Genomic DNA, 140,724 nt, shown 5'->3' with positions numbered 1-140,724 from the left:
TAATGTCAGGTGTCTTCAACAAAGAAATGTGGAACTTTTTCTGTTTGTATGATTTTACAGTAAATGTACCCCTTATTTTGTTTATACATCTCAAAACCCCAACTAAAGTGATCATTGCTGTAGAATAAAGCTTTTTACGTTAGCTGAGGTAGGCAGGGTGAGGATTTTTTTTTTACCCAATACATTCAATTTTAAAACACTGAGCTGTCACAATTATAGTTTTAGATGCCTCGATTTTCAGTCTCAATCTTGTTTTTCAGCTTAAGGTGATTAAAGATGCAAAACAAACTTGAGTCAGTGACTTAAAATCATGCTTTTACTTCTGAAGTGTTGAAATCAGGCACTGATCATCTTTGCTGACTTTATACTCTTTCCCTGCAGACTTGCTAAACCAACTGACTGAAGTTTACTCTGGGATCAAACTGTGTCAACTCTCTCTGTTAGACAGAGGCAGTATGCTTGGCTGGAAATATTCTAATCAGAGTATATCTGATGCCTGAGGTCCCTAAAAGAGACCTTAAATTGACATACCCTGACATCTGGTGTCCTTTTATAACAAAACCTTTTATAAAATGTGTAGCAGGATGTCTTTTGTTTTCCGAAACCCAAAGAGTAACTCTGTTTGTCTTTGTCTAGTGACACAACATTAAGATGCTTCAGCTCTGGTTAAACAGCTTTAATGATAAAGATCAAACATAACATGGGCAGTTTGTACTTCCAATGAATATGTGTGTGTGTGTGTGTGTGTGTGTGTGTGTGTGTGTGTGTGTGTGTGTGTGTGTGTGTGTGTGTGTGTGTGTGTTTTTAAATGGGAGAGATGCCCGATAACAGCTTTGTCATTAAATAAAGAGTACAAAGTGATGCTGGAATTATCATTTCAGTCAAAAACAAAATAAAAAATAATTTCAGGTGATGTTTTTCAATTCTTTTTAAGAGTTAAAAAAAAGCAAAGAAAAAACAGATGCAAGCAGAAACTATTTAACCAGGTCTTCTTGAAAAAAAACAAAAACCCAAATAAAAAAATTATTTACAAAAGAGGAATTGTATCTACACTCCTCAACTCAAAGATCTAACAGCTCCCTGCACACATAGGAAGCCTCTCATGGCAAACTTTTTTTTATTAAAAAAGCAAATAATATTGCTTTCTTAGAGGCATGTTGAATATATTTTTTTTTTACTGTCAGGCTTGTTTAGAACAGATTATCAGATCTTGAGGTTCAGTTAAACAACAAGCTTCTGATTCAGACTGAAGTAAATTGCTGATAGTTGTGTAATCAGTGAGATCTGTCCATCTTAAATCAGGATCACAGTGATCGAAACAGAAGTTCATTACATGCTGTACAACAATAAAAAAACTAACAAAGTTGCCCGAGTGATATTCAGAGTGAGGAGAGAAGATAAGGAGCAAGAACGTCTTGTTAGAGTCTCAGATTCAACTCATCAAGGCTTCCAGAGCTTCAGCAGACCGTCTTCACTGTAGGTACCGATCAGGTTCTGATGGGGGTGGTGGGCGATCCCGATCACGTCTTTTTCGTGGATCTGTAGGGAGGACGAGCATGAGAAGAGCAAGCAATGAATCTTAAAATTCAAGTATTTGGTAAAAATTGAAAAAAAAAATGAAGAGACACAAAATTAAAGATTAGTATTTTTCCTCATCTATAGCTAAAATAAGTTGTTGCAGGTTTGTTTCTGGGAGGATTTGTTCTGAGTGCTTGGGAATTGTGCATCTTACTTCAACTTTTTCATGTGTTTCATTTGATACTGCATAACCAAAAGTTCAAAAAGCAGAGTTAATCTAGAAAGTCAAGCAAAGATCATGTAAGGTTTCCTCTGTTGAAAACTTGTTTCTTTAGTTATTACATAAGAAACAGAAAAGAGCTTCACTCTCACTTTTAAGAATAAGATCAAAACTTTAGACAGAAGTCTTTGGAGTAGAGGCAGAGGGAGTGAATACGCTGTGATGTATTTTTAACACATTGATCAAGTGCAGCAACGTACCGTCAGCGTTCTCTCCAGCTTGCCAGTGACTGTGCTGAAGCAGTAAAGCACAAAGTCTTCTCCCACACAGTAAATCCACTCTCCACGGGGCGACAGCGTACAGCAAACAAAGTCACCACCTTCCCTCTTACCAGAGCTGAAACTCCTCACAATCTGTACGGAGAAACAAACAGGTAGGTTAAAAAAATCACCTTGAAAAATTTCCATTAATAAAGTACAACTATGATCTGACTGAACTGACCTGTCCCTGCATGTTCATGATGACCACTGTGTTGGAGCGGTTACAAACAACAAAGTGCTCCGGGTTCTTTGGCAGCAGGGCGACATTGTTCACTGTGATGTCTGTGCCAGCTGATGTGCCCAAAGGCTTGAAGGTGTTTGTGCACTCGGTGGTCTTCATGTTCCACACCTGAGGAAGAGACAGCAGTCAAGAGAGGCTTCAGACACAAACAACAGGAAATTTAAACTCAGGTCCACAAATGAAAGTGTGATGAAGAGATATTTCATTTCTGCCACTTCCTCTCTCACCTTGACTGTACCATCTGAGGAGGCACTGATGATGTGGTGTCCGTCTGGAGTGAAAGTGGCTTCATTTACAAATGAGGAGTGACCGCGGAACTCTTTGAGCGTTTTACCTGATTTCAGACCATGGATTCTACAACAAAAATGAGATAATTTAGTGGCTTTTTTAAATAAACAAATCAAAGTGCAGATGTTTGGTTCAATCTTAGTTTACCTGATGGTCTGGTCAAAGGAAGCACTAAGGAGCTGGCTGCTGTCTTTACAGAAACTAACACATGTGACTCCTTTACTGTGCGCTCGTTCAAACCTCCTCAGGCACTGACCGCTCTGGATCTTCCACACCTACAAACATGATACAAAATGGGTTTTAAATTACACTGATTTTAAATCCTTTACTGGAATTGTTGACCGTGAGTGCTGGAACACGTCGAGTATTCAAAGAGGATAATCAAATGACATGTTTGAATGACTAATAAAAAAAAAATCACATTTAAATCCTTGTTTGAAGGAACTCTTAAAAAAAAATGTTAGGGTTTCTTTTGTTCCTAGATCCCCAAACCAGTCCACATTAGGGTGTCTTAAAGGTTGGCTGTATAGTTTCCAATCAAATTTGTCTTTGTTAGTAAATTAAATACAATAAGGAAATGAGAGCAAAATATGTAATGTGTCATATCTACCTTAATCTTTCCATCCTGAGCTCCAGTTGCCAACATTTCTGAGTCTCGACTGAAGCACATACACAGCACAGCATCATCCATCATCATGAAGTTATCCTGAGCCTGATACTTCAGATCCTGTAGGACATAAATGAGACATTTTAAATATATTTTTTAATATACGAGTGTGAGTGAAAAAGTGTCAGGTCCAAAGTAACTGTGTCTTAATCAAAAACGAAAAAAACTTTACCTTTCTGATTTTGCCAGTGGTGAAGTTCCAGACCTCAATAAAGCCATCCACAGACCCAGTGACCAAATACTGACCGTCAGGGGAGAAGCGGGAACACTCCACGTGAGATTTCTGTCCAAACTGTGCAGAGAAGATAAATATGTCACTTACAAACAGTCTTTAAAGTTTGCTGTGTATGGGCCATACTCTCGGGCAGTTTTTGTACCTTGATGTGTCTGCTGAGCTGGGTGGGGAATCGTTCCTCCTCCACGTCTTTGACAGCAGCTTTACCTCTGAACAAATCGATGGTCATACCAGGAGGCAGGAGACCCTGATGCTGCTGCCACTTTAGAGACTGGATGGAAAATGCAGAGTGGACTTAATCAGTGGAATAATAATTCATACACACAAGTACGCACAAAGTCAGCTGATATTAGTCATTTGGGTTGAGTCTCTTATTTAAGTATGAAAGTCAAGACAGGTGCAGGTTTTAGGATGTCATACCTGTCCCAGCAGAGCCATGAGACGAGAGGGTGGTACCACGCTGACCTCCCCTGCCAGGGCCTGGGCGATGGCTGCACGCCTCTTCTCTTTGCTGCTGCCATCTGGGTACGCCTGAAGAACGAGAATTACAATCAAAGAAAATAAGTACTGATCTGTTTGAAGTAGCTCTGTAGGATATCTGAAATGAGGGTCAACATAGAGGCATACAAGGCTCACTAAATCATCTTATCCCTTTCAGTGGAAAAACTTAGATTTCATCTGAAGGGACTGCTGAGTTTGAATGATTTCAACACCTCCCTGTATTCAAGAACTGTTTACTGCAGTTAATTAATGAAGTAATTAATGAAGCCCTGGCTGTAGAAAAACGTTCCTTATTTGTTTCCAGTAATATAAAAAACAGAAGGAAACTAGAGGGTAAAAAGTTATGTACTCATTATACTCTAAAGTCACCTTTAGTGATGCTATAAAATCTAAGTACCAAACATGAGTCTCTGTGGTATTTAAAACCAAAACGACTTCTCCGTCAGCTCATCCTTAAAAATGAACAGATGGATGAACAGAGACTTCACACTTTTTGTTGAAACTTACCTCTCTGGGGTCGAAGTAAGAACGAGCAAGCAGGTTCTCCAGGTGGATGTATCGCTCTGGTTGGGTCTGTTTGAGCATGATCATGGGGTCGGTTTGCCTGAGAAGTGAACGGGCAGCGCCCAGCTCTCTCAACTCGATCAGCTCCAGGACAACCTTGACCGGGGAAAAAAAACCAATAACTTTTAGAGGAATGATAAACTGGGATCCACCGGCTTAAATATCTGTAACAAAGCGAGAGGTCAACTGCAGGACAAATGCAGAGAGTCTTGTGTGCCAAACAGACAAAAACCTTGTGACAGTTTAAAGTAAAGAGAGCCTCACCTGTTCATAAAGATCTATGAGGGTCTTATCTGGCAGCTTCAAGGATTGGATGGCTTGCAGGACAGTATCCCAGTGACCGCTGTTTATATCTGCTACAAAGCTCTCTATACTGTCCACAGTGTTCAGAGAGACTGTGGTCTCCTCCTGCAGGGTGGTGAGAGTCCGGTGCAGATTGTTCTCCTTCAAGTACTGCATGATCAGACGGATCACGCTGTGGAAAACAAACAAGACATTTTTTATTGTCATGTTCAAAGACAGATGATGTACAGATATCTAAATTGAAATAGTGTTAAAGTACAGAACGTTTAAAGTTTATCAAAGGAATGAAAAAATAACATTCTTTTTTGAGTGTTAATCACAGCTATGTCAGCATACATAAAAAAACAACAACAGCAAAAATATTATCAAAAATCCCTATTGGAGTAGTCTATAAGACTATAGACTGGGGAGTATTCCAACAAAAGTTTTTTAAAGCTGCTATTTTATTTGAAAAGTATTTCTAATCTTGTAGACTTGGTAACTTACAAACTATTTAATGTAGGGTTTTTCTGTTATACTCATTATCAGAATCGGATACAGTGCACACAGAAGGAATCATTCTTGTCGTTATGGTGCAAAATCAGTGACCACAGAGGTTAAATTTATAAAAATCGAATGATAGAAAACAGGAGCACTCCCTCTGCCAAGAAAATTATAGCATATGAAAACAATACGATATGTAGTAACACGCTAGGTTGTAGAGTTGTGCAAATAGTGGGTGCAAGAAACGATGGATGCTCAACCAGAAACAGTGAGTGACAAGTGAAATGCAACGTGTTATATCACTTGCATAAAGCTAATAACCAGTAGTTAATTTCATTAAACAAATGGTAAAATTTAAATGTAAATGTATTGACGTCTACGGCACTTAATTTGACCGTAAAAACCATGTATTTATTTATCTTTACCATCCCGGTCACAGCAGAATCTTTTACATCCGGCTCTGCATCGTTTACATTGTCGAATGTGCATGTTTACTAATATCAGCAGCCTTATACTAAAACATTGCCTTTAGCTCAAATTAAAACCATGAATTATGCTGTGGATGAAACTTAAATCTCATTTTAAACACCCCCAGCAAAAGGAAAGCAAGAAAACACACATTAAATCAACTGGCTATCTGGGTTAGCTTTTAGCTTAGCTCAGTGCTAACGGGTGTCTCCTGCTGTGGAGGATGAAGTAGGCCTCGTTCACAAAAACTGGGATCAAATTTGGTTTTAGTCTAGAAATCAACGGCAGAAACTACACAGCATTGAACGTTTTTAATTAGGCTACTTACTCTGCGGATTCTACCTCCAAAGACATGGTTTATAGTTTAAAAAGGTAACAACTCAAGTCACTCAAGTCTGCAGGAGAGGAGAGAAACACGCATACAGGAGGTACTAACACGGAAGTAGCAGGAAAAGGAGTTCTAGCCCTTCAAAATAAAATGCTCGTTTCTTGGTGGCGGGGTATGACTTCGGATCAAATTAATTTAGTTAGTTCAAGACAAGTTACTTTTCTTGATGGTGCTAAAACGAATTGAAAACAGGTTTATTTTAAGCAAAACCTCATGTGTAGTACTAATGGATGCCAAGGGTTGATTATTTTCATGCCAAGATGTTTATCACTTGATTTTTTTTTCTTGTTTTAATTCTTGGCTCTTTCTACTTTCGGCTCAGTAAGATTATTTTATTATATTTTGTGAAGGTTTTTGGCTTTTTTTTTTTTTTTTTTTTTTTTTGTCTTACAGCCAAGTGTCCTGACCTACATAGTCTACCGTAAATCAGCATATCAGCAGATGGCAAAGTTGAATCATCCTTGTGACTCAGAATCACACAAAGTAGAAAGAAACAAATTTTTGCTGAAATAAACAAATAATGGTTGGCAATTTATTGTGTAACCATTGGTACCATAACTATTTCTGTGATTCGGTCTTTTCATTTGATAATGGTTTGATTGAATAAAACAGACAAACAAACAAACAAACAAACAAAAAAAAAAAAAGCATGAAATCAGAACAAAGATGAGAGGCTCTCAAGCACCCGCAGAAATACCTGTGTTCTCTCCAGATAGTTGATGTGTTAATATTGGTCTGATTTTTATTTCAATGTACTTCATGATGAAATCAAAGCGCCCTTTAGACTTTCCCAATAAGAGGACATAATGTGTTTGTAATGAGCCTTATAAAATATAGAGTACACAGTCATACTTATCTTCTTCTATGCCTCATTATTCTTTTCCCCACAATGACCAACAGAGTGCGCTACCTGCACATCTATACCTCTGAAGCCCTCTTGACTCTCTTCCCTCTGCCAGTGAAGGTCTTTCAAGGTTATGATGATGATGATTCTCAGAGCAGCACCACTTCAGTCTGCAGTCCCATGGCCTCGGTTTGATTGTTTTGGGCAATCATGACACAATCCCACTGTGAGCCTCATCCTCATTGGAAACAAATTTGGCACTGGGAACACAGCAGACCGTGTTTGCCTTTGCAGATGGAGAAATAAATTGGGAAGCAGGAGGAGAAGCACAGAAGACAGGGATAAGAGGAGGAGCTGGGCTTTCACACAATGCTAGAGGAGTGCAGTCATGAATAAATTAACAAAGGAGCAGAACGGACACGTCAATAGAATTTTGTTGTCTGCTGACATGACAATGCACAGGCTGTTTGGAGAATCCTTACCAAGGAGGGAGACGACACCATGCTGGAAGAATGACAGCAGCACAAAAGACTGTAATGTAATCACTCCATCCTTTTGGGAATAACAAAGAAAAATTGAAATTTATGTGAGGCACCATTCTTAGCATGCTTTAAATTTACCCATTTCCATCCTAATTACAAAACATTACCACTACAAAGACAAAAAGCAATCCTTTGGTGTGTCAGGAAGAAAAGAAAAAAAAATCCTTGCACAAACATAAATTCCACTTGCTCAGTGATGAAGAGGTCTGAATAGATGCCTTACATCTGAACACTTTCAACCCATGATTCCCATAATGTTTGTTCACAAGTTTTATAAGGCACCAAATGGTACCAAACACCCATGGAGTAAACCATTTAACTGTTTTGCAAATATCAAACATTTATCTCCAGTTCTAGTGAATAACATTTTTTATGAAACACTACAGTCAAATCTGCATTTCTGGCACGATCCTCACAAACCCAATCTCTTGTGTTCTCATGGAAACCGTTTAAAATGCTAAAATGAAATGACCACTCGGCCACACTGAATAGCCACATCTCTGACAATAATAACAAATCAAGGCAAAGAGCCATGGGCAACTTGTTTATGAGATGAATAGATGAATGAATCAATAGGTGACAACACTGCAGTGAGAAAATGATGAGGGTGAGGAGGAGAAGGGAGGAAGAGCTCCGAGGGATTTGCGCAAGGCTGGATTTGTCATGACAGGCAATTTTTCCAGGAAGGGAGAACAGTGTCTGTGATGTGGGGAGGATCTTGGGACACAATACCCTGATATTGTACCATGAGACAGTGCCCTTTTTTCAAATTGTGGTATGCCTTTAGATACCCAATTCTCCACAGAGGTGATCTCGAGTATTTACATGGATGCATAAAATAAAAAAAAAAGTAGTAGTAGTAGTATTGACTTTCATCAAACAGTTTTGCGGTTTAGATCTGTGAAAATCTGCATGCAATTAAGCTTGAGTTGCCCAGTAGCAGCAAAAACAGCCAAATTAGCATCTGACAATTATGCCCTGCCTCCCAAGGCTCATATTGTCAGATTCTCAAAACCTATATTGTCATTGCCTTAATGCTTGTGCAGTCTATCGCTTTTGCTTTCATCCACCTTTCAGCAGCATTAATGTCAAGAACTCATAATCTTCATCGCCCTGTATTCCACAAAAGAGGTCTCCTAAAGCACTTAGAGAAAAAAAGACAGGCTTTCTTTTCAGTGTGACAGCAAACAGTCAGCACACTGACAGAGTCTGTCAGAAGGAGCCACATGAAACATAGACTTTGATGCTTGCCATGACTCGTGGTTGGTTTTGGGGCTTGAGAAGGGAGCAATCCCTCTCAACAGGGCCACCATAGCTCCACTCCTTAGTTCTGCCTGCATCAGTAGTCATGCAGTGTGTGCTTCTTCGCAATAAAGGAAAAGCTTGAAGGGAAGCCTGGAGTTCATTTTACACGGGTTTCTTCAAAGTTGCTCGCCACAGCTTGTATGGAAAATGTGAAATTATGGGGCCTACAAGTAACTCACAGTACACCATCTCTTACTTTGAATACTGGGGATTATCTCTCAGTAAATATACTGACAAGACAAAGATACAAAACAAACATTAATATACTGTAGTTTTATTATGTTCTGCCTTGCCAATTATTTTCTGTTTAAAGAGAAGACAGAAAAAAAGGAAAACCAAGACACGGGGGATAACAATGTTTTCTGTTACACCTGAGATCAGACTTTCTTACTTTTTAATTGGAAAGAAAACAACTTCTAAACAAAATATTTGAAATGTCTTGTCAGCCAAGAATAAGATTACAGGTATGCTGTTAGGATAAGTTTCCATGCTGTCTAATCTTCAGCTGAGCTCTGCACATTAACAAACACTTTGCTTCATCCAAAAATTTAATTTATCAGTGAAATGCTAACTGGTGCAGTATTTCACAGATTCTGTTTTACCCGGGGGTATTGGACTAGTTGGTACCAGGTCTATAAGTTTGAAGGAACCACATGAATCAGAGCTTATTCACTGTTCTCAAGCCATTATGACAGAAAGAGGAACATGAGAACATAAGAAGTTGGTTTTATGGGGAAGGGGTGTATGTATAATCCATAAAGTCAGGTTCAAGTGTTTTTTTTTTTTTCTGGAGTTTTTGCTTTATTATAGCAGAATTGTAAATTAAAATCCCTGCATCATAAAATACACTTCATATAATGTAGCTTCTTTATTTTGTGTTATTGGTCGATAGAGCATGCTAAGTTGTTTTTCTGCAAACAAAGATAGATAGGAAACACTTTTCCAAACCAAATGTCTCCAGCTTTTGAAATGCAACAGGTGATGCTGCGTGTTCTTCAGACAGCCTGGGGTAAAGAGTAGATATGTCAGTTGGCCATTCTACGCATTAAATCACATGAGTAGTGCTGTCATTTCCCTGCTGAGATGTAGCCTGAGTTATGGACAGTCAAACTGCAGTCTTATCTTGGCAAAAGCTGGAAATTGAAATGTGATTTGTTGGACCTGGATGCTCACGTGCAGTGATCCGTCATATTAATTTTATGTTCCCATTTCTCTTTGCAGAGCATTGCATTTTGTATTTCCGTACCCTGATCATTCCAAAACATGCAAATCCAATAGAAGATGCAGAGAACATTACAAAGCCGTTAGTTTATGTCTGTGTTTGGTGTTGTTTTATGTCTCTTTAAGTGCTTCACCCTTGAGTGTACCCATCTGCCCGGCCCAATGAACAAGGGTTCATTAATTTGCTGCCTAGAAGCTACTTGGTAATGACTGATTTCTTCACAAGTCAGTCGGCCCTTGAGTCAAGAGGGGTGGTGGGTGGAGGGTGTGTTTGTTTGTGAGGTGCATTGGTGATAGGGGTGATGGGAGCTATCCTGCAGGCGGTGGAGCCTATTGGCATGTCCATTATTCTCAATGGGTGCATTAGCAGGCCAAAAGGGAGTCATTGAGGAACCTTTATTGATATTCTCAATCTTTTTGACACAAAAACAGGGAAAAAGCCCTACAGAGAGGACACACAGGGAGGCAGCACAGAGGCAAAGCATTAGATCTGATTGCAATGAATGAATTCAGGGTCATCAAGGTGACAAAGCACTGAGCTGGAAATGGGATTGTGCTAGTAAGGTGGTGGGCAGGCAGCACACTTGAGCTGATATTGTGTTGTGTTCGTTTGGATAAGCAAGGGATGCAGCAGAGCATGCTTCTACTCACAACAATGTAGATAAATTCTATCCACCTGTATCAGGTGAATGCTGCTGTCTCTCCTCAGCTGAAAAGCTTGAGAACCCAGGTTGTCACCCAGAAAAAAAGAGAACAAACAGGAAAGTGCTGACACAAGCTGCTGGTTTCCAGTGGGGTAAGCTCTCTCTTTTTCAATTACTGGTCTATCTCTGCTTGTTCCAGCGCCTGCATTCGTGTTAGCCTGACACGTACAACTCGATGCATCCTTTTTCTTCAGTTGTTTGGCAACTCACTGGAGGGCTTTATGGACCTTCATACAACAGACCAGCATCTTTTCAGCCAGAGCGCGGATGAAAGGCGTGCTTTTAGAGACATTTGAGGGCTTTGATATGAGACTTCTTTCAGCTGTGATGAGCTTTGAGGAGTGAAAATCTCCCCATGCTTTGTAGTTGAAGGCATAATAAACGAGTGCATGATGATAGTGTTTGCTCACAGAGAGGAAGATTGTGTGTTGGGACTCATGGTTTTAGAAACAACAACAGCTTCAAAAGAGTTTGGACTTCTTTTGAGGCTGTTTTATTGTAACCTGGGGGATACATTTTAGAAATTTAGTGAAATTATTCAGGCTTCAAAATATCAGCGTGTCATCTGATGATGTCAATACACAGTGAGTATAAAACCTCTGGTGATAACTCTGCTTGGCTGAACCCCCTGGTCTGTCTACAACAGCTCTCTACTTTGTGTTTCTGCAGTTCCAAGGTGATGAACACTGTATTTATCTGAAAAATATTTATTCAAACAACATCCTGCACTATTTTTGTATGTGTGTTTGCTTTAAAAACAGTTGTTTTAGCTTTGCGCAGGTTATATTTAATTTGAAATGAATCTCCACTGTCATGTTTCTTTTAGACTTGTAAGTGTTATTGAATTCTCTGCATTTTCTTCACATTTCTCCCCATAAAGATGCATCAGGTAACAGCATATTGATCTGTGATGAAACAAGGAAGGACACATAATCAATGATCACAACCAAATTGCAAGCTAGCTAATGTTGGCGTCTGCACATTATTGAGAGAAGTTTGAGTTTCCTCCCTAAAAACCCAAAGTTATTTTTAAACCAAAGAGAAGTTAGCAGCTTCTTTAAAGTCTTTACAAATGCACAAGCATGAGCCAAATAGAAAGAAGGCCAAGGAGGTTGTGTTTTTGAAAAAGTACGGTCTTTGTGTCTGTTTGTTTGTGAACAACATAACTAAAAAAGAAACCAATGGATTCGGATAAAAATTTCAGGAAATGTTCAAAATGGGATAAGGAAGAAGTGAATACATTTTGGAGGTGATCCGGATCACTGTCTGGATCCAGGATTTCTTTAAAGTATTCTTTATTATTGTGAAAAGGGGCCGTTTTCACCATATGTGTATATAACTTCACGATAAATGGTCGGATTGCTGTGCAAAACAATACAAAAAAAGGTCACAATAATTTCTGACAGATGTTGAACTACGATCCAGATCCTAGCAGTATTTTGGACACTAAGATCTGGAATATGAAATATGTACTGGGTCATCAAGTAGGACCAAAGTGTGCGTGACAATCACAAAATGAAGCTTAGCGAAAGTTCAGTCAGGAAGACTGGGGCCACACTCACACACACTTCTGTTCACTCATTCTTTCCCGCTTTGTCTATCAGCTGACTGGGAGGCGCGTCAATTTTTTTTTTCTCTGTCCAATCACATCGGTTCCGCTTCAATCGTTAGCCAATCATTTCATAGCTGTCAAAGTTTAAATGCCATCTCTTCTGCTTGTCAGCTGTCTTTCAGGCTCGCGTCTCGACCCTCCTCCTCCCCAGACACCCCCAGTCTCTATGGCTCAGTCCTCTTTCTTCAGCCCAGCAGTCGTCCGCCCTGCAGCAGCAGATTGCAGTTCGCAGCCTCGCAGTCGCAGCCCAGCAGTTCTCAGCCCGAGTCCGAAGTCCGCAGCCCGCAGTTCTCAATGAATCACAGATCAAGCCTCTTAGGACTTTCACCACCACCAGTGTCTAGACTCCATCGGGGGATATCATAATTCTCAATGTCATTGCACCCCCTTTCATTTATTAATTGCTCAATGATTGATGGGGTCTAACCGCCAAACTATCTTTGCATGCATTTATTCATTAAATTGGTTCATAACTCTTTATGGTGTTTAAGTCTCTCCTGATTGAAATGCTTGGTGAAGGTCTATGCTCTCTGACTGCTTTTCTAGTTTCTTTATAAAATCTTTCTTAAAGACCCTGTTCAGACTTAATAAATTATCTTGAGATAGTCTCACTTTTGTGTATGTGCCAGTACTTTATTGATCCTGGGGGGGGGGCTTGATTGGGATTGATTTTATTTCAGTTACATCCTTTTTAAGACATACAAGAAAACAAACATGGGGAAACACAGAAATAGGATGAACCTAGGAGCTTGCCAGCTACCCTGCACCCCTTAGCAGAAAAAACAACATTGGGAGAAGAGAGGGAAAAAGAAGGTCAATTCCAGACTGTTACCAACACGGGGTGTAGTTCGAGATCCAGAAAAAAACACCTTAGCATTATGTCTAAATGCTAGTCCTCAGTATCTCTGGTTAAGTCAGATGTTCCTCGGGTGAACATGAATTCATTTACGGCACATAGACTGAAAATCCCTCTAATGACCCTATGCCAGCCAGCAAAGTTTAGCAAGTCCATTGTCTCTCAGAACTCAGACAAACACCATGTGTCATACTGCAAAGTTTTCTAAGTTGCAGAGCAGCAAAAAGACCAAGATCACTCTGTTGAGGCTAACAATTTAAACCTAATTGTGTTCAGAAACCTATTCATAAAAGCTTGCTGTAGGCAGAATTGGCAGGTTGAAATGAGATTATTATGCAAAACATGGAAGACAAAGGAAGCTATTTGTGCTTAATTAGCATAGTAATTTACTTGGTAACCATCTAATGAATCATACAACAAAAGAAAAGTGGACACTCAGACTTCGCTACTCTTACTGGAGCCTTTGCTTTATTTTTCACGTGGCTTGACCATGCATTTATTTGTGTGTTCCCCACACTCTTCCCGAGGACTTGTATTGATTCCCTATGTCCTGCTTATTGGCATGCACAGGCACGATAATAAGTAAATCCATCTTCTGTCAGTCCCTGCTGAAGAGAAAGCAGCCCTGTGGGGAAGAGGGCGGCTCATTCAGGCCCAATTTTCCTGTCTTTTGTTAAGCATTACCAATGTTTTGTTGTGTCCTGTACAGTCCCAACAAGCTGCTCTGAGCTGCACCAATGCATGGAGAGTGCTGGGACTGAGATACATTTGGGAAAAGCTCACGGGCAGAGAGGATGCTGTAATAGAATAAATTCATCCATGGTGGTTTAATTAATGTGGGCTGGTGGAGTGGAACAAAGCTGGATGATGGGAAGTAAACACTCAAGCAAAGACATAAGAGCACTTCAGTGTACTCTAAAAGCTCCAGTTTGAAATAGAAAAGAGCTCATATGTTGTACCAAAATCGATAAGAAGATGTAACACTAAGTTCAAATCCCACTTCAAGCCCATCTCTGAACACGCAACACGTCCAACCTTGACGCAGATGGGCTACAGCAGTAGAAGACCGCACCGGGTGATACTCCTGTCAGCTAAGAACAGGAAACAAAGGCTACAGGTCACACGGGTTCATCAAACTGGACAATAGAAGGTTGAAAAATGTTGTCTGATCTGATGAGTCTGGATTTCTGCTCCACATTCTGGCAGAAGGCTCAGAATTTAGCAGCAACAACATGATAGCAATGCAATGGTGACTTAAGGATACCTAATCCACCCCTTTGTGACCTCGGAGTTTACATTCTTACAGTTAAAAATATTGCAAAAGCTGTGCTGTTCGGGATAAGATGTCTACCTGACAAATAAACCTTTGCTACATGTGACTGCAGCTTTCTCTAAATTCTTAGAGTGGTTGTCTAAAGATAAGTGATTTTGCAGATGATACACTCACCAGCCACTTAATTAGGCACACCTTTCCAACTGGTTGTTAATGCAAATTTCTAATCAGACAATCACATGGCAGCGACTCAATACATTTAGGCTTGTAGACATGGTCAAGACGATCTGCTGCAGTTCAAACTGAGCATAAGAATGGGGAAAAAGTAATTTAAGTAATTTAAGTTACTCTGAACGTGAAATGGTTGTTGGTGCCGGACAGGCTGGTCTTGGTATTTCAGAAACTTTTGATCAACTGGGATCTTAATGCACAACCATCTGTAGGGTTTACAGAGAATGGTCCAAAAAGAGAAAATGTCCAGTGAGTGGCAGTTCTGTGGGCAAAAATGCCTTGTTGATTCCAGGGATCAGAGGAGAATGGCCAGTCTGATACAAAACTGGACAATAGAAGATTGGAAAAATGTTGCCTGGTCTGATGAGTCTGGATTTCTGCTGTGCCATTCTGATGATAGGGTCAGAATTTGGCGTCAACAACATGAAAGCATGGATCCATCCTGCCTTGTATCAACGGTTCAGGCTGCTGCTGGTGTAATGGTTTGGGGGACGTATATTTTATCAGTACACTTTTGGCCCCCTAGTACAAATTGAGCATGGTTTAAAGTCCTGGGTTTTGTTGCTGACCATGTCCATCCCTTTATGGCCACAGTGTACCCATCTTCTGATGGCTACTTCCAGCAGGATAACGCTCCATGACATAAAGCTGGAACCATCTCAGACTGGTTTCTTGAACATGATGAGTTCACTGTACTCAAATGGCCTCCACAGTCCTCAGATCACAACCCAATAGAGCATCTTTAGGATGTGGTGGAACGGGAGATTCTCATCATGGATGTTCAGCCGACAAATCTGCAGCAACTGTGTGATGCTATCATGTCAATATGGACCAAACTCTCTGAGGAATGTTTCCAGTACCTTGTTGAATTTATGCCACGAAGGATTAAGGCAGTTCTGAAGGCAAAAGAGGGTTTAACCTGGTAAGGTGTACCCAAATAAGTGGCCGGTGAGTGTATATTACCCACTATGATGTATCCCAGCATGCTTTTGTCTGTATAGCTGCTGCTTGCTCCTACATTTCCATCAATACTGTAGCGAGAATAAATCTCTCTTTCTTCATTTTATGTTATGCCTGTAAATGATTCAGATCATTATTTTGATTGGAAAAGGGTTATTTAAATGGTCCCATGCATAATCAACTGCATTTTTGACATAATACAAAAAAGACTAAGATTTGAAGAATTGTTAAACACACAAAAGCATAGAAAAGCATTTTCAGTACTGTTCCTCTGAAGTTCTTTCTGGACTGCATTTACTGAATGGCATGTGTCCACCTGGTCATGGAGACCCAGCTGATTTCTAAAGGAAGTTCTTGACATTTCAATCTTCGCTGATTGAGGCTATTTTCACCTAGCACAGAAGATGTCCCAGCACGAAGCCTATTTCCAGCTGAAATAATGGGCCATAGGCTGTCATCGTGCCCCATGGCAGTCGTCATCTATCAAGACTGTAGCAGCATGTGAGGTTCCTTTTTAAATACTGGATCAAGCTGAAAATCACTCCTGGGTTCTTCAGGAAGGGGGGCTCTGCTGAAATGGGACAAGAGATCTGAAATGTCATTGCGTCTGCTCATCAGTCCCACAGCAGTACGCTGGGTTATGTCACTTTTTCGATGGCATTTCAAGGCTATAGGAAGGAACCAAGCTGTCATACATGAATGAGAGAAAGAAAATAAGCCATTTGGAAAGGTCACGCTGACGAAGAGAGCTGTGGGACCATCTTAATGAGTGTTTCAAACTAAACTATATCATCATACGACTATGATGCTCAAGATGAAAATACCTGAAGACACCAAAAAAGCAGTCTGTGTGCTATTTATCGTTTTATGGAAGTCTTTTCACCAACATGAGCTTACAAATTAGATTCCAGTGTGGGAAGAAAGGTCAGGAAAAACCTATCTCTACCTATATCTACCTATATCTCTGTAGCATGTGATATTTACGAGATATTGAGATGGATGAAATCCCTATAGTCATGCAATTTTACAAATCCCATCTACATAGACAACATGTAAGTTTTTCTCCTTACAGCACAGATGTATTTTAACCATGTCAGTCCTGCATACCAACTTATAGTAATAGAGAATTACATCAGATTTCATGAGAGAGAACATTTCCTGTGTATGTTTTCTGTGACAGTGTCTTCTTTTTCCAGGTCATTCAGAGATTAGCACTTGTCCTTGCCTTCATTGGTGTTTCCAGGGAATTTCCCCATATCACTACTATGTATCCGTACAGATCTAACCACTGCTCATTGCAGGTACTTGGGTAGCCCTAAAGTCAAGCTTGAAGCCAGCTGCTTAACACCAGCCCCCATCAGCTGACAGCTCAGATAACATCTATACATCAGACTGGCGAAAGGCAGATTGGGCGATCTTTTTGAACTGATGCTTTCTCTGCAAACTGCTCTGCAACCCACCTTCCTTATTTCATTCAGTGTCTGATCTTTCCAGTGATAAAGGGGATTCTTGGCTGCTGCTTCTCCCCCATCCTTGACTTTGGAATTTCACACAGGCATTTGGAAGAGTAGAGAGCTCCCAGAACAGAGCCATACTGCCAAACTCAACTCATTACATGTACTTGTTTTGACGAGAGTGGCCCTGACTGAAACATGTCTTTTAGAATTGTATTAAACTGTTCCCAATGACAATTTAGTTTTGCTTTAGAATTTAATTCTCTGATACTTCCAGTTTTTCCCGAGCCCGGTTATGTCCATTTTAACTTGTGGGTGTCGTTTATGGTGGCTTTTCACCGCTAAAATCTGCAAGTGCAGATAAGATTCTTGCGCAAGGGTGCAGTCATCATCACATCCCTGAATATTATTGGTTAAAGTTCTTCTTCTTCTCTAAATGGTATATGGACCAGTATTTATAACGCGCTTTCTAACCACTTAAAGCGCTTTACACTGCTAGCCATATTCACCCACTCACACCACATTCACACAGCGATGGTGAAGGGAGTTCTAGGGAACCATCAGTTTTACCTAACCATTCATACCTATCCACACACCACTGAGCAACAGTGGGAGCAATTTGGGGCTCAGTGTCTTGCTCAAGGACATTTTGGTGACTGCAGGAGCTGGAATCCAGCCCCCAACCTTAGAACTGGAGGGTGACTGCTCTACCACTGAGCCACAGCTGTCCTGATGTTATGATTTTGTGACACTGCATTTAGAGCAGTATCAAAGTGGAAGAACTATGTTTAAAATAAAAAATACTGTCCACAAACGGCTAAGTTAACGCTAACTTTACTCATGTTACTTTCAAAATGTATAATAACAAGTGCATATCTGGTAAATCAAAGCCAATCATTTCCTTTGCTTCAGGGTTTCACTGCATTTTCTTGCTTACTTTCGCTGACACTCAAACAATATAACCTGATTACAGTACTTTCATACAGTCACCATTGTGTATTTGTTATGTGCCCTGCTCCCTTGAGTCACCTCTGACCCCATTTTTCACTCCTAATGTTCCTCTTTTTGTTATCCCTTTTGGCTTATGCATGACCCAAGCTTTTCAAAAACTGCACCTGAATGAAAAGAGTTCAAATGTTGGTTTTCCGTCTCAAGCCAAAAACATGTATGAGTGCAAAAGTCAGAAGCAGACTGACAGAGATGTTTTTCCTCCCTATTCTTCAAATGAATGCTCACTGATGCAGAGATGCAAACAAAAACATGCATAGATGATTCTTCAGTGCATTCACAAACAAAGGTTCAGCCACTCACACACACACATTGTAAGGCAGACTGGGATGTAAGGCAGAAGAAGCAGTGTGTGACTATCTGTCAGTTTCTCTGTCTAAGCCTCAAAGGAGAGCCCGATCAGCAGGACGTGAGGAGAAAGAGAACAAACAGGCAACTGCATTATGTGGTGTTATCCTGCATGGCTGTTGAAGCAGTACACACTATACGATGTAATCTCAAGCTTTACCATTCGTATATACACAGCTGAACATAATCTGACTCCTGGGCTGTCAGGGGGGTACTGTTGTATAGGAGTGTGAATCATGGATATGACCTATTTTTTTATATTTTATCTTCCATTCCACTTAAAGAAACAGAGCATATACTTCTCAGGTACAACTCACTGGTATTGGTGTTCACTTTCTAGTCTGTGAGGGGTAAAACAGAGGCGGAGCTATGAGAAGCGCAAGCTTGCATGAACATCCCGCTGCGGGCTAATTGAAAGGGTGGAACAGACTGTGCTCTGTTGTTCCCAGCCTTTGCAGCATGAATGTTAATTACTGATTGGAAGATAAAATCACCCCTAAGCTTCAGAAAATATCTAACAGTCTAAATTAATGTTTTGTCTCTCATGAAGTGGATGCGTTTAAACTGAGTAGCCCAACAGTTTGAGTCGAACCTCAACTTAGAAAAGGATGAAAATCTTCTAATGGAATTTCAATAATGGAAATCTTTAATGTACCTGATGTAAAGAAATTTGTGAAATCATCCAGAAATCAACAAGTGCAGAAGAAAAAAGATTCAGGCTCAGGATTATCAGCTTAGAAGAGGTCGACTAGGCTTTTTCTTCAACCTGCTATTTGTGTTTTCAGGTTAACATTACACTGCCATTTGTGCCGAGAGCATCAACAATGCCCCTACCAAGGATTTTAAGTGTCAATAGTTTGCAATTTGGACATTGTTGAAAGGCATCAGAAACCACATTCACCAAGTTCAGATCACAGAAAAGAGCTGCTGCATGTTTGACTGGAAATACAGTTTAAAAATCTAACATTTACCTGTTAGACTGTACCTCAAAGCATTGGTTTATGTAACAGGTATTTAGATGACGTAGTGCTGTCGCAAGTCATACAGGCAGTCTTTGCCCTCTGCACTGGATTTCACTGAATCCTTTAGCCTGGCACCAACAGCAAGGACTACTGATGCACAAACTGTTCTACAGGCAACTTTTTTCTTTCCCTTGAGTCAATATTTCCTCTTAAAAAAATCATTATCAGCGCCACTTTCCTTTTTACCAGAAGTGTAAAAACATACCCTGAGGCTTCTGCTGTTAAAGTGAGAGATTATGTAACATAACATGTCTTTTGTGGCTGAGGAGAATGAGAGGAGAGAATGATGTCAGAGAGCAGAGGTGTTTCTAAACCTCCATTCAGTGGAGTAAAAACGCTTATACAATGCAGAAAACCCACGCTGCCAACTCTGGGGAGCTGGTACAAAAACAGCCATGTTTTTTTTCTGCTGAGAGAAAAACACAGGACAAAAAGTCATCACCTTTTGTGATTACTGTGCTTCATTCAACTAATGTAAGGTGAGGCTGGAGATAGGAAATGAGCTCTGGCAGGGCGTTATCAGGATTCATTACAAGCTAGCAAAACGTCTTAGTGCTTTGAGTAACAGCTAATCTGCTCAACTAAACAATATCGCTATAGTACTACAAATATTACCTTGTTGCTTTGCATTATGCAAAAAGTTGTCTTGAACACAGAAAAGTAGGGTTAAAATGAAGATCTACCCTCCCTTCTTTGCTTCCAAAACAAATGCACATCTGTCCTTTGTGGGGTTTGAGTTTTAGGCCTTGTTCACAAGTAGTTGGGTATTTCCAACCCCCCGATTCATTTTTGAAAATACTTTTGTCCACCCATGCCATCCAATCAGAAAAAGCACTGGCCAATGAACAGCAGGTGTCAGTAAACAGACTGATGTCAGTTGGAAACTGCATCAAATAAAACAACAACGGGCCATTAACTTTGAATTAGCCAATCACCACAGACTGTACTGACCGCAGGCCAGTCAGCATAATGAAAACTTTCACTGCATTTATTTGATTCTGAATCAATGTAGTAGCACAATGTTTGACTTAAATTGTTAATAGTAACTAAAAAAAAGTTATGAAATGAGGAAATATCAATATTTTAAATTTAATTATGTACATTCAAAACACAATTTGAAATATTATTTGAACTGAAATGGTCGTTCTTGAGTTTGTACTTTTACATTTTCTTCCAAGAATATTGTCCTTAAACATGAAGAAAACATTTCTCACACTTTCTTGTGTCTATAATCTTTACTGAAACACAGCAGTGTGGCGAACAGTGTTCTTATTATCACTCCTGAGTTTTCTACATTGCTTTGCATTGTTCCCCACTTTTGATAGCCCCCCCCTGTAATGTTGCATTGATCCCTGACATGATTGCATCAGCAGAACATACTCCATGTCAAACACCAGAGGAAAGAAACTCTTGTAAAACTGCTTCAGTGTGACATTTTGGAGACGTGTCTTCATTGATGACAGCATTTTTATTCTCTTTGAACTACCTTTCACTTATCATTGGTTTGCAAAAATTCCTTCATCTTTCATAAGTTTTAATTAAGTCGTGTGCCTTGGAGTGTACTCCAGATAAAAATCTTGGAAAGGCTCATAGATTTTTAGCTTTTAAAATCTGTGGGACTGTTAGCAGTGGGAGTATTAGCAGAAGCCAGAGCCTCAGGGCTAAATGATGTGTCCTTTCGACCGGTGTCAGAAAACTTAACTCAGAATCCTGCAGGGAAAAGAAAAGTCATCCTACTGTGGGGGTAGAGTCTCCTCATGTGAACCCTCTCTGTTTATTTTAATCACTAACTTATTCCCCAGCAGTTATTAAAATCAGGATATCTTTAATGCATTTCCATTATTATTGATTTTTTTTCTCCTTTTTATTTATTTCTTTGTATCTGATGATCTTTTTTCATATACTTACATCTCTATTCTCTACAGCTGCACACAGCCTGTATCCCCTCAGGGATCAATAAAGTTTCTTATCTTATTTTGGGAGAAAAAGTTTATGTAGCAATTCCCTTCATCAGTGATATGATCCGACTCAGGCTCTGTGAGATTAATCCATGCCAGGTTTCTGTCTAAGAAACTTGTCTGCTGAAGTTTGAGGTTTCTCATTCCAGTGAAGATGACAATACTGGAAATACATCTTGGTTTCAAGAATAAAGGTTCATTATTTGAGTCAAAATTAAAATCAAATGTCTAATAACCAATTATAATTTTCATTTGCATTTTGAAGACTGCATTTACGTGACATTATTCAAATCAAAATGAAAAGGGTGTTTGCATTTTCATTTTCAAGAAATGGTCCAGTAATTACTGAGCATATATCAAATGAAATTGCAAACATGAAAATGAAATAATGAAGTTTCATTTTCATTTCAAGAATATGGGTGCAATATTTCAGTTAAATGAAAATTAAATGTTAAATATTCAAGTATGATTTTCATTTTCATCTCCCCATTCATTCAGTCTGTAAACGCCAATTAGTGAATGATCTTGGTGGAGCTGGAGTACATTCACTGACGTTCTGCATGGGAGCTATTGATTGTTGTGATGAGAGCTCCGCCTCCTTTTCTCCCGCCTCCTCAGACAGTCAGTAAGTCATTAATAACATGAACTAAACAAACTGCAGCTCTGCTTCCGTACTTTTCCCTTGTTTAGATAGACACTCAGGGAATGATTTATTTACAGCACGTACTTAACAGAACAGTCAGGGAAATAACTGTTTTAGCAGCTTTCAGTGTGTAAACTGTAACTTTATCCCTCTAAATTCTCAGCTCATCGGCTCATTACTATTCGCCACTGGCTGTTCTCAGCATGATTGTAAGCAGAACCCAGGCAATGTTCGGCCATGTTTCAGCTTATTAAATTCTGATGCACAGGCAGAGCTGCAGAGAGTGGGTTATAACAGTGGGTGATGGTGCTCACGGTGACTTTCTTGCTGTGAGGCTGCAGGCAACTGTCGCGCCAGCGTGCAGCACCCCAGACCTAGATTTTGTCCTCAAAGGAAGGTCAACATGAAGGTCAACAGTTGGATGACAGTAATCGCTGATGTAAAAATAAGACTTCAGCTGTTGCTAAACAATTGAACTTCATTTCACATACATGTCTGATCTTGCTTGTTTTTAAAGCAGGGGTGGTATCATGGGTGGGCCCGACAGTCCCAGGCCCACCCACTTTCTGGCAGGCCCATCTCAAACTTTTTTTTTGAGAAATATGTTTCTTTTTCTTTATTTATCTTTTAAAAAATCAGTTTCAAAGATGAATTTTGCTGGTTTTGTTATTGTTAGATGCCCAGTCTTTATAAAAATGAGCCAAGTTTGGCCTGTAAAAAAAATTGAATAAAATAAAAAAAACTATGACTCATTCACACTCATCTTATACCAGAAGGACTAGAGAATGATTTAGGGAAAGCCTGTAAATTTTGGTCTTTTATTTAACTGTGGTTAATGTTGCTGCTCTTACAGCCAATAATGCATGGAAAATGAAGGCGACGCAGCCCATTGGTGCGTTGGAGCACTACTCTTTGGCGGATGCCATTGAGAGCTGTTGTTGTTTGATGCACTAAAGTTTTAGCAGGTTTTTAAGGTTTAAAAACCAACCAAATCTATTTTAAAACAAAGAGTACTATATCTATATCTATGTAGTGATAGTTATTTACTAACTTTTTTAATTCAAGGCCCACCCAAAATCAGTTTGGCCCACCCAAAATTGAAATCCAGGCTTCGCCCAGTTATAAAGAAGTGTCTCTTTTGTTTTAGACTTTTTTTCTTTTTTTTTTTTAAACATATGAATAACCTTTTTTTCTTATCTCAACAAGCATTTATTTCCAAGTGGTCGACTCTTCCTAAGAACAGGCAACAGTACACATTTAGTTAGGTTAAGAAAATTCACAGCGTGAACCCAGTGTGATCACATTCCTGCTACATGCTTGTCAGATTTAATTGAGGGTGAAATATAGTATTCATGAGGAAAAATAACCAGTCCTTTAGGTAACACTTTACAACCATAACAAACATCATGGGAAAGCTGAGAGCCAAATAGCTTCTTTCAGCTTTAGATCTTATCTAGAGAGATGGTATCTCATCCTCTCGCCTCTTTTATCGACTATCAAACTCATTCCCCTGAACTCGGCCTCTCTGCCGCTGGGCTGCAAAAACATGACAAACATAATCAGAGCGACTCGGGGGAATTCCAGAGCAGGTTCAGCATGATATTAAAGGTCAGCTCATTTTGCTCTGATTAACTCACATCCTCGTCTTCATAGTCTTTTTTCCAGTGAGACCTCTCTCCCCATCTCATATACTTTTATAATCGATCTGGCACTTTGTAAGTTTTATGGTTGGTTATAATCAAAGTTCAACCCCCCTCCTCTTTCAGGGAAATGTAAAAGCAATAAGATATCACTTTACTCATTCCCCACAACAGAACTGAATTAGTCCGAGTCAAATACTGAACATCTGTGCAAAGGGAATCCCTCTCATAGCTTCAAAGCAATAAGTCCTGGCTTCATTCTCTCCCTGCTCTCCATTACTCCTCATGATGGACTCCTAATGTCTGTCTGGTTGAAGGGCTCCTCATGGTAGGGGTATGCATTTGACTGCTCTTTATTTAAACTCAATGAGACTTAAAGTGTCCACTAATGTTAAAATCAATAACATTTTAAAGCTCTGCTTTAGTTTGTGGTAAATGATGCTATAGTTGATATTCTCTAAGGTAAGAAATACTCTGTTTTAAAAAAGGAATCATCCTTCATAGACTTTGAAACACATTCTTAACGACTATACAAACAGTACACTGGCATACAAAAGTATATAGAACATATCTTGCAAGCAGCCATGTTTACTTGGATTCTTACTCAATTGGCCCCAGTAAAAATCTCTGAGACACTCCAGCACAGGGAGATGTTTCAGGGAGCAACAATACATCTTCAAACACTCGTAATGGGAGTGTTTTTCCCCCCTGGTGCCTCTGTTAGGCCATTAAAGGCACCTCTACCTCTTTTGTGTGTGTCTTTGTTTCTTCCTGCTGCAGGTAAATCGCCTCTGCTAAAAGCGGGAGTGCTGTGATGCTTCCTCAGCCCTGAGGTGAGTTCTTCCCCCGAGGATCTCCACTCAGCCTTGGCTCCCCCGCTCCCCCGTCCTCTTATCCTGTATGACAATAAAATAATGGCTGTTGAATAGCTGGTTGATAGCGTAATCACATGTTGCCTCGGGATGTTGCACACACTCGGCTGGTCTCTTGTGGCCACGTCGAAACGGCAGATAAGTGAATGTGTTCCTCTCAAAATAGTTTCTCGCTGCTGTAGTGCCACTTTATCTCATATCGGGGGTGAAGAGTCATGCCATGAAATTTACTTCACTGTAACTGAGATTTGATCAGTTTGGGTTTCATGGCAACTAAAAACACTGATCTTTGGAGATGCAGCGATTTCACAGTGAAAATGAAAGAAGTCATGAGTTCACAGCTGGAGTGTGGAGCTGCCTCGTTAGATCCCTGCTCTCAGTGATATAAAGCATAAAGAATTTTGCAAATGAAGGATGCTTTGATTTAGCTTCTGTTAGCATCAAAGCTAAGCATTTTCTGCAGCTAAAGCTTAGTCTGTCTGACATGTATTAGGACTATGTGTAACACAGAGACAAGCTTTCTGACCTCTACTGCAGTGACTATCTAGGAAGATATGGTCTTACTTTTGAGGAGCTTTCATGTAGTCCATCTTTCGATACAATTCATGATTTTTTTATTGCAGACAACCACAGAGCTGTTTCTTCAACTGAGCTACTACCAGAAGCTCCTGTAGTTTAAGTGAGAGGTGAGGAGTCAAGATGTCTGTGTCAGCTCTAAAAAGCTCATGAATGCACAACTGAGCTGTTAAAGTGTTGCTGGGAGAGTAGGGTCTCCAAACAACTGTCAGCTCCCTCGCTGAAGAGCTGACCATGGACAGAAGGAGGGAATCAAGTCACAGGCCTTAAATTAACAGGGCTACAGATGAATTAAACATGAGCTTCTCTCTTTAGCTTATAGTCCCCAGAGATTAACTCTTACTTTGACAGTGATGTTTATTATATATCCTCTCGACTACCACTGAAAAGGGGCTGTTGTGATTGTAACACTTTGATTAAGAGGAATCATCTCTAGATTTATTCACTATACCCCTTTTTTGTGTTGAATGTCACGTAGGGTAATGTCTAATAACCTCGCCTTAAGTGTCACTGACTCTGCTCCATTGTGCAAGATGGACCCCATCTGGATTAGATATGCAAAACCCCATTTCTGCCAAGCAGTCCGGTCTAGGTCAGTATGGTTTGGCATAAGTTGGCTCGGTTAAGCCTGGTCCTGTTTGCGTTTCCAACGCCAACTGCGCCCCCTTGTGACAGGCAGTGTGTAAGCCGGAAGCCGATAGCCACATCAGATAAATAACAGCGTGACGCTATATATATATATATATATATATATATATATATATATATATATATATATATATATATATATATAGCGCGACACAGTGTACCCTGCTAATAAATCCAAGGTAGAAGAAAAATGTGACACAGTGAACAGCGAGCAACTGTGGGAGAAATCCAGCAAATCGCCTTCCTTGTGATTGGCACATGGCTCTTTGTAACAAAGTGCAATCAAATTTTGTTGGGAGGAGAAATACAGCAGGCACGGTCACATGGTAAGTGCACCGTACTGGGACAAACCGAACTGAACCGCTTGATGAAAACTGGGCACAAGACTTCCATGCAACTACATATCAATTTGCACAGAGCAGGTAGAGTAGGACAGGAAGTTGAGCTTTGAAAGAGATTAAACATCCAGTACCTTTAAAAATAAAATGAGCCAGGCCTGGAGTTAACAGGTTTGAGGTTTAACACCCCAACATGAATGAAGAGAGGATCATCACTGGGGTGGGAATCGAGGGAACTCCAGTCTCACAACTCTGGCTGTCCAGCAGTCACAACAGGTGCCTGACTGAACATGCAGCCAGATTGAGTTAACAGATGAGAGAAAATGCAGTAAACACACAACAGAGTGAAGACAGAATGGATACGCATCTGGTGTGAGTTTGGTGTCACCCAACAATGCTGCAAATGAGACTTAAGGCAATGTGACTGGTTGTTAATTTTGGCTTTTAGCCTGTACTCTCCCAGTTAGCTTTCTTCTGCTCTTCTGTCCTTTTTCTTTTTGGCAGTACAACTCTAGTGTCCACCATTAATTTAAAAATAAAAATCCAAGAAATCCTTTTCAGCAGAGAAAAAGGCCAGATCTTCCTTTTTTACAGCTAACAAACTAACTTTGACGGCCAGTATAATGTTATCAAGAGGACTTTTTGATCAACAAACCATAAACTGTCTCATTTTCTCCTGGGATAACCCAACCCAACCTTAGATATCTCATTTCATATCAAATATGAAAAGTGAATTTATAAAAGGAGATGCAATTTCCACTCCTGTTGACAAAGACTTCAGCTCATGGTGTGGCTGCAACTCCACAGAGACAGATAGATGTGTAACCTTTAAGATCATCGTGCGACAGATTGACCAATGCCAGCGTGAGGAAGATGGAGCAATCAGTGTTATCAGTGTTGTCAGTCCAATCTCTCCCCATCGCTGGTCTGGAGAGGCAGTCAACTGACATCAGCGTGTGACAATGGGGCTGCTGAACAGTTATCTGTTCTTACAGGATTTCTTCTTTGTCTTGAAAACTAAAATGTATCATTCCTTATGCAACATGTTCAGATATTAGATTCTTCTTCAGCTCATTGCTTGGAACAAATGACAGCTCAGAATCCAACTCTAAACCAAATTTCACATAAAAAAAAATCCCTGTTTCTTCTCTGTGACATCCCTGTGCCTCTGAGTTTCTTTGACTCCCTTAAAAGTTTTTACTTCTTTAATCTTGCCTTGCCCTTTGAGTTTCCTCTCAGATTTTGCTTCTTTTATGTTCAAATAAAAATTCAAAACCTTCCTCGCCTGCTTGGCTTTTCAGCATTGCATAGTAAAATATCTCACCCTGCAGAAACCACACACAAGAAGAAGAAATGTTTCGAATATTTTTACATATTTGACACTAAAAGGGTAGAAAAAAAAGCCTGAGTTTGATCTTATCAATGTTGCTGCCATTGTGAGCTGACCTCTAACACACACACTCACACAGACACACACACATGTCACAGCTTGTCACAGCAGCTCTGTCTCTTCTCTCAGTTGTGACAGCCAGAAAATAACAACAGATCCTTTTGGCTGGTTCGAATCCTCTCAGCATTCAGAGACGCTGTATCACAAAGACATCGGCATCATCTCTCTGGATAGTCGGGATTTAAAGAAGTGCAACCATAAAAACAGTGTATTTTTGTTTACAGGCATTATATTTTGTTTGTTTTGCCTGTAGAGAGTTGATAGAAGCAAACTTTATGCTGCTGTGTTCCAACACTGTCACAGGCTCAGCAACCTTAAAAAGAAAAACCTGTCACGACTTGTGAGCTCACTACATGTCAAAGAGCACACACACACATGCACACACTCCTGCCGATTGCCATGATATTTCTATGTCACCACATGCCGCCTACCGGGGCGTACAGTGGGTGGAGAAAATGTCAGGTATCTAACCTTTATTTAGCCAAGAAGAGGTGGTTTAGATACAATAACAAGTGGCTTCACATACACACCTGAGAGCCTCTGAATCAAATCTCTGCAGCAGCTTCACGAGTTCCCAGGAAATAGTGTTAATTAAATCTGAAAGGTCAAAATTTTAACCCTTAAACTTCAAGTTAGAATGCCTATTTTCCTAAAAGTGTACTTGTATTATTTTTCTAACAGAGCTCTCTTTTCTCCTGAAGTGGGCACATTTGAACAAGAGGATGAACAAATACTGCTTCCCTTTGTTGTGACCTGTTTACTGTCCCTGTTTCTTACTTTACACTAAAAAAGATGAACATTTGTGTTTTTATGCTGAATCAAGGAAGGTTGATACTAGCAAGAGGGGCCATGAATCTAACTCGCTTCCTTAAAATATGACCTCCCTTTGCCACTTATTTTCATCAGAAACAATGCACATTATAAGCATTGATTTGTTTCACTATTAAATAAAACTCTGAAATCAGGTCAGCTGCACCAGATTCATTGTGATTTCAGAACCCATTACCCTTAGAAAGTAAATGCTTTCCTCAGCTTTCTGCTACGGCTCTGTGATTGGCAGCAATACAAAGACTTTGCTAATGATGAGAAATGACACAAAATGAATGGCACAGCATGTAATGAGTGGCTCAGTCCTGTTATTGGTTCACTGGCCTGGGATTTGACTAACAGCAGCGTAATTTCACCCTAAGATCAGGCTGGAGTGAGAAGAAATGCAGGACCTTCTCTTGAAGTATTTTTTTTAGTAAAAGTATGTAAGTGTGTGTGTGTGTGTGTATAGAGACACTTTTGGGCCACTTTAGGTGTTCCACAGAAAAAAATAAAATTAAACAAAATATAATAAATAAATAAACGATTTTGCTGTCACGTTAAAGGTAGCTATATTTATTAAAAAAAAAAAAAAACAAACAAAAAAAAACACAACCCTGAAAAAAGAAAATCACAGCTGGTGTCCTTAATGAAATAATAAAAGTTTACCAAAGTTTGATCACTATATGGTACTGTTGCATTATTTTTTAAAGCACATTCCAAGAAACTCAAGAACTGTACAGCAGCTTACATATACTAAGGAATGTTTGCAGTTTAAACTTAGCTGCCAGTTGTCCCTTCTGCCCTCTCAGCTTTGGGGTAGGTGTAAACAGAATAGTAAATAACGGAATGACAGGTGACAGACATTGCTTTCAATGTCTTTAAGAGTACAGGGGATAAAGCTGGACACTGCCCAGTAGATGAGCTTGCTGAATGTTATAATGTTTCTCTTTATATGAATAAGACCTTGAAGGATCTCTGGAGTCTGAGCAACATTCTCACATTCAAAGATGTCCTCTGACTGACAAATGAAGACATGATCATGTTACACCAGTCTCCCTCCGGAAGTGTCGGCTCCAGGTCCAGGACCAGCTATGACCGAAATAACATGGAAACACCTGAGCCTGCTCCAATTCAGGATGCAATAGGAGTTGCTATTATGAACTCCAAACTGACAACAGATGCACATCTTCCAAATGTGGACCCAAGAAGGACAACTTCTGTTGCTCAGAAAAGAACAGCCAATCACCATGTTGTATTGAGGAAAGAAATGTCTTGCAGATTATCTGGAATGCCCAACACCGGAATATAAGACAAGCTACCTCACCCTTGCGGAGCAGTTGATTTTCTGCCAACCTGTCAACTCACTTTGTTCAAGATGACTTGTTTTTGAATAAAGTTTTTGGATTCAGGCTGACTGAACTCCTCGGCTGATTGGACTCCGCGTCTTCTTCCCCAATAGTCTAATATCAAGGTAAAAGTTACGACAGTACTTGCTATTTGGGATAAGGAAGACCTAAAAAGAGTAATAGTAGGGGTGTAGCGGTACATGTATCCGTGTAAAACCGCTCCATACGGCCGTTCGGTTCGGTACAGTGCTGTATTCGACCGAGTACAGTAAGTTTACGTTAGCCGCTGCACATGGCTCTTTAATATTCACGTGAGTACTCGTCTATGATTGGCTGAGCAGGGAAGGCGTTTCAATATTCATGAGGAAAGTGGTCTGTGATTCGTGGTTTGCGATCATGTGCATATCATGTGGACGTGACGTCTCACGGTGAGCCAATCAGAAGATAAATATCAAAGAGCTTTCGTAGCCACAGGAGCTTGTGTCTGAATCGTGCATCATGGCTGCTGCTAACGACCAACCGCAGCTTGAAGAACCCCCCCCCCCCCCCCCCCCCCCCGCTGTATAATGGCAAGTTTTTGGTTTAATAAACATGCTAAATAAGCAAATGGTTTTGCGTTGTTCCATACTGTACCGAAAATGTACCGAACCATGACCCTAAAACCAAGGTACATACTGAACCGTGATTTTTGTGTACCGTTACACCCCAAAGTAATAGCTAAACTTGGTCTTTGCACAGGAAGTTTGGTTATTTGTGTTATCGCTATTGATTATTAATGTTATTGTGGGTAAATACACTGTCTCATTGAAATGGGTGTAATGTTGCACCAAAAAAATAACATTGGCAGTGTCCTTGAATGTGGCTAATAGGTCAGAGTTATGAGAGATGAAGTATCATGGGTCTGAGAGGCAAGGCAATGGCAGTGTTGTTTGGTGGAAAGACGCTGATTCACTTGCCTCTTTGGCCACAACATGTTTAACGAGAAAATTGTTACCGCCAAATCATTTGTTACCCCAGAATGTCCTCAACCAAACACCATTGCCAAAGGGTTTACTTCCATATCACGGTGTGGCTTGGAAAGAAAGCTGTCATAAACACAGTGAATGTCCAACATGGCAGATCTCGAGTTGATGACATCACGTGAAAACACTCCATAGAGACTCAGCTGTCGGCTGCTGTGCAGGATCACTCTTTGCAACCATTATTGGAAATGTCAGCTCTGAGGTAAATTCCCTAAATTATTCACAGTGACTACTACAGAAGCATGAAAAACCAAGGTGCAGTCACGTCATCTCCCTCTCTATACATTTACTAACAGAAAATACGCTGCACTCACAGCGTCCTCATGACAGGCAGCTCTGCCGGCTTAATTGTTATTCAAGCTTCAGTAGAAACACGTCAGTCATTCACAGGGTCATACATCTCATCTCTAATTAGATGTCTCTGATGGACGAGAGGGGTGCAGTCAGATGTTACTGCTGTAGCTCATCAAGGCTCAGAGCCAATAAAGATTGCTTCCTGTTCTGGAAACAAGCAAGATTCTAATGTGTTTGGTCTTTAATCAGTTTTTTTTTCTACCTTGATTTCTGTCTGTCTTTGTCCTTGTTTCTGTATTTCTGTGTCCCACTTGGAGGATATTTGTTTGAGTATGAAAGTATAGTGATTATTTAAGATCTATTATTGTTATTAAAAGTAACTCTCAAGTTATGGTTCCAAGGTGTGAGTTGTTGTACTGTCAATGGCTTCATTGTGTTTTATAACACATGCAAACATTCACCTCAAGCATGTCTTCTGGGGAAAAATGAAGGGCCTATTTAGTTCAAGTTTCAGCACCATGGACAGCGCCCTAAGTTTTAATTACTACAAATGGTGAATTTTTTTTATTTAGAGGGTTGAGAGTTTGAAAAAGAAAACTACATGTGAGGTAATTCATTTAGGGAGCAACAGATACAAGCGTTAGATTAGAGTGGCTGTAGAGATCAGGAAGGAGGCCCAGATAAGAGGAGGTCTACTTGCTTTCACACACCCGGGGAAGAGTGAGGAACAATTAGGAGAGTGGTTGTCTTGCCTTCAAAGGTAGGAAGACCAAACCTCTATGAATCAGCTGACAGATGAGTCACAACGTAACCCTTCTAAGGAAAACGTCAGGAAGTTTATAGTCAAAACATGTGACGGAAAAAGAGAAATCATGATTGACAAGAACTCTCTGAACAATGATTCCAGTCTGCCATATTTGATGGATTGAAAACTAAATTTCCACAACACCTAACACTTGGATGACAAGCCTTACTTCAATTCAACAGGAATTAAATAGACAAAGTACAAACCTGTTAGAGTATATTAACAACAGCATCAAAATACAAGTAAATAACGCACAAAAGGTTCAGTACTTCAGATTTTTCATCAAAAAGAAAAGCTTTGATTCGATTTGTTAGGCTCAACTGCTTTCTCCTGCCATCATGCTTCATCATTTAGCCATAGAAAGAAACCACATCTGCTGTCTCAGCACAAATAATCAGCAAGCACAAGAAACAACAAAAGAAATGAAGACGGTTAATAATGAGGAAATGAACCTTAGAAGCTGAAGCCAGTATCCGCTGCGGGTCCTCATTCATTCTGTTTAACTAATTGCTATTAACAAAGCACAGATTGCAGTTGGTACTGCCAAAAAGGGATGAGGAGTTACCTTCAATGCAACCAAACTTCAAACTGACTGCAACTTAAACCAGCCCATTCAACCAAAAGCAGAAATACAATTTCATAGTATCATTCCAGGGTTTTAAACTACGGATACCTCTGAAGACTGAACAGATATGCAGGCTTAGACAAGCCAAAGGGAAATTGTCATAAATGGAGGCAGCTTCAGTTCCCCAGACGTGAAAACCTTATTGCAAAACAATGTTTAACCTGACAACAATCACTTTCCAAAATATCCTCCCTCACAAGTTCTGATATAGCTCATAAACCAGAAATATAAATGAGACCCCTTCCTACACACACAGTCTCTTCTCACCCTTTGTTCTCTTTCTGACATATGAACACAATAACACACAGGGGGTATAACGCTGCGTCCACAGCACAGCCACAGTGTTTGTTTGTGAGCATCTGTGGAGTGTGTAGGCGATTGCATCAGCTATGACAACAGCAAATGAGGCTTTTAGAAGCACTTTGTCCACATGGTGTCTCCTGAATCTCACCATGTGACGTAAAAAAACAGACAACCAAAGAGAGAGGGCAGGAGCACAGCGTGGGGGCTAAAGTCTCATTAGTGCGAGACAAGTATACGTGGCTGAGATGATGAGCGCTGACATGAAAGCTTTCTAGATAAGTTTTAAAGCTTGTTAGAGCCGTTTCGCTTTGAGATAACTTTCTGGGGCCTGGCTTTGAATTAAACGAGACTGGGTGTTTGCTGTCAGTAGCTGCCAAAAGCTCAGGCTTCCCCATCATCATTGTTTGCTCCTGACAACAGTAGAGTGTCCGTCACACACAGAGCAACAGACTCCAGCAGAATGTGGGTCCACTGAGGCATGGAGGCCTGCAGGCTGTTGTGCCTTTTTGACAACAAGGCTCCCTTTAAAGATGGCCCCTCTGACAGGAGCTCATACAGCGTGGAGCACAGAAGAAGAGGCTGAAACACGCTGTGTGGTTGCAGTTTGCACGAAACCAGAGCGTCCACTGGGGTACAACGCCTGAAGGCTGCTTTTCTGCGGTGACTGTGGAGATGCTTCAAAAAGTAGTTTCCCAGACATCTCACATGTTGTGCGTATACAGAATAACAATAACATGGCAATATGGAGCCTAATGGATGCAAACATTACGTACAAGGAAAAAAATACACTTAAACTCACATTGATTATAAATGTGTGTTTGCAGCAGCTACACTTATCAGTTTTAAAACTGATCTGATAACATGCAAACCTTTAAAAAGGTGACTTACCAAGGGAGACGCCAGACATTCAAGGCTCTTGTGATGAGTTTTTTTTTAGCTTGTTATGAAATAAACTGAACACTTACTTACAAATTGTTAAGGATTAGAATTATTTGGGGCTAATTATGTTTTTTGCAAGTCAAATCAGTCTTTTAACTCGAAAAGCATTCAGAGAGCGCAGACCTCCGCCAAATATACTGTGAATATTACGCAACACTTTAGTCCTACTTTAATGTTATACTCCCTTTCAGCAGGCTGTCTGATACAATTTGGTGTTAGTTACAGGTTTCTATGATAATTTGTTACCCGTTAGTTTTTAAAATTATGATGACCAAGAACATATTTCAAATTCTGGATATTGGTATCCAGAATATTGCCAGAATCTGGATCGCCTCCAAAATTTAATCACTTCTTCCTTATCCCAATTTTGAACATTTCTGAAAATTTCATCAAGATCCGTTGATTGCTTTTTGAGCTATGTTGTTCACAGACAGAAAAACTCCCAAAATCATAACCTCCTTGGTGGAGGTAAACATCCTGAAAAATATCCTGATAAAAATCCAGATCCTAATATTTTCCCCATAGCGCCCCCTAATGGGGAATATTTTCCCTTGGTCAGAAGCAAAAGTTTGCTGATGTTATGCAGCACATAACACTACGGAAAACTGACCACATATCATGTGGTATCAAGAGACACTTGAGGGACAGGTGAGGTTTGATGATGACACAGGTATGTTTGAGCACATGTAGTGACTGATCTTTTAAACAAATCACAAAAAGAAGTAGTTACCAAATACAGCATTCTTGTGTTACTTCCACAGTCAGAGCAGCTGGCCTTTGGTCACGTTCACAAAATCCTAAGTGGCTCTCTTTAAGAACACAATGCCACCTTCAGAGGACCAGACTCCAGTCACGAAAGCTCCAGGTAGTGACAACACCGATGCTACCACATGGCCTCTAATGGTTGTCACAACATAGCAGATATTCTGTAGTGGGACATCAGTAACAAGACTGGGAGAGCAGAGCAAGACCATGCGTACATCATAATGATTGCAATGTATTTGCCACCCCGCTGAGAAGTCAATCCTCTCTTTGCAGACACACTCATTATGAGTCGAAGTATTGCATATTTTTGCAAGTGGTGTGTATTTTGTAAGGATTCCCTGAAATGAGATGCTGTTAGCCTGTCTCCTGTGTTAAATGTCAGCCATTCTCCTCCACAGATGCACCAGTTACCTTCAGTTTCTCTCCATGTGGCACTAGATCCTGTAAATAAAGAACAAGTTGCTGTAAATGTCAGTTTATACATCACTTTATATACGTGATCCCATGACACTGCTGGGAGTGTTTCATATGTGTTCAAAGCACGAACACAGAACACCCTCTGTGATTATATTTTCTCTTTTATAAACATGTCAGCCTTTACCTGCTGCAACCCAGTTAAAGTCACATATGGCATGACCGGTCAGGGAGTGTGTGCTTACAGTTGTGTATTAGCCATAAGGTTATGGTGTTTGGGAGTCCTGTCCAAGGGTGTGTGTGAGAGTGTGCGTTTAGTGGTCTCAGTGTGACTGACTGACCTTTCAGTAACCACAGGAGAGCACTGAGTCTGCAGCCAGACAGAGAGGAGAGGTGAGGAGAGGAAGGACAGCAGAGGAGAGAAGGAGACAAAACACTGCAGTGAAGGTGGTGAAGAAGGGAAAAAGATGGGTCGTTAAAAGTGGAACCAGAGAGGCAAAACGGGAAGGATAGAAAAATGAAGTAGAGAAAGAGGAAGAGAAAAAGGGGCTGAAAGGGGGTGAGATTAGAGGAGGAGAAATATGGTAAGAAAAAGATGAGAGAATGCTAGGGAAGAAGAGAGTCAAGAGGAGAGAAAAGAGAGGTCAGGGAAAAGAGACAAAGGATACATGAGCACAAGGGAGGCAGGACCAAAAGGCCAGAGTAGATATTAGCAAGGGGAAGAAATTAATTTGGCAAAATATTTCAGGATAATTGGATGACTTTCTGTGGAAATGACTCATAAGTAGTGCAGACGTCTGTCCTCTGGCTGAGCTGGTGCATCCTTGAATATGTTGGGCTGGATCAAAATTGTCAATAAAGGAAGAAAAGGGGAGTGAAAACTCATTAAAAGAAACTTTATTCTAGGAAATGATTATTTCAGACCCCAACATGTGAACATATCCTGTCCCAGTCAGCTGATCATTCTGCTGGTTAGTCTGATCATGTCATACTTTGAATTTGACACAACAGCAGCCATCTTTAGGATTAAATTAAAGTCATGCCGGAAAGCTCTGACTTTCAAAGACTGTTAGTGCACCGTGTCATTGATAGAGGGGTGTGAAGAGATGATGGTGTGGCTGATGAAAGAGACTGCGGTCTGACATCATGATTCATGGAGATATAAAAATGCAATCTGCTGCAATGCTGGTTCACGTAAGAGTCACAAACAGGGGGGCTGGGATACTTTGGGATCGGAATCATGACGCTCCTACTGGTGCAAATATGTGACTAGAAGATATTTCACGGTTTTGTACAAAAATGCTTCTATCTGATAAAAACCTGAAAAATATCTATCGTCACAAAAGGAGAACGATGACATAAGGAGGTGGTGTGACAATGCATGACCTGACAACTCTGTTTTTATGAAACACTGTGGGTTATTTTCAGTATAATGGCAGTATTACATATTACAGGAATGACAGATCTGCTCTAGGTAAAGATAGTCCAGTGGGAATACAATTACTCTGCTCTTACTCGTGAACCCAACACAGCGCCCTGCACTCATACATCAGATAGATGGATCAGGTCTCCACCACACGTGTCCTAGTGGCCCACAGTCAGCCGGGTAACACAGGGAGGTGTTGAAGTAATTAACTTGAGCTAGTGTTTTGACAGGAGTCAGCAGGTGTTCCCTGCTCTGCATGACGTCCCACAGTGAGGGATAAAGGCTAACATATGATCTTCACTCCTACTCATTAGATGACCTTTCAAACGATTGCCTTGATTAAACTGCACATTAGTCTCCTACTTCCAGTGGAGCTGCTCAGTAAGCTCATAAGCCACTATATCAGCCGAGTAGATACAGAAAAATCCTCTAAAGAGAGGATGAACAACTGGAAAACTTTTTCCAATGATAAGGAAAAAGAGGAAGAATGAAAGCTATTTTTTCCTGTCATCCTACAAAATTCATATTGTAACAATAAATGTATTTCTTGTATCCACATAAAATGAAAAGTTCCTTTATTGCAGTAAAAATCAGGTCTCTAAGATCATGTCCAAATAACTTTTGGGATGAGCCAGTTGGCAACAAGCACTGGACATTTCCCAGCCTCACTGACACATCAGGTTGGCATAAATCCTGCTGCTTTCATGCCATGTGGCCAAAAACATTCTGAGTTTTGATGTTGTTTTAAAAAAAGCTCTCAGCCTAATTGGCTTTAACTTTCAGACTGTCTGCCAGTGATCAGACTGGGAGAATTACAACCTTACAATCACAAAATCACTGGAGTGTGTGACAAATTGTAGCTTGTAGTAGTGTGAGCCACGGCTGACTGACACATATTTTCCCTGAGTGCTGACTAAAGCTATGATTGGATTGATTTAACTGCACTTGACTCACTTGCTGGTTAAACATGGATCGTCACTTTTTGTTCCTCATTTACTGCGCTAGTAGTCTCACACAAAACAAGAGTCACAATTATCAAAGAAGGCAAAAGATTGCAGGACTGTTTCTGGTTCATGGCACGTTAGTGGGGTTGACCTTAAACACCAAGGTCTGACCATACTTCTTAACGAGCCTAGATTTTTACACAGCTTCTTATTTATATGTTGTAGAAATCCTTAAATTTGTCTCTAAACTGCTTAACATAGCACAAGATCTTCACAAGGACTGGCCAATAAAAGGCAAGGGGCTTTGTGGAGTGGGGAGCCTTAAAGTACAGTAGCCCTGAGAGCCCACAGCACTGCAACTTAAGAAAACACATGCAAAAAGAAACAAAACACAATCAAATTAAGAAAACATCTTCATCAATTTGACAACACGTGCACAGCATTCAGAAAACACGGTGCAAATACCACAACACAACACATGAGAAAAATGCACAGCAAAGACCACAAGCATTTTTGTTGTTGCTGTGTGGTTAATGTTAATACTTATGTTGATGTTATTAAATAGTTGCTTAAGTTTTTACAGGCTGACAGAGATTACGTGTGATCGTACATAGGTGTCCTTTTTGAGACAGACTGACAGCTCTTTCAGTCATTTCCCCACCAATGCTGTGTCGTGTAGGAGAGATATAACATTTTGAATGGATTGCAAATGAATCTTATGTGAGAAAGTTATGTGCCTTTATTTGTTCAGTGATGAAAGTTGATATTTTGCTGGAAAAACAAATTTTTACAGATGTATGCTATCCGCTAGCATATTAATGCATTTTTTAAGGTATGTTAGCATCAAGCTAGCGCCAAGAGCTCTACAGCATTTTTGGTAGATTAAGAGCTATATAACAAGTTGCATGGATTAAAAATGACGCTCTTTTGCGAGACTATTACACTTGTTTGTGTGTTCAGTGATGAAAGTTGATATTTTGCTGGAAAAACAAAGCTTTATTTTTAACAGACAGTTGAGGCAACTCCAGCAAAAACCTTATTTATTTCATCTTTGCCATCATAACATAGTGCACTTTCACTTCCTACTGCTTCTTTTGGTAAGCCAAGCCTGGCTGTGATCTGTGCATATACTCCAACACAATGTTTAATAGATCAAAAACACATACTTTTCATCTCATTTCCTAATACAACTGACAGAAAGAGAACCATTACAGAGCTGTAACTGAAATATTATATATGTATAATATATTATTTATATTACATAACTCATAATGGCACTGCTCAGTTGACGTGACATATTTTATCCTTGTTTTATATTGACAACTAGTTTTACCCATGACCTCACTTTTTTTTATTTTCTTTAAACCCTTTAAATTCTGGTACATCATCAGGGGTTGTTCATGTTAAGTTTGGCTATGTTGTATTCTGCGATGTTGTCTTGTACAAATGTTTGTTTATTTATTGATTGTTGTTATTTGATGTGCCATCACTGCAAACAAAATTTCCCCTAGAGGGACAATAAAAGCTCTGAACTGAACCGAACTGAAAATCTGCAGCAACAACAAGCATGTCTGCAGATGTGCATCACTTTTCAAGTGACCTATGGAAACACTTCTGTTGTGTTTTGGTGTATTTGCAGCACATTTTTCTCACGTGCTGTATTGTGGTCTTTGCAGCATGTCTTCTAAATACTGCACACGTGTTGACAAATTTATGAAGATGTTTTCTAAATTTACACGTGTTTTGTCTTTTTGCATGAGGTTTCTTAAGTTGCAGGGCTGTCAGCTTTCAGGGCCACCGTATGAAAGATACTGCAGCCAAAACTAAGTGTTTCAGACAGAGGCTGAAATAAGAGTTTTCTAAAACAACTCAATGTGAGAAAAATAGCTGTTTTTGAACTCTAAATCATATAAAGCTACAACAGAGGCACCAAAGGCACAGTTCAAGCCTTAAAAGAAGCACCATACCTCGTTTAAGTATCTCTTTCTTAATATGTTTTATCTAAACCTAGCTCAGAGACACATTTTCCTCACAGTCTACTTCACTCACATGCTGTGAGCTTACAGTGTATATTTTATTTACTGTTGTGTACACCATCTGTGTTTTCCTTTTCATTATAACGCCCTCTCCATCCAGGGAACCTCTAAGTGGTCTTTTTTTCTACATGGAACCACAGGACACCAATCACAAGTGCTCCACTGTAACAAAACTTAAAGACTTATTGTGGCAGAACTGCTTTATATTATAAATAAAAGCAGAAAACTATTGATACCTTTATCACCCCCATCCATCTTCTCTCTCTGGGGATCAAGGTATAACTGCTGCTGTGTAGCATGTGTGCATATGTGCAACGCTTGGCCTCTTCAGAAACAGCACAAATGCTGGAACACTTTGTCACCATTAGTTGAGAGGCTTCACAACACTCCCTCATTTACCTGCAGGTGAATTTCTTTCTGTCAGCACAAAATATCTGCTTTGTAAGCAGGAAAACAAAGTTTTTATTTATAACTTCTGTCACAGTTCACTTATTGGGAAACTTGGGGATTTCAAGCACAATGCAATTAAGCTGAGGAACTCCCAACTCACTCATTCAACATGTTTTCCTCTCCCTCTCTGCATGTTCCCCAAAAGGCAGCTGTCAGGAGCTGATTCCTGCTCCCCATGGCATCATGCATTATTCACAAAGCCTAGATTTCTTCTTTGATGTAGGTGAATTAAAATGACAGGATCTGATGCAGGTTTTTACATCCATGGCATCTGCAAAATGGCACCCAGCAGCCATTTGTTTCAGGACCCAGAGTGTGGGAGTTTGAAAGTTATCTGAAGTTTCTGAGAGACACTGACCCCGACTGAATGGGTTGAACTTGGTTTCCTGCCACCTTTAGATGCCACTCTCATGTCTGTGGTAATTACAGTGTCTGTCACACCTAGAAAAGACCAATCTCCACAGCTGACATGCTTAAGGCGGACAAAGGATGCATTGCAGCTAAATGGGCACTTTAATTACCCACTGCCTGTGAAGCAGGTCTCAGACAAACATAGTAACACAAGCTGGAACACATACTATCATTCACATGTACACACAGAAGATGATACCCTCTTATTAGACGGATCAGCAGATGAAGCACACTTTAAGCTTATTTACAGAATAATTTAGGGGATCAGCTTTTAATCTCCACTTTGACCAAAAACAACCACAGCCTGCACAGAAATCATACTTGGTTATCTTGTTTGTTTTGACTGGATGGTTATACTGGAGCAACAAGTGTTGGAAAGTTGTTAGTTTAACATTCATCTCTTGAAAAAAGTTGTGTGGCCTGCCTTCGACGCTATTACTTGAGTGTAGAGATTTCACTACTTTGAAGCGCACCTTAAACACTGAATTAAAAGTTGTATGCTTGTAGTTGCATGAATGGTTGACTATAGACATATAGACAGGATCACTACTGGCACAGAGCAAAAAGTGTTTTGTTGTCAAAAGTGTTGATGCTAACTGGCGACCTTTCACCAAAGGTGTCAATGACAGTAAAGGTAACAACAGCAGTTGAAACAAGAAGTGTTGGCGAATGCATCTGTATTTTATTCTCATACAGTAAAAAATATATAATGTGGAGGTGCTAAAAACTGCAGTTTATCGAGTGTCCACTTGAGGCTGGCTCTAGAAGTACCAGAAACCACATAAACAACAAGCATCTGTATTTCATTCTCATACAGTAAAAAATATGTAATGTGGAGATGCTAAAAACTGCAGTTTATCGAGTGTCCACTTGAGGCTGGCTCTAGAAGTACCAGAAACCACATTAACACCAAGCAAAAAAAAAAAAAAGAATTCAAACTTCTCAGCTTATTTCTCTAATATTTAACTGTTTTTGCAACTGCACATACACACTCTATGGGGTCATTTTTTTTATTTATTATTTCAGCAGATTTTAGAACTTAAAATAATAGATTTGCTCAATCAGAGGCACAGCTAACTTGACTAACAAGCGGCTAACCTGTAGTAGTTAGTGAGAAGGCTCGAAGCCTGTCTTACTTTTGATATTGCTCCATTTATTACCATATAGCCTATTATAAAGTCTATGCTCTGGGTTCAAAATGTTTCTGCATTACAGCCCCTCCCTGCATTGGTGCACTTTTGAGACTTGCTTTGTTCTTTATTTCATTTCATTTTATTTATTCATTCATGTTTTTGCAAAGAGTTTGCTGTTTTAACAAATACCAAAATGTTCCTGTATTACAGCCCCTCCTGCATTGGTGCACTTTTGAGACTTGCTTATTTGTTCTTTTTTTAATTTTATTTATTTATTCATTTTTTTGCGAAGAGTTTGGTGTTTTAACAAATACCACGAAAAAATAGATTCAAAACTGACTGAAAAATGCTTTCCAGTTCTTCTCTTCAACAATTAAATACAATTATAATTGTTGTAAATACTTGTGTGACCACTTTTGTATCTATATGTATTATGTTTTGTGTGAAAAAATATTTTTTGGAGACTGAAAAAACACCTAACACTGCCTAAAGACAGTGACAGCGATCATATGATGCAAATTTAGCTACATCTTGTATTTTGTAAAACATTATAAATCAGAGTGGAACCTGAGGTGGAACTTTTGACACCGAAATGGTTGTGCCGGGGGTCGTTTGTGGGCAGCACTGACGCCGACCGCGCGGACTCATTGTGGAAGGAGTGTCCTGTTTCTTCAACTGGGTTTTTACCTGTATTTCACAGGTAAGTACTTTTTTGAAAAACCACTTATGTTAATCCTTAGAGCACTGAGATAATATTTCAGTTGCTTTCTGTCTAAGTTTCGAAGTTGTTGTGAGTCTTTAGGAAGTTATTGACTGTTAAAAAGTCGCGGTATTTTCCCGCCCCAGGTGCAGGCGATGTGAGGCTGCCTGTCAGCCTCTCGCGGGTTTTGTACACCCGAGTGTTGTCTTGCAGGCATGTCGCAACTGAAACTGAAGCAGTGTATTTAAAACTTGATCAAGAGACTCATTCTGGACGATGGAGTGTGTCTTCTTATCACCTGAGTTTTACTTGTATTTCACATGATTCATTTTTATTGCTATGGTACTATTCCTGGGACCTGTAACACTTTTCTCAACAAAAATAGGCCAAATACACATTTTGAGCAATTTTTGCTTGAATATATTAAGAAGAATTTCCATTTATCTTCCCCATACAACTGTGCTTTGGTGCTGCTTACTTCTTGCCTTATCTATACACACATTATTGTATAGCTATATGGGTTCCTGCACTGAAAAAGACAAATGAAAGACATCCCTCTCAGCAGATTAGCCTCAGAAACAAAAATACAAGATCTTCTCAGAGGTTCAGTGTGGTGTTTTCTATCTCCTGTGATCCTCAGAATAAAGCTGAAACATCCTCGCTGAATGTTGTCCTTGAATCAGTTTTGTAAAGCAACCAACAGTAAGCGTTATGAAAGCATGTTGAGCGGGTATAGAAAGCGATAAAAGCATGCTACTATAGAAATGTGTTTCAATAGGAAAGCAGCAAAGAGGCTTTTTGTAGAGCATCAACTGTGCATATTTCAAACACTGAATTGCGGCAAATGTGTTATTTTTGATGTGACTTTTTATATATATATATATCTGCAAGCTTTGGATTCAAGGACAACTTTTCTTAAACATCTTATCCTGTGTCCCCATCTCACAGGGAAATGGGAGAAAGCTATCAGCTCTTATCGCTCACCGGCACTAAAGCACTAAACTGTGGAGATAGCTTAAGGAGGTGGAAGGTAAGTGTTTTGTCCTCTAAAATCATGAAATATCTCAATTTTGAGGCCCTGAAAAGATTTTGCAGTCTCATTTCAATCAATCTTTATTTATATAGCACCAAAACTTTAATGTTTTTGCCTGTCCATAAATTAAAATTAGATTATTAGGGCCTAAATTGCCTTTTTTTAAGTGCTTTTCCACATAAGTTATTTATAGTCAGTATTGATTCCCCTGCTTGTTGTCACATTTCAAACAATGTTTCTACATAACTACAGACAGACACATTACCTTGTCACTTTGCATCCTGGGGAAAGTTGTCTTGAACAAAAAGAAGATTTGCTCTCCAAAACAAACTCAGGTCTCAAAAAAGTCATGTCTTTACTACAGTAAGTGATAGTGCTTATGGAAAACAGAGTCTTTAACTTGGGAAAAACACTGCTAGTTATTTCAACATCTAGTCAGAATCGGATGTATTAGAAGGTAGTTATATCTGTATGCAGACAAGCCAGAAAAAAAACCTATTGAGGCAGTTCTCTGATGTCTTAAGGGAGTGGCAACAATTGGTCTGCTAACCCAGAATGGATTAAGTATAAGCGATGCAATCAAAAGGGAAAATTGCCTGTACAAAAAGCTGATGGGAAAATAAATACTCCCTTGTGACAACTCTCACTAGAGAAATATACTGCTTTGCACAGAGGACTTTAAAACAGATGGTTGATATTTGCCACAGTGAAATGCAAAAGTGTAGCATTTTTAAGTTTGTTTCCCAAAACCTACATTTGTATTTCAGAATACTTGTGTCTTATTTTAAGGTGGCAGCCCAGACTGATTTGATTCTCCCCACTGCTTCCTAATCTCACAGAGAGTAATTTGTTCTGTTTGCATTTACATTTAAATTCATACCAGGGACCATTAAAATTTGAAGGATGCAAGCTCAGACACAGGAGCAGCTGTGCCGTTTCCAGAGGATCATTTTACGTATTCTGTCAATGCCTCAAGTTATCTTCATTACCCAGACCCGCTGAAAAATCAATACTTCATCAGAGCATGTCTGCAAAGAGCAGCAAGCATACACACTTTAAACCACATCCATTTTTATAAACCTGTTTGCCTTATTAACTCTCTCAGGACAGGGCCAAACAGAGTGAGACATTCTGAAACATGACCTGCAAGTTTGCAAGCACATTGATTTCTACCCCGGGACTCCATTTGGAGCTGAGGAGTTTGTTTACCAGTGTGAAAATACCTTAACTAAAAAGACTTTTAATTAATTTGGAGTGAATAAAACTGAAAAAGTACCTGAAAGTTAACTTGGGTGCAATCAATGTGGACATTCACTTCCACATCCGGGAGGTGGGGTGGAAAGATTTTTTCAGAGGGCAAAGATTGATTTTTAGTCTTGTGTCCTCTAATATGTTTTTTGAACTCTAGATGTTCATGAAGCTCATTTTCAAATCAGGAGAAACACATTTCTGTAGACATGCACCGATCGATTGGCTGGCCGATCCATCAGTGCCGATTTCCTTAATTTTGGGAGACCGGTGATCGTCCCATCCTTACAAACGAAACTGATCTTATACTCTCACAGCTAGCCATTGTTGCTTTGCTCTCAGACCTAAAACTCAGGACACTTTATTGGTTGTTAAAGCTAAAACATAAAGATTTTATTGTTTCACAGGTATTGTTCTATGATTTTTGATTGAATAAGATTGGAATATTGAACTTATGTTCTGTCAGTTATAAAAAATAAAAATGTGTATCGGCCCAAATCTGTATTGGCAGGTCAGGCTTTTTAAAGATTGGTGATCGGTCAGAAAATTGTGATCAGTGCACCCCTACATTCTTGTAAAGACATCAGCTGTAAGAGCTCTTGAGTTTCTGCAGAATGTACAGAGCTGTAGCTTCATACAAGTGGACTCAGTGTCATCTGATTTGCTTTGGCAAAAGAAAATGATTTTCATTTTTCTGATAGATTACAATACAATAAGTATGAAGTACCAATACTCACACACAGCCGTATTCCTGCAGTGTAGACGCATTGCAGATGTATGAAGGCGTTCATACGCCATCACTTCATACAAGTTTTCCTCTTAACTCTGCAGCGCTGCAGCTGTCAAACTCCCAGAAAGCTTTTAACTATTCCCTCTGACTGATGTAGCATTACTCCCCTGCTGTGGCTGTGGCTGTGGAGAGGGTTTCTGTCCTGCTTTTCCTTTTTTTTTATAGTTAAAGTAGAAGTGGAACCAAATGATACAGTGCAGCCTGCTTCCTCTGCAGCACAAGGGCTGGAGTAGACATTGGGGGGTCACTTAGAGGTCCACAAGAGCAGCTTCAGAGGGCTCTCAGTCAAATGAGATGTGGTCTAAAGCTCCACTTATCAATATCATTGTGTATGTGTGTAATGTGAAAATGCTTCGAGTCAGCCCCACAGAGCTGTTTTAAACAGTTTTTCATCATTTTCAAAAAAACTTTCTTCTCTTTTCTCTACATTTCACTTATTGCTCTCAACCGCTCAAGGTTTCTGTCACTTAATAGACAAATCAAAGTGAGACACCATCTCTGTGAAACGAGGGAGGTCTTGTCAACCTCAGATACTTAATGATGTTCTCAGTCTGGTTTGTTTGTCCTGAAAAGTTTGATGAGAAACTCTCATTCATGATGTTTCAAAGTGAAATGTTAGTTGTTTAAAAGCAGGAAAAAAAACAAAAACATTTCAAGCTGCTTTTGTCAAAGTATACCCTCAGTCTTCTGAAAACCACCTCTGTCAAAGTTATATAAGACATGACTGCTCTTCTGTCATGTCTAATATTTCCTGTTGGGTCATATGTTTCATAATTTAAGACACTTACAGATTGCCAGTTCACAACTGAACATGTAAACCCTGTTATGTCTTGTCTGCATTTTTCAGTGACAAGTTTATGGCAGGAAAAAAGTCTGAAAGTGGGGAGACAATGTCAGTGTTTGACATCAGAGCGGTGTACATGTCACTGTGTCATGTTTGTGGTGCTCCCACTGATGTGCATGTTATGACTCATAGACAAATTTGCTGAAGTGTCCTTGAGTTCAAACACAATCCTTTTCATTTTACATGAAATCTGTATACATTCACATTTTAAGCAGTTCTGGTTACTGCATACCAGAGGTGGGAGCAAGTCATTGCTTTGCAAGTCTCAAGTAAGGATGCAGTCACACTGGCAAACCATGCCGTGCTTAAGCATGCTTCAGCCCTAAAGCACGTTTTGAAAGGCCAGTGTAACTGCAACCGTGTCGTGCTTGAGCACAACTCGCTTCTCTGTTTTGGCAGGGTTTACTTCATGCACAAGCTCAATCATGCGCATGTGATCCATGATGTATGATCGCAGCGACTGTATCTCTCGACAATCATTTTAAACAAAGTGGGGTTGTTAGAGGGCAGTGTCGGACCAAAATGACTTATCATGAGTCAAAAAGTCTCTAAAGTTGTAGCAGTGCTCTCTGTGTCTCATTGCGCTAGCTCTGATGAGCTCTATGTGAAGAGATGCTTCACAAAGATTTAGGTGGGCCGTGTGTGTGTGATACCTGCCAAAGTCTGGTTCATATTGAAGTTGTGCCACTCTCCAGCTGGGGAATGGGGCTGCAGGGGGGGCAATCATGATTAAGCTGGGCCATTAAGTTTGGATGGCCAGTGTGACCCACCCTAAGTCTCAAGTCTTAAATCCCAAGTCTAGAGTCATGTCTCAAGTAAGGTAGCCAAGTCAAGTCTTGAGTAAACATAAAAGAAGTCGAGTCAAGTACAAGTCACAGGCATGGAATTTTCACGTCCTTTTGAGTCACAAGCACTGTTTACCAAAGAAAATGCCATTTTAACGATGTAACAAGCTATTAAATATAACAAATACAATGAATGCATTTTAAAATCTTTTATCTTTTAAATAAAACCATCACGACAAAACTTTGTCGTTGTGGTCTCTTCATAGTTGAGACACAGTGAGACACACGCTGTTACAACTTTAATGACTTGACAGTAACGTACTGAAATGGGAGCTAAGCTAAAGCTAGCCAAAGGATTTTATCACAACAGGTATCCCTAGGTATACTTTGCCGTTGTTTGTGCAACCTTAGGTGCCAAACAAAGTTTGAAGTTGTCAATTCTCTGTCAGTTATTTTTGTGTCGCACGTTTTGCACACAGCAATATTTTTTTGGTTTACGACCTCGTAATTTGAAAACAAGAATGAAATTATCATTGGTAGCATACTGGTTTGGGTAACTGCCACTCTTGAGCAGTCTGGCGGACTTGTTGTTTGTCCGCCCTTGTTGTTTGTTCTCTAACCTGATTGGACGTTAATAGATGCATTCAATCAGGCAAAATCTGTGGGAAATTTTGTTGTCCTAAAAATGATAGAATTGCCGTCATGTTAGTTGAATACTTTGAGCAGGGGTACATTTTATTCAGCACACTCTCTCTCTAAAAAAACCCCAAAAAAACCAAGTGGTTTCAAGTCATTAGACTAAAGTCTGAGTCAAGTCCCGAGTTGTTGAAAGTCCAAGTCGAGTTGCAAGTCTCTGATTATACTGTCAAGTCAAGTCCAAAGTAGTGCTGCACGATTTGGGGAAAAGATGCGATTTGCGATTAGGTGGACAATATTGGGATTGCGATTGTGCTTGCGATTTAATAAAAAAGTTGTGTCATGATGAGTCTACAGACTTGCTTGGTTATTATGGAGAAAAATCTGAATTGCATGTGCTGACATTGCGATTGCGATTGCGATTGCGATAATCGTGCAGCTAGGAATGGGTACCTTTCACATTTGAAACAATACGGTACCAATGCACGGTACCTGGCAATCGGTTCCGGTACTCAATGGTACCAATTTTCTCTAATTTTTTGTGTAAGTGTGCTAAAGAAATATCAATTTTTTATAATGAAATATACAAATGTTTCAGTTTAACATATTCAATCTTCAGTATATAACCTTGCAATGTTGTGTTCATGTCCAGCATGGAAAATCTCCTACTTTTCCACTTCCTTACAGCAACAAGGATGGATTTAGGTACCTAAACATGGTACCTTTTGATTTTATGTGAATCGGTACCCGGTACTTTTGACAGAATTCGGTCGCTACCCATAGAAGTACCTAATTCGGTTCCCATCCCTACATGCAGCCCTAGCCCAAAGTCATCAAAACTGTGACTTGGGTCTAAGTCACATGACTCAAGTCCACACCTCTGCTGCATACCACAATCCCAAAGTGTCCCTTAGAGTAAACACAATGTACCCACAATGTTATGATAAAAAGGAGAGGGATCATGTCGCAAACCTTTTATTTCCACTTTGATTTATAGCTGCTTTTTATCAAAGCAACCAGAGAAGAGATTGAAAGAGAGCCTTGAATAAAAAAAATAATTCAATAACAGTAATTTAGTCTCTGCATCTGCGAGGAATCCATTTGGTAAGGACGTTGTGTTTGCATCAGAAAATGTCCAAAAGTATAATGCAAACAGTCGACTTTGAAAGCACACTCCCAAACACAACATGCAAACAGTGTTCATGTGGCAGGAAGCATATCTAAAATCCAAAACATTCAGAGAAACTTTGGATTTAGGTCACTGCAGCCTCAGTCAAAAATAACCCTATCATGGTTATTGAACGCAGCATGGTTCAATAAGCCCCATCCTTTTCTTACAGGCTGAAAGCTTCCAGGTTTATTTCACATCAATGCATCTCCGGGTTGTTTGGCTTCTCATAAATCTCAGCAGCCGATGAGGCGACCTAGAAACACAGAATGTTTTGAAGTCAATCTCCCTCTTGCCAGCCTTTTCTGGCTGTACCTCTCTGTCACAAAGACACAGCTAACGCTAAAGCTGCACTACAGGTTTCATAATACAATGCAGAATAAATCATCCAGCGTGGATTGGTATCAGTTCAGGGCACAGAAAGTACTTAAAACTTTTTATCAGTTCCTATTTCACAGCCAGGTCTCATAAAGTAAAAGATAGTAAAGGATTTTAAACATTCAGAAGCTGCTTTTTGAACTTTTTTCAGGTTTTGTCCCGATGGTGAGAAATTTACTCAGGTTTTTTTAGAATAAAAGGAAAACTATTGATGGAATAACAGGTTAGAGCTGCATTTGACTGACTCACAATATGTGATTTAGAACAGCTCCAAGTTACCTATACTGAATGTCTCTGAGCCCTATTTTCACACATATTTTCATTTACAGACTCACAAACTTCCTGCTGTTCAGGGCTGTCATTTCCCATCATAAAGTCAACACTTGGTGCATCAATAAATCACATAAAATGCTCGCTAATATGTTGGCAGGACTTCAAGCTCCAGCTCTTTGTATTAGCACAGCATAGTTTCTCATCCAGCAATGATCGACACGCGTACTCTGTCCTTATGTGCAGATATAAATACTTCTGGTCTGCTCCTATTAGACATCTGTCTTTGTTATTGATAGAAAGACAGCAGAAGAATCCAGAACATTTGGTCTTTTGTTAACTTTGTTAACTTAATGTTCCATGTTAAATCATTTGTTTTTGCAGAACACAAAGATAGTCTCCTTGTGTTCTCTTGGGTGTCACAACTGTTGAACCATGTATCAATAATCTGATTAAATGGACATTATATGTGAGTTGCACTCATTAAATTGAAAGTCAAACGTAGATTTCCTCGTTGAGAAGCCAGTCCATGCGTGCTAAAATGCCAGCTTGGTGTTTAAAGAAGCACTTAATGTTACAAAGAAAGAAAAAAAGACAAACTGTCATCACTGCAGGATCTGAAAGTTTGCTCCCTAAAATGTGTTTTGCCATTAAGAGTGAGTTAAGTGTGCAGGCGGTACTTGCAATAACAGTTTTGAGACTATCACCGTTTTGTTCAAGCTCTAATTAGAATGCAAATCAGAGGATGTACTGCCAGCAAAATGTTCTGTCACCGCATCCTGCAGACAAAGAATAGACTTTTTTCAGTCATTACAGCTCCAATCAGACCTGGAGCAGGCAAGAAATAAAACACGATTGGAATGCAAATGGGAGTACGTGTGTCTTTATCACACAACGTGGGCTGATGGAAGAGTTAGTCTTAAGCTCCCCAAAATGCTCCTGCTTCTGTTTCATTTATTTACATATCAGTCTGATATTGTTCCTTGGACATCATAGTCATGTTTCAGTGTGAGATCAAGTCCCGTTTCTTTGCATCCTGAAGTGTATCAGCACATCACTTCCCTCAAGCTTTGGCTTGTAAATTTTATGCATGTTAAAAGTCGCCAAATAAAGAAAGGATAAAGTGGCTGGATGAAGGTAAATTTGTTGATCAAATGACTGCAATGTAGTCAGTTTATGTAAGATCTGCAAACCTGAATCTAAAGTGTTATTTCTAAAGACCAAGAAGATGAGAAACTGTAGCAGAGAAAATCTGATTCAGGTCCCTTTCTCTTTTCAGCCATGGCCTTTTCTAAAGTCTCAGCTGTAAATAAAACTGCGTTCGTTCGTTCGTTCGTTCGTACTCAATCTTCCTTAAAAGCCAAAGAAGCAAAAGCCAAGGCCGGAGAGAAACACTGCTTTCAATCATCACGTCTCTGGAGTTTTCTTGCTATTAGCTGAAGACTGAAGGTCATACAGATATTGATGCTGGACAATCAGGACCCGAACATGTTGAGAAATAAAGAGTCTGGGGGTTGCAGTCGCACTGAGGATGGTTGCCAATCCAAACAGCAACATTACTGGGATTGAATGGATCATACATAAAATGACAGTTATTACTGCAGTCTTTTAAAATCCATCATCTTCTACTTAATTTCCCCTTTTGGGGTTGCAGTAGACTGGGGATGGAGGGATGTACAGGGAGCACATGCAAGCTCCACATAGAGAAGCCCCTTAGTATTGAACCAGCAACCTTCTGTGAGCCCTGGGCACATATGTTGCAAAAACAAAATCTCCCTTTCCTTGAAACCTGGCAAAGAAAAGCAAAAGGCTGGGAGAACTTTTCAGTCTAACCATGCAAATCATGCTAAATTGGATAAAGAGATGGCTATTGTGTTTTTCCTGTATTAATGGTGTGCTTGGAAACATTAAATGTGTGTGTGAGAGGAAACACCACCATTTCCCCTATTATCCGTAAATGAGAATTGTCCATTTGCAAAGCACATAATAACTACCTGCTGACTCATTGCATGCTCCCTGCAGAGCTCTGCGGGGGTTTTAATATTGTATCTGTGCTTTGGCTCCCACAGAGAGCAGAGTCATTTTAGCTATTTACATCCCAGTTTTTGGTAAATAAATGAATGTAACCAATGTGAGGTTTGACAGTGAGCATGCTTTTTACTCTGCTGCTGGGAGATGGAAAAGCATATGACCATGAAATAAGCTGTTATACAGTATAGCCTTTAGAAAGCAACACAAAGGAAACTTGCAGTATTTGTCAATGATGACGATACACTTCTGAATAACTTCATATAGAAACAAGGCCACATGTTTTCACATAGTTCTTCATGTCAAAAACTTCTCTTCAGTCACTGAATGTCATAGTGGACTTTCTAAGTGGAGTGAGAGTTCAGGGTGTTTGAGAAGTGTTGGACTTGCCTTTAGCTCTGACAGTTCACAGTCCTCTGACACTCGGCTCACAGCACTCAAACTTCTCAAACTGACAGCCCACAGCCAGCTTTCTGAGCTCTCTGCTGGCTGACATTACTAAAATGCCACTTTCCTTCATGCAAAGAGTGGATGTTAGACGGAGAAAGTAGTGGAAGAAAAGAAGAAAAATAGCTAAAAAGGGATATTTATCTGCCAGGATCAACAAATACGAACTATTTTATCACACCAACATTATTATTGAAATCAAGCTCGTCACATGGTTTAAACTAATCCATTTTACATGCATTAAATAATGTCTTACACAGTGCCAAAGTAGCAATTTTAGCACTATATTCCTGGAAGTGGCAGATTTTTGGATCAAATAAAAATGCCTCGATCTAAAGACAAATAATAGCTGACATCCCCCATGTGTGTATATAAAGATGACTAAGATAAGCAGATGATAAATGTTTATCAGGTAATAAGCAAGTTCAATATCTTGACCTATCCCTGAGTCTTTACCCCTGTATAGAGTTTAATTCACTCTAAATAATCGAAGTAGGGACCTGAAACAAATCCACGATTGAGTTCACCTCTCCAATCTCCTAACCTTCACTATCAGTGCACATCACCGTGCGTAGCCTGCATGAGAACGAACATCCTCATTAAATGTAAACAACTACTTTAAATAGATTCATCTGCACAAAGCCCTAGAAAGAGAACATTTAAATCAGCATCATTCATTTATTTAACATGCACATAGATCTGCAGGGGTGTATCTAAGTATGGTCTGAGGTTTGCATTTCCTATTGGATGAGTTCTGAGTGGTGCCGAGAAAACCAGAGGGGCTCTGGAGATACACATCTCGCACTAGTGATGGGTATGTGAGTGGAGATAAGTACAGCATCACGCTCTCAAGGAGCACGCCTGGTATATCTCAGAGATATTATTATTACATAGATGCATGTGGGAGGTGGGCTGGTAAGAGTGTCTTTCTGCTTCAATCTGCTTCAGAGCTTTATTTAACTCTTCTTGAAGATGCAGCAATGACTGAGAGGGTGCCATGTCAACCAACCATGGACCACAAAACACAAGCTTCATATCATCCAGTACTGCACCATACAGTTTATTTCACAATAGAATAACGTTGCTAACGTAATAAAACGTTGTTAGGCGCTGCCCAAGTAGCTGCCTGTTGCAGCAGCTCTCTCTTCTTTGTCCATTTCTTGTAATTTTTTTTTCGTCTCTCTTTCGTCATCTTTGTATTTGGAGTGGATCATTACTTTGTATGGTTCATTTGTTGGTCATGGACAACAAACTTTTTGTGTATCAGTGATATTTTTACTACTTTTCTCCTGTGTTTTTCTGGAGATCCTACATGTAACCATGGCTGCATTGTTTACATGAGAAATTAGCTGTTAGCAGCCTGTAGCATGTCGATGCTAACTAGTGTAGGGCTTGATGAGGAGAAGGTGAGAACGACGTGCTGGTTCTTGGGTGTGAGCTGGGAGGTGACGACGTTGACCTCCCATCCATCGTTCTTGGGAATGTGGGAACTATCTTCGGTGGGATGGACGAGCTAGCCGTGCTAATCCAGCGGCAGAGGGGCTGCCGAAGGGCAGAGTAGCATCGTGCTGTTCACGGACGCAGCTGACGGAGCTGACATCGGACGCCGGCGCCACATTGGAGGAGCTTCGCCTGCTGTGAGCAGACAGGATTCAGGAGACAGAGACTGAACAGACTGCTGGGGAGGCTCAGTCCTGGACCCTGTGGAGGTGGAGACTGGCTGGGCTGGAGAGTGGTGGACGGGATGTCGTCATTTATTTTCTTGTGGACCTTTTGGCACTTTCTATACACTTTCTCACTTTTGTTTTCTTAATTGCTGCTGTGACTCCTGAATTTCCCCTCGGGGATAAATAAAGTATTTTTTTATTCTATTGTATTGTATTCTATTCTAAATAGTTTTTCTTGTAATCTGCACCCAACAGCTCGGCATATCCAACTAAGGCTCATGCAGTTTTCTCCTCATTTTCAGTACCATAAGTAAAGAGCTAAAATCTAAGTTTGGCTTAAACAAATCCTTCACACCTGGGGGTCTTAAATCTGTAGCAAGGAGGTACAGTTGAGGCCATTGGTGGGATGAGTAAATCTGAATTTTTACAGATCACCAAGGTTCTAAAACTTGAAATAAGGTCAATGTTTTTCACTGACTGTAAGAATCACCCTTCTCAGACCTTCGACTGAATTGGAGTATCAGAGAGGCGGAGGTTATATTGGCTTAGTACCAAGACTTTGAATACTGTCCACTTTTTGGCCAAAGGAAAATGTTCTTTTCACACCTTTGAGGCAGAGATAAACTGACTCTTCGAACACATAATGTGATTTGACAGTCTGTCTATGTATTTTTAAAAGACAAAGCAGTGAGATTTATTTGGAAACAACACAAGAGTCCCTTAGCAATTTGGGAGAACATGTGTTATCAGGATTTGCTGGAAAGACAAAGATGTTTGCAATCCATCATTCTGCCATTGGAATAATTAAAGAAAACTTCCTGGAGTGAACAGCCATTGTTTATGTCCAAGCACCTCTCAGACTTTCATAACAAATCACAGCAAATCAAAGACATACCCTGCTGGACCCTGCTATAAAAAGGAGAGTAACAACACTTTCCAATGTTCAGATTTATTGTAACCATGAAATATTCCTCATAATCATTTGTTTCTGAAATTAGACAACCCCTTTCAGAACAACATCTGACAGTGTGTAGGGCCTTCAGTGTAAACATACCTGCTGGGTTTTCACTTCATACATGATGCAAACCATGTAGCCTGCAAGGGAAGGGATGCATTAGAGGGAGAATGAGAGAAAGAAATGGAGAGAGGGAGATTACTGCCTCTTCCTTCTTTGCTTTGTAGCTGCTGTCATTTCCCATGACATGAGCTTTTTTAATGGATTTTCTCATCTTTGTGTTTGAGGTAATATAACATGTATTCATCTGACTGTGACTGGCACCACATGGGGCCACAGACTGATGGAGAGCTCGCTCATGTGCAAACAGAACAGGAATTATCCTGCAACAATCTCAATACTCCAATCCTTCCTGTTCCTTCTTTCATTCATGGCACGTAGTGAGAGTTCAAACAGAAGCAATGGTCCAACAGCAGAACATCCTGCTTTTGGAGCTTACCTCTGTTTTAACAAGTGTTTGAATGTATTACTGGGGACTTTTTTAACTCTATATACATACACATGGCTCAGCCAGAATGTAACGCAATCTCCAGGAAGAAGAATTGATTCAGAGAAGAATGGATGGTTTGTGCATTACACACAACATGCTTAGAAAATCAGAAATCTCACAAATTTGGGACATGATCCAAGTTGGCACCAATTATTGACAAGTCTACTGTATATGTTTCCACAGGTACAAAAGAATAACATTTAGGCCCCATGTACACAACAATGTCTCATCCAAAAACGCTAAAACACAGTGAAAAAAACGGTGTTTACATGGAAACGCTGAGCTACTGAAAACACTGTAGTAAGCATGCCAAGCCTGTAGTTGGCACTACAACTCTCTTGTCCAGAAGCCGCTTTTGTTAGATCTCCGCCAAAGTAGAGTCAGGTCGATCATCCCGTGTACAGGTGACAGTCAGCCTTCATTGGCTCTGTCACAGTTCAGCTGCAGAGGGCGATGCGTGAGTGCCCGAGAAGGCTGTGTGCGCGCCCCCTCCATGGCTGAGCAGTGACACTTGTACTGGTCTTTGAGTTTTTGTCTGTTGTTATCATGTGCTTATATGCTGAGGTGTTATTTTCTTGATCTCAAACTACGCCCCCTGTTGAGAATAGTCTGGAATCAACCTTTTTTTCCCCCCTCTCCTCTCCCAGTGTTGTTTTTTTTTAAATCTATTGCAAAGGGGCACTGGGTAGCTGGCTGCTCCTGGGTTCATCCCATTTCTGTGTTTCCCCATGTTTGTTTTCTTATATGCCTTGGAAGGGATGTAACTGAAATGAAATTTCCCCTCGGGGATCAATAAAGTATTCTGTATTCTGCAGATTGGGCAACATAAGCACAACATGGTGGTCGACGAGCATCGTAACAACGGTACTGTTGTATGTGGAATGTGATGTCAGCATTTCCACTAAAAATGCCGGCTTGTTGTTTACAAGCCAACAGTGGCCCCAGCGTTTCAGAAAATTTCCACAAGCCGTTTTCAAAGTTTGCGTTTTAGGTCAGCTGAAATATAGTTTCTGTGTAAGCGCAAGGCCGAAATGGAACAATATTTTTGTGTTTCACCCTAAAAACGTTGTTGTGTAAACGGCCCCTTAACTTCTCAACCAATTCATTCTTGGCACCTCAACTTTGATGCTTTAGCTGCTCAGAGCCAAGTAGTTTTGGTGACTAACTCTTAAAAATCTGTACTATTCTCACAACATCAACTGTTTGCATGTTCTTCTTCTAGCACAAACGTACATCTGTATGGACTTGTCTGAATTATAATAATTCATGAATGTACCCAGTAGTCAGTCCCACTGATAAGTCACTGACTTGTACCACTGATACTTCACTTCAATGTATGTCAAACAGATGGAGAAAAAGGCAGATTTGTAAATATAACGTATGAAGAATAAACTTTCAGTTGTCAGATGAAAATCTTATCAGCAGCTGCTGACACCATACAGTTTTTAATTTAGTCCAAATGGATCATCAAACCAATCCATCAGAGGAAAGAGTCGGCCACTATTAACTTCCTTATTTCCTCATTTAGCTGGTGGCTGGTGTTCATTTCTCATCTCTGGCCGTGTCTCCACAGCTGGCCTGTGTGAAAGTATCTCATTGGAAGCTGAATTTGGAGATTTTAATGTCTGTTCCTTGGGGACAGAATAGAGCCAGGGGCAGAGGGAGATAAGGGAAATACATTCAGATTCACTCATTCTGATGAAGCATAATTGAGTCCATTCGAGGCTTTTAGGCTGCTCAGATATACGCACGATGCCTGCAGACTTTGGTGTAATATTACATTAGCTAGAGAGGACTGGAGAGCAGCCACTGCAGCTTCTGCCTCACTCGGACAGACAGGGTAAATTAGTATTTGCATGATAATGATGCTTAGCTTTTGTTGACCAGCACTGAGAACTAAATGTGTGGGATTTAACAGCTAAAGTCAGTTTCCAGCAAATTCTCAATTGTCTTTTTGAATGTTTCCTGTGGTTGCTTGGGAGACTAGAAAGGGAAATTTGAATGCAGCCAGAGCCTGTAGTGTCTGTGGTGTTCCCCTCCGAGACCACCATGGAGAAAATCATCAAGTATGCAAACATGACCATTGAGAAAAGCTAGTATATCTGGAGACTTTAAAAGGAGTCAGGATTATTGAATTTCCTGATGGATAAAATCATACAAACAAATGAATAACAGACATCAGAAGTTACTAACAGGAGAGAGGAAGAGAATGTCATCTCTGGTGCAGGGGCAAGTGGAGGTGAAACGTGTAGAGGAGCGGAGCAAGCGTGGGTTTTATTATGTTTCCTGATTTGTCACACATTATGCACTCTGGTGCAGCGACAGCGGTGTGTGTTGTCATCAGGAACAGATGGCAGGAACAGTTTCTTCTGCTATTTTTGACGGAACAGCTCTGCACATGTTGAAGAGGTTGGAATCTGATTAAATGTGAGATGCTGAAAAATGCTCTTCTTTATCAAAACACATTATGTGGCATTCATTAAAACAGTGAGGTTTTATCTTGTAACTAGAAGTAACTTAAAGGCCCTGTGAGGAGTTTAAAAGTGATCACGAAATGGTCTCGCTTTTATATTTTTCTCTGTTCATGACCCACAATTAAGAGGCAGGCTTTCTAATCACACAATCTGCATATGGTCCAGGTCTATACTAAGATGCAGTTAAAGATTACTCACCTGTAACCTAGCAACATACTAGCAAACAAGCCTGTATAAAGCAGCACACAGGATATAAATATTTATGCTGTTCAAAAGATATAGTATTCATCACTATGGGAACGTCTTTGTGCAGTAACTCGCTGGAAAGCTTTCAAGTAGGGGCAAAGAAAAAAAATCACTGAAACTCCTTTTTACAAACATGTGTCACTCTCCTTGTGATGAAAGTGGATGATTGCCTGGGTGAGTTTAAAAAGGCCTTCTGTGAGCACATGAAAGAGCTTTTTAGTACATGCATGGTGAAAGAGTACCTCTGTGATCTCTCACTGTAAATATCCACACATTTTGTCAAACTTAACTCATATATGTGTATTATAAGCATATCAAAGGCTTTTATTCCGTAATCTTAAAACAAAGACTTAAAAAAAAAATCAGACTTGGAGCATAATTATTTGATGACCCTTTGAATCAGGGATTCTCAAACTTCTTCACTTTGTGTACCCCTTTCAAATGTAATTTCAGCCAAGTACCCCCTTGTATAGCTGAGATTTTTTTTTCAGGAAATGTTATGAGAAAACAACTTGAAAAGAGAGAATATATTCCTCCAAATACTGATGTTTTTGTAAATCCTTTGTTTTTTTAGTTTTATTCTTTCTTTGTAGCGGTTTCTTCACTATCCACCTCATTTCCCCCAGATGGTTTGTCTCGTTTTACCCACCTGTTAATTGTTATACTCCTGGATGCACTATTGCTAGCTTGCAAATATGTGCTCATTTGCTGAATAATTGAGGTCAACAGACAGAGGCAGTTTAGTCAAAACAGTTTTGCAAGTAATATATTTTATGAATTCATATGCTCTATTTGGAAATAATACCCTGTTTGATGTCCCATCGAAAAAAAAAAATGCTGTTGAGAAAGCTGTTTTGAATCAATTATCTATTTAAACATTCGTCAAGTACCCCTTGCAGTACTCTCATATACCCCTAGGGGTACATGCACCCCCATTTAAGAATCACTGCTTTAAATGACCATCAGTAAAAGCTGGCAGTGCAGTCGTAAAGATCAGGCAGGCTTAACTGCTGCTGCATTATATTGGACACAGAATCAGTTACACTAGAGTACAAAGGAACAAGCATCATCAGGCTTTAGCTGCAAAGACTAGAGCTTGTTATGGTATCATTGTGTGGGATATGTTCAGGATCAGCAGGATTAAACCAAAGACTGTTTAATTTATGGACGTAGTCTCTGGGACGTCACCCATCTGTTCCTGAACAGAGTAATGAAGGCAATCGGTGATAGGGGCCATATTGGAAATGTTGCCTTAGGTGGCAGACCAGTCAGTCAGAAAAGCTGAGCCTCTGATTGGAAAAACTTTTGATGGTATTATCTTCCATACCGCTGAGTTAGAAAACAATCACCCCTGTACAGTGTTTGCTGACAGTGAAATTAGCTTTTCAGACCCAAAACCTTGTTTTGAAGCAGACGTTAAATGTTTTTTTTTTTTTTTTTTTTTTTTTTTTTGTAAGTGTGGTTCTTTTTTGGCTTGGTGTGCTTGTGGTTTCTGGTCTTTCTGCAGCCGGCATCAAGCAATGAACTGCAACTTTTAGCACTTTCGACTCAGGCTTCTTTTTTTTGTAAACCTGATGTTGCCCCTTGGATTTAACATAAAGTTGCTATTATAGCAAAACCAGAAACACTTTATTTGATATAAGCTGATACACAGTTGATATGCAGCTACATATTTACTGACAGCTTGTTAAGGGTTAACAGATGGCATAATGAAATAAAGTGATAATGCAAAACCATTCAAAAATGCCTGAATCGTGTTTAAAAGATATGTACACAGTTGAGAAACTGACAAAAAGTTCATACCCTCAAATGCATGTTTGCTGCCTTCTTTTAACTTTTAGCTGATTTTTTTAACTCACACAGCAGGTTCCAGTGCTGAATGTTGTATCACTGTGCTACCTTAACAGGCAAATTGGTCTTCAATTTCTGCAAAGGGATTCAGAACACACATATGGACACTCACACATGCACACCAGTGGTGTTGGACCAGCCATGCAAAGCAGTGGCCTGCCCGTCGGCAGCAAATTAGAGTTCCGGTGTCTTGCCCAAGGACACAGAGACTGCTGAACTGGAAGGAGCTGTGAATCAAACAGCCAACTCTTGGTTTAATGGAGGACCCACTCAACCTCCTGAGGCACAGCCATCCTAAAAGTCTCTGGATTTTAGCTGGCTTAAATACACTAATAATTCCCTGGTTTTAAATGACACATTAATTGCACACAGAAGCTGCAGAGTTGTAATTTACTCCCTTCTTTTGTCCATGTGTTTTTCATTTTAATGTATCACATCAAGCTTCTCTCTATTTAGTTTCAGGACTAATGGAATACATTAACAAATATGTCAAAGCTGTTAAGTCCTTTGACATTAAGAGAACTTTAAAATGCTACCAGGAATGCCCTGAGTACTGCTGGTTGTATTATCTGTTAAAAAAGAAGTGCAGCAAAGTAAGAGTGGATTTTTCTAAAAAAAAAAAAAAAAAACCCAGTTGAGTCTGGACGTGCTCCAGCGGGTGTGACACTGATACTCTATGAGTCATGGTAATGAGTTCATATAAAAATAGGTTATGAAGTGTGTCTGTCTTTTGAACAAAGACTAGTCGGTTTCATTTCCCTGAACCTCCACATTCCTTTTTTTTTTTTTCTTATTTTAGCATATGCTCCAGTGATGACAGCGACCTTCGCAGTGAGCTTGGCGTCACGGTGAGCAAGCTTCGCCCTCATTAGCAGCCTGAACCCGCTGTCTGCAGGTTGTCTCAGTGGTGAAAAATAAGCAGAGGGGAACCCATCCTCTGAGACGGTACGTTAAGAGTGCCTGTACTTTTCTCCGTCCCTAACCTCACCCTCCATCCTAAGCCTGAACCCAGAGAAGGAACAAAAACGTTGGTAACACAAGACGCCAGACGGGTTGTGCTGTCTATGTGGGTTCTGGATACTATTTTCTGCTCATTACGGGATATAACAAGATTTCACCTTTCTGTCTCACTCAAATTAAGTCAGTGTGATGATAGTCTCTGTGACCTTATCATCTAATGAACCTGGCAGGACAACATTGTTGCTTCCTGTCTCTGTGGCCAGAAGTGTTTGTCTGGTCTTGGTACATGTTACCTGTGTTTTAAATGAATCTGACTCCATGTGGGCATGTGAAGAAGTCACAATTCAAAGGAGCATGGAGAGGTTGAGCTAGAGAAAATGTAATATAATAAAAATGTCAAACTACCTGCAGACAAAATGCAGTTTGGTGTCTGTAGTTTTCAGCTCTCAACAAGTCTGTAAGCTTCCACTATGACCAGGCTCAGGAGAGGCATTGAATCCCTTCACTGCTCAGACAGATTTCCATCCAGCTCAAGTTAAGGGTCTGCAGAAATTTTTGTTACTTGTTAGTAAACACAAATTCAAACTGGGCTCCTCTTTGGCTCAGTGCCTGCAGCAGGGTTAAGTGAGTGAAAGTTGAACCAAGCGTCACCCTTGTTTAGTGAAATGCTTTATCTGTTAAGTGTATTTTGTTTCTCTGTAGTTGTGTTTTTCCTCCTCTGTGCTACATCCACTATCGCTAGCTTCTTCCACTAACCGCTCAACGCCAAGCGGCAACCTTGGGTCTAAGAATATGAGACAATGTGGAAGTGTTAAAATCTGCTGTTTCTCGAGTGTCCGCTTGAGGCTGGCTCCGTAAGTACCGGAAGTCCCACACACACACCAAGCCAAAAGAAGACATTTTCAAGGCAGAATTTAACATGTACAGCCTGTCCGAACTGCCAGTTTCACCATAGGCACACACTGTAACTCCACAGTTTAGAGGATATTAAGATCATGAGCTCACCCAATTAGAGGCACAGCTCAGGTCATGTGACTATTTGGCACCATAGCTGTACTGGAAGCCCCCATCACTTCCTGTATGGCTGCGATAGCCGATTAGCTTCAAAAGTTTGTTTCAGAAACAGACGGGTGACGTCGGGGAGACTATGGCCATTAATCATACAGTCTATGGTCAACAAGTAAAGTCAGTTGCACACTGGGCGCTATAATTGGCCTATTTAATCATGCTTACTCTCTAGAAACATCCCGAAACAACCAAAACATCAACTTACAGGCTGAGGAGAGAGTTGAGGCAGACAGGGACACTAACACACCTGTGGAGGCCCAGGAGTGATGATTGAGCAGGATTATTATCTGTTAAAGTTTACATTCTAATTTTGAGGAATATCCTGCAGACCCTACCTTTAAAGCCAACCTAGACTACATGCTAGCTGCATATTTGACAATATTTGCACATATGAGAGAAATCCTGCAACAGTTGCTCTCGAAGACTACAAGTATTAGTTGCAGATGTAAGATGCTTTAACATGATTAAGTTAAAAAGATGTACCCATTTACCATCTGCACATTGTGTTCCTGGAACATCCTTTCATTGTTGCGAGCAGATTTTCTGCACTGTGAGATGCTCACACAAATGAAACGTGGGAGAAAGCCAAGCCAAAGTGTATGAAATGATCAGCACCTGCAAGGCGATGTTTTAAGTGCTACCCTCTTCCTCTGCACTCTGAAATGTCAAGCTTGCAGGTGCTTGTGTAATCACAGTCCTTCAGAATACAACAGACAGTCCAATTATTTCACGTGGCATGTTTTGGATTCCAACCAAAGAACAAGACTTGTACTCTCAGAGAACACTGATCGAGCTGAGAAAACTTTTCCCAGTAAGTAATTACAAAAAAAAACTTGTTTTTGCCTTTTTTTTTATTTGGGGTCAGACATTTCTTTCTGACTTGATATATTGGGTGCCAAACACACCTGTGGCCCACATAACTCTGTAAAACCACACAAGATATCCTAAAATATTAATAATTTCTATTAATGCAATATGAGGGCATGGCTTGCAAACAGAGACAAACCTCTGCTGTGCTCTAGATTGAACATTTTAATTAAAAGGCACCTCAGTTCATCACTGTGCAGATGGTTATTCGTCATCCACGTTGAAGGCTTGCACAAAGCTTTTTCTTGTTATTTTCTGAAAGTCACTGCAGTTTTTACACTTTTAAATTTATGATTTAATATTGAATTCAGTGTCTTAGCAAAGCTTTGCATATTTTGCATGTCTTCAATTTTTGCTGTCTTTTCCACTCGAAGCACATTTTACACTCAAAGGTTCTTAAATGTTTGTTTGGCCTTACATTACCTTTTCTTGTACATGCCAGGATTATTTCTGTCATCACCTCGGAATCAGCCAAAATGAGTCACCCCACGATCAAACAGTTTATTTCTGCCCTCAGTGGCCCCGTGTCCTGAAGTTGGCTGCAGTGCAGTGACAGTCTATTTGGTTTCAAGCTGGGATGCATGAAGAGGGGAGGAAGGTTTCCTACAATCAAGGAGCTTAAAAAAACAGAACCTGACACCTCCTTGCAGCTCTGATCTCAGGTCTGATTGCCTTTTGTCCACTGGATTCAAATGTAGCCTGCCTTACATATGAACTGGTTTATTTCAGCTTCTCAGGCTTGTAAAAGCTCCAGTGTGAATAAATAACAGAGAGGCATTATTGGATTATGCAAATCTACATGATATTACACCCTTCTATTACTCATTAACATGCTGAGATTAACACAGCTACACAATATTTCTGCCACTGGTAGCACAGAGTTAGGATGATTTTTTTTGGGTACCATGGATACATGGTAGAAAATAGGAAAGTGAACAACTTTTTTTAAGACTATTCTTTTGTATTTGGGTTGGACGGTTGTATTAAATACTTTGCAGTATAAGGTTAAACTTCTGTTTTCTGAGTGAAGTCATTTTTTTGAAAGCCAGAATAGTAAGCATTGTCTGAATGTTTTGAACAGTTCCCTGAACCTTGTTCTGATTGGTCCCACACATGCACAACTCTCCACAAAGATAGAAAAGACTCACAATCGACTTTCATGCAGAATGTATGTGCTGTTCAATTATTTTTCATAAATTGGATTCATGCAGGCTGCTCATGCTAGGGCCTGTGGGACACATTCGGCCCAAGGGCTGCATGTTGAATAGCCCGGTTATATTCCATTGTAAACCATTTCACTGACAGAAAACTTATTGTGAACAAAATATAAAGCACCCAAGCTATTAAAGTTGCTTATTATTCTTTGCCAACTGACCCTGACCAAACTGTTCAGCTTTGTGTGTCTGCTAATGGGACAGAAGCTAAGCAATCATGCCGTCATTTCACCCATACAAGTAAATCCACTTTCAACAGTTTTAAACTCTATTATTATGATCAGGTCTATTGTGTTCTGTGGCCAGGCAAGCCTTCTCAGGCAATGTGATTTACTATTTATCAGAACACACAAAGAGAAATCAATGTCCCAATAATAAGGCAGGCCTTTAACTGGTACCAGATTTAATGAAAGGGACATAATGAAAAGTACAAATGCACATACCTATTGTTTAAAGAGGGTGGACTATGCTTTCCCATGTTTTAAAGATGGATATAAATTCCCAATGCTTGATGTTCAAACTAAATGTGTGCAGGTTTCTAAGCTGCTACACATTCATGTGCTGTAGAAATCTGTCCGTAAACTGCTTAAAATGGTCCATTCTAAAAATTGCAGGAGTTCCTCAAGAGACTCGCCTAATGATGAGGTCATGGTGAAAGGATCTCCTTTCAGGTTCAGTTCATGTTGGAGTAGCAGGCCTCAAACACCAAGGAATGCTCCTAACAGGCCTCCTAATGGCTGGCCAGTAAGAGGGGAGGGGGTTTGTGGAGCACGGAGCCTTAAAGAGACAGTAACTAAAACAAAGTGTTTCAGACAGAGGTTGAAATAAGTGTTTTCTAAAACACTAGAAAATTGGCAGTTGAAAGCTTTAAAGAAAAAATAAAAATAAAAAAATAAATCCTCTTAATTTTTAAATAACTCCCAAAATGTGAAGTTTCTGCAAAGCCTTGTCAAAACTCAGTGAGACTTTCTCGTCCTTTCTCCGAACCTCAGTCAGTAAATTCTGTGAACATGTAGCTGTACAGCTTCATCCTGTAGACTTATTTAGTTTATTTCTTGTCTGACTGACATATTCCCAACAGATGTCTGATCTATCATGACACAGCTTCAGTGCAGTGAACTTAAAGTGAACCTACTGTAGAAGAAAATCTTCTAAGCGCATCTGAGATATGACAAGAAAATCTTTGAGCAATGCAATAATTAATTCAGCAGCACTTTCAAAACCTTGGATTTATTAGACAAGAAAGTTGAAAGTGGCTACCAGCAGAGAAGTAAATTTGAAGACAGAGAACAGTCCAGAAAAATGGAACTCCCAGAACTTGTTTGGAGACATCATAAAAACCAAAGCTGTTTGGCTCCATAACTTTTTCCTACACCTTATTTCCCACAGGCTAAATGAGAAAAGCAACCAGTGCTAAAGAGAACAAAAGGCCACCATTGAAAAGTTCATGTCTGGGTCTTGTCCCACCCTTTTGGGGTCTTATATCCCCCAACTACCTGCCAACCATACATTGTCCTTTACCACAGCAAGATTGGAAGTCATCTTTTACTCAACTGGCAACTAAAAAAAGTATTTTTTTCTGCAGATTTCCCTCAAGCTGCACCAGCTCTGTCCCTGCCTCCATGATTGCCATGCTTTGTGCAGCTGGATAATCCCCATAAAATATGCATTCCTTAATCAAGCCACCTGGCCATGCATTCTTGCTTGTATGTTTATTGCTCCAAATGAAAAATGCATGTGATATAAGATGATATAAGATGCATAAAAACATTTTCCTTCCACCTGCAGCTGTAAATGTGCCTGGTTTTATTTTCAATGCTCTGCTGCAAAAACACAACCATGAATCAGTGAATGAGGTACATGGAAAAAACATTGCATAATTGGATCAGTAGAAAGACTGGGTTAAAGAATCATTACACAAGTAGCTGTAAAGGCTAAGGGACATTTTCATCTCTGGAAGCTAAGAAGAGACATTGGGAGGTCAGGGCTTTAAATCCTTCAACATGGACAGTGTATTGTTACATTTTGAATAATTTTTATCAGTGCCCTTCCCAACACCTAGGAGAATGCCTAGATTTGCATTTGTCTTGCAAGTACAGGTAAAATGCTGGTCATAAAATAAGGTCATAACAGGCTATAGGGAATTTAACAAACGGATGCTTGGTTTTCATCGCTGCCTCTATGAGGTAGTGAGTGATACCACCTCAACCTTGTTTGTTTGTTTTTTTTTTAAATTTATTTTGTTGTGTTTTTTTATTCTTCGTAATAATTTTTAAGTGTTTGCAGTGTGATAGTGTGTGCAAAAAAACAACTGGCCAATTTCCTTACTCTGCTTTTATTGTTAAACAAAAAAAGGAAAAACAGTTATTGGGAAGAAATATAAAGTGCCAAACCTATTTAACATGAATAATATTTTTTTCTAATTTACCAAACTGCTTAACAATTCTTCATCGTAGATTTTGTCCCCAGCATCAGAGGAAAAGGAGAAGACCTCTTTGTTGGAGTCAAAGGTCTCAGCCTCCTTCTTCTGATGCATTTGCTCGGGTATTTTGTTTACTTTGTCGGCAAATCTTGATCAAATGCAACCCAAATCTACTTACACGACAACCGTTCTAGGGTGAAATGCAAAAGTTTTGTTGTGTTTCGGCCTCGTGTTTACCAATACACCAGATGATCAGCTCAACTCTACTTCGGTGGAGATCTACCAAAAGTGCTTTCTGAACAACACAGTTATAACACCACCTACTGGCCTGGCATGCTTACCACAGCGTTTTCATTCCCCAGCATGCCGTGCAAACACAGATTTTTCTAACTGCATTTTAGCATTTTGGAATGAAACACCGTGTAAACGGGGCCTAAATTGCTGAGATTGATTGACACAAACAGAAAAATCAGTGTCATGTTTGACTCTGTGCAGGAGAAATGTTTACTTAAAACAGGAATAGCTTGGCACTGTTACTGATAGAAATACTTGTGGAAAAAGAGAAAACAACAAGAAAGAAATTTAATTGCAAGGATTGCATTGTTTTGGTATTTTAGTTAATTAAAACCAGGACAAACTAGTTTTGATAAATATCCATTAGAACTTAGGACAAGGCACTTGAAAACACAAATTGTTCTGCCAAAAACAAGCTTTATGGTCCGTTACCTTAGAATCATATTTTGACATTTAAAATGGCATCTTTAAAGGTCTTTCTTCTCTTTTAAACTTTTTTTAAGAAAAAAAATCCCTAATGAAAATATAGATCGTGATTCATCATATCCCTGACCTTGTTACGGATGGATGACCTGCAGGGCTTTGTTTTCCCCATACATCTACTACATGAACACAAACTGTAGTAAGGCCTCAAAGCAGTGTGTTTCAATGTCTCCTCTTTCTCTGAGTGTACATGCTGTGGAAGCTCCCAGTAGAAACAACGGTGCTTGTGCATCCCACAATAACTCATCATCGCTCTGACAAAAGGACCCATTCACAGACTCCCACAAGAGCATTAGATTTTACCAAACCCTCTCTTTCACTTCAAGACAAGGAGCCAATTACACACCCCTCATACACATCTAATAAACTTCACCCCCACACAACACCCCACGCTCAACACACAAGGGCGCAAAAATGGTTGTTTATCAAATTCCTCTCCAGACTGTGGATGCTATGGAGTGGAGGAGAGGAGAGAGAGAGCAGGTTTCTCCCAGCAGCCCAGAGAGGTTTGAATCTAATCATGCTCTCATTCTCTTGTTTTGGTCCCTGTTCTAAAGCTACTCCCAGGAAAGTTTGTGAAATGGAGCTCATGGCATTGAATTAACATGCTTGTGGGAGCAAGAGGGGGAAATAGTTTACAGTTAATGAAGAAGAAGATCCGGAGATGAGTTTGAAGAAACTTTAGCCGAGAAGTGTAAATCACATTTATTCATCAAAGCTGTTTTTAGGGTTATTTTTGCATTTCTTTGATGTAACATGTTTAAAAAATGTATTCAGTAGATGATGCTTAGAATAGAGGCCTAAAACTTACCAATAGAAGCTACAAAGAGAGTGAAGTTACAAAGAGAGCTAGGTACCACAGTCAGGGTAGCATCAACAGTATCACAGCCTTACTACTCAGATTTGTTACCTCCTCAAGGACGTTATGTTTTTTGAGAGAGTTTGTCTGTTTCTCTCTGAACAATTTAACTCAAAAAGTAACAAACAGATCTTGATAAAATTTTCAGAAAATGTTCAAAATAGGTTAAGGAAGAAGTGATTAAATTTTGGAAGTGATCCAGATCACAATCTTGTTCCAGGATTTTTCTAAAGGATTCTTTATCATCGTGAGATAGGGCTGTTTTTACTGTATGTGTATTTAACTCCACTATAAATGGTTGGATTGCTTTGCAAAACAATACAAGACAAAGTCACAATAATTTCTGACGGATGTAAAAGTACGATCCAGATCTTGGCAATACTGTGGATGCTAAGTTCCTGAATATGAAATATGTACTGGGTCATCATAATTTTCAATACCTTCAGGTAACAAACTATTGTACAAACCTGCAGCTAACACCAAATTGTAGTAGACAGTCTGCTGAAAGGGAGTATAACATTAAAGTAGGACTTAAGTTTTGCGTGACAATCACAATATGCTCAGTGGTCTGTGCTCTCTGAGTGCTTTTCTAGTTTTTCTGAGTTCCAGGTGGTAAGAATACTGATACAATAACCACTCAGCCAAGTTTAAAAAAGAATATAATATGATAAAATATTGATATAACATAACATAATATAATTGAGAATTATGAACGTTTAAGACAATATGAAAATAATAATGAGCTACAAATGCTTTTTAAGCATAGGAGTTTCTAGTTGGTTCTCATTGCACACCTAACCCGAGTAATAATTGTCACTAACATCTGCATTGTTGTCTGGCTGACTGCACACTAACTGGCCTGTAAAATGATCAACATTTTATTTTGGAACCCATTACTCTGTCCCATGCTCTTGTTATCATGTTTGTTTTCCTTGCAGCTTCACGGACCATTGCATCTCAACTATTTTTGGATGGGAAATAATTTTGAGCACTTAATTAACTTCTGCTTCCCATCTACCAAAACATTAATAGACACAGTGGGTTCACCAGACATATAAAATGATAAATCTTTCAAAAATTATATTCATCAGGATCATTTCATGCCTAGATAATGATTAGTCTTTAATGCTTGTGTGTAAAATGCATCATGCTAAAGAAAAAAAGTTTATATTTTTAACATTAAAATGAATTTTTCATGTAACAAAAAAAATCCTCTGTGACTGAACTACTGATCATTCATCCATCATGAATACACTATGATCATTGTTGATTTTCTACCCTCGGATTTCATCCACCACTTTCCCTCTCCGTCACAAAGCATCACCACATCTGTCTTCCATTTTCATGTGAATTAAACAGACAACCTCTCATCGCTGAACCCGTTCGAAATCGTAACTACAGTTCATTTCAGCAGCCCATTTCCTTCCACTGAACATTATGCCTCATGACTCATTTCCTCATTGTTGGAGGTTGCGGCTGCATGCGGGGATAAAAAATTAGATGATAATGGAAAAAAATCAGCAAATATGTTTTATATCCGCTACATATCTTTCTACAGATGACAGCCTAATACTGTAATTTCCCATGTAGAAGAGGGATTATCACATCAGCATACACCATTTGATTGTCAAATTAATGATAATTTGAGCAATGTGCAACACTCTGCTCCCCTGTTTGACCCAGAAATAATACATGCAGGCAGACTTCAGAGGGAGAGAAAATGGATTCCTCAACACCGAACATGATAGATGGAGCGCAGTTAACAAAAGAAGGTTGTTTCTGCGTCACTGGGCTTCTTTTCTGAAGCTGACAAGTCCACGAGACCTCAGAGGACGTTTAGAGCAGGTTACATTTGTTTAGCAAGTATAATATCCAAGAGAGCTTCATAAGGAAAGACCAGCTGAGACTGACCCAAACCGCAGAAGATCCTGTCTTAAAGTGCAAGGAAAGAAGACACGTAAAAGAGTAGTTTTCATCAGAATATAAAAGAATGACTGACAGATACTCTTTACCCATTCACATACCATCTCCATCTGTACAGACTGTATAGTAGAGTATTAGATGGAAAAAATAATAAAATCTGAAAAGGTTTTGCTCACAGCTTCTGAAAACAATCTTTATTTAAATACATCCTGAGGTTTAAAGGTCTGGTATTGGTGGAAAAAGAAGAAACCATGTTGTGAAGTATCAAAAAGATGACACTCCTTCAGGGTGGGTGGTTAAAGCCTCAGTTTGACTAAAATAGAAGTCGTTGGCTTATACAAGGTTACATGAGTAACGTTAGTCTTGTCAATAATGCTCTCAAAGGTGATGAAGTGTTTCAATGAACCTAGTTTTTTTATCCTAGACTATAACTGATTTATTTCCTTAAAGTAATTTGTTTGTGTCTACATAAACATATATTTTACTGGTTTAAACAAGTGCACGTATGATATACCACTATTTAGGATCCCAGATGTAGCTTTCATTTGGGCTGAATAGCTCTTAAACACCCTTGTTTGCCCTTTTATCTACATCTGATGCTTTTGAGGTCATTTTTATTGTTATACTGTGCTGGTGCATTGTTTCTATCTGTTATTTATTGATTTCTACTGATATTAACACTGCTATGACCTGCTAAAGGCAACAGATGAAAATAAGCTTAATGGCTAACTCAGGCATGTTTACAGCAATGCTACACTGAAATGATCATTTACACTCACCGGCCACTTTATTAGGCACACCTGTCCAACTGGGATTTACCTGCACAACCATCTCTAGGTTTTACAGAGAATGGTCCCAAATAGAGAAAATATCCAGTGAGTGGCAGTTCTGTGGGCCAAAATGCCTTGTTGATGCCAGAGGTCAGAGGAGAATGGCCAGACTGGTTTGAGCTGATAGAAAGGCAACAGTAACCCAAATAACCACTGGTTACAACCGAGGTCTGCAGAAGAGCATCTTCGAATGCACAACACGTCCAACCTTGAGGCAGATGGGCTACAGCAGCAGAAGACCACACCGGGTGCACACTCCTGAACAGGAAACTGAGGCAACACTTTGCAAAGGCTCACCAAAATTGGACAACAGAAGATTGGAAGAACGTTACCTGGTCTGATGAGTCCAGAGGTTTGTTGTGACATTCGGATGGTCAGGTCAGAATTTGACGTCAAAAACATGAAAGCATGGATCTATCCTGCCTTGTATCAGCACTTCAGGCCCCTTAGTACCAACTGAGCATGGTTTAAAGTCCACAGCCTACCTGAGTATTGTTGCTGACCATGTCCATCCCTTTATGAGCACAGTGTACCCATCTTCTGATGGCTACTTCCAGCAGGATAACGCGCCATGTCATAAAGCTAGAATCATCTCAGACTGGTTTCTTGAACATGACAATGAGTTCACTGTACTCAAATGGCCTCCACAGTCCCCAGATCCAGATCCAATAGAGCTCCTTTGGGATGTGGTGGAACAGGAGATTCTCATCATGGATGTTCAGCCGACAAATCTGCAGCAACTGTGTGATGATATCATGTCGATATGGATCAAACTCTCTGACAAATGGTTCCAGTATCTTGTTGAATCTATGCCACAAAGGGTTAAGGCAGTTCTGAAGGCAAAAGAGGGTCCAACCCGGTACTAGCAATGTGTCCCTAATAAAGTGGCCGGTGAGAGTATATGTTTTGTTGCTTCAGGCCCAATTCAGCTCCAACTCTTTGCTTGTTTTTTGGCTGATCCAAAGTTAGCTTGAGGCAGCATTTTTGATATGGTGCCCATGATCTTTGAGGATGACTGTGCCTCAGCGATAGAGCCTTCCTCAGTCGCAGCTCTGACAACAAGACACTGAACCCAAATTTGTTCCCACTGTTGGTCAGTGATGTGTGAATGTGAGTTGCAGCACAACAGCACTTTGAGTCATCCATAGACAGACAAGAAAAGCAATGTCTATGTACTGGTTTATTTTCCATCACACCCAACACTTCTCCAGAAACTAATTCGGGGCATCAGATAAACTTTGCTATGTTTTATAGAGTATGGAGTTTACCTTGTCCATGTTGTTCCAAACACAGCCTTACCGTACGCAATGATCGACCCAACCAGCATGTACTGAAAACACTTGCCTCTGGGTGCAGAGCTTTGAAAAGATGTGATAGCATCTATACATTAACTGTATCACAAATCTGATGTTTCTTTTTGTTTTTTTTTCAAATAATGCTTTTAGTTTTCTGTACGACGCTTTAACAATTCTAACAACTGCAGCATGTGTGGTAGCATTTAGTATATGTAGAACATTTTCAGTCAATCATAAAAGGTTGTACAAAAAGCTCTCGTTACCATTGCAAACAGCAGTGCAGATGGTACTAAGAGAAATCTGATCATTCTAAATGAAAAAGACAGTTTGAGTGTGAACAGAAGCATGCAGCAAATGTCCGGCTTACTTATCCAGGAAGCATATGGTATTGGTTGACAGTTTAAGAAGCATCTGAGGCATGAATTTAAAAATGTATGGCATGATGAATTACTAATGCATGTCTTCTCAGACACTTCATTAGTGTTTGAGATTTAATAAGGGCAGATGCTGGATTTTCAACTCCTCAGGTAGCCTTGTTTTGGAGTTTTTACTTCAGAGTTTTCTCAATCATGCATTAAGTGTGTATAAAGCTCAACTTTAACCAGCTAGAGCAGATCAGGCATCAAAGAGTTTCTGTGTAATGGTCTGTGAAAAATGCTCAGTTTGATTTATATTTGCTGCTTTTCAAATCAGAGGGAATATCATTTCACATGTTGCTGAGCACCCAAAATCTATGTGCAGGTTGCATGGCAACATGAGCTGTACAACACATTTCTGAGAGGCAACAGGAAATACATGAATTGGCCTCATATGATTTAAGGACGGATATGAATGATGGTTGTGGCTGAGAGTGAAGGTTTTAGAGGGGTCAGGAAGTTGTGCTGGCCCAGCCTATGTGATCTTAATGGAGTTTGGCCTTTGGTGGATGAACCATCAAATTATACAGGCTTACTGCAAAGGATCTATAAGTACATTTTTAAGTACATTTGTACCTGATTCTTGCTTCAAGACTTCCTTCATCAATCTCCTTGGTAAAAAACACAGAGCTCACAGAGACTTTTGATTCTGCTGAAGTGGAAGAAAACCCCTCACCATGGAGTGAATTGCTTTTTACCACAATGAGGCCTTTGGGTGGCAAACCATTGCCCAGTTGAACAGTTTATTTTTTATTATGAATAAAAGATCCTTAATTCCGAAGCAGCACTTCATGGTGAGCAATTTAATAATGCAAGCTCAGTGATTGTGAATTCATATTAATAAAGCTTAATTTCCTTGAGGTTTTATGAAACAATAAAAAGCAACAACACCAAAGGGACTGACCTCACAGGGTTTAGTTGTCTATAATCATCTTTGGGAAAGATTCAGAATCTGTTTGTTTTTACTGGCAGATTTTTGTAACTTTCAGCTCCATGAAACTGATCTGATTGTTTTTTGTTCTTGATTTCTTGCATATGTAAGAATATGTTTGGACAAAAACAAAAAACTCTTCTCACATACATTATAGGAATTTAATGACAATCTAGGGGTTAATTTGACTAAGCCATTCAGTCTATACCATTACCCTGACTTCTTTAATACAGTTTTGGGAGTTGTTCCAGGATTTATGGTTTGCCTTTCCCAAAACACTCATATTGCAGACCAGTCTCGTGCAACATCAAAGAACTCTCATGTCAAAACAATCAGAGTCAGTGGCTGTATTTTCGTTACACTTTTTTTTTTTTTGGCAAAAAAAAATCAATATTTCTGAAGTTTTGATAAAGAACAATTGCACCTTGCTGGTGTTTCAATTATGACTAGAATTGCGCAAAACTTGAGTTAATTAAAATGTAACATCCATCTGGATGCTGCACTGATGATGATGCCAATTTGTGAACATTAGTGTTTCTATTCACTGGTCAAACTGTTGGCCGTGATCACGCCAACTTAAAACAAGTAGAAACAAAACACTGGATGAAAAATTATCATCTCCAGCTCGTCTGCCGTCTCACACCCGCACACACACCTCCGCCCCTCCCTCCTGCTGCACTCTGCTCGCAGCCATCCTGAAGCTTCCACAAATGTCAATCAAAAACACAAACATCTGCGCTGAACACAGAACTAACAGCAGAGCTGTTACAGTATGAACGCCAGAGTCTATATGTATGGTAGGGGATGTGAGGAAGGTGTGTTGTCTTGACAACGTGACATGTTTTGGGGAAAAAGGTGTTACCATTGCACTTCTGAGATGAGGTTCAATATAGAGAATTCTGGAAAAACTACCCCATGAGGGCGTAAAAACTTTTTTATCGAAATCTGAGAGGTTTTCAAAAATGTGGTGTTTCCATTACCACTTCTTTTTGGGATATAGTTTTGCGCAGTTATAGGTGTAATGGAAATGCAGCCAATGATAGGATTCAGTTTAGATAAACTTGAAATAACTCTAGAAGGAAACTTGTAAAAAAAAAAAAGTCGGTTTTATTCAGCGATTTCCTCAAATATAAATAGTGAGAGGACAATAACTAAGCAGCAACAAAGCCTTCGGCACAGCATTAGTCTTCAACCTTTTACATTTGTGTCAAACAATCCTTCCCAGGGGAAATGTGTGGGCTGATCACGGATCAACAACCACACAGAGGAATAAATTCATTCTGTCGATTGCGTCTCCAGTTGATTTACTGATCACTGTAATGCTCTGACTGACTGCAGCAAGCCACAGGGGATCTTCTTATGCTAACAAGTCAGTGCAGGCATTGCCGCTCCTCCTGCATCACCAGCTAGTTTGTATGAAGAAAAACTGAAAAATAGAGGTAGAAACAGCTCTTTAAAGGAGACCTGAGGTGCATTTGAAGATGCCAGGAGAGTATATGTGAGAGAGAGGAGTGTGTGATGTATGTGTGCTCTGTCATTGCATCTGAAGTGCACCTGGGGTGAAGCAGGGTTTTCATTCTGTTGCTCTTTTATCTACCTGACCTCTGAGGGAGAGAATGTTTTCAGTGTCTCAGGTGAGCTTGAATAGGGGAAAACACCAGTGTCTGAACCTGTGACAAAGATTCAGACGGAATAAAATCCAAGTTCAGTTTTACACGATTATAGCAGCAGTATATGAGGTGGTTATTGGCTAATTGGTCTGTAAGCCCACAGTTTAGCATGTTGGTCTTTGTTATTTCATGATATGCTGGTCATTACAAAGAAAACATGCTAGCTTAAAGACTACTCTGACTTTGCCTGCAGCTCTGCAGGTTAATACACCAGCAGTGTCTTGCTTCACATGCTGCATGCATACAGTAACAGAACTCAAACACGATCATTAAGATTGATCATTAAGACATGAGCAAATAAAAAATAATTATGAATCAGCAGCACAGCAATGACAGTAATGGCTTTAAAATAAATCACTTAATGTGAGTTAATATTGATTCCAGCTCCTAATCAATGGTCATCTCAAGGGCTGATGGAGGCTCTCTGGTGGACGCACTGTGACCTCTGCTTTGGTCAATAGCCATCTTGGGACGCAACCTGTGGCATCAGCAATACTGCACTGTGACAGGTCACTAATAGAAATGAATGGAGAGCATGTGTAGAGGGGCATAAATCCATTCCTCAATAGTTTAACCTTCCTGTTGGCCTCATATTCTGTATACACCCTTTGTCCTCCTGGTCAAAATGACACACCTTCACATAACCCCCATTGTAAAGAAACTTAATTGAATTTTAAACATCAAATGTATTTTGTTTGAAGAAATATTTTTTCATTAACCACAAATTGTGAAAAAAACTGAGTTTTCAGTCTTCACTTGGCAGGAAGACTACATTTATTCAGGAGACACAGACATTTTGCATTTTGTGGCGTTTCCACTGACTTATCCCGGGACAGATCGTCAAATAACCAAGACAAGCCGTCCCACTTTTTGGGACCCTTTCGTATGGTCGCCAGACGGATCCGATCCGCTCTTGAAAGGGGGGGCAACACACTGCAGACCGTTGATTGGTCAAAAGAATCGTCACTTACCCTGCGACAGCGGCTTAATTTCTCCTGGAGGCACACAGTCTTCTCTGAAACAAAAGCTTGATTGCACTTTATATCAAAGAGCTACATGCCAATAACATAGAGGACAAAATGCTGCTTGTCTTCTATCTATACTCTTTATTGACTGTGCTGCGTTTCTATAATAGACTGTATAAAACATGGGCCTAGTCTCGCTGACGTTACCGGTCTGTTTCTGAAACGGAAAATGAAGTACATCAGCTATAGCGGCCATATTGGTAGTGGCAAGGGCTTTGCCTACAGCCATAGGGCATCTGTCGGTCACGTGACCCTCAGCTGTGCCTCTTATTGGGAGAGCTCGCAATCTTAATATCCCCTGACCTGCCGCGTTAGAAAAAAATTCAACCCCCGTACCGTGGGTGCCGGTAGTAACGTTAGCGACTCAGAAAGGAGACATTTTTTGAACCAAGCTGTACATATGTTAGTTTCTGCTTTGAAAATTGCTTTTTTTGGCTTGGTGTGTATGTGACTTCCGCTACTTCCGGAGCCAGCCTCAAGCGAACACTCGAAAAACAGCAGATATTAGCACTTCCGCATCATCTCATATTCTTAGACCGAAGGTTGTCGCTTCGTTTTTCTTCTTCGTTTGATTTATTAGTGGGGTAAACTGTGTTGCGCTGCTATGGCATCATGCTATTGCTTAACAGCTGCGGCTTTTGGCATCCGGCTTACACACTGCCTGCCACAAGAGGGCGCAGTTTTGCTGTGGGATCAGGCTTAACTGTATCAAACCGTGCCAAACCGTACTGAACCAAACTCGACTGCATGATGGAAACGCGGCTTTCTCCAGCTGAGACAGTGGTTATGGCAGCTGAACCCTCAGGTTGATCAAGACATCTCACCCTCTGAACAGCTTCCACAACTGCTGCAGATGCTTCTGTACAGCAGAGTGTGTCTCTCAGTGGGCTGCTATATAGCAAAAAAAAAAGAAGAGAATTTGCTGGTAATTGAGTCGGTCTATTCCTCATCATTAAGGAGACTGTTTGACATTTTGTCTCCAATATTCTTCAAATACAGTGATCAGGTGAGTTGAAGTGAGAGCGATGATTAAAATTCTCCCCATGCAGCCTGATTCCAACATGTCAAGTTCCTGTTAAAACACTGAACAGTGAAGGGCTTCCCAGAGCTGGTGTGATTTTACAGAGAAATCATTTCACCAAAGAACATTGGCAAATGTTGAATGGAAGCCTAAATGAGACACAGCTCAGAGGGTGGAAGATGAGATTTTTTTTGTGTCACAGCTTTGCATAAATTTGCAGAACAAATTATGAATCAGGATGAAGTTTAATACTGTATTATGTCTGCTGTCACTGACAAGATCAAGCTTACAGGTTAAATCCCTCTACGGGAGAAATCCAGGAGGAAATTCTTTTGGAAAATAAATATGGGCATGGGAATAGAAACTCCTGAAAGAAAAGAAGGACAGACAGAAGTTTATAAAATCATGCCTGCTTCAGAGAAAGCAGTAGCCTCTCTTGCTGTGTAATCTATAATTTGAGTTACCAATCACGAACCATTGTGCAAGATGTGTTTTTTTTTTCCTACAAGTAAGTGTTGGAACAGCACAAATAGCATACAGCATGGACAGCGTGACTATCACCTGAAGTGTGTAGATGTCTGTCACTGCAGGCACTCAAATCCAGATCTGGTGGAAGTCAAAGAAGCCACCACAAGCCTTTTAATAAAATTGGCATTACTGGAGGTGAACTGCTTTACCTTTAAGTCAATGCTGCACCCTTTGTTTATGACATTCAATATCCAAGCTTTACGAAGTTATTCCAGGATTTATACATCCAAACCCTGCAGACAAAAGTAAAAATGAATTGTGCATGTGACTTAAGGGTTTTCAATATCTCAAGCACTCAACATTTAAACAAAATTGTTTACAGATTGTATTTTAAGCTGGATTTCATTTCACTTTTTGTTCAGAATTTAGCCCTAGAGTTTTGAGCAGAGTTTACGAGAATCTGACTCTGAACACTGGACGAAGAGACACAGGCTGATCAAACACAAGGTAATGGGCCACAGGTGGAAACAGTGAAGGCAGGGTCAGCTATCACAAGAGCGGGAAACACATCAGGGCAGGAAGTTAAGTTATCTAAGGGGGCACTTTTGGTAACTTTTAGGAAGGTGATCTAGTTAATACTTCATGTCACGTCATGCTTTTGTGGTTACCCCATTAGACAAATTAATCGGACTGATTCTTTAATTGGTTAAAAATGATAGAAATGTCATATAAAATGCTATGATTCCAACAGAAATACAAATCACATCTTTACCAAACATCTAAAACATCTCAAATGTTGTTTTAACAAGTTGAAAGCATGTCTTTGATACCAACCCATCCCCCACTCCATTTCATCTGTTTGATTCATTATAGTAAAAGAAACATCTTTGCAAACACACCTTGCAAAAAAATTCTAAAGATTTCTCTAAATAATCCTTAATTTCTAGAGAACAGTACATGATACATGGAATAGAACATTTCAGCTGGTCCCCCTTTGGGTCTGTCTATGGCAGAGGACCCATTCACCATAAAGACAGTTTAGATGATCTTCATGAAAAAAAGGTCCAGACTAGTTTCATGTTGAAGGTTTTGTGTTGAGCATTATAAATCAGCTCACACCCCACACGAATTATTGGCACCTAGACATGCCAGGTTTGTACGGGTTGAATCAATACAACTCAAAGTGGGATGGATTTCTCCTTTATAAAAGCAGCCTTTGAGAACAAACTCAGGGCATAACCCCTCTTTTATTTGCTGTCTGCCCTATCTGTGTTTACCCGGGTTTAAAACCAACACCAGGCTTCTTCTTTATTTGACTTGGTTCAACAGTTTCAGACATGCATATGCATTTGTATGTATAAACATACATATGTATTTGTGGGTATATGTGGACAACTCATTTGATAAAACCAATCATTTCAAACAGCAGGGGAAAAAACAACAACAACAACAACAAACTTTTTGCTTATTTTAAGAGGCTGAATATTACTGCAGCTGTGTTGAGCAGTTTACAAACAATACAATTCATAAATCCTGAACTTCCAACAGCAATTTGTCCTGCAGTTTTTTTGTTAACAATCTTTGGAGCCAAAGATGAGTCAGTTTCTCCAACAGAGAGCCATAACAGTTGTAGCTACTATTAGTTGTGCAGTATTTCCTGTGACAAATAAACTGGAATTCATGAGTAAATGCAGCTCAAGGCAACTTTCAGCCTAAAAAAAGGGATGGTTTCATTTAGGTTCAAATCAAACTTTGACTTTGAATAATGTTCAATTAAAGGATCAACAAACTAATTTCAAAATAAAAGTTGGGATACTGTGATCTATGTTCCATTATAAACAAAACAAGAAAAATCAATAACCATGCTAAGCCTGACTTTTTGCATTGCTTCTGGCTAAAATAAAGAACAAGTTCTCCTACTCATAAAACCTCAGACAATTTTACTTCCAGCTTAATTGACCCTGAGAATATTTCCTCTTTGGTGTTTCTGATATATTGCTTCTCAAACACTTCACACACGGACATATATCGTTCTGTTACAGTTACATTATGTGTCATGTTTGAGTTTGTTCTTTGTAGTTCAGTCGTGTCTTTTGTTTTTTAGGTCCTGTTTTATTTTGTAGTCACATCTCTCCTCTTCACTTCCTGCTCTGATGTGTTTCCCGCTCTTGGGATTATCATCCCCACCCTCATGGTTTCCACCTGTTCCCACCCCATTACCTCCTGTATAAGTAGTCCATCTCCCTTTTTTGTCAGTTCACCTCCATATGTAAGATGTGTTCCTTGAAGCCATGCTTAGAATCCAAGGTATTTATCAAGTTTTATTTTGTTTAAGCTGTATTTAAAAGCCATGTTCTCTAAGATTTTTCTGTATCTTTTGAAACAAGTTTAAACAATGCTTAACTTTCTACCAGAACTTTTCTGTGGTTTTCTGTTCTTACTTTTGCTTGAATCAAGACTTTTTTGTTGTCATGTTGAGTCATGAGTCTGGGTCTTAAAGTGTTTCTTGTATTTAAGTAAAGGAGCCTCACTGTAGCTGAAAAAGAAAAAAAATAGAGACATGGGTTTCATTTTGTAACAATCTGTGTTAGTCATAGATTTCATTTTAGACACAATGTTATACATTGTAGAAAGATCTTAGATGTCATTTAAAATCAAAATAAGATCTTCAACCTCCAAGATGTGTTAGTTTACATCATTTAACTCCAGTGCCACCTTTTCTCTGTATGTAGCAGCAACAACCAAGAGATGTCATAATGGCTGGGACACAATCGGAAAAGTATTTTTCAAGTTGTAAAACGTCTTGTTTTTTGTTTTTTTTTCTTTTTTTTGCTTGATCTCTTTGTCTATGACCACCACTATTGTTTCGCTCCTTCTTTTAACCAGGGCAGCTACAGACTGGGAAACGTGAGTGATTATCTGCTGTTTTCCCATACTATTGATCATAGAAGTGGCTTTTGTATTGGTGAAAAGAATGTGGTACCGAAGTATCTGACATGAAACCATATAAAGTGAAGTTAATGCTGTTTTGGAATGGTTCCAGAATGTAAACACAGAGGAGGCTTTCATATGCCTTAACTGATTGTGCCGGTGATAGTCGGTGCCTCTCTATCGACGGCCAGGGTCCAGTTCTAATACAGACATGAAGATCTGCTCAAACTCAAGTCTTGGGGAGACCAAATTGACAAGTCGTCTTCCCAGCATCTGCAGTGATTGTTGGATATTGGTTATACAGAGTTCCCTCTACGTCTACATGTTGTAGATGGTCAAAACACATCAGTATCCTACTGACATGTACACACTTTAGGATCATAGCAGAGAGTGGAGATCGTAGTAGTTAATTCCAGTGATCAGGTGCAAAACAGGAGTAAACTCAGTGAGAAACTCCACCCAATCATAAGTATGATGCTTTATGACTAGTTGCATGATCTACTTAGGATGGTAATAGAAATGGATATGCACAAAAATGCACCCTTTGAGACCACTGTATAGGACACCTTCATAACTCATTATCCCTGGTCACACAGGAGCTACCTGTTCAGTGTCTCAGATCTGACCTTGGGCAAAAGGGAACCCAGCCATAGTTGCACCTCTGATGTCCTAATATGAAAGAGAACACCACATCATTACAGTACAAAACAGAACAATGTGATGTAATGAAGAGGAGAGACTGTAATTCCTCATAGCAACATCACTCAGTCCCTGGAGGAACACATTGTGATTCCTCGCATCGCTTCCGTCTCCTGGCTTCAAACTGAACGTGAGTCACGTCAAACAATATATGGTGTAGGCAAACAGTAAGACATCCAGCTACATCACATTCACCTTATCACACTCCCGTTATGTGCCGCTCTGCCGTTATTAGTCCCCTGCATGGAAGGGGGCGGGGATGTGCTGTCGGAGCAGCCAGCCAGCGTCAGGGCTGAATAATTGATCTCTCTCTCTCGGTCAGGGGGACGTTAGTGGGACGTTTCTCTCCCTCCATCCTCTCCATGTAAGCCAGTCGCTCCTTCCCATCGCGGTGTGAACGACAACAGATTCACCCTCCGTAAACCACCACCCTCTACTCCTCCTCTTCCTCCCTACGTGTGTAAGAGTGTGTGTGTGCAGGAAGACGAAGCAGTACCAGCACCACCACAACCACCAAGGACGTCCCCTCTCTTTTTTCAAGCCCTGGGAGCCGGAGATGCAAGGGACGAGCAGTTAGATTAGCTCGTGTTGTTGTTGCTGCTGCAGGAGAACTTGGTTGTTGGAGCTGCAGCTGAAGATCTGCTCTCTGATTCTCGTTGTAAAGTGTGTGAGGACGATTTGAGGATCTGTCGCCGGACGGAGGTAAATCGATGCATGATGCGGATGCTTCGGTGCAATTCACGGGTTCTGGGGGGAGCTATCCACTCGAGGTGGTGCTGAAAGCAGGCGCCTGCTCAAACAAGGAAGTGCATGTCTATCACTGCTCTCTGTATCTTTGCATGTACACACAGGATGATTTAGATCACACTCCCTGCATATACTACCGTTGAGGTGTATGTATCAACCACTATTGATGCCTAATTAACGCACCGTGCGAGCAGCTTTTCCCGTGCCGGAGTGGGATGTTCTGTGTTCACCGTCCCTCCAATGGAAGATGGAAAGTTTCACCACATGATCAGGAAAAATTCACAGCTGTGGTTCAGTCTACATCGTCCTGCCAGGCTGGTGACTCGCGCTGTGCACTTTCGGCAAACTCGTTCTTGCCTCATACAGGTTCTTCCTCATTGTCGTGACAGGTACCGCCGTCGGTGCCTGACACCAAACACTCCGGGATTGTTGAAACAAGGCGACACATTTTGCACGGAAATTCCGCAGGCTTGGTGTGCGAATTCTACATTTCTTGTCGTCTTTTGTGTTTTCCCCTGTTGTGCTCAGGTTGTGTGTGAACCATTGACCTTGGTGTCCTTCAGTTGGCGCATTGAAGAAACGTGCCTAACACACAATAAACGGGTTCTGTGTGCGTTTGGCTCCATACACACTACGACTGAGGCTGAATTTAGTCACGTAGAAATAATTTCTGCAAAATCCTTTAAATAATTGATGGATAGCGTGTCTGTAGTAGCCTACTCTATAACGAATTCGCCGTGACCTCCTTACCCTTTAATTCCTTTTTTAAAGTCATATTTTGAACTCATGTGAAGCAAACCCACTTTTATATCAGCTTGTTAACACTTATATGCAATATTATATATAGTATCATGAATATCCTAACATAAATCTAAGTTTTGTGTCATTTCTTTTTTCAGATCTGGCAACAAAGGACTTCTACTTTTCCGTATCTATTGAATGTAACATCGCTCATATAAAGAAGGCAGGGAATTTAAAGCCATCATCATGAATTTCGTTATGAAACAAGCGTTGGGAGGTAAGATCAAGCTTTTTATTTCCACTGTTTGTTTATTTCTATCTGTTGCACTCAGTGTGATTCGGTCTATCTGCATGTTGGTGTGCGTGGGGTGTCTCTGCTTTTTCACCAAACTTGTGTCGGACTCCTGCATACTCCCGTATGAGATTTTGTAATTTTCTACAGAAGACGCAGATGCAAGTTCTGTAGTTCGTTTTTCCTGTCGCTTTTAAGCGTTTTCCCGGACATCTGCCTCGCACTTGCTCCCAGGGGCACACTGCGCAGAACAGCGCACTGTTACAGGTTTATGATGTGTAAGGCAGACTGAACCGTTATCGCCAGAGGGGCATTTCACGTTCCAGTGTGTGCCACCTGCGTACAATGAGGAGCGGGAGCAGGTCTTTGCTGTGCCTCGGTCTCCCCATCAATCAGCTCTGACTGGACTCTGCAGCAGCTCTTATCTCCACGTGCTGAATACACATTTTCCACCTGAAGGGAGGGAAAAATAATCAAAGCTGAATCTAATCTTCAATAATTTCATTCGCGCATGCAGGCAATGTGAATGACTTTCTAATTGCTTGTGTTGTAGAGGCAAAGGCTCCCTGGACATGAGATTATCATAACGGAGTAATGAATTTTGAAGGAATATGAACTTGTTATCATGTATGAATATGCAGATGATGCTGTGAAGGTGAAAAGGTCTAAATGGTTTTCAAACAGCAGAGGCGCAGCTCTGTGATTTGTCTGGAATGAGGCTCTGCAAGCAAATATTTGCAGCTCTGTCAGGCTGTTGTTGGTCTTTGCAATATGGTCTACAAGTACAGGAGAGTGAACTTCAAAATGATACAAAGTTAGTCTGAATCAGTGCTATTAAGGTGACACATTAGTGGGCTTATAGAGTCTCTCTTTATGCAAGAAATCAGAAGAGATGATTGACGGTTTTACCATCACAATGTGACTTCAATTACTTTAAGATTAGGTACACTTCAGATTTTCAGGTTTATAATGTCCTTAAGTACTTCTGATCAGGCTGGTGTCTTTGAAAACCCCAGTTTAAGCTTGTCTGAAATGCTTTACTTCATTTGCTCTGTCACAAGACCATCCCCCTGACAGTACTCTGGAAGCCTCCTCCACTGTTGCCATGCTATAAAGTCCTGGTTATTCATTAGAAAAAAAAAAAAAAAGCATATTAGGAATGTTTTGAACCCTGAATCTGACCCCAAAAGTTGTGTAGTGACGGACATTTGGTAATTGCTAAGTTTTATATTAATTATCTCATCATCTTTTCAGGAGATTCCCATTGATGATGTCACAAACGAAGCAGGGTTAAGGCCCCGATCGCATAGGTCTTGAGTGAATTTTTGGATAAGCTGTCCAGAGCCTGTAGTTTTATAATGGGATTACTGCATCACCAATTCACTCCAAATCTTTAAAAAGTTTTACTGTGATTAGTGTTTAAATCCAACATTTAAGCTTAATATATACTTAAAAAAAAAAAAAAGAAATATCATTTAGCAGCTTTACTAACTTCATTAACCTATGCTTGTTGTATTCTGACAATTGAAGGAGTGTCATTTTGTGAAAGAGCTCTATTCATTCATTTGTTTATTTTAAAAATTTATTGCAAAACATCAGAACTCAACATCTGACAAGCTTTGATTATTGGATGACTTGACTACTTTTAGATAAATACCTTGTCATAAGACTTTAAAAGACTTGCTTAGACCGTCAAGACTCACCTAAGAGAAGTAGCAATGATATGATCAGGCATTACAAGATTTACAGAGCCAAAGCTCTCACTTGATTTTTGTACCAGTTTAGATGAACAACCAGCAAGACTTACCAGAAAATAGTTCTTCATCAAAACATGTAAATTTGTAAAGCTTTGAGGCTGCTGGGGTGTATGGCTGTGTCCTCTGTTTATTTTGTATCAGGTAGAGTAGCTGCAAACCTATCATGTATAAACATGTGTGTGAGTGCGTGTTTCATTGCTGTTAGTGGGTGTCCTGAAGAGCTACGCCTGCCCACCAGTGGACTCACACAGAGCTCCTCGTCAACAAAAACAGCCAGTTAAAAGTGTCTGAGTAAAAAGGAAACTTCACACATGAGGAGAAGGTGTTTGTGCCAAGGTTTTCACCTTCAGCTGAGTGTTTCATTCCGTATTGGGAAGCAAGTTTTCCCTGTTTTTTCTTAAGGAGTAATGAGTTTTCGGTGTGCAGTGGATTAGCTGTGGGCTATTATCTCACTTCTTTCTGTCTCTCTGTGAAGGAACTCACACTCCATCTGTTCCCATGAAGGATGAGATTTGTATTCAGTGTGTTAAATACAGCGAGGGCGAGGCTGTGGTGCTTGTCACCAAGGAAGCATTCATCTCCATCACCCATGATCCTGTCAGCCTTTGAGATGTGGGATAAAGATGAAAAATTCATGTCAGGGACCCCTGGATGTTGGCTCATCAGGGGAAACATTCTTCACTGGCATATCTGAGTAGACCATCTGCTTAGTTTCTTGTACTTTTTTTTCTCATAGCCATTTCACCACTGGTCATAGAGATTTACAACACAGAGACAAATTACAGACAAGAAAACCTGCAAACTTGTTTGCCAATTGTTTGGTATGTGATATACGAGGCCAATAAGAACTGACATAGGAGGGGCGTATCGCCACCTACTGTCGTGGAGGCAGACATACTCTTGTCAGTCAATGGATTCTTACAAGTTGCTTGCAGTTGTGCAATTGAATAAGCAAATTGAGCCATAAACAAGGCTCATCTTACATCTGCATGTTGATATATATGGGGTTTGAAAGCTAACAAGCTAGATGGATTAGCATCAATCTTTTTGGGAGTGAAACAAGGACTCCTGGAGGCCTCAAATCTTAGTTTTAAAGAAGCGTTTTCATTAGTCTCAGACAGAGGCAGGAAAATGAGGATTTGATTCTGTCTGACATGCAGGCTGAGCTGCCTGTGTGTGTGTGTGCATGTGTGTGAGGGGTAACTATTGCAAGAACTGGAAACCATGCAAGGTGAAAAAGGACGATATATGATGCATGACACCATCTGCAGTGCTCGTAAATACAGGAAAGCTTTCTCACCTCCTTCTCCCTGTGGAGCTGTGACCTTAGCTCCTCCTCACTGTCCCACTCTTCCATCTCCCTCCTCTAAGTGTCTCTGGCCTTGGCCTCGGCTGAAGAGAAGGGGGGAGGAGGAGAAGGAAGGGAATGAGGGAGAATGAGGTGTAGGAGGAGATGAAAAGTGACAAATTGATCTTTAAAACTGGGTGTTATATCATCAGTGGCTGAAGGCAGGGGTTGTAAAGTCTCACTGCACTCTTGGTCCGCAGAAGCTGTAATCTCCATTTAATGGGAGCTTTCTCTGTCCTCTGTGGCTCTGCTTTCTCTCTTTCTTTCTTTCTGCTCCTTCCCTCAATGAGCATCCATTTTATCCTCATTTATGTTTACTCCCACCTCTTCCAACCCTTTCTTCTTTACCTCCTCCTGTTTCACTCCATCACTCTTTCTCTCCCCTCTGTGTTTTTCCATCCTTCAGTTTTAAATTTCTCTCCTGTCTTTACTTCCTTCACCCTTTGGTGCTTACAGTAAATCTAGAAGGCGAGGCACAGAAACCTCAATCAGGCAGCCACAGGAGATCCCAGGGTGTGTGTGTGTGCTTGTGTGTGTGTGATTCAATGTTTGCTTGTGTGTGGTAAGAGAGAGGAGGGAGTTTATGTTGGGGAGGGACCAACGGGGTGGTTGGCTTTGGTTGGATTCATTTGTGAGGTGAAAATGAGAGTGTTTGAGGACAGGACAGGACAGAAAAATGATAATGGGACAACTGCATGGCAAACACTAAAAATCTGGCATCCAAATCACAAGTGGCAGAAAAAAATACCCAAAACCAAATCATGAACAAGGTATTTATCAGTTTTCACGCATTTGAATCCATCAGTCCTTGAGATTGTGCATCGTGCAGCTGAGCCCTGTGCACACGCTTCATGGACAGACATGCAAACATTCTGTAAGAAGGCAAACTTCTCAGTGTCAACAGAAGACAGCATTGTTTAAAAAGAGTGTATATCCTGCTGAGCATTGGGAGAGAATGCACACAAACAGTGAGTCAGTCTGCAGAAAAGTCACATTGCTGTCAATCAGCCCTAAATCTGCGTTTCTCTGGTACTAGTCATAGCTCTAATCTTTTGCAAACAGAGTCAGATCCTTTGGGGAGGAAACATTCTGGATCTACTGACTGTTTATCAGCAGTAAAACTAAGTATATGAACCCTGATGTCCTGCTTTTTTGAGTGCATACTGAGTTAACTTCTAGCCAAACCAAGTTTCTGCTCTATAGTGTCTTTCATTACTTTGAGTAGTTTGAACTCCACAAAAATTTCAAGTGTTGAATCGATCCGTCATCACTGACAAGATGTCCCCACACAGATAGTTGCTGCAGATTTGTGCATTGGACATCCATGATGAGCAGTGTTGTGAATAACGGCGTTAAAACTAATGCTGTTACTAACACCGTTTTCCCAGTAACAGGTAATCTAATTAACTTCTATTTCAAATGTAGCGCTGTTACTCTTACTGACAATGATATAAGGGGTGTCACTATGCCTCCGACTTGGCTTGTTCAGCCAGGCAATAAAATGTGGAGAAAAGCAGGCAGACACCCAAATAATAATGAGCACAGTCATTTTGACACACGTTTTTTTAACAAAGAGCTGATGCTAAAGTTAACTTTGCAGCAACAAATACACTCAGCCACCTGTGTGTGCAACCTGCAGAGAGAATCTCTTGAAGCATCTTTGGATCAAACCATCTTGAGGGTTTGAAGGTAAAGCACAAGTAGCCGACGTCTTCTGACTTGAAAAAATATTGGAGATGACAGGACTGGACTTAAAAATAAAGGGGTTAATCGGGTGAAATTACAAGTCAGGAGTGGAGTGAGAGACCGGGTTAAAAGCGAGGGAATCCCTCCTAATTTGGGAGCGTTGGAAGGTCTAGCAGACACAGAACAGGAGCTGCAAATTCAGTATGCAAAAAGCAGTCTGTGGGAGTAAAACTGGCGTTTAGAGGTCAACCGATATGGGTTTTTTGGGGGCCGATGCTGATGCTGATGCTTACCAAATTTGGGCAGCCAATGCCAATATGCATAGCCGATTTTTCCAATTTGATATTCAGGCCGATTGTTAAATAAATATATATTTATCACATTTTTGTGAAACGCAGCAATTTCTGAGCAACTAATAGAAATCTATTACAACAAGTCGTGTCCAGTCCTCTGAACATTTATTCAGCTTTCAAAACAATGAAATATTTTGTCTTAGTAAACACACAATGTAACAAGCAGTAGTAAACATTCACACTCTTCTTAAAATGTCAAAAAAGAAATTTAAACTTATTAATATAATTTGAACAAAATTATGTAATGTATCCAAGTGGTTCCAAAAGTTTGAGGTGCTCATCTTTTTTGTGCCTGATCAAAAATTGCGTCATTTTATACTACGGATCAAAAATCAGCTTTTTAAAAGAAAATTCGTCCGATGGCCGATAGAGACAAATGTCCAAATATTGGCCCGATATATCTGCTGGCCGATATATCAGTCTACCTCTACTGCCGTTTTCAGAATGGAAGTAAACAGACACTACTTTAAAGTCATAGATGTAAAAGGTTAGAAACATACATCTGAACATTATGTCCCAGAGAAAAACCTGACTTCTTTTGCAAATTGGAGGTTTTTTTTAAAGAAAGAAACACAATAATTACTTTCACTGGTAACTAATTACATCTATGTTACTAATTCAATCACTTTTTTGGGAGAGTAACTATAACTTATTACTTCTTTAAAGTAATTTGCCCAACACTGATGATGGGACATTTCAGTTCCCCCACAACCAAAATGATCTCTACTGGATTGGGATCTGGTGACTGTGGAGGCCACTAGAGTACAGTGACCTCATCGTCATGTTCCAGAAATCAGTTTGAGATGGTTTGAGCTTTGTGACATGGAGCGTTATTCTGCTGGAAGTATCTATCAGAAGATGACTGTGGTCATAAGACTGAACGATTTTTGCACTTTATTACAGTGTTTGAACATGCCGAACAAACCTGAGTTCTTAGATCTACGATTGCAATGGCAATTAACAACTGTTTGATTGATTGGTGGATGGATAAAGGGATGGACGGTCAGTAACAACACTCAGGTAGGCTGTGGAGTTTTAACCATGCGCAATTGATCCTGAAAGACCAAAAGTGTTCCCAAACGTACTTAAAGGTTGGATGTTCAAAGTCAAATAAATCACCTTTCTTCTCCGCTCTGAGGTTTCGGTTTGAACTTCAGTAGCTTGTCTTCACCATGTCCACATGCCTAAATGCACTGAGGTGCTGCCATGTGACTGCCTGATTAGATGTTTACGTTAAGAGCAGTTGAACAGGTGTACCTAGCAAAGTGCAACAGCAGCCTTAATTACATCCACACTCATAAAATAGATGCATTGATTGTAAAGAGCTATGACTAATAGCGATTGTGTGAAAACGTAATGTACAGTATACCGTATGAGGCAATTCCCTCTGCTCTGGCTGTGCAGTCACATAGAGATAACACATAATTACCCTAAAGGATTAATTAGGATTAGCTGCAAAGCCCTGGAGGATATATGGTTGTATGAAGTTATAGTCTAACTCTTGTGTGACAAACCCCCCTGTGAGGTACATGAGCTCAGATTTGTTTTCTTCTTCAAACAGAAAAAGAGAAACAGACCCATGGGTGTAGAAATCTGTCCAGTCTTTGTGCAGCTGTGGTTTATTTAGGGGAGAAAATCAAATTTCTTCAACAAATCTGTTCCTGAATGTCATTCAAAGGGCTGACATGCTCCATGTCCTCCATCTTTGTTAATTCATTTTCCTTTTCATGCCACTTCCTCTCCTCTCGTGTCCTTTCTCCCGTCTTTGCTCAGTCCTCTTTGTGCTAATGAGGCTGATATGGACCGTGCCTTTCGAAGCTGCTGGCATGGCCCTCGTCCTCCTGCTGTCTTTAAAAGAGCTGAGGGACCGATTTCTACACATAGAAAGAGGAGGGTTGATTGTAAAATCTTGTAATTTTTTAATGTTAGGATTCATAATGCTGAAGGGGGGGGGGTATACACAGCAGCAGCTCACCAGCCGTTACTACACCATGTTATTAATGCCCCTCAGCCCTGTGCACACACAGCAGAATCATTCACTTTTGTGGAAATTTTGCCAGATCTAGCCACCAACATATGGCTCTCCTCATAAGACGTGACCATGTAACCACAGGCTTATAACATAACACGTCGTTCCCATAAGACTCATGCTTCCTGCTAGATTTCATTTAAACCCCTTTGCGCCTCGGTGGGCAGCCTTTGTGAGTAATTCAAATGAGTTTCTTCACACTTAACTGGCTTCTGGCTGACTTGGCATGTAAGAATAATATTTTATGGTGGATATCAACCTATTTTAACCCAGATACGGAGAAATGAGCCGAGCAGGCAGGCAATGTAAGTCTGATAAATTGATGTGCAGTAATGATATCCGGCCTCTTAAGACACCACGTCTTCACAGCACATTGCTTTTTTTTTTTTTTTTGCCACTAGCAGAGAGGCAAGCCTAGAACGACCACAATAAGATATAATATCTAACCTAAAAATCTTTAGTGTCCCAAAAATTGGCTCAAGCTGATTCTGATTGTGACCTGTGAGGTTGTGAAGGAGGTGCAATACAATTATATCACTCATTAGTTTTCCGGGAAATTAAACTGTTTTGGACATACATTTATCAGACCTGTGTCCAGCCGTAGCTTTTTATTTATTTATTTATTTTTATTCCTTTAACTTTTTCTGCTCTCTTTAGTGTAAGACCGGATTTTTCACAAAAGTGTTTTTATTCTTGTTCTCAGTTCAACCACCAAAATCCTGCCAGACCTGTGTCTTATGTTTGTAAAATCTGACCCTAAAGCTTTTACAACACTCTTCAGAAACACCTCCCCAGGCCAGGAAAACGCACACTCCTTACTCCTTATCCCGACAAACACAAGTCCTCGGCTCAGCGGTTTAATAAAAGTGTCAGCCTGAAGATGATTGATGTATTGGTATTTTATATGTCATCATGGTCCAGCAGCTCTCCCTGAGGGTCATCGTGTCACACAATGTGTGTCATGTGAGTTTTAATCATGGTGGCGTGACAGCAACCATCCCGCAGGGGTTCTGAAACTCAAGTTATCGACCAATGTACTCAGAAGCCATCATGTCTTAAAGTCCTCATGTTTGGTGATTTTTCAAATGATGTAAATCTTAAAGTTTCTAAAATATCTTTCAAAATGTGGTGACAAAGAAGTGTTGTCAACACTAAAATAAGAGTTAACTTTCATCCCTAGTTTTTAGACTGTGACAGGGCTTTGCTCTTAGTGTAGTACTGCAAGTCATAAAGTTTATTAATACCAGTTAAACAGATCAGTGAAATCTGCCACTGTAGGCTGAGTTGTTCCCATGATTTCCCAAGAGAGCTGAATTCAAGTCAAGGAAAGCTGTTCTTTTCAAGTCTTGTTAAAAAAGCAGTGCAGGAATGAGGACTCAATGGACAAATGACCAAAAGATCTGCTTCAGACATTTACAGCTACGCTCATAGATTTACATTCAATTAAAAGCATGATCAGAAAACTGGACTAAACTGCATTTCTATGTCCTATGAATGGATCCTTTGTTTCCGAGGTTTTGCTGCACAACTCAGCAGACTTTAAACTGTGCTTAAGAATTATTTTTCTTTGTATATCCAAGGGAAATGGTTGAGATTTCCCAATTACCGAGGGTTTTTCAACTCAACAGCCTAGCATGGCAGTCCAGCTACTGCAGAGGGAATCCCCTTGTGGTCACTGTGGCTGTCGATCAAATCTTTTATTTCCCACATGAAAAGCCCCATAATGTCTGCATGTGATGTATTCCATACCTGGTGAGAGCTGCAAACTCATGAGAATAATGAGCAGAATAGCTCCTCTAAATAGCCTCAATCATGCTGAATGAGGCTATACTGTGCTTTACTGTAACCTACTGTGCTGCATTGAGGTTAAGAGGGAAATTCCACCATTATAAACTTTTGATTTGACTGATTAATTAGTGTACCGACTTGAAGGTCTTTGGTGTTGATACAGCAATTAAAATGAGTTTTGTACCACCCAGCGAGGTTGGTACTGGTAGATGGTTCTGTCAAAAAGACATCGTTGCTGCCAAAGCACCAACTCCACTGACAGGGCCAGTTTTAGACTATAGCAACCTGTGGGTAAATCTACCTTTGATAAGTGCTGCATTTGGTACCTGGGTGGCAGCCTGTGGAACACAACAGCATCAAAAAAATCATTCAAAGTAGAAAACAAAGCAGTTATAGTAAATAGGAAATCTCTCCAATTTTGACTCAAATTTGGTCCCAACCAGCCTTGGTGGGTAAAGCCCTGTTTTTTTGATGCACCGCAATTTCCTATTACTTGAGTACAACAAATCCAACCTCATTATCACCAGCCCCAAGTCTCTTACTAATCTCATTCAGATTTTCAGTCTCACTTTCAATTACTCACAATCTCCCTCACTTTACATCTGTAACCTTGGAATCCTTTCTGACAGTAACCTTTCTTTTCATCACCACATCCCCCAGCTCGCTAAAACGGCATTCTTCTACCTTAGAAACATAGCCCACCTCTGTCCATTTCTCTCTCTCTCTGCTGCTGAAACACTTATCCATGCATTGATCACATCCTGTTTAAACTACTGCAACAGCATCCTCTATGGGACATCTCCCGAAGTACTTCACAAATTACATTACATCCAGAACTCTGCTTGCATGCTAGGGATGCACCAATCCAACTTTTCCTGATACAAATACCTGGGCTTTGGGTTACAATCGATACCGATACTGATTCAATACCTCTTACCCAGCATCAGAAGTTGCATGTCAAATCAAGTAGCCAAGAGGCAAAAAGGCATGGTTGCCTAGATGAGCACCATGGATTGGCCCCTTTCCACTGATACCAGTCCAGCTTTGAGGGGCACTGACGCACTGATACCCAGTACCAGGGTCAGTACTGGCTCAATCCCTATTGCATGCCTGCTCACCTACACACAATCCGTGACCACATCACCCTCATTCTCCAACATCCTCATTGGTCTCCCAATGCATACAGCTTAAAATCTGTCTCCTCACCCACAATAGGCCCCTTCCTACCTCAATGACCTCCTCCACCATCACACTCCTTCCTGTAACCTGCATTCCTCACATGCCAGTCTCCTTTCTCCCCCTCATAGAAACAAGAACCGAACCTGGGGAGACAGAGCATTCTCCTTAGCATGCTCTGGAACCCACTTCCCTCTCATATTCAGAACTGCTCTGACCCTTTAACATTCAAACCACTGTTGAAAAATCACCTTTTGATATTTGCTTTAATTTGTGGTTGTGCTATTGTTGTGTTGTCAGGACAAAGTAATGAAATCTCAAGTCAGTCTGAGCAAATTAACTCAGTTTTTTAAAGATAAAACTTTTAAATTAGTCAAATTTGACTAGAACACAACATAAGGGTAAAATATGCATCAAGCAATACTAAGCTAGTTAGCTTTCTAACCTGTGGGTTGAGTCATTTCGTTAAAAAGCTCAAATTAAGTAAAAGTTGCAAGATTATCAACAGATAAAATAATACGAGTTCACTTTCTGTGTAAGGGAACAAAATTATTTCTCATCGTTCACATTTAGTTTTTTTTTTTTTTTTTTTTTTTTGTGTGTTCATTTATTTATGTTCCGTAACTGGTTGTTTTTTGTTTTCTTTGATAACTACATATTAGTGTACTGCTAGACCACTTATGGCATGAAAGCTAAACTAGATTTCAAAATCTCATGGTGATATCCCTCAGACATCCTCCTCTCTAAACACACAAACACACATGTTGTTTGCCTTCCTGGTGCTAATTATCTACACTTCTGAGTGGATTCATTTTCTGATCTTGGTGGGGAGTTTGGAGAATTGAAACACTCTGCCTGCACCAAAGGGGAGACCTGAGATACAGGGCTGCATTAAAGGCTCTAGTAATTATTGCTGATTTATGCTTTGACCTTGAAGGCAGTTAATAGCAAACAATTAGGCTGCATGACACTAACTATGCACTATGGTGAGAGGAACTGCACTCATCAATTTTACAGATCACTCTCTTGATACTGTGTGGGGTTGCACATGCATCCAGTGAGCATTACATCATTTATTAGTCTTCTGGAGTGAAGCTGCTCCCCTATGATGTTTTCCTCTCTCAGGCGTGATGTTAGCTCAGTGCTACCTCAGGTGTTGTGTTATAATGCAAGTTGATATGGCTCTTCATTGACCAATTTTAATTATAAGGCAAAATGTTGCAGCAATAAAACTCATGTTCTCGATAAAACAAGGCAAGAGTCTTTTAAAACTTCACTATCTTGGAGAGTAAAGAGCTTTATTACCAACAGGTTTGTTGGCAGAGGACCAGCAGCACATACACTCACAAGATCAACGCCAACAATCTATAACAACACAAGCTGGCAGCCTTATCCAGTCAGCTGGGTGGGATTTACCAGGGAAGCAGTGATGCATATGAAAGCAATTAATGGCCCTTTAAGGTTTCATTGTGATTTTTTTTTCACTTTAAACTACTTAAGCACATATTCAAAGCTTTGCTTATTTTTCCTAGTTAAGACAAATGTCTTATATGTTTTGCCTACAACACTTAGAGGAATCTTCCTTAACTTCACTGTTTACAATATTTAATGTGATTTTATGCCATCAAACCATAGCGCTGAAAATGCTGAGATATTAATTAAAAAAAAAGAAAAAAAAGATAACCCTATGCATCACAGCACAGTACAACAGAAGCAGCTATAGAACACAAGATGTTAATGGGCCTCCAGAAAATGCTGTCAATGTTTCCTGCTGGTATGATATGAGTCACTATCTCAGAAGTATAACTGGTGAGGCTTAATTTGCCCACCTTGTGTATGCTGCAGCTAAACAAACGGTACTGAGCATACTAACGTCAGAGCCCTTAGGGATATGAAGGTATTTGGATCATATGGACCTGTGAAATGGGATAACTCAGAAAATAACGCTCAATGTACAATTTAGGACAAGAGAAAATGAAACAAATGCTTCGTACATTTACCTTTTGAGTTTTGGAAACACTCGTCTCACTGAGCTGTATGGGCAAGATGAGGAGGTCATAGCCTACAAAAGCCCTCAATAACATTGCTTGTTACTACCTGTACAGCCCTATCAAACCCTGTCCTCATCACCTCACCTTGTATTATGAGATGTCAACCTCCTGTTCTTGAAAATTGTGCTATCCCTTCTCAAAAGGGAGGAAAATTTAATACATTTAATTGCAAATTCAATCATGCAATTTGAGTTCATTCTCAGTTCAACCACATTTAAATTTATTGAGCATTTTGCACTTGAGAGACCTTGACTTTGCAAAGGCACACAGATCGAGAGTAGGTAGAACTTGCCAGAACAGCAAGGGCCTCATGTACAAAGAGTACATATCCACAAAAACATGGTGTATGCTTTTTTTCACGGCAAAGTTCAGATGTATCAAGAGTGAAATGACTAGGGAAATGTGTGGTGCCGTAGGCACGTTTTTACAGCTGTTGATCCTTTGACAATGCTTATAGGTGATGCTAGGAAACAGTTAACACAACTAACACACCCATGAGGCTGATATCACATTGTTGGACAAAAAAATCATGCCAAAAGTGCTGCATAAATAGCGTTAAAACAATAACTGCTTTAGCAGATTGAAAGGACACTGTAACAACGGTACCGTTGTCCTGTTGTATGCACTAGAACAAAGCGGAGTGTGACATCAGCGTTTACACTGAAAACACCGGCTTACTGTTTACATGGCATCGCTGTCGACTGCGTTTCAGTAAATTCCCACTCTGGAGGCCGTTTTTAAAAGTTCGTGTTTATGGTCGGCCAAAATGCAGTTTCCATGTCAACGCAAGGCTGAAACACAACAAAACTTTTGCGTTTCACCCTAAAACCGTTGTTGTGTAAACAGCCCCTTAATTCCACACTGATTGGGGTGTTCACAGGACATATACTTGGATTCATGCTTGCCCACAGATTTATACATCTGGATATTTTTGTGTGTATGAAGTTTTCTGGATTTAAGCGTACGCTAATTTCGAAGTCTGTGTACATGAGGCCCCTGGTCTTTTAACCCAGCAGCACCCAAAACTTTCTGCAGGGATCAGCAGCTGCACTTTGGATGCAGACTCACAAACACACAAGCACACACTGGTACTGGTACTGGCAGTGGCAGGGCTGTCTGAACTAAGGGCAGAAGGACTCAGTGATGTGTTGTGGCCTGCTGAGCTGCCTGAAGGACCTTGATGCAAAGAGACGCCACCTGCTGATTCTCACACACGCAGACACACACGCACACACGCACACACACACACACACACACACACACACACACACACACACACACACACACACAAACACACACACACACACACACACAGGCAGAGTATGTGACAGTATCACACACACAGACCTGCAGGAGAGTTACAAACTGCAAAGTTTGATTTCTCCCACACAACTTGGGTCTTGAAGTGAGTTTTTCAGCACATGGCCAAGAAATAACTGAGTCACTGCTGGTGCTCAACCTCAACAACCCTGCAGATGTAGTGGGGGCTGTTTGAGTATCCAGGCTGCAGAAATCAACGTATTGCTAAGCCCATGATGGGGAAACAAACACCCATAAACATATGCATGCCCAGAACAAATAACATACCAACATAAACATAGACGTGTATGTGTTAGTATGCTCAGATTCAAGAGGCATAATCCACTTTTCTATAGAGGCACAAAAAATGAACAGTCACATTCAACAAATACAGCTTTACATGTAAACAAACTGGTGTTGACACAGTAAAAACAGATTCACATGTACACATTAACAAACATAGAGGTTCAAACACAGCATGCTTGTTCAAACACACCAGCAACATATTAGCGGCATACATGCACAGCACAGATGGGTCTCTCACTACCTCTGCGGCAACTGCGCTGTGAGGAAGTGAGTCATCTGTTTGACCTGAATATTTGCACCTACATTATACAACATCACAGGGTTGGCCTCCACTGTCCGTGTACGGCAATTTAACATCAAACAACACCATTTAGATTGGGTCAGGCGAGTTGAAGGGATTAAATAGAGAGGTAACTTTTTAATATCTGCAGGGTGAATTGAAAACATAGATATAATAATAATAATAGATGTAGACAATGCTGAATGAGTGCTGCTGTTGAAGTGGGGGAGTTACCTAGAGTTTTCCTTTCTTTTTAGTACTCTTCTTGTAGCGCTTTGGGAAAACAAAGTGAGATTTTTAGAATCACAGAATCTTTTTGGAGGCATATATGGTTTGGTGGAAGAAACTGAGTAACTGGATGAACTAGAGAGAAGTGGTTGGATCTTAATTACCTCCGCTAAGGAGGTTATGTTTTTAGGAAAGTTTGTCTGTTTGTCTGTGAATAACATAACTCAAAAAGTAACAAACGGATCTTGATGAAATTTTCAGGAAATATTCAAAATGGGATAAGGGATAGGTGATTTAATTTTGGAGGGGATCCGGATCACTGTCTGGATCCAGGATTTTTTTAAATGTTTTGTTATCATTGTAAGATAGGGTCATTATCACCATGTGTGTATATAACTCCATGATAAATGGTCGGATTGCTTTGCAAAAGAAGACAAGACAAGTTCACGATCATTTCTGACAGATGTTAAAGTAAGATCCATATCCTGGCAATATTCTGGATACTAACATCCGAAATATGGAATATATACTGGGTCATCATAATTTTCAGCTCTGTCAGGTAACAAATTGTCGCACAAACCTGCAACTAACACCAAATTGTAGCAGACAGTCTGCTGAAAGGAAGTATAGCTTTAAAGTAGGACTAAAGTGTTGCGTGACAATCACAATATGCTTGGCAGAGGTCTGTGCTCTTTGAGTGCTTTTCTAGTTGGTATGTGTAACAGAGTAGTGAAGTGTGGGGAACTGTTAACTCTTCTACAAATGAAAATGTGCACTAATCCATCAAATTTAACAGGCTAATTTAAGCGGTAGTGAACAGAAAAAATGATTGAAATTCATATTCAAAAGCATGAGCATCATTCCCTGCTATGGTATTTTTCACCAGTGATGGATTTATTATCAAATTAGTCGTCACAAGCTGAAAGAAAAAAAAAAGTTTGCAGCAAGAAAGAATGGTGCATCCATTTGATCAAAACTGTAGCTGCTCCCAATTTAGGAATCCCCTCCTTAGATTTCCACTGATTTTCCATCTGCTTCTCTGATACAGCATGCTTCGATGCTCTGCCCTGTGTGAACAATCAGGAATTCTCTGGCAAATGAAAAAAGCAGCAGCTGACCTTCACTGCACCTTCTTGACTCCCATCCAAAATGGCCGCCCTCTTCAATATGTCACATTGGCATGAAATGACTTTCCACTTTTCTACTGTAATTACCCAGTCATCAATAAAAACACTTGAAGGATGTGGTTTGAGGCTCTGCTCGCACATATGACATGCAGAGGGTGAGACACACACGGAGGGGCACACACTCAATGAAAAACAAACATAAGAGCTCATCAATTAGGGGTCTGACAGTCTGAGCTGCTGTAGGTCCATTAAACTGCTCTGCTCCATTTGATCTCCAATCATCAATCACATCACATGTACTGTTTGTTGCAGACTGTCCCTGCAGGTGTGTTTCTGCACCCTGCATACTTCTATTTTTTTCTGGAGGCATTTGTGAAGCCACTGTGGTTTCGAGAGGTGGTAAGGGTCTGAGAGCATCGAAGCAGACTTTGTCTAATAAATGGCACAATGTTGAACAGAAGGCCTTGAGAATCAACAACGTGAATTTGTTTGGTGACAAATTCTGCCAAATACTTTTGAGTAACTAATTTGAGGACAGGAGATAAATAAGAAGCTATTTTTTTAGACTTAAGCTGCAGGCTTTGTAAATGCAGACAAAGAGTGTGCTCTGCCTAATCTTAGACAACCTCAACTAAAGCCAGGGAAAACTTATGGGTAAATTCCACCAGACCTGACTTCAGTGCATCTCTACTCTATTATGGCTGATATAGTTGATAGGTTTCAATTCTAGTTGATGCGTTAGTTTCCACTGGTTCCGTTCCATTGGGTAGCTGAAACCAACTGGACACAGATCTGGTGGAAGCCTGGCTGAAGATGAAGATTGGCCAGTATTTTGTTTTTCTTGAAGTTTTTTTTTTTTTTTTCTGTCGAGTTAAGGAGGTTCAGGCACTCAGCAGGGATGCCTCTTGAAGGCTAGGGATGGGTACCTTTCACATTTGAAACGTTATGGTACTGATACCCTGTACCTGGCAATTGGTATCGGTACTCAACTGTACCAATTGTCAGTAATTTTTTGTGTTTATGTGGTAAAAAATATCAATTTGTTTAATAATATATATATATTTTTTTATAAAACATATATTCTTTAATATACTGTATAACCTTGAAATTGCTGTGTTCATGTCAAACATGGAAAATCACCTACTCTTCCACTCCCTCACAGTCACAAGGATGTGTTTAGGTAACTAAGCATGGTACCTCTTGATTTAACGTGAATCAGTACCTGGTACTTTTGACAGAATTCGGTTGAGCTTTGGGGAGGCCCTTGGGTAGACCAATAATGAAGAGATCTTATACCTTATCTGATGAGGGAAGACCTCCCCAGGGATTCTCTAAAAAGAATCAGTAGGGAGAGGGCTGCAAGGGTCAATTTCCTAGCACTGCCCACACATATATCAAAAAATGTATGGTCATCACTGATATTTAATTAACCACTCCCCTGTGGTCTTCAGATAAAGAGCACTGCTGCTGTTCCACCTTTACAGTTAATTGGTGTTAACAGAATCCACCTGGTCCCCCAGGTGAAAATTCAATACTCAATACATGGAATCACACTGTTGTTGCTTTTCCAAGTAGAAATTCTACATCACAGTTGAGTAACTTCTATGTCTCTCAGCGTGGTTCACTAAAGCATCCCATCTATACAGTCTGTACAGGCCAAGTTACACGTCCCGCTGGTGGTCATATGGCGAGTGTCCTTAACAGCCCTTCATCTTAAACACTGCCAGGGTTACTGTTGTTTGAGTCCTGCTGGTCCAAGCCAAGCAGAAAATATATGCACTCACGATATCTGATGCTACCATAGATTTTAGAGCTTGTGGTATTTGGCTTGGTGTCAGTGAGGGGAGAAGGACATGTGGGTGATGGGAGGGTGGCTAAAGAAGGGGGTGGAGAGCACACAGCACTGCCCTGACTCTGCTGATAAAGTCTGAAGTTACGTCACAGATGATCTGTATCAGGGAGATTCCTCATGCTCTGCTCTGAACCAAGCAACAGGAGAAAATGAGCACAGAGTTGGACACAGGGAGGCGGAAATGATGGCAGGGGATGTGCCAGCAAGTTATTAACACCCACAGGTGGAAAAATACAGAGATGTCACATTGAAATGGGATGTTAATAAGTTCTGGATCCAACCCAGAGACAGACATGGGCAAGAGTGGTAAAAATGATAATTCTGAGACTTTATCTTTAAAATATAACATTGACAATACTTTGGTGTTATTTAAGGCAGCGGTTCCCAACTTTTTTTGCGCTGGTTTAATGTGAGACAATATTTTCACAGACTGGCTATTCTCAAAAAATATATATGTTTCAACTTTTGTTTGAGTTGACCTCTCATTTAGAATACACCACTATGACAGACATTAGCAGTGACCATGCACTGAACCAGCATTGGGTCCCATATGAGTCCAGGGTAAGACCTAAAGTTTCCCCCTGACCTCAAACCTCAACTTTTTTTTCAGTTGAGAGCGGGCTCTCCTGGGCCATATCTGTGTTGTTTGGAGATAGTTTTGAATTTTTGTGTATATCCCTTCAGTGCTGAGTCATGGCACGATTCATCTGTCTCTCAGTAAACTCCTGAGCTCAGGTGACGACTCCAGGGACTCAGCTCTCACCTACCTGGACGCTGATTCTAAGCTTTCAAAGGCTGAATGTTTTGTCCGCAGCAGGCTGCAGTCTGGGCTTTTTACATAACGTTGGTGTTTGGTGAACCTTAGATACAGTTTGTGGACTCCCACACACAAAGTTTGCCTGCAGTATTTACTTTCTGGAATTTGTTTTGCTTTGTGAGAGTTGTATTTTGGGTGTGAGATAATGCGGTAACCAGTGAAGATACAAAACATTAAAATACAGAATCATTTTTGCATTTTGTCATAAAGGAACATGTTTAATTCCTCTTGTGCAAATGATACACATGAAGTTTTTAACTAATTTACTGAGAATGAAACAAACCACCAAGCCTCCACGTTAAAAAATAACAGGTTTTTTGTGTGTCTGTAGAAGCAGACACTAGACACAGTTTGTATTGGACTCATACCATGAAATATAAACATATTCCAGTTAATTGTGTAGGTGCTGTGAATTGATTCTTTATGGGCTGAAAGCAGTTTTGCATTAGAAGCAGCATAGGATATTTGTCACAGGTCTCTGCTCTTTACCCTTTCTCTGTGGGTCTTTAGAGGAGGAAGAAAAGCAGCCTGTATTGCAAACATGAATAGAAGAGATCTGCATTGGTGCTGAAGGTCTCAGAGCTGTGCTGGTTACTCCGCTCACTGTGAACCTTTGTGAAGGTACACAGGCTCGGGAGACGTGGGTGTTGAGAAAAAGGCTGCCATGGCTGCTGTGAGTGGGAGTGTGAACTTCTGCTGACTGCTGGAAAGCTTTATGAAGCTCCCCCGAGTGTTTCTCCTGAAGAGAAGCAGCGGGCATCTGAGAAACTAGGTTGAATTGTTGTTAGTGGATCACAGGGTCAAAGGTCGGATACCCTTTTTAACTTACTCTGGGTCCATATTTCCCTCATCCTTCAGGGAGGCCTCCGTTGTGCTGAAAACTATTCTTTTGTGAATTAAAATGAAGAGGGCTCTTATTGAATGCTTGCATTCAGGGATTGGATAGACTGGGTCTTTCCCACTCAATCATCGACATCCACTGTGCAAATACATCATCTGCAAGACGCCAAACCCCCCTGGATAGAAAGCAACTCCATAACAGACAGAGAGAGAGGGGACAGACTTCAGCTGACACAATGGAGCTCTAATTAGTTTGCAGTTGTGAATTGGATGGAGAGTGTCTCGATTTTTTGGGACGTTAAATGTGTCACTGGCAGCGGAGGAGGGAGGCAGGAAATCAGTCACTCAGAGAGTGTTTAATGACTCACCAAGGACCATCCAAAGTAACATGAAGGTATGAGTTTCACAGAGATCCCTCAACACACACACCTTTAAACAGCTCAACAAGAAAATCAAACGGACTCAGGAATAAGAAGTGTGTAGAAAACACAATGTTTCTCAATGCAAGAACAAAATAGCAAACAGAAGAACTTCAAAGGTTGATGTTGCTCAGCCTTGTTGGAAGCACCATGTTGAACTATGTAGCTTGGTGCAGAGCCCTGTCCAGGGTGCAGTTGGAAAGAGTATTCACTCAGGTGAGCAGGTCAGGACTGAGGGCAATGAAGACAACCTCCTGTCAGACATTTAATACAGCCTGACCTCCCTGACGTCCGCTAAAGGACACACCATCAGGAATCGACTCCATGTGATGGGAAAATAAAAAGTGGAGACGAATCAGCACCGCAAAGGTCAGACCTTCCATAGAGACCATCACTGACTCTGTGCCAGCACTTCACATACAATAACACCCAGTTAGTGTGACATTGCTGCAGTCATGTAAGCTCCCTGACTCCCTGGAGGTAAAAATGATAGAATCGATGGCAGCCTGGGGGTCACGCTGCAGAGGAGAATTGTTCTTTCTGTTAGCAGAGTGATTATGAGAGTGAATTGGCAGCTTTGTTATCAGGGCGGTGCACAGTTCACACATCAATGCCAGGTTTTGTCCTCCAAGACAATGAGGGGAAGATATCTGCTCAATCCATATCTGCAGAGCTACAAAGAGACATTTTCCCCTCAGGCTCAGAGAGTAGAAGAAACGCAGAGTTGATCCAGTAGCTGGAGAAGGGCAGTGACAGCCGCAGAGCTGGAAACATATGTTTTAGAAGAAAATACATTTTACCACCAGGATTTTTACTTATGTCCAAATTTTGCATTAACAATGATTTGTTTACCCTCATCCAGGATGATGTTGGTCTTAATATTACAGGAAATAAGGTATTTACAGTGTTTTTTCAGCAAACATTAACCCAGCTATCGTGTATGAGCTACTCCCATGCAACTGTTACACATCCAAACCTGTCAATTCAAAGCTTTCTAAAGAAAAATCCAATGCCAAAAAAATTTTTCTTTGTTATTATGAATTCTACAGAAGCCTTTAAAGGTCATAATTAACACAATTTATTTTGTCTGTTTTCTTGAGATAACAAGTGAATTTCTTGTTTGTTTTTTGAGAGCTTGTCTTATTTATTTATTTTTGTTGTTGTTTCAAGAAAACAACATAACAGGATAATTTTCTTCATTCATTTGTTCATTTTCCAAACCGCTCATCCTGTTCAGGATCGCGGATGGCTGGAGCCTATCCCAGCAGTCATTGGGCGAGAGGCGGGGTACACCCTGGACTGGTTGCCAGTCAATCACAGGGCTGACACATAGAGACAGACAACCATTCACATGCACACATCCACACTGCACAATTTAGAGTGATCAATTAACCTAATAAACATGTTTTTGGACTGTGGGAGGAAGCAAGAGGGAACCCACGCATGCACTATTATGTATTAGCTGGTATATTTATCATAAACTGTTAAAGGAAACAACAGTGGGCTTGTGCTGACCTTATCAAACTACAGGACACAACCATGCCTGAGGATAAGTGTGATCATTAATATTATTGGTCTCTTGGCAGGCTACTGAAATAGAGCCACAATAAGTGACAACACCCAGATACAAATATAACACCCACACAGTTATAGAAATACGAACAAATGTGGAATGCAAATGTATCACACACATGACTTAAAGGAGAGAATAAATTATGCAAAATTCAGCCGCTCTAATCAGCAGCTCCACGCTGGGATAAAAGAAATCTCTTCCTGATTTTCACTCTAATTCAGCACCAGCCTCACCAGCCAGCATTCAATCTACCCTTCATTGCACACAGCTACAAATGACACCATGAATATCAAACAGCATGAACTTTAATATTTAAGCTTAAAGCTAATAGCTTCATGCAGATCCTTTCTCATGATATTGTTCGCATTGTATAAAAATTATGGTTTGCATGGTAGTAATTTCATAATTCTCCAAAATATCACAAATTTGACTTGTAAGTATAAAGTTATTTGTCTATTTTCGTCCTAATTGTTTGCAAAGCAATATTTTCACCACATAAATCCCTGTCAGGTCAAAACTGTTGTCAACATTGACATCAGACTGCATTCTCCTAGAGGAAACTGACAATATCAGAAGAAGTTTTCATTTGAAGTCTGGCATGTGTCTCTTCCTTCCCTGAGCTTTTGGGGGACGTGATGAGAAGAATTCACATGACAGAGTCTCATTTACAATGCAGTGGTGCTGCCATGCTAATGGTGGAGCTGCTAATTACTGATGATTCCAGCTGGGGCGAAAAGAGATGATATCGAGTCACGTGACTTGAGAAGTGTTGATTAATTAGTTTCTGCTTGTTTCGAACCTCGGGGGGAATCACTGGTGCGGCAGAGGCAGCAGCAGCAGCTGCGGCGTGGCATCTCATCAAATAGACTGAACTTTGAGTCGACGTGTTCAGAGCGGCTCTGTTTGTTCACAACAAGTGAAGTCACACAGAGTGTCAATCCTTGATTTGTAGCTCAAAAACTTGCTTCTTTATGCTCACTAAAGTTATTTTTACACTGTTTCAAAGAGTTTGTCAAGAATTTCCTCAGTGCTGGTACCCGAGGAGCAAAGCAAACGAAGTTACAGAGAAAATTCAAATTGCTTTTTTAATTCAAGGGAAAAACATTAAATATTAACAATTAACTGAAGTGAGAGATTATAGTCACTTTAGACGTCCGGACTTAGTGGTAATGAAAAAAATATATATATAACATTTATGAGGACTCTTGGTGAGTGCTTTTAAGTGTAAAATTTTAGATTTTGGTCAGTGCAGAGTTTCTTGTTTATCTGTTTGGAGATGTTTGTACCAAGCTCTTCTAAAACTTTACCAACAGTCAATTAGATTTTTGAAGGAGTGATTTTTTAGTGGGCCAGAAACTAAATACAAAAAGCTTCAATAATCGGAAAAAAACCTAAATCTAAAAATAAAAATACTAAAAAGAAAATAATACATTATTTTCTACTGTTTTGTACAGATAGTAGCAGTAAGGGCAGGACTTTTTTGTTTGTTTGTTTGTTTTTTACAACACACCATTCAATCAAAGAAATACAACATTGACTTAGAAAAGAAAAGAAGAAAGATAGAAAGAAAGAATGGGATATATAAGGATATTACAACCCATTTGAATAATTTGGGTAATTCACATATTATTTACTCTCAGCACCGACCGTATTTCATCCCACTGAACTCCAAGACTTCCAGTGGAGACAGATTGATTTGCAGGAATTACCTTGGAATTCAAATGGGCCCAGAATAACAACCTACCCTTAAAAAATCTTCCTTCCTCCTTCATTTTTTTCTTCCTCTACTTTGAAAATGGTTGAAAAAAGCCTGTGCCCATGGGGTCATTTCAAGGTTTCACTATGGTCTGATACTGAATGAATATTCTTTTGTAAAAGAAATTGAAAGAAAAAAAGAAAACCTTTCATTTTTTCCCAGAAAACCTTCTGGTTCTTGGCAAACTAATTTAAAAAGAAAAAAGAAAAAACACAGCTGTTCATACAACTCACTCTTTTTCTTGTCCACACAGATTAGAACATTAATATGTAATGGTGAAATAGAGTTTTACAGAGTAAAGCCTCTATTCTCTGGCTCACTGAATGAGGAATGAAACCCTGAGTTTTGAAGGCTGTCCTTCAGCTTTACCGAGAGAGAATTTACATCTACTCTGTGTCAAGAGCTATAGGATCAAATGCACTTTCTATCCATATGGCATAAATGTGAACAATGTCACTGGATGGTGGGCAGGTTTTCCTAGACATTTCATCAAATGTGGATGTAAGTTTAATAAAACAAGCTGGAAGCAGCACTTTAAAGTCAGTTTTATTTCACATTCATTATGCTGGAGTTGTGCCTCAAAGCACCAAATAAACACTTTAAACACTGCAAAAGTGCAGAAAGTACGCTGTTTAATAGTTTAGCTTTGGTTCAACATCCAGAGTTTCTTTGCCAGGACTTTATCGTGGGCTTGCTTTGCGATCTAAGCTGCTCTGACATCAGTTCACTCCCCATCTGACACTTTCCAGCCCCTCTAAAACCTGGCCCACACAAGTGTCTTCACCCCAGGTCAACACAGTCTGCCACAGACCAGCAGCTCCCGTTCAACCCTGAGGAATAAAGGTTAATTTTCCAAGTGAGCTGCTCCTGTCACATGCATTAATGTTTTGACTCGTTCGCCCTGTAGTGGCTGTGTGTTGCTGTGTTAGCCGTGCCTGGCGCTGGATGCATTTCGCTGTCTGTGAGTCATATTCAGCCGTCGGCTCTCAGACATGGAGCCTGTCAGAAGGTCTCAGAGTGCTGGCTTTGCTGATGCTGATGACCGGCTTGGACACGGAGCAGAGTTGGTGTTTGTGTGAAAGCGTGTTTGCTTGTGTGCATTTGTTGATGTTCCTGTTATGTGACCTGTTCTGACCTGGTTTATGACATATTGTGGAAGTTTTAGCTTTTTATTGAGTGTCGAGGTTAAGTCCAACAGCAGTCTCTGATACAGTCTGTTTTGCCTTCAAAACCTCCATATGAAGCCCACTGAGGGATAATGCAGGTTTACTGAAATACCCAGGCTCATAATCTAACTCTTAAAGGAGAAAATCTCCCCTTTTTATGAGCTAACTGTATCAAGGTTCTTAATGGAGACATGATAAACTCGGTAATGAATCTCCCCAAGAGAAGAAGAGCTCCAGTAAAGAACATCCATCTTTGTTCTGTCTAATAATACCTCACATCGTCCTCACTGACCTTACCTTGACAGCCTCCCTCGGTACATCAGCGATCCATTAAGAGTGGAGAAGCTTTGAAATGTGTTTAGATTCAGTTGTTATTCAGAGGTCTGAACTTTAGAAACACTGGGGTTATTAGAGTTTTTTGGCAGGACAAAAGACGCACATTGAAAATATTTTCATGCTGAATTCTGGTTTTCTGTGTGTCCTCCACTCTGAGGTCAGACGTCAGAATAACAGCGGCAGGTCGGCAGCTGGAGGTGATTTAGTGTCTCGCTGGAGGACGCTTTTAGCCTAAGGGGCACCACAAACATGACTGCTTTCACACACATAATGTATCTGAAGTGTAGCCTCTTTGAAAGCTGCAGCCTCCCACAGTCCACATCGCTGCACCAAATATAAACCAGTCAGGACAGACTCCAACTGAGCCAACATGAACATTAGCACCATCAGTCTGTTTGAGGTAAATAGAAACAGGAAATAAAGTCTGTGAAAAGGTGATCATGTTTTTTTTCTAATACATGACTTGGCTTTCTTCTATCTGTGGATCCATCTCCATGACTGTCAATAAAATTTTAATGTTGATTAAGCTCATCTAAAAATCCAACCAAGTCCTGCAATATCATAAATGATGAATGCAGTAAAGGATGGAGAGTGAAAACCTGATTATTCTAATTAAATTCAGTATAATTGCAGTATTTGACTTTCATTCTGGCTGATATGATTGATTGGTTTGACCTTTTAGATAATGTCAGCTGGTTAGCTCATTAACCAGTATCCACGTGTTAAAGCTGAAATGGTTAATGACTGTCATTGATCAGTATGTCTAGCTCCAAAGAGCTCAAATATCTGATCCAATATAATTATCACTCATTATCAATCCATCATTTTAAAACCTAGCACAAAAATTAAAAACGTGTTTAGTAGATAATTTATTTTTTCTTACAATCTTATACCATTGGAAAGCCTGTTTATTACTCTTTTAAATGGAGGCACATTTATAAAGAACATGCATTTGTGGGAGGAACAGCAGAGCTGAGTATGTGGGTAGCACCAAATTTGCTACATCTTCTCTGCCACTGCCAAACAGCTTATTCTGGTAGCCCTACAATGTTAGAGACTGGCTGGATTCAGTCAGGGCATATTGTCCTTCAAACTTTGACTGCAAATCTGTTGAAGACAGCCTACAGCCCCTGTGCTGAAACGGTCTTCTTCAGGTCTCATCGACTTTAAATGAATGCTGCCCAGCCTGTGTCTGACATCCCCTGTTATGTGGATCTTTGCCTTCACCCTGGAGATGGTACTGGGGCTGACCCCAGATAATGCTACTACTTTTTACTGGTTGTGCAGCTTGACATTAACCTGTCGCACATGCCTTATCCAGACCTGTCAGCCATGGCATGCCTGGTCATGGGCACCAACTAACCATTGTAGCAGAGCCTGGGCTCCCAGGTGCTGACAATCAAGCACCAGAGGCTCAAAACATGAGCAGTAACAGCAGAAAAAGCTGTTTGGCATTTGCAGAGAAGATTTGAAAGAGATTTTTAATTGGCGCATCCACATACTTCACTGCTGCTCATCCCATAAAAGTGGCTCAATTTAAAAGGGAAAAAAACAGGCTTTCCAACAGGATAAGATATTTTGACAAAAAGCATTGTTACAACAGAAATAATCTACCAAACACAAATTTCCCTCACTTCCTGTGGTCTATTTTCCCATTTTATAAGTGCTCCTAATCTGTTTACCAAACTGTACATCTACTAAACAAACACTGACTTAAATATAGAATAGAATAGAATAGAATAGAATAGAATAGAATAGAATAGAATAGAATGGGGGAATTCAGGGGTCACAGCAGCAATACAATAAAACAAAGGTAAGAAAGTGTAAAGTGCAAAAAGGTCCAAAAGAAAAAGGATGACGACAGCTTGGCCATCATTCTCCAGTCAGCCAGCCTCCACCTCCACAGGGTCCAGGACTGCTCACAGCAGGTGAAATTCTTCCATTGTGGTGTTGGTGTCTGCTAGCATGTTTAGCTTGTCCATCCTATTGGAGATAGATCTTACATTCCCAATAACAATGGATTGAAGGACAGGTTGATGTCGTCACTTCTTAGCTCACACCTGAGAACCAGCATGTCATCCTCACCTTCTTCTTCTCATCTTGTGGGGAAACATCTGGCCTTGCACCAGTTAGCATTGGCATGCCACAGGCTGCTAACAGCCAGTCTCATATGTAAACAATGTGGCCATGGTTACATGTAGGATCTCCAGACAAACACAGGAGCAAAAGTAGTAAAAATGTCACTGAGGACATGACTACTTTGGTGTCCATGATTAACAAATGAGCCATACAAAGTAATGATCCAATCCAGATGCAAAGATGATAAAAAAGACAAGAAAAAATGACAAGAAACAGACAGAGAAGAGAGAGCTGCTGCAACAGGCAGCCACTTGGGTGGCACCTAGCAACAATGATATCTGGATAATTTTACTTTTTTGACCCCTGGGAGATTATTGTGCTCCAGTGGCAGGAAATCAGGCATTCCAACTTACACTCTATGAGCTTTTTGTTACCAGACTTTGTCAAAGATGGTTAACAACATGTGAAGTGTGGCCTCTCTCTGTAAGCTCCCCTGTGCAGGGGGAACATTGATATTCTGCACAGCTCCTCTCCCTGTGCCAGCCAAGGTCACTGCCATGGATGAGTCAGCATCTCAAACCCCGCCGTCACACTCTACTTCCTCTTCCTCCCCAAGAACAATCAACTCAGCCGCAGTCTCTCGCACCTCTTTCAATCTCACCTCCACTCTCTTTATTTCCTGCTTTATCCTCTCCCTCCATCTCTCACTCTCACCTTCCTCCCCCTCTCTCCTCCATCTCAGGGGGATTATATTTCTTGATATTCAGGAATAAAAGAAGGCAGGGGGGATCGCTCAGTGCCTCCCCGTCACAGAAAACTCACCAGCACTGACCTCAATTCTTACTTTGTACACTTTTCTTTTGCTTGAGCAGAACTTCAAAAGAGCTGAGGGAGAGACAGGTGAACGTCAGAGGACAATCTAGAAATACTAGAACATCAATCCAGCCTGACAGAGAGCCAGAGCGTGTGGTGTGACTGAAAGTCAGCCAGGGGTTGAGCTTTTTTTCTGCTGCATTAACAGTCAGACTTTTCATATCTAACCGGCTGGATGTGCCACAGATATGGTTCATATATCCGAGGTCAGGACAGCTTGGGGGTAAAATGAGGACTTTTGGTATGAAATAGACAAAACCTTCAGTTTCTGACATGAGGCTTGGATGCTTCCTCTGAGGCTTGGTCTTGCCTGGAGGAAGTAAATCCAGAGCAGTGTGGTGTGGAAAGTTCAGCTTTCTGCTCGGCTGCAGTTGGACTCCACTCAGATACGCCTGCTTACCACTCTCACCAAGTAGGCGTTGGTGAGGTGAAGCGAGAGAGGGTTGAGCATTTATAAGGCATAAAATTCAAAATAGTCACTAAGTAAAGATATCCACATTGTATGTAAACCTCAAGTTATGTCAAAGGTCACTGCTCTCTTGCCAACATCTACAGTTTTTTCGATTTTTTGCAGCTGCAGCAGTAGTCTCATTTGTTGACTTTGTTAATTGAATCTTGTAGATGCAACATCCATTGAGAGCATTACTCAATAAGCCTGCAGCTCACTGCATACAAACCCCGAGGAGAGAAAAAGAAGGAGGGCTCTATGGGGTTAACGCTTCCCACTTTACAATGCTGTTCAGCTTATCTGATAAAAATCTTTAAGTATTTCTAAAATGCCCAGGGATGTGGAGATCCCAGGGGCTGCTTGGACCAGCTAATTGTGAGCTAAGTTGACCATCGCTCTTACACCAGACTAAGCCGATCTTACATAATTTCACAAACTGCAAAAGCTGAAATCTTATCAAGTGTTTTGTCTTATTTTAAGTAAAAATTGTCTTTTTATGCTTAATATGAGCCACATTCCACTGGTCAGTCTAGAAAAATGTCTTGTTTCAAGTTATTTTAAGACAAAAATGAGGTCTGAATTGCTTGTAACAAGTAAAATAAATATGTCAATGGAACAAAAAAAATGCTGGAAAGTGCTTGAAACTAGAATAATGTCTTAAAACAACTAACTTTTCTCTTGTTCTATTGGCAGATTTTTTTTACTTGTTACAAGCAATTCAGACCTTATTGTAGCTCTAAATAGCTTGAAAACAGACATTTTTTCTGGACTGGTTGGGTGAAAGTGGCTCATATTGAGTCTGAAAAGACATTTTCTACAGAATAAAAGGCAAAAACCCTTGAAACAATTTTGTTTTTTTCCAGTGCAGCAAGTTTTCTTAGACTTTTCCTGCATGTTCACAATGGAAGCACACAAAACAAGCAGAAAACGATACAACCCAAAGTAGAAAAAAATGCAGATAGCAGAACCAGAACCTTATTGGATTGTTAGCAAACGATAAAATAATTTTACTTAACTCCAACATAAACAACCATGCAGGCTTTTGAGGGCAAAACTGTGATGGTCTGCAACCAAGACAGGCTTAGAAAACTGCTATAGACATGCACTGCAAAAACTGAAATCTTATCAAGTGTTTTTGTCTTTTTTCAGTAGAACATTCCTTTTTAGACTCAATATGAGCCAAATTCACATGACCAATTCAGAAAAATGTCTTGTTTAAAGTTATTAAAGGACAAAAATGAGGTCTGAATTGCTCGTAACCACTAAAAACATCTGCCAATGGAACAAGAGAAAAGTTACTTGTATTAAGACATTGTTCTAGTCTCAAGGACATTTTCAAGCATTTTTTCTTTTTCCATTGGCAGATTTTTTTACTGGTTACAAGCGATTCAGACCTCACTCTGATAACTTGAAACAAGACACTTTTCTGGATTGATAAGTTGAAAGTGGCTCATATCGAGTATAATAAGACAATTTTTACTTAAAAAAAGACAAAAACACTTGATAAGATTTCAGTTTTTTGCTGTGTGGAGTTTGAATCTGGGACACAGGCTGAGTTGCAGTAGTTTGAAACAATAGTTTTACTGAGGATGATGGGAAAAAAATAATGTCTCCTTGCATTTGAAGGGGAAAAAATCTAAGAACACTAAACAAATCCATTTTTCATGAATGTGAGGCGAAGAAGAAAAAAGAAACTAAATGCAGAGAACAGCAACATGCGAGCTGAGGCCGATATTGAACCCATACCTCCTCTTTTGTTTGACTTTCTGAAAGAAATCTGTATCACAAACATCGTGAAGCAAATTCATGAGACAGAGCAATAATGTGGTTTCCTTTATGAAAGAACAGGACATGTTTTATTACTTACTATCTCATTCTGTCGATACAGGGATTAATGTAGAGGTGAGGAGAGGCTGCGGTTTCTCAGCCGTCTCTAAATCACAGCATGAATCAGGTCTGCTGTATTTCATTACAGACTGTCATTGTGAGTCCAGACAGGAGGGTGGTGAATAAGTCAAGACTGGAACTTTAAATCAGAGTTTGCAGCCAGCTTTGTGACAAGGCTTAAAAAATATATGGGCGCTCACAGATTCAGCGCATCATTATTCATCTCCTCTGCCAGTCTGAGCTGTGTTTTTGGGCCGAGCTGGCTTTGAAGCACAGTGCCTTCAACTTTCTCTTGTTTCTACGCAGCCCCAAGTGTCAGTGGATGTATTAAATATGAGGACACCTGGTCTCTTTAAAATGCAGGAGATATAACAAGTGAGTTCAAGGGACGGATGTGATCCCTTTTTGATTTTCGAATCTGAAATTCCCTCTGCCTACCTGTGCTAACCAAACAGGAGGGTTTTAAGCCTTAAAGCGTGAGGTTGAAACTGAGGTGTCTGAGGACAGATGGCTCAGGGTGCTGACAGTTTTCTGACACATGAAGGGTTGATCTTTTTTCTTGCACACCATAAAAACTGAAATCTAGGGGAGCGTTTATGACTCATTTTTAATTAAAATGTCTTGGACAAATTTTACTTGAAATAAAAATAAAAAGAATAAAAAGGAAAGCAGGTGAGGAAAACTGAAGTTTAAAGCCATGGTGTTAGATGGTGTGCCCTCCTCTGTGACACTTGGGCCGTCGTTGCACAAACGAAGCTGCTGGTCAGTGTTGACTGGTCTGACAATGACTGTTAATGCCCTGGCTACAGTCCAGAGGTCATTCAGTAGCACTGGCTTAACTGAGCTGCCGGCGAGCAAAGAGGGAGGTTCATCTCCTGCGCTCTCCGAAGAGCTGAACATTCATTTTGCACGGGAGGATACCAGCACAACAGGCGAAACACAAAGCCCTAGTTAAAGAACCAAATCTCAGAAATGGCATTGTTGGATAGACGATATGTCTCAACTATTTTTATTTCCGACAGTACAAATATGTTGACACAGGCACAGAAGACTCTCTATTCCCCTCTCTGTCAATGCACCTTTGCCTCCTCCAGGCCACAATGACTGCAGCTTTTTGTGCACAATGCTGTGCCATTTTGCACCTGTTCAAATGTGCTAAATTCCTTCATGCAATGCTGCCAGATCTTGGGATAGAAATAGGCGACCAGCTCTAAGGAAACAAGCCATGCCACATTGTGTAAGCGACAGACCTCTTGATAACAGTGTAAATATTTATTTTTGCTTGCAGTAAATTGGCAGTTCTCTGTGTACTCATGAAAGCAAACAGGCTACATGTGCTATTTTGCACAAGTTCGCACATATTTTTTATACCCCCAAACCTTTAGTAGATCAGGCCCTTAAATTTAGGTTTTAAGACTGTAAGACAGCAGTAATATCAACAGCAATGTCAATTTAATTAAGGCAAAGTAAAAAAAAAACTGCTGTCTTAGCTTCAGGGGCTGTTTCTTGGGTCTACCAGACGACACCCTGAACAATCACATGTCTATTCCTGTTCCTTTCAAAACCCTCATTTGGATCTACTCTAATGCGATACATGCAGTGCCTTGGACAGCTGTATGTGCTCATTATTTGGCAGTTCCCTCTTCACTGCTGCTCCGAGCGTCGGTATAATCTCTAGACAAAACAAAGGCAAAGAGAGCCTGAATCCTAACCACAGATAAATATTATTTTACAGATGTTTGTTTCACAAGACAGGACAGCATGCGATGTGGTTTTGCATACTTTAATGTGCATATTTGGAAACAGTAGCCCAATCTGAGCCATGCAGAGCTGCACAGCCCTGCTCTGTATGTACACTGCACCATCTTTGCTCCTGCATGACCACTCGTGCTGCGAGGGGGATTGGTGTGGATTGCATTTTCATATTTCACATGCTCAGAAACGCCAGGAAGCCACACAAATCCCAGCCACGGGTGACGGCATGGAGGTCACCACAGTCTCATGTTTGAAAGATATTGTTATTAAAATCAGACCCCCCTCCTTCCCATGTGATCAATGAGTATGCCCAGATTGTGACAGGAGGGGATGAGCAGAGGTTGATTATGTGTGGTGGGGAGCCGAGGCTCCGTCGAGGATCTCCACATGGAGGCACAGAGGATTGAATCATAGCTCTTGATATTAGCAGGAGGCGAAATAGGAGCTAAAAGCATAACTGGAGGGCTCGATGGATGCAGAGCCTCGGGTCTTATGGACAAATGTGCATGCATAATGCCGAGGATACACACCCGAGGAGAATCTCAGCCAGCTTAGCTCTGTGGGGGTTGCATGTTGAGTGCTGGTTTCAGAAGGTGACTGCAGGATTGCAGCAATTGTGAAGGAACTAAAAGCTTGAAAAAAATGACTTTCCTGAAAGGTTTTGCATTTTCAGCTTGTATATGATCTGCTATTTACCTCAGCTGATACAATTTAAATAGATTTTTCAAATATTTGATCTGAAGTTGCCATTTGAGAGTTCGTTTTTTTTTGTTTGTTTGTTTTAATCCTCCAATCTTTATTTGTAATTGTTTATTGGATGTGCTCTAATTTGTGTTAATAAAGTAAACAATTTAGAAAAGTTGTACACCCACTTAGTGAACTTTACTGAACCAATTAAACTGTTTCTCATAATTTTCTGTCCTGACATCAGCAGTAAAGAAAGCTTACCTCTTGTTCTTGCCATTGAGATTATGTCACCTGTCCTATCCATTTCAGCCTGTGGATGAAATCCTGATCCAACGACAGAAACCAGATCACTGATGAATCAGGAAACTTAAAAATTAAAGCTGCTTTTTTCCTTATTGTGACTGATTCTCTCAGCAGCATGAATGATATGGAGTCTCACAGCAGAGCAGGAGCTCCTGCAGTGATCTAGGAAATACCACCTCTGAAAATGCAAATCTGGGATTGATGGATTCTCCTGTTTATAGCCAGGGGTTGATGGATTAAACATACTCCTGTCTTCATTCATGCAGGGGAAGGGTTTAAGCTTCTGACTTTGAGACCTGATGTTGGCTGTCAGTTATTGTAACAATCATAAGTTTGATTTGTGAGAGTTATTTTCTTCATGTCAAATAATCTTAAAGTACTCAGTTTATGATTTTAATATCTAAGTAAAATGGAGGAAGGTTTTCTGTTATCAGTCCTGCCTGTTAATTGGCTCTGGTTGTGCTAAGCTTCAAGGCGTTGGAAGACACATCTCTGGTGTGAACAACAGTGTATTTTTAGAGGTGGAGGTGAAGATTTTAGGGAAAATGTGTGATGATGTAAAGCACCTGACTTAAAAACCTGATGGATAACACATCAGCTCTTTTAAAACATACAGTTAAATAACCGTGTGGATCATTACAATAAGTGGTTCTAGGGAAACTCATTACTTTATAATTCCACTACGGTGTGGGATATTCTTCAGTTGATCATCCACTAAGAAAGATACAGGATTCCAATAATTGTAGTAATACATGTCTGCGTACTTGACATATCCAATCATCTATATCCCTCTGTGTCACTTGTTCCTGAATACAACCAAAAGACAATTATCAGGTGCAATTATTCAGCTCCACAAACTGTCACACAGATCTTTGTCACATTTGACTCGGACATAATTGCTTCCAGGTTTTCCACCTGTCAGAACAAAGCAAGCAGCAGAACACACACAACCTGACAGTTATTATAAGGCCTTAAGTAATCAGTGTTAAATTGAACTAACATGACTGCAGTGATTGGCTTGACGGATGTTGATTATTGCTGGAATAATTTTCACATGAATAAGACTTTATTCTGCTGGCATGAATGTTTCCTTTGTGGGATGGGAGCCATTGATTTTGTACAGAAATTTATAACAGTTTTGCCAGAAATAATGTGCTCCTAATCGATAAAATGTTCAGAGGCGCTTTCCTCTGTCACACAACAGTTTCTGCACAAAGCTAATTGGTTTGTGAGAAAGGGAGCAACAATAACTTCCAGGTTTAATGGAAAAAGTTGGAAGAAGGTGTAAATCAGTATTTGTGTTTTCAGGGAGTGCATGCAGTGTTCTTGCTACTTATACTTTACTGAGATGAAGGAAGCTTTGTCCATTTTACAACTCGTAGCAGCTCGACTAAATCCAACTACTTTAAAACCTGTTCTGTTGTTTGCAGCATTGATAAGAAGTATGGACAAGTATTTTTTTTCTGTTTTGGATCCAAAGATTGGCCTTGGGAATGGAAGGCATGCTGTTCTCTGGCCTCTCTTTTGTGTGAGTCAACAGCTGCTGTTGGTTGTTTAAACATGGAGCAGATGAACAGGAGCTAATTTTGGATTTACTCAATGAAAATACAGTTTAATAAAAAGACAAAAAAAAAAAAAAAAGAAAAGAACATTTTTTTAAGGCTTTGAAAAATAGCTTTCAACAGTGGAGATAGCTAGTTTCAAAAAGTAGCTTCTATAAAAATAAATGTTCAGTGAAAAACTTTGGACATGCTCAAGTGAAATATATATATTTAGTCAGAAAAATGTTACTACCATGGGAGTAAGGAGGCCTGATGGATTTGGAGTTCAGAGAATGAGATTAACACTAACTCATAGTGACCTTTGACCAAACACATACAGACCACACACTTTGGTTCAGTTGGATGGTTTTGCCGAATTAGCCAACAAGCCTTCAAGGCATTTACGAGACATCATCTTCACAAGCCTTGGATAAAAAAAATACCCCTACACTGACCAAACCCAATCTAAAAACCCCACAAATGGATGCTTCAAGACACCATATAAACGCTATTTCTTCAGGGATCTTGAGGCCTTCAGGTGTCATTTGAATTAGTTCCACTGCTGCACACCATCAGGGATCACTGGGTGGATGTACAGTAGCTCACTGAACTGTCAAGACGGATGAGCTACATTCCAACCCTGAGAAGAAATGTCACGAGGAAGGAAAGTGTTCTTAACAGAGTTTGCATTCCCAAATTAAAATGAAGTTAAGCTGCTGTGAACAATAACCATCAAACAGTCTCTTTCATTTGTAGACATTAAATCTGAGCACCTGTCCTTGAATGCACTGAAACTTTGCACGGCTCCTTATTATGATAAAGAGGTCAACATCAACACCTCAACTCTCTCATGGATCCATTTAATGAGCCGTCTGCTGGGATATTTTTAGATTTTGTGTTTAAAGTAGGCGCATGGAGGGATCAAAAAACCTGGGTCTAAGGATTATGCCTTCACAGTACCGTCTGATACCTTATTGATCCCTGCTGGAGAAGAAAATAACAATGTCCTTTCTCCTCGTCTACAATGTTGGTTAGGTCAGCCATAACAGATCTGTGTTTTATTACTCTTTGGAGGAATCACATGTTTAATGGTGTGCTTGAGGACATTTTAGCATTGCCATGACAGCAGCTGGGTATATACAAACGGTACTGCACGCAACTTAACGTGTTGAGCCTCGCTGTTGTCATATTTGAGCATGCTCTATTGCTGACATTACTTTTCTGAATTCCTTGCAAACCTTGCTATCTTTTCATTAACCAATAATTTTAATGGTGATATCTGTCACAGTGGTTTAATCTTGTGAAAATGTTGGTGTTCTTCTACTCTGTGAGGATATACTGCTTTTCACATGCTGGATGCTCCAATCATAATCTCACATTTCATTGTCTGACTTGACTTGATTTATATGCTCATTGACGTGTTTTGTAGGGTAATTAATCCAGATTACTGTGCCGTGTCTTCATATACTTTGAGGATAAATGAGGAAATCTTTAAGTAATTCTGTGTTTTTTGCCCTGCGGTCAGTGTTTTTGTATGTGTCTATAGACGGCTGGGTGGCTCGCCTTGTCCTTGGTGCCAACCTTAGGGGTGATAAATGTGGCCTGTCGCTGCTTGCTAACCACCAAGGCCAGACTGGGTGAGGCTGTCTACCAAAGATAATGGTAGAAAACGAGTGATAAAGCACAGAAAAAACCTCCATTTCCCTTGTGCCCAAGAGATTTGCTGAGTTAGGGTGTGGATGGCAGCCACACAAAACATCTCTGTGTTCTTTTTCTATTTGCAATTCAATACCCTTTCCAAAAGTTGAACCACAAACTTTTTTCAAAGATATATTTTCTAATTATCCTTACGCTGAGGCTTTATTTCTGCACCTACAGGGGACTTGTGTGTTATACGATATTCACAAAATTATGGTCATTATTTGAAACCATGAAACAGTCATCTCTGTATCAGTTTTTCTTTAAACCTAACAAGGTTTTGTTCATTTTTCAAAGGGAATGCAATTCAGTTTCAAAGACAAGGAAACAAATTAGAAATCCATTGCTAAATGGAATTTATGCAGCTCCATTTTACTCACTGACTTAAGTTATTCATTCCACATCCAAAAGCCTCAACCCAAAGACCTGGTTTGACTTTCTTTCGAAAGGACATTTTTCAAAGAGACATTCAGCTCAAACTCTGTGGACACACTTCAAACAGTATAAACCCAGAGGAATGAATAGAAAGGAGATATGAGTCTTGTTCAAGGACACTTTAGAGGAGATTGAACATTGGCTGATTTAGTCTGAAAACAAATATACTGTCTCTGTGGCCAGCCTGTCACTCTGGCCAATTTAAAAGCAATGTTCTGTACTGAACAGCATTTCTCCTCTTCAAGCCAAAGTGTTGTTGGAGCTCTCCAGGGACAACTGTTTTCCAAAACCCAAACCATTCTCCCTGATGGAGTCAATAATTGTCAAGGACCAACACAGACAGCTCAGTGTGAACAGTGACTCAGTGCTATTCTAACAAAAGACTTTTTTTTTTCGTCTTTTCAAGGTTTGACATCGATAAAACTGTGTGGGAGTCCAAACTGCCACAGATTTCAAAAGCATCACAATGCAACTCTGACTTCTGTGTGGACTTGGAGAAGTTGGTGAGATGTTGACGTGTGAACTTTGGTCACTTTGAGAACACCCACCTTGATACCTGAGTGGTTCCTCTGACCTCAGAAACACACTTTGTATTCTTCCAGGGAAAATTCAAAGACTAACAACACTAAGATGTTTGTTTTCTGTTGTGTGGTTGTTTGAGTCATGAAGACTCTCCCAGTGATTCACATCTCTCAGTGAATAAATCCTCCCTAGAACTCTGACACTGATTGTCAATCTTAACAGCTTTCTTTTTGCTCTGCTGGTGTGAAATTTTGAGAGTATGAGCGAAAAAACTCTGAAGTATCGTTCCTCAACCTTTTCCCCATATTCACTCTATTTTAAATGTGTCACAAAGTGCCTCTGTGGACATTGACTGACCCAAATGAGGCTTTTTGGGTGCTCAATGGTCTAAGTTAAATCTGGATCAAAAGCACTTTTTGTGAGTGCCAAACGGGCCCCAAATGATTCTTTCTACAGATCTCTGTGTCCTTTAATGCCATTGCATTGCAATGTTAAAGGGAACGTTATAACTTTGATGGTGTATTGCCTCTTTATTCCAAGAAACAGCAAAATAAATCAAAAACAAAACCCCTGACTCTCGCATGTTTTCAAATCCTGATGAAAGTCTCAACTAATCCTTTATGTCAATTGAAACGTATTAAATCAAGAAGAGTCAAATTATTTAGATGTACCTGATCCATCATTTACATGCATGAGGAGGATGATATGGAACAGCATGCTACAACATCTAACTCAAAAGCAGTCATACCAAAACAACAGTAAGACTCATTTGAATTGTGTATCTGTTTGCTCAAGTATTAGGCCCCCGTTAAAACGACAACGATTCATCTGAAAATGCTAAAACACAGTGAAAAAATCTGTGTTTACACAGAAACGCAGAGGGACCAAAAAACGCTGTAAGCATGCCAGGCCAAAAGTCGGCGCTGTAACTGTCTTGTCCAGAAGCCACTTTTGGTAGATATCCACCGAAGAAGAGTTGAGCCGATCATCTCGTGTACCAGGGAATTATAAGTGCAAAAGTGGAGCAACAAATGCACATTTTGTTGAGAGACATTCAACAGATTTAGCAGATTCAGCAGCACAAGCACAACAAGGTAGTTTGGGACGATCATAACAGTGATACTGTTGTCCTGTTGTATGCGCTCGAGCAAAGTAGAGTGTGGCGTCAGCGTTTCCACTGAAAACGCAGGCTTACTGTTTACACGGCAGCGGTGTCGACTACGTTTCAGAAAAATCCCATTCTGGAGGCCGTTTTCAAAAGTTTGCTTTTTGGGTCGGCGAGGTTGAACCACAACAAAACTTTTGAATTTCACCGTTGTTGTGTAAATGGACAGTGGGGGTTGGATGGACAATGATGGAAGTGAATTCTTAAAGCTGTCCTGATATCAGCTGCTGGTTGGTGAGGCCCTTGAGAAAGAATCAAACAGTGAATGTTATAAAAAGAGGTGAAGAGGCTCTGGGTTTTTGGAGTACATGTTGTTCCTGAGATCAGAGGCACTTGATAGAGTTGTAATGCATCTCTTGGAAAAGACAGAGTTAATATTTCAGCCTCCTCTCTCTTACAAATCCCCCGTGGTTTCCTCCCAGGGACTCAGTTCCACCTTCCTGCCTGGCCCGGGGCAGGAAGCTGATGATGAAGGTCTGGACGGCTGGTTTTGAACAGTGGGGGGTTGAAACAGGGACCTGCCAGTCGGCAGCCGTGGGACTGTTGTGAACCAGTGACAGATGGGAGAGCAGGAACACTGAGTCCTTGAGCTAGTCCCACTGTTTTCTCTCACTCTGCTACTTTATCACTTTTCTACTGCAGGATGCTTTTTCTCAGAGTGCACTTGTCTTTTTCTGTCATCTCTGTCACCACTTCTGTCTTTGTCGACCTGTTTCTTTGACACATTTTTCTCTTTACTCTACAACGATTTGGATTCTTGATCAGCACATTGTCGGTGTTCATGTCACTGCCAATTTGCTGCTTACTACTTTTTTATTCATCCACAATATCCTTGTTTTTTTATTGTTTGGTTTAACTCTTTTTGTTTATTTCTTTGGTACTGTCAAACTCTTGTTCTGCCATCTTATGGAGAACCTATTTGTCTTGACTCTTTCTGTAGTCACATGTCCTTGATTCTCCCTTTAAGCCTTGTCCTCCAAATCCTCTTTTTACTTTCTATTGTACTTTGTGTGCCTCTGAGCTCTACAGACAAATTCCTCTTACACACACAAATGCATAATGGGAAATAGGAGTGATATATTTTGTTCTTCATCCTAGAACATTGAGCACAGCTTCATCTCCACACACCCAGAGCACCAGAGCTGCTTTCAGACACCCTTTCTCCACGTTTTTCTATGCTCTCTGCATCTAAACACTCTGCACAGCTTAGCACACCATGTGACTTGACTTTTTATACTTTAAAGTGTTTTTACAGTTTCTGTGATGCCTCTTGCTCTAAAATGGGCCCTCAGGCCTCAGCTGACCTCAGAAATGGTGGCACAGTTATGGTGCTCTCCTCTTTTCGGGTTATGGATGTCACTAAGAAGGTTAGGCATGCCACGTGGGAATGAAATGACTTTAAAATGATTTCAGGAGCACGGTTCAGGGAGAAGCTGTCTGCGTCTCTCTGTTGAGGTTGTTTTTTTTATATATCCTTTCCTTCAGTTACTCTACACTTGAAAACTGTTGATATGTGGCTTTTTTCAAGGGCTGTGTGACTACTGCTCCTATTGTGATAAGTTTACAAAATATTACCACCTCAACTTTCATGGTAATATTTAAAAGGCTGGTTGCACTAAAAAAAAGGCAAAAGTTGTTGCAACTACTTATTGGGAGTGAAAAAATTAAAGACAAACCAATACCAATATATAGTTAGTTTAAATCTTCATTCACTTAAATAAGCACAGTAATATTTTGTTTAATAGTTAAAAAGTAGAACCAACATGTTGCCTGAGTGCGGCTGAATGACTGGCACAGTGTTTTTTCCTCTAATGAAGTACTTTAAAACAATGTCTCTGTGTTTTTATCTGCTCACGCGGCTCTCGGCTTTTCCTCTGGAGCCTTCTCTTCATGCTTACAGCTCCCAGTCTCCACAGCTGGCAGAGCTGGATGCCACTAAGGCTTCTGGGAACAACAACTGTCTCACTTGACTACACAGCAGCTTTGTCACAATCAGACGAGCTAATTAGGCCTGAGCATTGAGATTAGTCATGTGGAGGTTTGGGAGAGGCACTGAGACATGATAAACTGGCATCCGTTGTAACAGTAGACTGAAGATAAGATGTGGATTTACCAAATTTTACAGCTGTTATTTAAAAAAAGGGAAAAAAAAAATGATTTGAAGCATTTACAAACTCTAGTCCAGAAAAAAATAAAGGTTTAATCTCTGCAGAAGATGCGTTTTGTCTTCCATAACATGCAGGACCAAAGATTGAAAAGTTTAGATTTACTTTGATTTTACAGTCTGTGAATAGTTTATTATGGCAAGAAAGTTGGCAGACAGCCCTAACAAAGTCCTTGCTTGAGCAAGAGATAAAGTATGCCATGCTATTTTACATATAAATCATCAGACTATAGAGTTTAACAAGTTTTAATTCTCAAAGTTTCTGCATTCAACTCAACCAAAGAGGAATTTATAACTCCTGAAGAGATGAAGGGTATTCTCAGCAGGCTTCTGCTCATCTGTAAAGATCTCAGTGAACACCAGTTTGGGAAATCTCCTTGAGCTCAAGGCTACAAAGTCAGAAAAACAAAGTTTGTAATCCTGTTCAGCAGCTCAGTTTGGCCTGAGGCGAACCACAGGGAGTCAACAGAAATCTTTAACACATATTCCTACGAGGGTTCCTGTAAGAAAGAGGCTCAGATTTACAGCTCAGTGATTAATTTGTGATTAATAATTTAACCTTGTTTTTTTGTGTCTGCGGGTTAGAAAGGGGTGTCAGGGTTGAGCTGCAGAAACTTTAAATAGAGAAAAGTATTGTTGAAACTTTGTCAGTGATGCTTTCATTCCTGTATTGTTTGGTGAAGATGTTTAGAAACAGTCTGTTTTCCTTTTTGGCCCAGTTTGGTGAGAGAAAAGTTGAAAACATCAATTGCATCTTAAAGGGGCTGTAAGGAGCTTCTAAGTGATCTTGGAAAAGTCTTCCTTCTAGGTATCAGCACCAATCGTAATCCACACTTTAAAATGAGATTATCTAGCAAAACTAGATTGATTTATGGCACATCCGAATCTCTATGACAACACCATGTCAGTTGACAAAGCTCAGAAGTGAGAAGAGAGATCTAGTTTATCTCGGCTTTCTTGGGTTAATTTTGTAGTGATGGTGGACACAAGAGCCTAGCTGTTGGACAGAAAAAGGACAGAGGAGCAGAAGAAAGCTAAACGGGAGAGTGATAGGGCCCGAGCTGAAGGCTTACACAGGGGCTTAACTGTTCATTCAAACCCACATGCAGTAGTTATTCTGCAGTGGTCTATTCAAACTTGAGAGTCTATCAATAAAATGAAGAGTGAGGTTACGTTAGCTCTGAGTGGTAGATGAGCATTGGCAGAACATAAGGATTCACTGATGTTACACATTACCGACATGTCTCACAGCATCAGGCTGGCAGCGCTACATATGGACGGTTACTTCTGTGTAAACTGACAGATTGCTTGTGGGCACATTAGCCTGTGCATACACCGTAGCACCGGGCTGCTGGTGGTGCTACATATAACCAGCTACTGACGTACGCTGCAAGCTTTTGCTTGTTGTCACGCTTCAAACTACAGCACTATGCATAACTTTTACTGTTAAATTTCTTACCTCGTGGTGTTGTATCCGGTAAAAAGTTTGTCTTGAACAAAGAAAATTAGTTTCCAAAACAAACACACGGCTGGTTAAAAATCACATTTTTAAAACAGTGTGCATGAGACTCCAGGCTAAAAGGTGGCAGAGCAGTCCAATTAATCTTTGAAGAACAAAATAAGTAAGCCTAAAAGTGATTGTTTCAGCCTCCTTCCAAATGAATTAATCCCAAGTTATAAAAACAGAGCAAAAGAAAAAAGACAGAGACTTGCAAATTTTATTGACGGAACAATTTTGTGAAAATCCAAACAGCAGCAAACAAAATTCCCTCGTACCAGGTATTTTCAGACAGCTTTCTGGCTCATTGAAGTAAACAAATAACTCAAGATCTCCTCTGAACAAACACTTCTGTTCTTCACTCATGGTTTGACACCTGAGAGCTGGTTCAGGCAGCAACTCAAGCTGCACCGTTTTCACATTCAACATGAGTCATTCTCACAATTACACAACAGACATATCCTCTCACTTTGGCTGTTTGTTTATGCTGTGAGGTTTCCCGTCTCTCCTCCTACTCTGTCATTGCCACTGCTGCCCCAGTATCAGAGCTGGGCCCCCATGTCCCCTGCATGTACGCACAGGCTCTAATCATTGTTGGTTGAAGGAATTACCTTTAATTAATCCTTAAATTTGTTTTTCAAATTCAAGCTGCGAGGTGTGACGAGCAAGGAGCCCAGACACCAAACATTTCCAACCCTTTAACATGAGTTGCTCTTTCATGCATTTCATGTAGCTGCTTCTTTACTCGTGTTAACTGACATGTCAACGCTCAGAGTCAAAGACAGAGACACACATTCTTATCATGCCAACATGTCACGTTGCTGGCACACACAGGAGTTAAAACACCAAGAATCAGCATGTCTGTTTATTAATTAGCAGCCTCCCTCCTCAGTGTGTCTCTGGACTGGGGCTTGTCCTGTCCTGCTCTATCAACACGGCAAGTTCGGACTGCAGCCAAAGACCTCAAGGTCACTTCTGTCTCATCAATTTCACGGCTGAAGCAGATGGCCGTGTCTTTGAGTCGTTCCTCCGGAGATCCTGCGTGCCTCGGCGTAGCAAGGCCAGCACAGAGTGGAGTCCACTGAAGAAAGGAAGCGTGCTTGAGTAAGGATGAAGAGGGAGCCAGGAGGTCCAGATCTCATTAATTTCTGTCCTGTGAGGTGAAAGTGAGCGTGGAGTCATGGTGGTTGGGCAAGTTTGGGCTACCAGGCTTGTTTTCAGCCTCTGAGTGCTTACTGTGGGTTCTCACTTCAGATATAGTGTCTCCTCGCTGTAGTTTAAAAGGACAGGTAATGTTCAACACATGCACACTCTGGGCAAAAGTCAAGTTTAGCCTGTGCAGCTTTAGGATCTGAACCCTGTAAGTTGTCATGACTGTAAAAGTTGGTTTTGTGAGGGTTTCCAACTGTAACGAAGCATCAATGTCACAAAAGGAAATGAAAGTCGACATATCTTAGGAGGCTTGAATTGGCTGCTGTTCCTGTGTGTATGAGTGTGTCTCACTGTGTCTTGACATGTAGGTATCGCTTTTCTGGAAACACTTCCACAGAGACCGACAAAACAAAATGTTTACTCTAAAGGGTTATCCATCTCTCTCTGTCAGAGTTGTTTTCCTGGTATAAATGAATGAGAGGCAGCGAATAGCTTCATCTGAGTCCTGACAGCTCCAACAATACAGAAGGTGGGACACACGAGAAGAGCCTTTTCCTTGAGATGTGTTGATGTTTAGTTGCAGCAGTTTAGAACTCATTTTCACCCCCTGCCAAATCTCAGGTAGTTTGTTTGATATGATCAGATGAGATGTGAGGAAAATGGCACACTCACTCTTTTCTGTGATTCAGTCCTTTTATTCAAAGCAAAGCACAAACTCCTCTGAGAGCCAGCACAGATATTTATTATTGTAGCAACCACACACAACCAAAGCATCAACAGAGTTAGCCTTTGAAAGTGCTCTCAAAGTGCTTTCACCAAATAGAAAATAAAGCTTTAGCGGCCTTGGCCTCCTCACAGAGGAGCACACAGAGGAGCACTCTTGTTCTTGTACTTGCGCTGGACATAAATTGCACAATATTGTTCTCGGCTAAAGGTGAAACATGCAGTTGTTAGAATGTGAAGAGAAGCATTTGTTGTCTATATAAGTGGAGATATAGAAGACCTGACAGAGCTGTGAGAGTTCTTCTTTTGTGGTTGCAGTAAAGGAAAGCGTTCAGAATGGCATTCAATGACATGTTTTTTGACAATATACAGACTCACTCATTCAAACCTTGCCTGGCCCTCAGGCGTCTCTTGATACTAGATAAGTGGTCAGTTTTCTGCAGTGTTATGTGCTGCAAAAACATCAGCAAACTCTGCTTCTCATAAAAGAAAATATTCTCCATTAGGGGGCAATATGAGGAAAATATGTCAGGATTTTTTTATGACAGGATCAGGATCTGGATTTTACCAGGACTTTTATTCATATTCAGACCATTTTGAGCTAAAAGTTACATTTTTAGCCCAGATTCAGTGTCTTCTAATATGTTTTTTTTTCTAGGGATGGGTACCCTCACAAATGAAATGTTACGGTACCAATTTCCAGTATCTGGCAATTGGTATCAGTACTCAACGGTACCAATTTTCGGTACTTTTTTTGTGTTTATGTGGAAATAAAAATATCAATTTGTATATAATAATAAAAACTTTTTTTTTTTTTTCGATTTTTCATATTTGTTCTTCAGTATATAACCTTTCAATACTGCGTTCATGTCCAACATGGAAAATCACCTGCTCCACGCCCTTGCAGTCACAAGGATCCGTTTAGGTACCTTTCACTTTTACGTGAACCGGTACATGAACCTGGTACTTTTGACAGAATTTGGTCGCTACCTTTAAAATGACCTAAATCGGTACCCATCCCTGGTTTTGTTCACATCATGATAAATCTATCAAAAGTTGTCAGCTGTAAGAGTTCTTGAGTTTCTACAGAATGTACAGAGCTTTAGCTTAATACGAGTACCCTATATGTACAGTCCAAATGTAGTTTTGTGAGATGTTACCAGATGTACTTTGTTTTTGTTTGTGCACTGGACACAAAATGTAAATATGGACATAATTAAGAGCATTTTTAGTTTCAGTTACATAATTTATACATTTCATATATATGAAAGGTGGTGGCTGTATGAGAATGAACCTCCAGCCTTGATTAACTTAGGACATGCCTGCTCTGAGCTTCTGCTCTCAGGCCTTTAGCCTGATGTTCAGATGAACACTCTGTATGAGGATGGGAACAGCTGTTGAAAATAGAAAAGGCCAAAATGAGCAGCATAAAGGCACTCGAGAGAACTGCTCATAATTTATTGAAGCGTCTTTTATCCGAAGCTCTTGTCCGTGGTGCTCACCTCTTGATCCTCCTATCATCTAATTCTTTTGTCTTTGGTTCAGTCAAGGATGGATCAAGCTGTTCTTTCAGTATCCTAAAGAGGGCTGAAACATGAAGAAACCTCTGCTGCTGCTGAGTTATCTAAATGTAACCTGTTACAGTCAGATCAAAGCTACATTCATTCTGATGCTTTCTGCTCCTCAGTAATCATTTTTTTCTCTCTTTCAACAGGGGCCACCAAAGACATGGGCAAGATGCTTGGTGGTGAGGAGGAGAAGGACCCCGATGCTGCAAAAAAGGAGGAAGAAAGACAAGAGGCACTGAGGCAACAGGAGGAGGAGAGGAAGGCCAAATATGCAAAAATGGAGGCAGAGAGAGAAAACATCCGACAGGGCATCAGAGATAAGGTAAAGAAAACAACAAATCTTCCATTTTTGTTTGAAAGATCACCCACTCTCTAGTTTATTACACAGATGTTGAGGAGAAATGTCAGACACACATTAAACTGAAGGAGCAGTACAGCTGTCGTACCAGAGGGACTTTCTTGCTGAGTTCATGTACAGGGTGAGAGGAGAAAGAAGAGGCCAGACAAAAGATGTAGGCCAAAGTGAGGTTATTCTCAGAGAGGGTTCAGAAACACAATAAAACAGCGAGCACATGCACTCTTTGCTTGACTCTGGGGTGTCTGAAAGATCCAGCTCACAAAAGGTTTCCCAAAAGCCTTAAGTTATAGTTTCTGATGAATGAAAGGTCACTACAACTTTTTTGCACAGGCAAAAGGAGATTCACATCAGTGCATGTACTCCTTTTATACTGACTTAATGAAGTGGACAACAAGTTTTAAGAAAGCTTTTTAAGTTTGAGATGAATAGCAGATGATAAACTCTTCTATGGCACAACTACACTTTATTGTAAACCTTAAACCTAGCTGGCTCATTTGATTATGTGAACATTCATCTGCTCCTGTCAGGAGGGGGGCATTGGACACAAATGTAGACCACACAGAAACTGGGATAGAATCCAGGTAAATATAAAAGTGGCTAAGGAAAGAGATCAAAAAGGGCAGGAATGAAAAGAGGAACAGTGATCAAACTTTTGAGAAGAACTCAAAATACAAGGAAGATGCTCAAAGATAATGTCTGACTTGAACTCATACACACTACCTCTGTAGGTGAGATGATGAGACAACACTGGAATCAGAGAACTGATTGGCACCTACACTTGCACCAATCAAGGCACACACTCTCAGGCCATGTCCACACGTAGCTGGTTACCTGGGAAACTGCACATATTTTTGTAAGTTTTCACCTGTCATCTACAGAAAAACTCAGTTTTTAAGTCACTAAAAGCAATGCTTTCTGAAAACTCTGGCCTAAGGCCTAAGATTTTGAAAAACTCTAGTTTCATGGTTTCATGTATATGCTGGTAAACATAGTTTTCAAATGTCACCGCTAAATAGCAGGGTTCATTTGGATTGGCTGGCACAGATTTTACGTCTGAAAATCACTGCCACGAATGGGTTAGGCATGCAGCCACTCTGCCGTGGGTTTCCCCAGTGTGTGGGGATGAAAGTGTATTAAGAGACAAATGGGGGGACTTTGTGTGTACAAGGCCTCAGTGTCTGATTGACCTGATTGAATCAGTTCAGTGTTATTTCTCTTTCCCCTGTCCTCTTAGTTGTTTGCAACTTTAGTCCCTGACAACGTTTTATCAGAAAATGCTAAAACGCATTGATAAAAAAATCTGCGTTTACACAAAAACACTGAGGGACAGGAGATGCTATAGTAAGCATGCCAGGCCTGTAGGTGGCGCTAAAACTGTCTTGTCAAGGAGCCGCTTTTGGTAGATCTCTACCGAAGTAGAGTTGGGTCGATCATCTGGTGTATTGGGGAATACTAAGTGCAAAAATAGAGCAACAGATGCACATTTTGTTGAAAGACAGTCATCAGATTTAGCAGCACAAGCGCAGCATGGTAGTCTGTGATGATCATAACAACCCTTGTCCAAAGCTGAGTGTGACGTTAGCGTTTCCACTGAAAATGCTATCTTACCGTTTACCTGGCAATGGTGTCGGCAGCGTTTCAGAAAAATTCCACTCTGGGGGCCGTTTTCAAATGTTTGCGTTTTAGGTTAGCTGAAATGCCGTTTACGTGTTAACGCCCCCTTGGTGTTTATATCAGGATTTCAACTTCTCTCTTTTAGGATGCGGTCACATTGGCAAACAGTACCATGCACGCTTGAACCCTAAAGGCCATGTTGTTTGGCCAGTGTGACCGCAAGTGTGCTTCAACGCGGCTCACTTCATGCACAAACACAAGTGATCCATGTGATCCATGACGTCATTTTTAAACAGTAGCGGGGTGGACCAAAACTACTTAACATTAGTCAATGAGTCTCTAAAGTTTTAGCAGTGCTCTCTGGGTCTCATTGCGCTGACTGTGATGAGCTTTATGTAAAGACGCTCCACAATGAAAATAGGCGGGCCATGTGTGTGTGCCATACCCGCTAAAATCTGGCTCGTATTGGAGTAGTGTGACCGCTGCCTGTACTCTCCAGTGGGGAACAGTGCCGCATGCTTGTGTATTGCACAGTTTCAATGGCCAGTGTGACCGCACCCAAAATCTCATTGTTGCTATGTTTAGCCACAGAGAGTGATTTTCTGAGTGTTGACTGTCACCAAATACCCATGACTTAATGTCTTCAGCTGCCGTTTTAAAGTTTTGGTTCACCTTTGAGAGTCAATACTGTTACACCCCATCCCATGGAGTTCAACAGAAGAAAAACAACTACCCCCAATGTGACCTAAAGATTTTTAAAAGAAGTGCCTATAGAAAACCCAGTCCAGTCACCACACATCCCATCACATCATGTTGCATCACATCACAACACAAATCCCCTGACTAACACCTACATCCAAGTGTCCCAAAGTGCGTCAGTGACTTTACCTGTGCAGAGAAAACACAGAGCAGAGGAGACAAAGATTGCATGCAACCACAGCATGAAGACAACAAAATTTTAGTCAAACTAATGCAAAAGTTTAGAGGATGCAACTCTTTCAAAGACGTTAGAAAAATGTGAATTCCCTAAAAGTTTAACCTGCCAATTGATCAGTATATCCAAACTGAAGGTATGTTTTGTTTTGTTTGTTTGTTTCTTCTTTTAACTTACGCTAAGGTACCCTGCAGATTAACTGTGTGTTTGTGTTTACCCCTCTTGCCAGTTTCAAACCAATGGAAATTTTGCAAATGCACTTTTAAAATCTCACAAGAAAACATTATTGTAGGCGCTGGACTTTTTGGCCCACTTATCCTTCAGTCTCACAGAGAAAGTCCAGCCCCTGAAAACATTAATTAACTTTTTATTCCAGATGAATTAAAGAGCAGGCTCCAATTTATCAAAGACTTGGCAGCTTGTAGTTAAATATTCTCCTTGACATTGCTGATCTATCACTGAATATTTGAGTTCAACACTCAGAGATTAAAACTTTTCTGTGTGTGGCCCTTCTTGTGAACAACTCAGTGGAGTTTGAAGATCAGCTCCACACTCCAGTGAGTCCCAGCAATGTTTTAGTTTGTCTTTGGAGGGATGGTGAAAGTAAAGAGAGGAGAGCGACGGAGCGAAATGACAGCAGATCTTTGAAAAGTGTTTGATTATAGCGAGTGGAGAAGGACTGAGTAAGCGTGACTGTCTCACTTCCACTGACGCAGGTCTTTGTCACTTTGGAACAAGTCTTCTAGGGAAAGAGAAAGAGGCTGAATTTGACAGATTGCAAGGGAGAGAATCACAGCAGCACACAGAGAAACAGGAGAACAAACAAGAGAGCAGGACGAGAAACAAAGAGATATCAAACACATCAAGACAAAACATTTCTCAGGTGTTAAACTAAATATTTTAAGTCCACATTCCAGATTCTGCAACCATTATCTCCAGGCTTATTTTATCAGCCTGTGTAGCAAAGTTTCCAGAAACATTTGTTTGATTTAATGGATTAATAACCACGTCATGATGCAGTGTGAATAAGCTCCTTATTTATGGAGCATCTGTCATGCATTAGCACGAGAAGCCTTTAGGAGCATGTTTCACTTCACTATGATGCACATGGACAAAAACTCATTCAAATTCTGGTCTTAAGGCCTCTTACACAAAATAGGTTTTGCAAACAAATAGTCCAGTTTCTTCTTTATTCGATTAATGTTTTTGCTTTGCTTGATGGAAAAGGACTTTAATTTCACTGACGTCTGTTCAATCAGCAGTTTTGTAAGCTGGTTGTCACCAGCTGTGATCCTCCGACTGTAATTGGAACATGAAACATCCTGAAAAATTAAAATTAGACCAAAAAGCTGTCAAAACTCACACTCCCACCCAAACACATCAGAGCAACCACAAAACTTCTCTTCAGTCTCAGTCTCAGCATGTTATCGTCGAACAGGATTTTAACTGCTTCATGTAGCACCCAAAAAATTACAACCCAGTGAGCATCGATTCATTAAAGAGCACCCTGAAGCTAATTCCAGAGACGAGGGAGGAATTACTTTAGAATGGTTGTCATTATTTGGAGTCAATTCTCCTGAAATGCATGAAATGGCATCATGTTGCGCCTCATGTGCCTAATTTTTAGGGAAGGACTGTAAACATCAGACGCAGTCTTCACAGGAAGCAGAGCAGGAGCATCAGGCTTTTGGAGACAGGGGACAAGTTGTTCATTCTTTGCTGTTTTGTAACTGAAATTAGTGATTAGGATACCAGGGAATCACATTTTTTAAAGTTTCATTACAAATCCTGAAATCTAGATGAGGACTGCCAGCTTATAGTAGTGGTTTAAGTTGTGTGTCCCATGAGGTTAGTCCTCCAGTGGGTGGTCCGAATTCAAATCCAACCTGTGTTTTACTTTCCCTTGTATGATGCTCCCCACCCTATGTCTGTCTGTAGTCCTGTCCTCTCTAAAAGAGAGGTCATGAAAAGCCCAAAAACTTAAATAAAAAATGCCATGTGCAATATTTTGGGGAGTTCATTTGTTGGCTTTCTTTCTTAGAGGAGATAGCTTGGCATCCCCAAGAAGAGGAAAAATCTGCCGCCCTGGCTCTACAGTTTCTTCACACTCTTGCAGTGGTACTTTATACTAAGCTTGGGAGAAGCTCTCAAACTCATAAATCAGCTTAAAGTCACAATTTGATTACAACATGGTGGCAAGTTGGGCCAAAAATAAAAGATGTATCATAGGCCTGGGCCGAAAACTAATCTTGATAGACAATATATTGTCCCACAATTATTAAAGATAAACAATATTATTGGCAATATTATAATATTTTTTCCCCTAAACAATTGTGGTGGTAAAATAATTATTTTATTACTTTTATACAGTGAAAATGTTCTATTGTTGTGTTTAGTTAAAAAAAAAAAGAAGAAAGAAACATTTTTTATTGCCTAAAAGCTTTGTGCTGTGTTTTACCATACTCATAATCAAAATCAACCAACTCAAGGCAAAATTACATAATTATTCAATGATCATTACATTCCATGTAAAAAGTATCAGCATCGGCGATACTAGCCCTGTATTTACTTGGTATCAGATCAATACCAAAATTCCCAGCATTGCCCACCCCTATTGTCCATGCTTTTAAGGCCATTGAGCTATTAGTAATTCTTTTTATCTCCTCTGTTGAAGTTTGCTTGGTAACTTTTGAGCAATTATTTTTGGGAACAAAGTAACAAATGACATTCAAGCAAAGCCCGCCCCATCACCACCCCTTTAGGTGGAGTTCAAAGTCAGGTGGTGTTCAGCTTTTCCATTATGGCTCACAACAACAATCTGCGGATAAAGCTGGCCACAGCTCTCTAGCATGCTGGGCCTCAACTTTGTATACATAATTTTGTCTCGATTGGATATTCATGCCTGTTGTCCCCTTTCCTTTCTGTATAGTACGGCATCAAAAAGAAGGAGGAGAAGGAAGCAGAGGCAGCCGCTGCGATGGAGCAGGCCTCCGAGGGCAGCCTCACCCGTCCCAAGAAGGCAGTTCCCACCGGCTGTGGCGACGAGGAAGAAGAAGAGAGCATCGTGGACACGGTCATGAAGTTCATCCCAGCCCCGCTTATGGATATGTTCAATAAAAAGTAACAGTGTTTTGGGTGTAATGTGATAAACTTCTTTCAACTTTCATCAAACTCAGACTAATGCTGTACCACCCTGCCCCCGCCCAAACCTGCAGTCACACTTTTCTTCACCCCGACTCTCACCTTACCAACTTCTAAGAGTCCTGGACTCCAGCAGTGTGCAGTGACTTTGCCTATGATTTAAGACACCTGATCCCACCTGGTGATATGTACTTTCAAATGCTTGACAGTTTAACCTGTGATTTGAAAGTGCATCACACCTGCTCGGCTCTGGTCTCTTTACTTTGAGGCAAATCATGTGCCGTGCTTTCCAGGCCAGAAATCACCCATCATCCACCCTTTTAGTTTGTAAATAGCCTCGGGTTATAAAAAAGAGAATTATATAGAGTGAAATGTGACATATAACAAGATGACTAAGAGTAAAAGCCATATTTTTAACTTTTGAGAAATTATCCAAATCATATCAAATTTTAATTGAACTTTCCTGTTAAGTTATTGAGAATATTTGATACATACAGTGTATATAAATATTATTGCATTTTTATCAGTTCTCCGTTGTGAGGATTCACCCCATTAACTGTTGCTTATGTTTTTATGGGTTTATTGTGAATGTGTAAAATGAGCGCTGGTCGAGTCTAAACAACACCTGGAAACCAGAAAGAGAAGGAATTCAATTGAAGTGATTATTTTATTTTAATTTCTTTATTTTTTTTTGGGCATGAAGTAAACTTTTGTGAAGTTGCGTAAACATATGGAGACCATTTCATTTGTTACGATGACGCAAAATATATTGATATTTGAGGCAATAACTGGTTTTCCATTTTTATTCACTGGCATCTCATGCAGCGTGTGCAGTAGGTGTCTGAAATGTTCTTCCATTGGGGAAATGTTCCCCGTGAATGAAGTTTGTCTCAAAACAGTGAACAATGAAATCCTTACGATAAATTACTCACCTTACACATTTGTGGTTTGATCTTTCAGTTATGTCCTGCTGCAGGTGGAGCTCGCTCTGCTTTTGCTGTTGGACTTTTGAATTTTTTAGATCAGGCTAGTAGATTTTTTTTTCTTTTTCTTTTTTTTTTAAACCATCATTTTGTACGAAAAAGAGTTTCACAAACACAACTATGTTGTGAACACACTTTATGTGAACAGACAGTGACAATAGTGCAATATATTGTTCAAAAATGAAGTTGTCTTGTGTCCGTTGGTTTAACTGATGGGAGTGAAGTCCCAAATCAGCAATAACAGACAATCTTCATTGTTATGTGTTTAAACTTACTCTTTATTGTGTTAGTCGATGTAAAAGGCACAGGTGTGTCTGCATAGTGACAGTGACGCCTTCGTGAAGGTCAAACATATTTGATTAAAAAAAGAGGAAAGGGGGAAGGTGGGATGATTTGTTTTGTGTCTTCAGTCACGTTACCGAATGATGAGCACAACCAGTGTTCAGAATCACAGAAACCAGACGGTTTCTTAGTGGCAGGCATTAATAATACACGCAGAGATTAATAATGAGGGACTTTTTAAAAAGTGCTGTGTCAAAGCTCCCATGACGGATCCACAGAAAATGTTTACCCTCTTTCTCTTTGGAGTTCAGTCCGTCCTGCTGGTAAATGTAATCGCACAATTTCAAAGAGAGATATAAGAGGACAAAATCCAATCTTCTCCATATGCCTTGTTTTTTTAATTTCTTCTTCATTCCACGGTGTCTTGTTCAAACATTCCAGAAATTTGTGACATTCCAACAGACTTGTGCTGGTGACACAAACTTTACAGTCGGCCTCAGTCGATGCCTTTGTTAGCCTAGGATGCATCACAATATAAAACTTAGTTTGAGAAAGTACAAAAAGAAAAGAGTAAATCAAACCCTGTTTCAACCAAGCAGATGCTGAAACATTTTTGCTGCCATGACTAGAAAAAAAAATCCCACATAAAGTCAAAAGGGAGGCCTAAATGTGCTTTTAAGAGATAAGATAAATCTTGTGATAATTTTTGCTAGATGACGTTTTTGTGAATCACATGTGGATGTAGGCGTATTTACACTTTCTAAAGCTTCTTTCCACATCGCCTAAAAGTTGAAAATACTCTGATCCTAAACTTGTGCATTCCTGTGGCATAGATGATGGAAATTTAGTTTTTATAAGCGCTTTGTGAGCTCTGTAATCGAAAATATCATCGCCACTTAGAGAGCACATTTATCGAACCCCCTGTGATGTTATCGTACTCGTAAAACTGCCTTCGCCAGCCTCTGTGTTAGCAGATAGTCAGCGACTGATAGATGTTTACATGCATCAAACACACTCCAACTCATCTTCAGAGCAGTTAACCAATCAAACCAAAGAATAGTGCTGGTAGTTGTAGTCTTAGACATTTTACATTTGATTTGTTTACTGCATATCTGATTTATTTTGAAATTCTCAGGTATTTGAGCTTTAAGTTTTAGTGCAACCATAATTAGCCTTCTCTTAGCGTAGTCTCTGCAAGCATCAATTTTCTGCCAAGGGCCTCACAAGCCTTCAGTGATCTTTATTTCCAAACCACATCATTTGTTTGGCCCGAGAATATTCCAGAAGCTACAATTACTGCCCAGTCGACCAACATATATGACATTCCCAGCTTCATTGTGCAGACCTTCAGGCTAGCAGTGACCCTTTGCAAACTGGTTCACTCTGAAACCTCTTCACCGTTTCCATCCCGTCTATCAATGACGTCATGAATCCATTCATCATCATCATCATCATCTTGTAAATGCCAATTGATTGCGCCCTAAATGGCTTATAGACCACTGCCCAAACAAACTGCCCAAGTCATGCGTAATCAATATTTATCCGTCCAGTAGACTCCAGTTGGAAGTCGCTCATGTGTGCCGCTCATACAGCCATTAGTATGATTAACAAACTGCCTGAAAAATATGCCATTAAAAAAATACTCCTTCGATGTGACTTGAATGTAACTGTCTGATGTTTCTCTCTTTGCATCTGTCTTTCTCTGTTTTGTACGTGCTGAGAAGAAGCTTAATCTCGTGAGGTATTTCCTTTCTTTCTTTCTTGTCCGTAGCCAGTCCTGTTCCTGTCCTCTGGTGGTTGGTATTTTGAGAACAATAAATGTTTAATTTGGTGAATTCTTTTTGTACTGCGAAAATCTTCTCACCCGTCTCCCTCCTACTCTCTCTTGCTATCTCCCTGTTTGTTGACAAAATGTATGCATGCTTATGGTGTGCGATGTAGGCAAGGTTGTTGATAAAATCGTTCTGTGTCTTCTGTGTGTTTCGAAGCTCCACCTGTTAGCCTCACTGCATGCCATTTTAGACAGATGTTTCAGTCTGTAACTTTCCTGCAAAAATGGAATCACCGCACACTCTGAGAATAAAGTGATTTCATATAATTTTTCATCGTCTTGTGTTTCTGCATTCAAACAGTGCTGCAGCAGAACTCTTTTTGTTAAACAAGAAACCAATAGGAGCGGTGGTAGCAACATGAGGTGTATATCTACTTTTCCAAGGCGAAATCATCCCTGACTTCTTAGATTAAGACCTGCAGTCATGGATCATTGCATGGCATCCAATAAAAACATATCTGTGCAAAGACCTTCAATGTATATCACATGTTACTGTTTCTGTCAGTCAATCCTGTGTTTCATCTCAACGTGGCTGTTGTGCATTTTTATTTTTCTCAGAAGGAATTTGAGCATCTATCCAATAAAAGTGAAAAGGGCTGTAAACAGAATTCACTGTTGTCGTTCAAACATGGTTTTTCAGAAACCCCAGCAGGGACATCCAAGTGATGCAAATAGCACCTCACTCACAGCTGTTTGTTTGACATAAGTGGGTCTGTGATACCATCAGCGAACCTTCACATCAAACAAATCCACTAATAAGATAACAAAGGGACACCAGGGAAGGATTATTGATGTCATTGACTCCAGAGTTGAGTTTAATTCTAGTAAAAAACAGATGGCTGACGTTAAAACTAAACTGATTATGATGCTCTGACATTTTGTGGGTGTATTGCCTGTCAGAGTTTTGCTTCTTATTCTAATTAAGGTCCTTTGAAAAGGTTGTAATAACATGCACGGTATAGCTCCTCATTTTACGTACCTCTCACTCACAAATAAGTCACCTTTAAAGGTTAGCTGCCAGGCTAATCTTCTTTGCAGAAGCTCTAATGTGCACAACTTGTCAAAGAAGGATGAATAATTTAACATTTATTTTGTGTTTCACTTTGTGCATAAATAAGTGCCTGATGCCACTGACAACTTGGTGGTAAGTTGTTGTGCTTCAGTAAACACACACGCAGTGTGCATAGCAAGGGGAATAAAAATCGCTCTCACTGTCTGTTGCAGCAGATGTTAACTGATTTATGCTCTGCTACTTGTCTAACAGAGACTCCCCCAAGAAAGAGATTCCCAATTACAAGAGAGTGCTTCTTAATGTTTGCAGGATACTATTCTACAGGCAGCAGCTGGAGTATTAAGATTAACCGCTAAGTGCAACCCCCTCGCTTCCTTGAATTAAAAGCCATAAATCTGTTATTACATAGGCTACAGTTGGTCATTAAAGCGACATGAGATAGTGCAGCAATAGCAAATTAAGCCATGAATAAGACCCGAATCAAAGAAGCTGTTCTCACTGACATTTAGGGCTAATAAGAAACATCTTTTAGACTTTTAGTGTTAGCTCTGTTGGAATACTGACCTAAGCGGTCATCCACCAAATGAAACATTCATGCTATTTTGAGGTATTAACGATGTATTGATGGATATCATTCCACAAGGAAAACATTTGTATTTCCCAGGAGTGATGTCTGACAATGACAGTTATGGAGAAAGATGTTCTATTTTTTCCCATCAATGCTGAATATCAATAAACTGGAAAATTATGCAGAACAAAATTTGGGAAAGATGACTCTTGAAAACAAATGAACATTCAAAGAAAAGGAGGAAAACCAAAACAGAAAATGTTATCCTTTAACAGGAATAATGTTGGCACTGTGAAGACTTTGAAACAGACTCATTTTTATATATCTGCCTGTTCATAATCAGTGTTTTAAAACAAGATTAGTGCTGCCAAATGTGGTTATTTCTAAATATTACTCCTTAGCGTTTGTGGTCAAATTTGACTTTCCCAGGCAGATAGAGATCCATCAACGGCATGAAGACTGACACAAAGTTTACTAGTGAGAAGCAAGATCTATCCCTTTTCCCTGAAGAAAAGAAGAAAACAGTTTCATGGATTACTATTCAGTAATGACGGACACTGGAGCCAGACTGGTAAAAAGCAAAAGGACAAAAGAGCAGAAGAAAGCAACATGGTAGAGTGATGGAATACGTTCATTTACTTCCAAAACAAATGCTTATGGGAAACCGAGTCCTTATCTTGGAAAAACAGCACCAATTCCATTCAGCAGTATCACTGAAATGAATACCAATCTGATCATCCTCAAAGCATCTTTAAGAGAAGTTCAGACTAAAACTGTAAAATCGAAAGCTTTAACATTGTCATTACACTGTTAAACACTGTGACAGGTTTCATCCAGAAGTTTTTTAAATGGTCTCCAGTGAGAAGGGAGCTGTGGTAACAACACTACAACATCAAAAGAGTACTCTTATGTCAGATTTTTGTCCTATTTAGCTTGCCGTCTGTTCATATCAATCTCACACCTCATTATATAACAAGTGGATACTCCTGTGGCTTTGATAATAGCTGCTAATTAGCAATGCAATCATCAGCAACTCCATGCTGTCATATGATTAGCTGGCTGACCCTTCAAAAGCTCTATTAGAAACATACAGGGAAAGTTGGTTTAATTTGGGTTTGGCAAAATTACATTCAACACTTTTCATTCACCAAAACTTGTTGGATTTGATATTTTCCCTCTGCCACATCTTCATTAGGTTTCTCTCCTTTTAGTGACACAGCAATTAAGTGTCATTTTATTCCCAGCTCACAGTGGAGCTTCATAATGGCACCAGACCCAGTTGCTCAGTTTGTAACAGAACTGCAGAGCCTCCGCGGGTTTCACTGTGCAGCTGCTTTTCCTCCACTTCAGGCTGTTGAGCACACACTGGGGTCTTGGCTCCTCCTTGGCAATAAAAGTCCACGAGTCTCCCTGCAGGAAATGGAGGTATAAATCAATTCCATTAGTATTCATGCTCTGAGGTAGCCTTTTCAGAGCGAGCTGCCTTTCTGCTCTCCGAGCAGCACTCAGGCTGCAGGGGAGCCAGTGCTCTATTGGTGTCCTGTGTCCCAACAGTCAATGTCAATTAACTGCTCTCCACTGGGCACCAGAGCCATAATCCAGCCAGTGAGCAAAGACTGGAACTGAACTCTAAAGAGGGGATCCTTTTTTCTTCAGTTTGGATGGATATATTTTCTGTTTTGAGAGCACAGACAGAGCTAGTGTTAACAGAGACCATCTGGCTGCTTTCACTGTTTGGTCTTTTACTAAAGGCCTGCAGTGGCAGACGTCCAGAGTTTATGACACGATAAAAAACAAAAAGCACAGATTAAATTATCATTCAATTACTGGCTGCAGTACTGGTCAGAAGTCTGGCCGATATGTTTATCACAGTTACACAGGAGGCAGAAATCTTCACATTGCATGAACTACAAGTCTTTTTGGATGTAGTGGATATTATTGAGCAAAACTGGTCTATATGTTCAAATACAATTAAGGGAATGTTACGAGATCTTTCTGGAAACACTCATATTTTTGGTAGATACCTAAAATAACAACGAATGCACTGTGATGCGGTATTCTAACTCTTTCAATGAACTTATATCATCTTATGTTAAACACCTGCTTGGACTTTGCCATTTTTTTGAGAGCCACCAAACACAATCAGTTTAGGCAAGCAACATTAGGGACCCAACAACCCTTTGTTCACTTGATGGTCATTTCCATGTCACAGTAAATGACCTTAAGTGAAGTGGATCTGGAGAAGGATTTCAACTGGGACTTAAGCCAGGGTTAGCAAATTTGATTGAGCCCGTATTCAACCTGTAAATAAGTGCACACTCCATTTTTGTTGCAGTTTTTGTTACAGCTTTGCAGCACATTTCCTCTCCAAAGCTAGGACCTACATTGCTGAAAGGAATAACTGCTCTTTAGTGTTGATGTTACATTTCAGAAAACACAAAATTTTCATTAGAGGCTGCACTAAGTGTTTGATTATACAAAGGTGTTGAAAGAATTGAAAGTTCTCTATATTTCATGGATAAAGCAATCGCCTGCATCTGAAAAAGAAGCAACTGTTGTGAATCATTTGGCTCCAAAGTGGGTAAGTACTGCCACTTGAGTGGATTACTGTATTTATCTGACTTCTGGCTGTCTTTTGTAAACACACTTGATAAACATAAGGTCAG

General features: G+C 40.2%; 2 protein-coding genes and 1 long non-coding RNA gene across 4 annotated transcripts; 2 read left to right on the top strand and 1 right to left on the bottom strand.

The window, feature by feature from the left end:
- Positions 1–801: 801 nt before the first annotated feature.
- On the bottom strand, positions 802–6,270 carry smu1a (SMU1 DNA replication regulator and spliceosomal factor a). Its single transcript, XM_074673269.1, has 12 exons — positions 6,137–6,270; positions 4,819–5,029; positions 4,498–4,650; positions 3,910–4,020; positions 3,632–3,760; positions 3,427–3,546; positions 3,198–3,314; positions 2,735–2,862; positions 2,527–2,653; positions 2,240–2,407; positions 1,999–2,151; positions 802–1,539 (listed from the first exon to the last, which is right to left on the bottom strand). Exons 1-12 carry the CDS (start codon positions 6,160–6,162, stop codon positions 1,441–1,443), a joined length of 1,542 nt encoding a protein of 513 aa, XP_074529370.1. The 5' UTR covers positions 6,163–6,270; the 3' UTR covers positions 802–1,440.
- Positions 6,271–42,048: 35,778 nt separating this feature from the next.
- LOC141792985 (uncharacterized) lies at positions 42,049–65,373 on the top strand. The gene is made up of 4 exons (XR_012598378.1): positions 42,049–42,124; positions 43,073–43,154; positions 60,294–60,439; positions 65,189–65,373. It is a non-coding gene; the product is annotated as an uncharacterized LOC141792985 (long non-coding RNA).
- Positions 65,374–81,210: 15,837 nt separating this feature from the next.
- Positions 81,211–136,750, top strand: cplx1 (complexin 1). Of its 2 annotated transcripts, none has more exons than XM_074674308.1 (4): positions 81,211–81,572; positions 82,517–82,635; positions 127,482–127,657; positions 133,171–136,750. In XM_074674308.1, exons 2-4 carry the CDS (start codon positions 82,605–82,607, stop codon positions 133,363–133,365), a joined length of 402 nt encoding a protein of 133 aa, XP_074530409.1. In that variant the 5' UTR covers positions 81,211–81,572; positions 82,517–82,604; the 3' UTR covers positions 133,366–136,750. The 2 variants fall into 2 exon arrangements, with proteins under 2 accessions (XP_074530409.1, XP_074530410.1); XM_074674309.1 differs by lacking the exon at positions 81,211–81,572 and adding an exon at positions 82,073–82,092.
- The last annotated feature ends 3,974 nt before the right edge of the window (positions 136,751–140,724 follow it).

Source organism: Halichoeres trimaculatus, unplaced genomic scaffold (assembly GCF_033239565.1).
Source record: "Halichoeres trimaculatus isolate MK-OKI-2021-1 unplaced genomic scaffold, fHalTri1.1 fHalTri1_scaffold_7, whole genome shotgun sequence".
In the NCBI taxonomy this organism is placed as follows: Eukaryota; Metazoa; Chordata; class Actinopteri; order Labriformes; family Labridae; genus Halichoeres; species Halichoeres trimaculatus.
The sequence above is the reverse complement of the archived record's forward strand: the minus strand, read 5'-3'. Positions and strand labels throughout refer to the sequence as shown.

What these genes read in the sequence shown, in the direction of transcription:
- smu1a (XM_074673269.1), bottom strand. Translation starts at nt 6,162, where the DNA reads ATGTCTTTGGAGGTAGAATCCGCAGA. An exon ending in CTTACTTCGACCCCAGAGAG is followed by an intron (nt 4,021 to 4,497) that starts GTAAGTTTCAAC and finishes CTCGTTCTTCAG; the next exon opens with GCGTACCCAGATGGCAGCAG. An exon ending in TCATGAACATGCAGGGACAG is followed by an intron (nt 2,152 to 2,239) that starts GTCAGTTCAGTC and finishes TTCTCCGTACAG; the next exon opens with ATTGTGAGGAGTTTCAGCTC.
- cplx1 (XM_074674308.1), top strand. Translation starts at nt 82,605, where the DNA reads ATGAATTTCGTTATGAAACAAGCGTTGGGAG. An exon ending in TATGAAACAAGCGTTGGGAG is followed by an intron (nt 82,636 to 127,481) that starts GTAAGATCAAGC and finishes CTCTTTCAACAG; the next exon opens with GGGCCACCAAAGACATGGGC. An exon ending in GACAGGGCATCAGAGATAAG is followed by an intron (nt 127,658 to 133,170) that starts GTAAAGAAAACA and finishes CTTTCTGTATAG; the next exon opens with TACGGCATCAAAAAGAAGGA.